Source organism: Lissotriton helveticus, chromosome 9 (assembly GCF_964261635.1).
Source record: "Lissotriton helveticus chromosome 9, aLisHel1.1, whole genome shotgun sequence".
NCBI classification, from domain to species: Eukaryota; Metazoa; Chordata; class Amphibia; order Caudata; family Salamandridae; genus Lissotriton; species Lissotriton helveticus.
The window spans coordinates 567,186,118-567,330,296 of record NC_136070.1 but is presented as its reverse complement, the minus strand read 5'-3'; the positions used below and the strand labels follow the sequence as shown (position 1 = coordinate 567,330,296).

The 144,179-nt window shown below is 45.9% G+C and overlaps 1 protein-coding gene across 2 annotated transcripts; it reads left to right on the top strand.

Annotated features, from left to right (window-relative positions):
* Positions 1–51,294: 51,294 nt before the first annotated feature.
* LOC144781580 (calmodulin-1-like) lies at positions 51,295–111,105 on the top strand. Of its 2 annotated transcripts, XM_078660494.1 has the most exons (7): positions 51,295–51,451; positions 61,406–61,426; positions 66,568–66,598; positions 88,682–88,825; positions 92,725–92,831; positions 94,827–94,962; positions 109,537–111,105. In XM_078660494.1, the coding sequence occupies exons 1-7, from the start codon at positions 51,449–51,451 to the stop codon at positions 109,563–109,565; spliced, it is 471 nt and encodes a 156-aa protein (XP_078516620.1). In that variant the 5' UTR covers positions 51,295–51,448; the 3' UTR covers positions 109,566–111,105. The 2 variants fall into 2 exon arrangements, with proteins under 2 accessions (XP_078516620.1, XP_078516621.1); XM_078660495.1 differs by lacking the exon at positions 61,406–61,426 and having other exon boundaries at positions 51,322–51,451.
* Positions 111,106–144,179: the final 33,074 nt, after the last annotated feature.

The following is a 144,179-nucleotide window of genomic DNA, read 5'->3' as shown; positions in this document are numbered from 1 at the left end:
ATTACAAAAGGTTCATGACATCAAAAAGACTGCTGCACCAGAATCAGCATTCGAAAACTGTAGCTTTTTGGGGTTGCTTACAATCTGTGATTGGTTCATTATGAATACAACTTCTCTCACAAAATCTCTTAGAGGCCTCTTAAAGGCCGATGTACATGGGAATGGTGAGCAAAACACATCACTGCATTCCAGAACTTCAAGCAGAGGTAATTATGACCCTCTATGACCTCACAAAACTCACGGAATTGCTTGTGGACAATGGTCTACCAGTCTAGGAGCGTTGGGCTAGATATACGAAAGGTTTTTACATTCGCAGATGGTCCGAATCGCTATTTGCGAACTCAAAAGCCCCTTTTGGAATGTACGAAAGGCAATTTGGTTGGACCAAATTGCGATTCATTCCAAAGAAGGAATTGCAAATAAAGATTTACAAATTGCGATTCACAATTTGTATACATGAAGCATTTCCTAATTGTGACTATTCGCAAAATGCAGCTTTAGGAAATGCAATTACCACCAATTTAAATCTGGTGCTAATCAGGTGCAACATATATAAACTGGCCCAAAATGCCTCAAACCCTTAACAATGGCAGAATGTTCTGGCATGGAGGTTGAGGATTTTGGCTAATATGCAGGTTTCTTGCTGTTATGTTGTCCAAAATTAAGAAGTACCTTTATTTACCTGCAATTCAACAGGACATACAGCATGAAAAAATATCATTTTATTGTCTGGTACATAGCCTAATGTATTAGGATATGTTGATGGTACACATATTGCTATCTGTCCACCATCTGTTAATGAATGGATTTTTCTAAACCAAAAAAATAGGCACTCCTTCAATATCCAGGTTGTGTGTGATGCGTCCTGTATAATAACAGACCATGTAGCCCGAGTTCCAAACATGACTCATGATTCAAATATGTTCTGCCGCAGTGGGATATACAATAGGCTGTCTCAAGGTGATTTTGGGACAGTTTTCTACTTGGTAAGTCCATATTAAATAATTGACACCCAGTTTATCAAGTAAACTAAAAGCCATACTAATTTCCGTTTTCGTAACGTTTTAGGAGATGCATTATGGCCTTGTAGGCAGCTGGCTCTGTATATACTATAACAAAGTAAGGTATAGGGTGCACATAGTCCAGGTGATCCCCAGAGGTATAGTAGACACAAAATTAAATAACCACTAACAACTCTTTTTGTGGTAGTGTGGTTGAGCAGTTAGGTGTATCAGGAGCGTGCGTTAAGTATTTATTGTATTCACTCAATCAAGACTAACGGCACACACTCAGAGACAGAATCCAGACCAATTTGGTAAGTTTAAAAAGGTATACTTATGTTTTTATTTCTACAACCAAGCAGGACTTGGTACAGGTAAGTAGAACATTTTTCAAAGGCAAAACTTTACAAGGAAATTAAATTGTGAATGGAATTGGAATAATTACAGGTTTGCATATGCTTTAAAAACAGTTCAGAATACATAGAAATAACTTTAGAGTACTTTTAGATTACTTTTTAGCTACTTTTAGTACTCGGGGTGATATGCCTAAATATCACACGTGGGTCTTACAAAACACAGGTAAGTACGACAGCTTTTAGCTCAAAAAAATTACCTGGGTTTTCATACAAAAAGTCACTTAGAACATTTTTAGAGGGAAAAATCATAATAGTGGTTCCTATGGTAGAAAAGAATGTTAACAGTTTGCAGATAAGTAAACGACCTGCAAAAATAGCGTTTGAGGGTTAGAACCAAAGTTCCCCAAGGTGCAAGTAGGCACTCAAATCGAAACACAAGTGGCACTCGGGCGGCTGGCTTCAGAGTGCAGAGGCCAGTAGGGCTAGGGGGCCTTCGGTCAGGGGCTGATTACAAGCAGGCCACTTGGTTGTGGGAGCAAAGCTCCTTGGGTTAGGATCAGCACTGTAGGGGCCAACAATCAGCACAGGAGCAGCACCACCAGCAGCAAAGAAGCAGCCGGATGCAGAGTGCCAAGAAGACGGTGGGAGCCCTGTAGTTTGCAATGGAGATCCCTGGTTCGGAAAAGATGCTGCAGGCTCGGTCAAGGGGGCTTCCTGAGGGTGACCACCAGCAGGAGAGGTAAGTTGGAGTCTTGGGGATGCCTGGACACCATTGGTTGGACCACCCAAGGCTGTAGGGCGTCAGGTACAGGGGTGTCTTTCGGCATCGGATCTTCTTAGCAGCTCCGGTCATGGTCGGGAGGACCCCTCAGGTTGAAGCTGCAGGCATCAGCTTGAAGCTCAAGGAAGGTCAAGGATCACCAGATCCCAGGTCAGGATTGCTGGGGAGACCTCCATGTGGTGTTGGGCCACTCTAACTTGGGCCGTGGGTGTCGGGTGCAGAGTGGTGCAGAACCGCAGAGACGCCTGGATCCAGGTTCTGTGTCGGAGTCTTTAGATGAGCAAATCCAGTGTTCACAGGGGACAGAGTCTGTTGGATGAAGGCAGGGCAGCTCCTCAAGGTTCTGGATGGCTGCTGGACACGCGAGGGTTTTGTTGTGAGCAGGTCGGAGTTGGGACACGCGGTACGGCTCTTCGGTCCTTCTTCTTTGGATCTGAAGACCCCTAAATACTAAATTTAGGGGTGTTTACAGGGGTGTGCAGGTTGGGACCAATAGGACCCATCCTTGGGATGACACCCCTATTATGGCTGGGTCCCCTCATATTAAAGATGAAGGGGACTAAGATGTGTGCTTTACCTCACCTCCTCCAACTGAAAGGTTGGGTTGGCAAAGGTGGGCACACCTCTCCTCCTAACTTGTCTTTCCCGCCGATTTTCCCAACCAAAGTTTGGGTCAGAACCAATGGGAGCCAGTTGCTGGGGGCAGCAAAAGGAGGGACACCTTACAAAGGCAGCAGAACCCATCCCATCCTGAGGGAGGAGGCATGACACCTCTGCCCAGGATTGGTTTTGTTTTTGGAACCAAAGAGCGGAGGCCCTCTATTCAGGGGTCCAGAAACCTGTCTGGTGCTGGCAAATGGCAGGCAGCCATTCAGGAACCACACCTCGGCTGGTCGTTTTTCAGGTGGTATCTCTTAGATGCCCTGGGAATGCTTGTTACATTAAATCCCACACTGGCATCAGTATTTGTTTGATGTGCTGTGAGGTTTGCTACCAAACTTCCCAGGTTACAGTAAAGCCATTATGGAGCTGTGGAGTTCGTAGTGACCAACTCCCAGACCATATATTTTTTATGGCTTTACTGCACTTACAATGTCTAAGAATGGACTTAGACACTGCCAGGATTCAGTACTCATGCAACTGTAGCCTCACCTGTGGTCTAGTGCACCCAGCAAGATGGGTGAGTTACGATGGTCACAGGCATGAAAGGGATGTGTGCCATGTCGACTCTTCACTTTTCTCTGCACCAAAACACGGAGCCTGCAGTGGCTGTTTTTTGGTGTCAAGGTGCAGGGCCTCTAAGGGTGGCACAATACGTCTGCAGCCCTTAGAGGCCTTCCCTGGTCACAGTGCCCTTGATACCCATGGTACCTTTTACAAGGCTTACCTGTGGCCAGGGATGTGCCAATTGTGGGTACAAAGGTACAGTTTGGGGAAAGAACACATGCCTGGGAACCTGATTGGCCGGGACCCAGGGCACATCAAGTCGAAATACATCAGGTATCAGGCAAAAAGTGGTGGATAAGCATGCAAAAAGGGGCACTTTCCTACAGGCCTTGGATCTTGATACCTTATTTAAATCAAAGCACAATGAGTGAGCAGAGATATAACTGTGCTCACAAAACTACACGCTCTGTCAGAGAGAACATTTGGAATCCTAAAAGGACGCTTCAGGTGTTTGCATAGTTGTTATTCATCATGATCTGACCATCCTCAACTGTTTTCCTAAAACTCTCTTTCTTGCCCATTGAGCAATTGTGACATTGTACGATTGATATACATAAGTTAGCAATTTACATTTTTTATATTTTTGGTCTGCAGCTGCTGCACAGAGAGCATAGTGGCTTCGAACCCTCCAAACAATTGTGATGACTCTGAAGCATTTTCTGCAGCAAGGAGACCAGCCTTACAAGGAACTGTGGCATGACAACGCCTCTGCAAATACCTGTGACACACCTGTCTGTCTTTCAAAGGTGTTGCAGTGCTTTCCCTGACTGGGTTTGATTCATCTCATATTTCTGGGAAATCAGGGAGTGGTGAACCTGTAGCTCTTCTTCTGGTTGCTACTTGCTCTGTCTGTGTGGCAGGTATGTCTGTGGATTGCTCAATTTCACAAGTACTTTCATCAGTGCCATCTTGCTCTGTGTCACTCTCTATCTGTTGTGATACATCTGAGGAAAATGTATAGTTGTACTTTGGTATACTGTTTTTTGTTTTTTTTACACAAACATTTTACCATTTTCTGTAACTCTAAATCCACTTCTCTCATTATTGGCTATGTTTAATGACAATGCTTTGAGAGCAAACACTTTTTAACATGTGTTTCTCTCCATAGGATACGTTATTGATTATTGTTACTACAACTCCCATAATTTTTGAAAGTTAAAACAACCATTAAAATGGAGTGACTTTCTAATATACATTAATGAAATATCTGTATTTCTTATGCTATCATGAGATAATGAAAATCTTATCAAATCTTACCTTCCAGAGTAAATGGTGGATTGGCGGTATTTATTTTGGACACCCCAACACTCTCCGCCTGCATTGTTGCCTCAATAATGGTTTCCATGGGTGTTGGTAGTGGCTTCTGAGAAGGTCCTCTACCTGTTCCAAGTGCCTCTGTTTTTGTAGCTTTGCGCATAAGTATGTTTGCATATTCAGGTACAGATTGGCAGGGCCGCTGGAATTATGAAATTGGGCGGCTGCGGTGTCTTTCGCATAATCATGGATTTGCAGCATGTGCCACATAATCCATAATCTGCAGATTTTATCACCATAAAGTGTTTCTAGCTCGAACGGTTCAAAAGTTACAAAAAATGCAGTGACAAGTGTTGCCGCGCAGGGGTAGGCCCTTTGCAAACGATGACTGGCAGGCCCGGACTGGCCGTTGCGGGCACCGGGCAATTCCCCGGTCGGCCGCAAGGGTGGGGGCCGTTTTTGGGCCCCTGGGGGCCGTTTTTGTGACAGGGCTGTTTTTGCAGCAAAGCTGCAAAATCGGCCCTGTAACATATTCGGTGGAAAAGCGGCCCTGGTAAAGAGCTTGGTGGCATCCCCCCCCCTCCTCCAGGGGGAGGAGGGGGGCCGGCCGAGCACTTTGCCAGGGCCGGTTTTGGTTCCCAGTCCAGCCCTGATGACTGGTCACCTTTCTGTTGTTTATTGTTATATTTGTGTTTTCAACTGGCACTAGTGAGGTACAACCTATGCCCAGACAATGTTAATAAGTGTAAAATGTTTAAATAATTAAGTAATACTATCATAAAATGTGCCACATTATGTCACATAATTTGCCTTTCTTACTGGATAGACTCAGTTGCAGAGTTACAAAACATTTAAAGTACAGTACTTTATAATTGTCTTACAATGCTGAAAACAACAGAGTTTTCATTATATTTTAAAACAAAGGCCCACTTTTCTTTGTATTTGCACTTTCAAGACTATGGGGCCTATTAGGATGGTGGGCGGCTAGCCCTCGCCGGGCTGGCGGTAGCCATCGCTGGCCCAGCGGGGGCGATCCGCCCGCCATCCTTGCCTGATTGACCGCCCGCCATATTAGTATGGCTGGGGGGTCCGCAGCAGATGGAAAGACTGTCCGCTGCTTTTCCACCGGTCGGCTTGTCGACCGGGCAGAAAAAGGGCATAACATGGTGGCAGTGTCTGCAAGACACCGCCGTCCATATTATGATTCAGGCGGTTTCTCGCCTTTCCATGGCGGTGTTGCTGCCTTGGAAAGGCATGCAGTCCTTGCCTTTGGGGGCCCGTTACGGGGCCCCAGAGTGAAGGGTGCGTGGGGGTTGCACATGGTACCTATGGTACCCCCCTCATTGTCATGCACTACATAGCAGGCAACGCGTAGGTAGTGCATGGCAATGCCATGCACAGTGCTCTCACGTTGCGAGCGGGTCTGCAGCCAGCAGATCCGCTCGCAATGTGAATGGCACAGGATGCGCCCGTCAGTGTGGCGGGCGCATCCTAATCCACATGGCGGGATCGCTGCGACTTCGGCAGTCCCTGGCTCCCTTACGATGGCGGGGGGACTTTGTCCGCCATCATAATGGACCCCAAAATTATCCAAAGCAGAACGAAAATCCCTGATTTTACTCTTTTACTAAATATCTCATATCTGCTTTTAAAAGGTTAGCTGTCCCCACCCGACAACACACCTCCACACCCCATAACCATTGACTGCCATTTTGATAAGCTTAATTGACAATACATTTGCATTCAGTATATGCAACAACCACAGCCAGCATGAAGTACAATGCAATTTGAAGGAACACAAACCGGGAATGGGTGTTATGTACTGCAGACTCGTGCAAATAAGGAACAGTAGTTATGTTTTTTGGGGCTTAATAAAAAAGAAATTATTTATGTGAAGTGCTTGATTTTACCCTCTCATTCAAGATACTTTTTTAAGTGTCCAACAATGCAGGAAAATATTCAGCTACCCAAGTAAGTGACTTTAAAATGTATATTGTTAACATACTTAACTTTGAAAATAGTTATGGAAAAGACAGCGATTGTATTTTGTATGCTGATTACCTTTTCTTGTTATGCTATTTACTGTTTACCTTTAGTGTCATGTCCTGTGTCTCGAGCTGTGCTTTGACGTAGTGCTTGTTTCTTTCTGCCTGCTTTGACCTACTTTCTGGTTCCAGAGCACTAACAGTGATCTTGTCAGTTGGTAACTGGAATTAGATCTTCCTGATTACTAGTTGGAGGCCTCTACTCTACAGAATAAATCTTACCTTCAAACATCAGCCTAGTATCCTAAAGAGATCTTCTCTAGCAGTGAGCTGTCACTACATATTTGCTCAGAAGAATAAATTCAGCCATATCTGCTATTTTGAAAGTTTGGTAATGCACGCCTACTAGCCATGTCATTGCCCAGGCAGAGACTGATCATCGCACCAGGGCCAAATTGTTGTGGCAGGAAACAGAAACATGGTTAAGACCCCGGTAACAGCAAAGTCAGGCATCCGGTAGTAGAAGAAAGCCATACAGCATTGATGGGAGACGTGCACTGGTAGGTAATGCCATCATCATGCATGCAATTTTCACATAGCATAACATGTGTACTGTTATTTTGCAACAAGCCAAGCAAATGTGCAAAAAAATTCTGCTAAAATACAAACTGTGGCGGGGACAAAAAATAATAAAATAATAACTAGCCGGACAGCTCTTGCATTGGAGGTACCCCGCTGCACAGGTATTGCTGCGCTTACAATTTTGATGACTATTTTCTTTACAAACATATTGACTTAAACATAAATCGATGCACATTTCCACCTTTTATTACTGAATTGGTTTAATTAACAAAGTTATAGTGGAGGATCGAAGTGGTTTTATTAAATATGGTCAGTAACAATAGTGCGTATGAGCCACCTTTTTTGGGTCTCGCCTGGGCAATGCATGCGCTGCAAGACATGCTGTATTTGAATATGGACTCGAAGCTCCACCCACTCTCAGATCATATTTTTCATTGGCTTGTGTCATTGTCCTTTGTAAATGCTGGCTTCAGATTCATTAATAGGCTTGTTAGTCCCTCCTTAGTACCGCTTTGTCTTCATTTGTAACCTCCCATGAGGACTGGCCCTTTTACTTCTGTTGTTACACGGTATGTTTTATTATGTCTATAAGCACTATTTTCTTTAATGAGTTTCCCCTATTGCTGGCACGACATGCTTTCCTGTATGCAACATTCAGCGCACCATGCACGCTTTCACTTTCCAAGGAGCCCAGGACAATGGGGGCCACTTCTTTGAAGTGAAATAGGTCTAGCATTTACAAGAGTTTGAGCTATTGGCATTGTAAAAGACAATGCCTTTTTTTATTCATGTGTTAATTATCAAAACAGATCAATAAAAGGCATTGTCATTTACAATGCTAATAGCTTCTTCTTGTCAGAAGACTCCAGGTACACCAGTACAAAAATTGAACCATTGGCTATAGGTTTTCAAAAACTGTCTGGTGGCCATGGATTACAAAGGCTACTCTGTGGATGGAAGCATTTGTAAACTCAAGTGCGTGAAAAAGAAATATGTGATATTTACCAATTTTTTTTCTTCCCTGTAGTTTGTATGTCTATTCTGAGTGTCAGCTGCTGTAAAAGCACATTCACAGGAAGTACCGATGTCCACTGCTAGCCCAACAAAATGTATTCTTGGTTCCCCAAATACTGCAAAGATCACCAAGTCAATTGTCAACTCTAGATGGTCAAAACCCAGTCAGGTTGTAAATACACACACCCTCGGCAACGTGTGGCCATAAATCACACAAGAACACAGAGTCGGCTGGAAGACATGCTCCTGGTGGCCAGCAACATCTCTCAGGCACAAAAAGAGCATAAAACGTCTGCATCTTTTGCAGAATTGTGGCATTTCCTAAAAAGGATTTCTATATTTCAACCACATAGCCTGGAACTAGTCAGAGGCATAAGGTGGTTATAGACTGGTAAAGGGTTGTCATTGATATATATATATATATATATATATATATATATATATATATATATATATATATATATATATATAAAGCTGTTATTTGTACACAGTGGGGAGAGGGCTTTAATACTTGCATTCTGTAGCATGATTGATTGATTGTTGATTGTGGGTTTCTAAAGCACTAGAATCGACTCCTGAAGGAGTATCTCTGCGCTGTAGACCACTGGGGAACCCGTCCTGGCTTTCCCTGTGAGATGGTCCCTACTGGGTATCTCCAAGGTGAAACCAGGCATCCCCGGCGTATGTGGGGGGCCGTTGTGGAGATGAGGCAAGCTAATGCCCAGAGTTGCCGAGTGTGATCCCTGGTTAGAGTAGGCACCGAGGCGAGAATTATCGAGTCCGTTGACCCTGGTCCAAGACCCTGCCGCGGCGGGGATTGAACCCTGGTCCTGGGCCGTCCTCTGCTCCCGGGTCTGCCGCCTCTAAACAGTGAGCCACACCACTCCACCTTATGCTCTTATTAAACCTGTTCTGGATACTTACAACCTCTCAGAGTGTTTGTCTTCATTTGGGAAGCTGTGTCTACTGTTATTCAGACTATCACAAGGCACTGATTTATAGTCCAGTGAGACATTTTCGCAGCAGCTATTCAGACGCTAAAGACCAACCTGCTGGATTTAAAGTTTGAGCAATCCCATGTGGGGAATCCAGACAAAGTCTTGAGAGAGGCCAAGATTGATATACAGTGGCAAACCATGTGTAAATCTGTTGGCTGTGAACATACTCTACGAAGAGAGCATCCCAAGCAGACACATCAGGTGGGTGTTGTGCATTGCTTTCTGCTTTCTTGTCTTAAAGTACCACTCACTATTATTATTATTATTATAAACACTTATAGAGCGCACTGCAACCCTACGGGCATCCTGGCGCTAGTCAGCTACATAATAGGGGATCGACATGCTATCCAGAGAATCTGCTTCTACCCCTCACAGAGAGGCATATTATATCCTGGGGAATAACCAGGTCTTAATTTTCTTGCGGAACAGCAGCAAGCCTTGCGTTCTCCTTATTTCTAAGGGGAGGCTGTTCCAAAGGCTAGCTGCTGCCACGCTAAAGGCTCTTCCTCCCAGGGTCACCTTCCTTATTTTAGGTACTCTCACGCAGTTTGTAGTAGCGGATCGGAGATTGCGGGTGGGTTTATACCACTGAAATCTAACCTGAAGTGGCTTAGGGCCTTGCTCATAAAGAGCTTTATGCACAATGCACAAGGATTTGCCGCCTGGATACTTTGCAATCTGGCAATCTGATACCCCGGGGATTCCAAAAGCAAGGCATTGCAGTAATCCAGGCGGCTAAGGGTGGTACTCCTGACCACCATTGCTCTAACCTGAATAGGCAGTAGCGGCAGCACCTTGATGAGACCACGAATTATGGAGAAGCAAATTCCCACTAGTTTATTAACATGGGTCTCCAAATTAGGATTCTCATTAAAACTGACCCCCAGGTTGCGTACCATATTCACTGGGGTCATTGTGCCATCTGAAGTCAGGGGCCAAAAATCTATTGGCAGACTCCGGGCAATCCCCCCGTCCTACATTGTAGGATCTCCGTTTTCCCGCTGTTAAACTGGAGAGAGTTTGCCTCCAGCCACTTTGTCATTTCATGCATACAATCATGAAAGCAATCCAATGATTCCGCCTGGTCCCCCTCCAGGGATATCAGCAGCGGCGTATCATCAGCATAATTAATCACACTGATGTTGTATGCCTTAATGATACCCACCAAGGGTTGCATATACACATTGAATAAAATAGGGCTAATTGCCGACCCCTGCGGTACCCCATGAGGAACTTCCACCATTTCTGACTGGTACGAGGGAAGTGCCACCGCCTGTCTTCTATCCGACAGATAGGATTGCAGCCACCTAAGTGCTACTCCCTTAACTCCAAAGGTCCCCAGCCTTGAGAGCCGAGTGTCATGGTCCACTGTATGAAATGCGGCGGACAGGTCCAGCAGGATTAAAATTTACGACTGGCCCCTGTCCATCCGCATCCGCAGGTCATCCAGCACCACCACTAAAGCTGATTCTGTCCCATGACCCGGGCGAAAACCGAACTGTTCCCCTTCCAAGATGTTATTTGTCTCCAGATATTGGGACAGAGTCCTGCTAACCCAACGTTCCAAGATCTTAACCGGGTAAGGCAGGAGGGAAATTGGTCGGTAGTTCTTATAGCTGCATGGGTCAAGGGTAGATTTCTTCAAGAGCGGGGTAATGATAGCTTGCTTCCATTCCATGGGCACAATCCCTGTGTCAATAGACTGGCAGCATAGCTGTTGTAGAATAGGAAAGATATCTGTCCCAAAACTCCTTCATCATCCTGTGGGGTGGTGGATCCAAAGGGGAACCAGAAGAAACCCCTAAGGCCACCCTAACGAACTCCTCCTCTGAGGGTGTTGGGAACTTATCCAGGGAGATCCCGGGAGCAACTATCTCAGTAGCGCCCTCCTCATGTCCACAAAGCAGACTTAAACTGTCTTGAGTGACTGTAAGGGTAATTTTCCCTGTAGATCAGTAAAAATACAAGAGATTCTGCAAAAAATGTTAGATAGATTTGGTGGTCCAGTTGCATGGATGCATGTGCACTGTTCCTGAAACACCAGGAAGAGAATGTATAGAAATATTACATACTGCTCATCCAACTTTTAAAAAGAAACAGAGTGATCCAATTTTCATTCAGACAAGCCAAGAAAATCCAAAAACAAATTGGCACTAACAGCAAGCCAAGTATTGAATGATAATAGTGATGTGTGAGCAAAAGCAGATGCAGCTGCTTTATCAAGCACACAATATAAAAAATAATTATATCACAAGATAATGAGATGTCTCACATGTTAGAAACAATTAGAGAATTGAATATTGATTTACAGTCAGTTAACAATGAGTTCACATGCTCAGGACCACTGGAATTATGCGATTGTACATCCATTGCTTTTTTCGTATAATTATAGATTTGCTGCATTTGCCACATAATCTACCAATCTGCCACATATTCTGCAAATTTTAGCAAACAAAATTTGTTTCTAGCTCAAACTGTTCAAATTTAATGAAAATGCAGTGACACATGTTGCCATGCAGTGGAAGGCCCTATGCAAAACTGGACTGGTCGCTTTTTTGTTGCATATTGCTACATTTGGGTATTAAGCTGGTACTAAAAAGGTTTTGCCAAGTTTAACAAGCATTGGAAATGCAATAGGTCTCGGATTTATTTGAGTTAGAGCTAATGGCATTGTAAATGGTAATGTCTTTTAGCCGTGCGTTATGGAGTGTATGCATGTGGTGTGTAGTGGAATTATGTGGGTTGGATTGGAATTGTAGCAATGGTGGCATGGTGCGCTTTAGATGAATATTTTTAAAAGTAAAGTGCACCATACTGCAATTGCTACAATAGTTAATTGTGGATACGTTAACAATTGATGTGTGCACTGATGGCTCGTGGTGTGTGTGCCTGTAGAAATTGTGCACTGATGGCCGGTGGTGTGTGTGCCTGATGGAAGCGTGCACTGCCGGCTGGTGGTGTGTGCCTGGTGGAAGCCTGCACTGATGGCTGGTGGTGTTTGTGCCCGGTGAAAGCGTGCACTGACGGTGTGGTTGTGTGTGTGTGTGTGGTTGTGGGTGTGGTTGCGTGTGTGGTGGTGAGTGTGTGGTGGTGAGTGTGTGATGGTGAGTGTTTGGTGGTGTGTGTGTGGTGGTGTGTGTGTGTGTGTGTGGTGTTGTGTGTCTGTGTGTGTGGTGTTGTGTGTGTGGTGTGTGTGTGGTGGTGTGTGGTCTTATGTGTGTAGTCTTACGTGTGTAGTGTTATGTGTGTGTGTGTGTAGTGGACTTAGTTCGAGTTTTCGTACCCTGCACACTCACACACTGCCCCTACACGCTCACACACTGCTCACCCTACACACTCACACAATGTTCACCCTGCACACTCACACACTGCTCACCCTGCACACTGACACACTGCTCACCCTACACACTCACACACTGTTCACCCTGCACACTCACACAATGTTCACCCTGCACACTCACACACTGCGCACCCTACACACACACTGCACACCCTACACACACACACACACTGCTCACCCTACACACTCTCACACTGCTCACCCTGCACACTCACACACTGCTCACCCTACACACTCACACAATGTTCAACCTGCACACTCACACACTGCTCACCCTACACACTCACACACTGCTCACCCTGCACGCTCACACACTGTTAACCCTGCATACTCACACACTGCTCACCCTGCATGCTCACACACTGCTCACCCTCCACGCTTACACACTGCTCACCCTGCACACTCACACACTGCTCACCCTACACACTCACACACTGCTCACCCTCCGTAATGCGAAAAGACCTAGCTCTGCCCGTTGGCCTGTGTTGTAATCGTACAGTAGGTTGTGAGTAGTTGCGTTTGATTGGTTGGAGCGTCCCCTCCTTGCTGCTCCCCTCTCAGAGGGCCGGCTGCCTCCATGAAGCTCCCAAGACACATGTTCAGCAGCTCTTTGTTTTAGCTCCTGTGTGTCAGTGCCCCGTGTAAGCGCACAAGTATACCCTGCTCTCTCTGGAACACTCACACTGCTGAGTCTCTCTCACTCTGCTGTCACTCTCACTCTGCTGTCACTCTCACTCTGCTGTCTCTCTCACTCTACTCTCACTCTGCTGTCACTCTCACTCTGCTGTCTCTCATGCTGTCACTCTCACTCTACTGTCTCTCATGCTGTCACTCTCACTCTGCTGTCACTCTCACTCTGCTGTCACTCTCACTCTGCTGTCACTCTCACTCTGCAGTCACTCACTCTGCTGTCACTCTCTCTGCTCTCACTCACTCTGCTCTCACTCTCACTCTGCTCTCACTCTCACTCTGCTGTCTCACTCTGCTGTCTCACTCTCACCCTGCTGTCACTCTCACTCTCACTCTGCTGTCACTCTCACTCTCACCCTGCTGTCACTCTCACTCTCACTCTGCTGTCACTCTCACTCACTCTGCTGTCACTCTCATTCTCACTCTGCTGTCACACTCACTCTGCTGCCACAGTCACTCTGCTGTCACTCTCACTCTGCTGTCACTCTCACTCTGCTATCACTCTCACTCTGCTGTCACTCTCACTCTGCTGTCACTCTCACTCTGCTGTCTCTCATGCTGTCACTCTCACTCTACTGTCTCTCATGCTGTCACTCTCACTCTGCTGTCACTCTCACTCTGCTGTCACTCTCACTCTGCTGTCACTCTCACTCTGCAGTCACTCACTCTGCTGTCACTCTCTCTGCTCTCACTCACTCTGCTCTCACTCTCACTCTGCTCTCACTCTCACTCTGCTGTCTCACTCTGCTGTCTCACTCTCACCCTGCTGTCACTCTCACCCTGCTGTCACTCTCACTCTCACTCTGCTGTCACTCTCACTCTCACCCTGCTGTCACTCTCACTCTCACTCTGCTGTCACTCTCACTCACTCTGCTGTCACTCTCACTCTCACTCTGCTGTCACACTCACTCTGCTGCCACAGTCACTCTGCTGTCACTCTCACTCTGCTGTCACTCTCACTCTGCTATCACTCTCACACTGCTGTCACTCTCACAATGTGTTTGTCGTTGGCGCTCAATCACTTAACATTCCTTACCTATCCCTAAATGAACCTGTCTAAAATGAATAAGAAATAAAAAATAAACGATATGACCACCTCCCCCTTACTAGTTTTTGACTAGCTTGACAGGCAGCACATTGTGCACCAGCACAGGAAACAGACATGAATGTGCCGTATCATTTAAATACGGTGCATGTGTGCCCATTTCCTGTGACACAGTGCACAAGTTAGCTTGCTGCGCTGTTTGATTTTTTTTATAAGCGTGCCCCAAACTTTTTGACAATAATTCCTGTGAATATGGCATGCCCATTTTAACACTTGTGCTGAACTATTGGCACTCGCAAGAAAATGTTGCCAGTTTTTGTGAAAAATATATTTCTGCAGGAAACTCTGCAAGCTACTTGTAGGCCAATAATTTTGGTTTACGCGGGACTATGGTCACTTAATAAAAATTCGCACAGCCCTGCTTTTCACAAGTCCACTGATCTGTGGTCAACTGTGGAAGTTCACGCCATGGCTTCTCCTACTCTGAACATTAGAGCTTTTCTGCTTTTAATCGTTTCAAGGAAATCCTTTCCTGTGTGGAATTTGGCAATTTTAGCCTGGGAAATCAGGGGAAAAGTGATTAGAATGAGTCTAACGTCCCTGCTCCTCTCCTATATGTCATAACCAGAAGCAGTAGCCCATGAAATATAGTCCTATCAAAACATCACTGAAAAAGCTGCTCTTGTGGCATGAGGAGGGCAACGAAGCTTTATCATAGAAGAATGTATGACGTTACAACGCATACTTTTACCACGCATGCCTTTACAACGCGGTATTTACAACGAATACCTTTACAACGCATAGTGCTTTGGGGCGCTGGATAGTGAATAGTTTAATTTACTATTCCAACTCCAGTCCCCGTGGACACTAGGGAAGGTGTTGGACAGTAAATTAAACGTATTCCCTATCCTAGAGCGCCCCCCAGTGCAATGCGTTGTAATGGTTTGCGTTGTAAAAGTTGCGTCGTAAAGGAACTGCGTGGTAAAAGTTGCGTTGTAAAGGATGTAAACCTCATAGAAAGTCATCAAGTTGGATGTTGGTGGGTCCACTCAACTGCTCATGCTTCTGAGGTTGAAAAAATGAATACCACTGCCACTGCTGTAAATAAGTCCTACTTTATATTCCATCATGCGCATAGAGTGCTGAAGTGCAAGTCAGCAATCTGATTGTAAAGCAATTGTGCATCCAACAGCAATAATATACTTGTTTCTGGGTACTTTAGAAAACCCAGAGTACTGGTGTATAGAACAAAACACAGACGTGTGACAGTGACTGAAATTATTGTTAAATTTCACAAAAGGACCTATTTGATTTCCTGATTATTTCGACGATGTTTAATAAGTCTACAAGTAATTAATGCCGACTTTCCATATCTATCTATCTATCTATCTATCTATCTATCTATCTATCTATCTATCTATCTATCTATCTATCTATCTATCTATCTATCTATCTATCTATCTATCTATTTGATAGACGGATAAGCTATATATCTATACACAGGCATTTAAAGCTGCCAGTGTTATATATCTGTGTGTGTCAAAAATAAGCAGAGCGAAAACTTACAATCTGAAACATTCTTCTTTTTCCAGCTCTAGCCGGGAAGAAGAATCCTTTCACTGACCTCACCAGTCGCGCGCGTGTCACTGGTTCCCACGGAAAGTATGCCCAGAAACAAATCCCATTTCCCAAACAAAACAGGCTTTACGCGTCAGGTAGAAGGTTTAAAAGAAGTGAGACGAAATGGAAAGATCTTGCACAAACTTAAAAATAGACATGTTTATTCTCACCCTCGCTTAGGGTTTCGAATATACTTAGCAGCGCGATGCCTCGCGTTCAGAATTGCTAATGGTTCTCCTAAAGACTGCGAGTGTCTGATCTTGTATATTGTTGCAGTCTCAACAGATATGTCCCCGAAGACCCTTTTATAAAGGGCTACAAGTACCAATCGTTATCCGCGAGCCCGTGCAAAAGAGAGAGAATGTAGTATAGTACCGGCACTTAAATCAAAACCAATTTTTTTTAAAAATACATATACTATAGCTCACTTTTGGCAACACGCATATATGTTTCTATTTTGTACAAATGACGTAATGTGTGTTAACACTCATTTTACACTTTCTCTACTGTGATAGTTATAATTAGTAAAAGTTGCAAACTGGATCATCTCGAAATTGTTACCCAGTGAACTCTGACACTTCTCTGGTGGGTGCCATCTGCTAGTCAGATTACAGGGGCCCTCCAGTGAAAAGAAACGTTCTTTTTTTCCTTTTAACTTCCTCAGCACGGTCCCGGGAATGCTATTGGCCCTAATGCAAGCAAACAAAATGGACCCCTGTTGGATGCTAATCAAATATGATTGGATGCAGAGGGCCCCTGTCCAACCCTGGGCACCGGTGCACTACGCCTGTTGCACCATCATAGCTACATCCTTGCACAGTCCTGGTTCGCCAGCCATCACCAACAGTAAATAGCCCAGAGCGTCCACCCCTAAGATGCCCTCTGGCTGGGATTGTGGTATTATTCACTACACCCATCCCACGTCCTGGTCGATGGGGGTTCCCCTAGTGGGTATCAGTGCCCGCTGTGAACACGTTGTGCGCCATTCGATCCAAGGAACGCGTTAGCCCGTACGTGTCCCAAGCCCCGACATAAATGTCACCCGGCTCACATTCTGTGACCGGTCGATATCGATTCCTTGCCTCGTGGTTGGTGCAGCAGGGGGAGTGGCGCAGGAGCACAGGTGTGCGAGGCCATCTACCCCACTTTGGGATTTTTTTTACTTCTCAAACAGTGAAGCGGTGGGTACGAGCTAGAGCCCATGTCGCCCTTGCACCCACTGACTGTATACCTCGCGTTCTCATCCACAGCAGGTTCCAAATCTGACCGTTGGTCCCCAGGAGGGGCCCCAGTTCTGATTGGCAGAACACGTTCCAAGCTTAGTCAACGTCATTCGACACAGAAGGGTGCATGTCTGATAGGTGTCAGACAGAGATTCACGTATGCCGCGGATGCGCCATACCTCACACCGTAAGAGCACTCAAGCACCATGCTCCGTTCGCTAGGCGTTTCCGCACTAGGCGCTCATGCACCCTGCCCAGACAAACTATTTAATACACAATGCCCACTGGAGCCTGCACTCATGCATCCCAGATTCATGCACTGTTGCAGTGTGCGCTCAGGCCCGGACTGGCCGTTGCGGGCTCCGGGCAATCCCCCGGTGCGCCACATGGGTGGGGGGCCGGTTTGGGGCACTTGGGGGCTGTTTTTGTTACAGGGCCGGTTTTGCAGCATAGTTGCAAAATCGGCCCTGTAACAAAATCGGCTGAAAACCGGCCCTGGCAACGAGCTTAGCCGCACCTCCGGACCCCCCCTCCCCCCTCCCCCCGAGGGCCAAGCACTTTGCCAGGGCCAGTTTTGGTTCCCAGTCCGGCCCTGTGTGCGCTCGTGCCCCGTGCAACTAGCAACATGCAATGTGCGCTCCTGTCCTGTGATCTAAATCCAACAGCGCAGGGTGCTAGATAAGGGCCTTCAAAGCCGGAATCAGGGGTGTAACATACGCCCCCGCGGTGCGGGGGGGCCCAACTCTGTTCAGTTAATTAAGGGGGCCCCGCCCCCTCAGCTCTTCTGAAAGCTGTGAGAGAGGCTTGCACTGAAGCAAAGTCTCTCTCCCTCTGTGTCCGAAGCAGGTGCTGCCTGCTCCGAGCCCCTCGCCCCCTCCCTCTGACTAAAGAGAAACAAAGTATCAACATTGTTTCTCTTCAGTCAGAGCGAGAGGCAGGCCCGGGACAAGGATGGGGTGGGGGCCCCAGAGACAGCAGTCTCCACTGCTCCTCTGAGGAAGCACAGAGCCTGGCCCCCACTCTCTCCTCTCCAAAAGCAAAGCCCAACCCACAAGAGAAGAGAGGGACAAAGGTAGGGTGGGGGCCCCACCCCACAAGAGAAGACAGGGACAAAGGTGGGGTGGGGGCCCCACCCCACAAGGGAAGACAGGGACAAAGGTGGGGTGGGGGCCCCACCCCACAAGAGAAGACAGGGACAAAGGTGGGGTGGGGGCCCCACCCCACAAGAGAAGAGAAGAGACAGGGACAAGCATGGGGTGGGGACCCCAGAGAGTAGGAGGCAGCACAGAGCACTGCTCAGAGTCAGGACCCTGACAAGGGTGGGGGTGGGGGCCCACAGAGAGAGCAATCTCAAGGGCAAAGCTCATATGAGAAGGGATGAGGCAGCAAAATGGGGCCCTCAGGTAAGCACTCTTGTTAGAAGCACCATCAGCGTCCGCGGGGAGGGGGGATGGGGGGGAGCAAGGCAGAGAAGAGAAGGGTGCAAGGTAGAGAGGAGAAGGGTGCAAGGCAGAGAAGAGAAGGGTGCAAGGCAGAGAAGAGAAGGGTGCAAGGCAGAGGGGAGAAGGGTGCAAGGCAGAGAGGAGAAGGGTGCAAGGTAGAGAGGAGAAGGGTGCAAGGCAGAGGGGAGAAGGGTGCAAGGCAGAGAGGAGAAGGGTGCAAGGTAGAGAGGAGAAGGGCACAAGGCAGAGAAGAGAAGGGCGCAAGGCAGAGAGGAGAAGGGCGCAAGGCAGAGGGGAGAAGGGTGCAAGGCAGAGAAGAGAAGGGTGCAAGGTAGAGAAGAGAAGGGTGCAAGGCAGAGGGGAGAAGGGTGCAAGGCAGAGAGGAGAAGGGCGCAAGGCAGAGAGGAGAAGGGTGCAAGGTAGAGAAGGGTGCAAGGCAGAGGGGAGAAGGGTGCAAGGCAGAGGGGAGAAGGGTGCAAGGCAGAGGGGAGAAGGGTGCAAGGCAGAGAGGAGAAGGGTGCAAGGTAGAGGGGAGAAGGGCGCAAGGCAGAGAAGAGAAGGGCGCAAGGCAGAGGGGAGAAGGGCGCAAGGCAGAGAGGAGAAGTGTGCAAGGCAGAGGGGAGAAGTGTGCAAGGCAGAGGGGAGAAGTGTGCAAGGCAGAGGGGAGAAGGGTGCAAGGCAGAGGGGAGAAGGGTGCAAGGCAGAGGGGAGAAGGGTGCAAGGCAGAGGGGAGAAGGGTGCAAAGGCAGATGGGAGAAGGGTGCAAGGCAGAGGGCAGAAGGGTGCAAGGCAGAGGGGAGAAGGGTGCAAGGCAGAGGGGAGAAGGGTGCAAGGCAGAGGGGAGAAGGGTGCAAGGCAGAGAAGAGAAAGGTGCCAGGCAGAGGGCCAAAGGGTGCAAGGCAGAGAGGAGAAGGGCGCAATGCAGAGAGGAGAAACGTGCAAGGTAGAGAAGGGTGCAAGGCAGAGGGGAGAAGGGTGCAAGGCAGAGGGGAGAAGGGTGCAAGGAAGAGGGGAGAAGGGTGCAAGGCAGAGGGGAGAATAGTTCACGGTAGAAAAGGTGCAAGGCGGAGGTGGAGAAGGGTGCAAGGCAGAGAGGAGAAGGGTGCAAGGCAGAGGGGAGAAGGGTACAAGGCAGAGGGGAGAAGGGTGCAAGGCAGAGGGGAGAAGGGTACAAGGCAGAGGGGAGAATGGTGCAAGGCAGAGGGGAGAATGGTGCAAGGTAGAAAAGGGGCAAGGCGGAGGTGGAGTAGGGTTCAAGGGGGAGAGGAGAAGGGTGCAAGGGGGAGGGGAGAATGGTGCAAGGCAGAGGGGAGACTGGTGCAAGGTAGAAAAGGGTGCAAGGCGGAGGTGGAGTAGGGTGCAAGGCAGAGAGGAGAAGGGTGCGAGAATAGAAGGGTGCAAGGCAGAGGGGAGAAGGGTGCAAGGCAGAGGGGTGAAGGGTGCAAGGCAGAGGGGAGAATGCTGCAAGGCAGAGGGGAGAATGGTGCAAAGTAGAAATGGATGCAAGGCGGAGGTGGAGTAGGGAGGGGGAGAGAGTGAGAGAGAGTGGGAGAGAGTGGAGAGTGGAGAGAGGGAGAGTGGAGAGAGAGTGGGAGAGATAAGAGAGAGTGGGAGAGTGGAGAGAGGGAGAGTGGAGAGAGGGAGAGTGGAGAGAGAGTGGAGAGAGAGAGTGGAGAGAGAGAGTGTAGAGAGAGAGTGGAGAGAGAGAGAGTGGAGAGAGAGAGAGTGGAGAGAGACAGTGGAGAGAGAGCGGAGAGAGACAGTGGAGAGAGTGGAGAGAGTGGAGAGAGACAGTGGAGAGAGAGTAGAGAGAGAGTGGAGATAGACAGTGGAGATAGACAGTGGAGAGAGAGTGGAGAGATAGTGGAGAGAGTGGAGAGAGAGTGGGGAGAGAGAGTGGAGAGAGAGAGTGGAGAGAAAGAGTGGAGAGAGAGAGTGGAGAGAGAGAGTGGAGAGAGGGAGTGGAGAGAGAGGAAAGAGAGAGGAGAGAGAGAGAGGAGAGAGAGAGTGGAGAGAGAGAGTGGAGGGAGACAGTGGAGGGAGAGAGAGATAGTGAGAGAGTGGAGAGAGAGTAGAGAGAGAAAGTGGAGAGAGAGAGACAGTGGAGAGACAGTGGAGAGACAGAGTGGAGAGAGACAGAGTGGAGAGAGACAGAGTGGAGAGAGACAGAGTGGAGAGAGACAGAGTGGAGAGAGACAGTGGAGAGATACGGCGGAGAGAGAACAGAGAGAGAAGGGAGAGAGGGTGGAGAGAGAGAGTGGAAAGAGAGTAGAGGGAGACAGTGGAGGGAGACAGTGGAGGGAGACAGTGGAGAGAGAGAGATATAGTGGGAGAGTGGAGAGAGAGTAGAGAGAGAAAGCGGAGAGACAGTGGAGAGAGAGTGGAGAGAGATTGGAGAGAAAGAGTGGAGAGAGTGGGGAGATTGGAGAGAGAGAATGGAGAGGGAGAGAGAGAGTGGAGAGAGAGTGGAGAGAGAGAGAGTGGAGAGAGAGAGTGGAGAGAGAGAGAGAGAGTGGAGAGAGAGAGAGAGAGTGGGGAGAAAGTAGATCCAGAGTTGAGAGAGACAGTGGAGAGAGACAGAGAGTGGAGAGAGTGGAGAGAGAGAGAGAGAGAAGGGAGAGAAGGGAGAGAGGGTGGCGAGAGAGGAGAGAGAGTGGAGAGAGAGAGTTGAGAGAGAGTGAGTGGAGAGAGTGAGTGGAGAGAGAGAGTGGAGAGAGAGTGGAGAGAGAGAGAGTGGAGCGAGAGAGAGTGGAGAGAGAGAGAGAGAGAGAGAGTGGAGAGAGTGGAGGGAGGGAGAGGAGAGAGAGAGAGTAAGAGAGTGGAGAGAGAGAGAGTGGAGAGAGAGAGAGAGAGTGGAGAGAGAGTGGAGGGAGAGAGAAGGGAGAGAGGGTGGAGAGAGAGTAGTGAGAGAGTGGAGGGAGAGAGTGGAGGGAGAGAGTGTAGGGAGAGAGTGGAGAGAGAGAGTGGTGAGAGAGAGATAGTGAGAGAGTGGAGAGAGAGTAGAGAGAGAGAGAAAGTAGAGAGAGAGACAGTGGAGAGAGAGACAGTAGAGATAGAGAGGACAGAGTTGAGAGAGAGAATGGAGAGAGTGTGGAAAAAGTAGAGACTGACTGACTCAGAGACTGAATACTGACTGCCCGAGAGACTGACTGACTGAAAAACTGACCGAGAGAGAGAGACTGGCTGACTTAGAGTGAGACTGACTGACAGAGAGAGACTGACTGACTGACAGAGACAGACTGACTGACGTAGAGAGATACTGACTGACAGAGAGAGAGATTGACTGACAGAGACTGACAGAGAGAGACTGACAGAGAGAGAGAGAGAGACTTGACTGACTGAGAGAGGCTGACTGACTGGGAGAGAGAGAGACTGACTGGGAGAGAGAGACTGACTGACAGAGAGAGAGACTAAGAGAGAGAGACTGGCTGAGAGAGAGAGAGACTGACAGAGAAAGAGAGACTGACCGACAGAGAGAGAGACTGACTGACAGAGAGAAACTGACTGACAGAGAGAAACTGACTGAGAGAGAGAGAGACTGACTAACAGAGAGAGAGAGAGACTGACTGACAGAGAGAGAGAGAGACTGACTGACCGAGAGAGAGACTGACTGACAGAGAGAGTCACTGACTGAGAGACAGAGAGAGATTGACTAAGAGAGACTGGCTCACTGCGAGACATAGAGAATGACTGACTGAGAGAGACTGACAGAGGGAGAGAGAGACTGTCTGGAAGACTGACTGACAGAGAGAGAGAGACTGAGATAGAGAGGCTGAGAGCGAGAGCCTGACAGGGAGACTGACAGAGAGAGGGGCTGACAGGGAGAGGGACTGACTGAGACAGAGACTGACTTAGAGAGAGACTGACAGAGAGAGATTGACAGAGAGAGGGACTAAGAGAGAGAGACTGACTAAGAGAGACTGACTATGAGAGAGCCTGACTGACTGAGAGAGACTGACTGAGAGAGACTGACTGAGAGAGAGACTGACTGAGAGAGACTGACTGAGAGAGAGACTGACTGAGAGAGAGACTGGCAGAGAGAGACTGGCAGAGAGAGACAGAGACTCTGACAGAGAGAGAGACTGACTGACAGAGAGAGAGACTGGCTGACTGATAGAGAGAGACTGGCTGACTGATAGAGAGAGACTGGCTGACTGATAGAGAGAGACTGTGAGAGACTGACTGACAGAAAGGTAGAGACTGACTGAGAGAGAGACTGACTAACTGAGAGAGACTGACAGAAAAAGAGAGATAGAGAGACTGATAGAGAGACTGACAGACAGAGGGACTGACAGGGAGAGAGACTGACTGAGAGAGGGACTGACTGAGAGAGACTGATAGAGCGAGAGAGACTGACTGACTGACAGAGAGAGAGAGAGAGAGAGACTGACTGACTGAGAGAGACTGACTGACTGAGAGAGACTGAATGACAGAGAGAGAGATAGACAGACTGACTGAGAGACTAAGAGAGAGAGAGACTGACAGACTGACTGACTGACAGACTGACTGACAGAGAGACTGAATGACAGAGAGAGAGAGAGAGAGACTGACTCACTGAGAGAGAGAGAGAGAGAGAGACTGTGATGGAATTGGGGCCACAGTGTGTATGAAGCTTTGCAATGCCTCTTAAGATTGCTATTGTCTACTAATAAAAATGTATTTTGAAAATGTGCTCTTTGTAGTTACATCTGCTTTTGAAATACTGCATTGTCGCATTGTCAAATGTTTTAAAACGGAAACGAGAAGGAGCAGTGGATGCACTTTTGTCAAAACTGAACGATGAGTGGGCCCGATGTTGTATATCATGACAGGAGTCTGCATCAGGAAACCCACCTAAACTTGGGCAAACTTCCCCGGCGTACCGATGGCAGGGACCCTGTAATCAATGGACCACCCCCTATGATAACCTGCTGACAGACCTAGCCCAACCTTTAACTCCACCATCCACTGTTACTTATAACGGCTGCATTGGTGACAGTGGCGTAACAATCGCCCCGCATCCCCTGCAGTATGGCGGGTTGCTGGCCTGAGAGCTCTAGACTGGCACGAAGGATGGGAGGGGGGCTCCCTCCATGTAGTTTGCAGGGGGGCCCCCTCAAGTATCGTTACGCCACTGGCCGGAATGTTCTATATTCTATGGGTAGTGCCTGTCAGCACTTGTCACCAGGGTTTCTCCACCTTAATTGGACAGTGCTAGCACTTAATAACAGGACTGCCTCACTTTCCGGGGGCAGTACCAACACTTTTAGACATGGCTGTGCTGATTTATTTTGGGCAGTGTCAGCACATCTCAACAGGGCTGCTTCACGTTCTATGGGCAGTGCCAGCACATCTCAACAGGGCTGCTTCACGTTCTATGGGCAGTGCCAGCACATCTAAACGGGGCTGCTTCACGTTCTATGGGCAGTGCCAGCACATCTCAACAGGGCTGCTTCACGTTCTATGGGCAGTGCCAGCACATCTCAACTGGGCTGCTTCACGTTCTATGGGCCAGCACATCTCAACTGGGCTGTTTTGAGACAGGATATTTTGTGGAAAAATAATTACTGGAAGAAACCACAAAATACGCGCGTGGCATATAGTACAATGGTTTAAATTGTGGAGTTCTCCTGTTCACCCTGATTCTAAGTAAGCATCAAAAACTAGTAAGGGAGGTGGTCATATCGATTATTTTTTATTTATTATTAATTTTACTAGTGTTTTTTATTTGTATGTATTATTACTGGTACAGCGCACTGCGGCCTAAAAGGCTTTGTAGAAATAATTGTGACTGACAACTCAAGGAGATGAGAAATGAAAGCGATTGAAAGCGATCGCGAACTACAAAAAAAAAAGCCCGCGAGTGGTGCGCGCGCGCACCACTGCGAGTATATGTTTTGAATTATCGCGGCTGTCAAGCCGCGATAATTCAAAACATATGGCCTCTGGTGCGCGTAACAGACACCAATAGGCCATGGGCGGAGCTATGCGACCGCCCATGTACCGATTTTAGAGCTAGAGAGGGAATATTATAGATGTTGGGATAAACACATGAAAGGCATAAAGACGGTGGAAAGACATTATGTGAATGAACCAAGCATAGTAGAAATTAAACTTTTACTCTAGAAAACACACAAGCCTTGAATGTATAAATGAGCATTTTGAATCACTAAGGATCCTGGACAGGACCTGTGAATACAAAAGCATTGTGGATCAATACATAAGGGATCAAATTATCACCACATGTTACTCAGTTAAAACTACATGAGAATTTACTATGCTGAACGTACCCATCATTGGCAGAAACAATCAAGAGAGCCGATGCCATAGAGCAGTCTGCTGTGTCCAGGTACGTCCTCTTCCGAGGAAATAATCCGGCTGGACATGCTAATGTGAAAGCTGTGGTTAAGTAACATAGGAAAGCTATGTAAGACAGAAACAAGGAGAGGGTAGTGAATAATAGTGTGACATGGTTCAGATGTGGCTCCAGAAACCACTTGGGCATCAGATTTCATTGTCTTGCACTCGAGAAAAAGTCCAATAGATGTAATAAAGTAGGATATATGAGGATGTGCAGAAGTAGAGTGTCATCTCTAAGACTGACTAACATTAGCAGTGAGGATGTTATTAAAGAGGATATTTCAAGAATGTATTTGACGATAGAAATTGAAAATCATAAACGAGTATGGACACCAGGAAGGGTCCATTTTATAAATCTCACATTAGAAATGTTGACACCAAATCATGGCAGATTCAGGTTTGCCCGTTACTGTGTTACCTGACACTAAATTTAACATGTATAGGGCTGAGAAACATCAGAATCCTGCTGATGTAAGGGCTGTAACTTACATTGGATATACTATTAACATTCTTGGTTTATTTGAAGACACCTTAAAGTTTAAAAGAAGAGAGATTTACACAAAAAATATATGTGTCTATGAATGGATTATGGGGTCGGTTGTACATTGTGAAGGTGAGTTGGAGGCCATTTTGAGGAAATACGAAGAGGTGTTTTGTGATAAGGTGGGAATGTTAAAGGATTTTAATATAAGGTATATGTACTGAAAGGATCGGTGCCAGTGATACACAAGATGTGGGATGTGCCATTGTGTGTGTAAAGACTTAAAGAAGCATTTGGAGGAGGTATATGAAGAGAACAATACAGAGCCTATTAATGTACCATAATGGGTCAGTGCTATTGTGATAGTAAAAAAAGAGGCCAAATATGGTTATGCATCAACTTCAGTTTATTAAGTAGAGACATCGTGGAGGATTGTCACTTGTTAACAAAAATAAAGCAAATGTTGCTATTGGTTGGTAATGGCAAATTGTATTTCACAATTGATTTGGTGGCAGCTTATCATTAGGTGGCTTTCGAAAATATTCATAAATGTTGACCACCTTCATAACACTGTATGTCATTTGCTTTTTACCATTCGTGTCCTATGTTCTGTGTCTCAAGCTGTGCCTCAGGGCACTGTTTTTTTTCTTTCTATCTGCTTCTTCTGTATTAAGGTTTCAGAGCCCCTACTGTGGTATCGTCATTTGCTACCAGAAGTTTGATGCATGAGTTCTAATCAACAAAATAAATCTTACTTTCTGATATCAGTATATTTTCCTAGAGAGTCCTTATCTGTGAGTGAGCTATCACTACAACATATAGTAGATCTAGTTTTTCAACAAGCAGTAACATAAATGCTTTACAACATATAAACTGTATTGTTAAAATACAAATTTCAGGATTTTTGGCTGGGGCGCCAGCAAGATAGCCACTGAAAAGAAGAGCTCCCGCTCCTTGGTCTGGATTCCTCTATTCTGCCACGAATGGAGACTTATGTGATATGCACAAATCACACGGAAAAGCGGCAGAATGCTAAGGGCCTAAAAGGGTGAGTTTTCTTTCAAGAATTCTGCATTCTTCAGCCTCTAACAGGCAATATTTAATTGCGACTCACTTCGGCTGCCGTTTTCCCCTCATCTTCCGACGCTGACAGTAATATAAGTGCACGCTCATCATTAGTGTTGCCGTTCTTGCTATGATTGATGTATTTCTCTTGTTTGGCCCTTTCTTGTATACATTTATGCCATTAGCAGTTTTAGATGCACTGATTCAACATTGGAAGCCTTAAAATTTTATTTTTCCTCTTTAGCCTCTGATTGTTTTTAATTTCTGTTAGAACAGACTATGTTTCTTCATATCGTCCATTGCTGCAAAACTACCTTTTGCTGTTTCAGTTTCCTCAGTCATTGACAGTTCTCTCTCATTTCGCTTTATGGCTGGTGCTGTTCTGCCCTTTTCTGGTTCACCACACTATTATAATGGCAGAGGGGGGCAGCGTAAATACAAAAAATACCTCCCTCACCAGTGGAGCCCATGCTTCCCACAGGGAAATTACCAGCAGAGGTGGTAAATACCTTAAAAAAAACTCACCTCCTCCAAGGATCTCTCGGCCCCCTATTGCTATGAAGGACTTAATGGAGGACGTGAAAATGCTAAAACCTTTCATGATGGAAACCACCTCTACTCTTCAATACCCTGAGGATAAGTATTTGTCTCTTGAGTAAAGGGTCTCGGTTATTGAGTCACAAGTATCTGAGACACAAGACATCACCTCAGGAGTTACTAACATGGCTCAGGAAGTAGCATCTCTCAAGAGACAGACAGAGGACTTAGAAAATCGCAATAGGTGAAATAATCTTCACGTTTATGGTATTCCGGAGGGGGCGGAGGGAGGTGATATCATTGCTTTTTTCAGTTGAATTCATCAAAGTTGAACATTCAAATAGCTCACTGCCTCGACCCAGAGCTTCCACCACTACCTCTAGCGCTAAACCCAGAGGCATCATTATCCTTTGCCTCTAGTATACAGATTTGATGCAGGTTCTAGCAGCCATCGAGCAGTGCAAAGATTTGATCTAGTCTGGATACAGGATCTTTCTTTCACAAGACGTCTCTTCTGTCACAGCAGCACACCGTAAAGAATGCTTAAGGATGCGCCCTTCTTTGCATGCTATGAACGCATGATGTGGTCTTCTTCACCCCTGCACTTTCAAGGTTACCTACAATGGCAGAATCACTTTTTTGACTCTGCAAAACTTAAGAAAGTTATTCACCTTTACTGAAATAACTCTATGGATAACGGCGTCTCTTGAAATGATTTCAACATCCTAAATTCTTTTCAATCTTGTTTTAATTCATAAATGATTTGTTTTTATTATACTACAATTTCGTCTTTTAATAGTGGTGTCTATTTTTCGCTTCAGGTCCTCTCCTTGTCTTCATTAGAATATTTACCTTTTGCGTTGCTTCCGTGTTGTCTAGTCTTTTTCTCACCGAAAATCCATTCCATATGTTTTCTTCTAAATGGGTAATATCTTTGTTTTTATTTTTTGATTCATTCATGTATTTATGGCAGTTCCTCATTTAATTTCTATCTTTTTTCTTCACCCTTCTCCTCCGGTCTCTGTTTCTTCCTTTTATCTCCGGACTGGGTTCTCCAGTTGGTTCATCTCACATGGTTTCTCGCTGTGCTTCAATTCACACTTTAACTTTCTCTCTTTTTTCTTTAGATGGCTCTGGTCTTTCATTCCTCGACTGTTTCTCTCCTTGTGGGTCCTGTTGGATCCCACACCTTCCCCCAAATAATTTTCTAATTCTGGCCCTCCCTTTTTCCTTTCCTTCTACATATATTCATATTTTATTTGCTTGTATAGGATGGTATACAGATATGATATTTACTTTTTTTTATTCATGTGAGATTATTATTTTAAAGTATATAATGTTTTCCTGCATTTCTTATGAATAGTTTGAAATTATTTCTTGGAATGTAAAGGTTCTCAGAAGCCCTATTAAGAGGCAGAGAATGTTGAAATTGAAATTAAAATTGAAATTAAAATATTTATAAAGCGCACATACACCACGCGGTTTCTTGGCGCTAGGAACACAGACCATAGGGGAGTGGGAAAAAAACGGACAACTAGCGTGGGAAAGCTTGAACAAAAAGAAATGTTTTCAGAGTTTTCCGAAACTCCGAGTAGTGGGAGGAGAACCTAAGGGAAGGGGGAAGGGTATTCCAGAAGGTGGGCGCAAGCGTAGAAAATGTTACGCCACCTGACCTCTTCTTCTTAAAACGAGGGACAGCCAACAGAGATTGTGAAGAAGAGCGCAGCTCTCTGCTAGGGCAATATGCCTTGATCTCAGAGGAAATAAAATGTGGGGCTGTCCCTGCCCTGGCCTGGAAGGTGATACAACCCATCTTAAACAAGGCACATTCCCGGATGGGTAGCCAGTGCAGAGCTTTGAGTAGCGGGGTGACATGATGGGACTTGGACAGATTGTACACAAGTCGGGCTGCCTGGTTCTGCACCAGTTGGAGTCTCCGAAGATTGTAAGCGGGAACACCATTATACAAGACGTTGCCGTAGTCTAAGCGGGAGATCACCATCGCAGACAAAATGAGTTTAGGGGCACAAAAAGAGAAAAAAAGGGACACCTTACGAATAGTGCGGAGAGTGAGTAAGCACGAGGAAACAACTGAACTGATCTGGGAGTGCAGGGTGAGGTGCGCATTAAGTTTGATCCCTAGGGTTTTGACCGAAAAAGAAGGGGTGGGAGGGGAACCCAGGGAAGGAGGCCAAAACGAGGGGGTCCAGGGACTGGAAGAGCCACCCATCAAAACCAACTCGGTTTTGTCGGGGTTAAGCTTCAGATGGTTGAAGCTCATCCAGTCCCTAATAAAAAGCATGATGGAGTGAAAGTTGTGGATGGAATCAGGAGAGGAGGATAAATTAAAAACCAGTTGAAGATCATCAGCATAATTGTAGATGGTAACATCCATCTGCTGAAGTGCAAAAATAAGAGGGGAGATGTACAAATTAAACAGTAAGGGGGACAAAGAGGATCCTTGTGGAACTCCACAATGCACCAATTGAGAGGGAGCAGAAAAATTGGCCAGATGAACGGCCTGAGTGCGATTCCTCAGAAAGGATGCCAGCCAGACCAAGGCGGTCCCCCTGATGCCAGCCGCCTCGACACGGGAAAGGAGGATGGAATGGTCCACCGTGTCGAAGGCGGTGGACAAATCAAGGAGAACCAAAACCTGGGGCCGGCTAGCATCCATGCCCTCTCTGAGGTTGTCCATCACAGAGAGGACGACGGACTCCGTGGGATGCGCTGGACGAAAACCAGCCTGGCGGGAAGCTAAACAGCCATTCTCCTCCACAAAGACACTGAGTGTTCTGGTGATATGACGCTCCAGAATTTTGCCAAGGAAGGGGAGAAGGGAAATAGGGCGATAATTTGCAAGTGAAGATGGGTCAGCGTCGGGCTTTTTTAAAATGGGAATGATGATTGCCGATTTATGAGACTGAGGGACAATACCATGGACCAGGGAATTATTAAGGAAAGTGAGCGGAGGGGAGGGGCAGGCCAAATAAATTTGTTTTAGAATGTGTGCAGGGCAGATATCAGATGGGGAACCTGACTTAACCGTTGAGAGGAGGGACAGAAAAGATTCTGTAGTCAGAAGGGGAAAGTGTTCAAGATGCATCTGAGGAGAAAAGGGCTGTGGATCCGAATAAGAGGGGGAAGGAGGGACAACGTTAGACTTAATAGCTATAATTTTACCTGAGAAATAGCTATTGAGTGAATCACAGAGGGTCTGGGATGGGGAGGGTTTAAGGGTAACTCTGTCCGAAAAAGCCAGATCTTGCACAATAGAGAAAATTTCTCTAGGCTGGTTTTCGGCGAGCAAAATTTTGGAAGAGAAGTACTCGGTTTTGGCAAGGAGAATGGACTTCTTATATTGGTTCAGAAGAGTGGTATACTGGATTTTAAGAGTGGGACAATAAGCACGTCGCCAGGCGCGCTCTGCTTGCCGGAGAGCCAGTTTTTCCTCTTTAAGTGCGGTATTGAACCACCTATTAGCGTCATAATTGCGCCTGGCAGAGACTCGTCTGAGAGGAGCCACCTGATCGCAACCTCTGCTGAGCCAATTGTTTAAGGAGTCCATTTGACAAAGAAAGGGAAAGTCTTGGAGATTGGGGCAAGAGACAGAAAGGGAAGAACAGAGCGATGGCATGTTCACGTGAGTCCAATTGCGGGCCCAAGTGTTCCTAGGAAGGGGGGGGTTTCTTGACAAGACTAGGGTGCAAAGAAAAAGAGAAATAGATCAGACCAAATACAAGGGGAGACCACCAGGGAAGAAACAGGGCAATTAAGCGACCAAACCTGGTCTAAAATATGGCTATGGATGTGAGTGGGGGTGTGGACATGAAACACAAAGTTAAAGGAGCAGAGAGAGTCAGAGAATTCTTTAGATGAAGGATCCTCAGCTGGATCGGAAGGCCAGTAATTAAAATCACCAAGCACCAGGATGGAGGAGTTATTCACTGCTAGGGTAGCCAGCAGGTCCTGGAAGGTGTGAAGGAAGTGCACAGTAGTTTGGGGGGGAGGATACACAAGCAGACAAGTAAGAGGTGGCGAGAAGGAGGCAGAGCGGACAACTAAATAGTCAATCGTAGCAATGGGGGGGGGGCTGGTAACATCTGGAAATGAAGATCCACACGAGCAATAAGAGCCACACCACCACCAGCCTTGCCGGCCGGTCGATCGGCGCGGATGGCGTAATAGGGGGAAGGGAGGGCAGCCAAGAGGGTTGGAAGTGAGTCTGGACAGAACCAAGTCTCAGTGAGAAACAATAAATCAGGTTGGCGCGTGTCTAGCAAAACAAAGAGTTCGTGAAAATGCTTAACCGCCGATCTAGTGTTCAAAAGAAGGACGGAGGTTACAGGAGTCACAGGGAGAGGAAGGGACGGCTCTGGAAGGCCAGAGGAAGGAAGGACTGGGGCCAGACTATGGGGGATAGGAGGGGTCGGCGTAAGGCCGAGTTTGGAGATTGTGGCAATGATAGAATCTGCCAAAATCCACGGACCCTGCATAGTTCGGAGCTGGGCTGATGAAAAAGTTATAAATTGGGCAGAGTGGAGTGCCCCTAACCCCGGCCGACCGCGGACGGGCGCAGACGGGCTTGCCTTTGGTGCGCCGCCGGCGCGCCCGCTGCGCGTGCGCATGGGGCGTCCCTTTCAATCAAATGGGAGCACGATGACTACAGCGCTCACCTGTGACCCACCACTGCCCCACCAAAGATGGAGCCCGCAACCCCGTCAGCCCTCCGGAACAGAATGTTTACTCACCTTTCTAAATGGTCCTGTCATGTTGCTATGTAGAAAGAAACTCATCTCCTCAAAAAAGATATTTATATGTTAAAGAAAAGTTGGGTATGTTCTGTTTATTGTTCTTCTGCAGTTAATCATAAAAATTGTGTGGTTATTTTGTTCCATAAATCTCTAAATGTTACTATTTTAAAACAAGAAACCTATGCCAATGGCAGATGGCTTCTTCTCCTTGTTAACATTAATGGCAGTCCATATTACTTTAATATTTATAGACCCACTGGGACAGATACATCCTTTTGGGATTCTCTTTCACCGAAACTGATGTCTCTGTAACTCATGCCAATTTAGTCTTGGGGGTGACTGTTATCAACTTTTAAACCCCTTTTTAGATTGTAAGTCTATGTTTAAATATATTCCGAACAATACACAAAAGGCCAGAACAGAACAGAACTATAACACATAGAGAATTAGTCAATGCTTGCTTTATAACCCTGATTTTTTAGAATATTCCTTTTTTCTCCTACCCATCATTCCTTCTCCAGAATCAATGATATCTTTCTAGATAAGAACATTTCTCAACATCTCATACATGCTGAACCAGGTCCAATTTTGGTCTCTGACCATGCCTGAATATTATTCTAAATGTTTTTTTCTTCTGTCTCCTCTCATGTTCTCCATTTTTCAACACATTTTATGTATTGATATCAAGGCTGATTCTTTTACTGAAGCCGTGATTTGTTTGATTCCCAAGAAAGATAAAGATTTGGCGGAATGTAAGAACTACAGTTCCAAAGAATTTTTGTTCCAAAGTTATTAAAGAAAGAACATCATATAATGTTATTCATTCAATTTCATCAAATCTTTTCAGACAACTTCATCAAATCTTTTCAGGTTACGCGTTTCGTCCGAACACAGACTTCATCAGGGCTGAAAAAAAGAAAATATATATACCAATCAATTCCATACAATGTGATTCATTATTATGTTATACATTATACTGATAGAAAAGCACTACTCGAAAAATCAATTCAAACCCACAATTCTACATAAAGTTTTAGATGCCTGCCTATCTCCATACTAACAAACATACATCCAGGAGGGGCTTTCAATTAGTCCAATTTTCATTAATAATATACTTCATTAGTAAATCTTTAAAATTAGAAAAAGACTCTCTTCATATTCATTAACATTGTTAACCTCATTTTTACATTCTTGCACATTCAACATCATGATGATATTCCAATACCCAGGTTATTTACCCAAGAAAAACCTCCATTACCTCATTGTTTCTCTCCTAAATACTAGAGACATCCCTGTACTCTTACTTTGCATTATTAGAAGCCCTTATTAACTCTTGTTCACTGCTCATTAAGGAAGAGTAAGAAATTCTCCAAAAATGTTCTAAATTTACCCAGAGGCCTACTGTGTATTTTTTTTAATGTAAAGCCTATTTATGCACCTTCCTATTACCCTTAAATAATCTTTGAAAAAAGTACCTTGTCCAATTCTTGTTGGACCTTTATTCATATCACAAGTCAAACGTGCATCTTTTTAAAGTGCTCCCATGCATAACCTGAGAAAGTTCAAACAACCTCTGCAATTATCACTTTGATTGTAAAATGTATCCCTTCAACTTTTGCTATTTTTTAGAAAACCATACCTTTATTTCATGTAATCAATTTCTTATACATTAGTCACGATCAATCCGTAATCGACGTCCTGATTTTTACACTATCTCATTCACGAATACTGTGTTCTGTATAAAAATATATTTACATCCATATTATGCTCTAGTGCCGATCAACTGACAAAAAGCATCGATTTTTTAGAAATATTTTTTATTGGCATTTTCATATTACAAAGACAGATGTGTTAAGATACATGTAGTTTGATTTCATTTTGAGCATTATACATCGTTGTACTTTGCTATTCTCACATTAAGTGGACATGTATCCTGTCTTTATTCAGGTCTTATGCTAAACACTTCCTATGTAGAACTGGGATGCGAAACTGGGATAACAGGAATCCAGGGTGAATGTATCGGACAGGGTGTCAGGATTGGTACGCATCTCGCTGGTTGGTATGTCTGAGTGCTGCTAGGGGGGAAGGGTAGTTGGTCCAGGCCTCATGTCTTATCTTAGAGTCCTGTGAGGTTTGTGGTGATAATATCGAGCAACGTTACGTATTTGCTATAAGAGGAGAGTTGGCGTGTGTGCTTTCGGTTGGAGCTTGTGAGTGTGGGTCCACTGGGGTGTGTGGAGAACCAACTGGGTTGTCATTTGTTAGTGGCTGTTTGAATTGGTGTAGTAATAGGGTCCACTCCGTAGAGATGGGGTGTTTACGTATCCCCTTCACCTCCTCCACCCTTAGTGTGTCCTCCTCCGCCGTCGCCCATTTGTGTACTGCTCCTACCCATGCCGCAATCAGGGGACCCGTGGGGGATCGCCAATGCATAGCTATAATTCTTTTGGCCAGCAAAACTGCCAGTGAGATAAAGCGGTTTGATACTTTGTGCTGCTTCTGTTTCCGGAAGATACCTAATGCACAGACTTCCCAGGTGTTCAGATGTGAAAGCCCCGTGAGATCCCTGAGTGTCTTGTGAACATTGTTTCAAAGCGGCTGTAATGTGGGGCAACTCCAGAACACGTGGTAGAAATCTGCTTCCCATGATCGGCATCTGGGGCAGAGGAACTGGGTGTCTGGTTAAAATCTTTGGAGGCGTGCTGGCGTTTGATATGCCCTATGTAGGATATAGAATTGTATATTTTTAAAACATGCTTTTCTGGACACCTTCTTGGGGTATTCGAGGGCCATCTCCCATTCTTTCTCGTGTATTAGGCACCCTAGTTCCTCCTCCCAAGTGGCTCGCAGGGCCTCCAGGGGTTTGTTTGTGAGCTCCCGAATGGCTTTATAGAGCCATAGGATCAGGTGTCGCCCCAACCCCATGTGTATGATTGAGTGTATGACCGGGTGAATTGCTGGCTTTCCTGTCGATAGGTCGTGGTATGATCTATAGTTTTCTAGGAGTTGGCGGCGAAGTAGAAACTGGTCCAGGGGGAGGTCATAGTCGTCCATAAGCTGGCTGGTATGGTCTAAGCTGTCTCTATTTCGGTTAGGCCGTGGTCTGTCCATGTGTGAAGCATGCTAGTTGGGTAATATTTCTCTTGTTTGGGCCAGCCGACTAGAGGCAGCAGAGGGGAGTACGGAGGCGTCCCTTCCGACATACAGTGTATCCTTTGCATGCATTTGTGCGCCACCACTACTTGTACGGGGTATGTGTGCCTCGGTTTAGTGCCTGGCAGTAGCAGGCGGCGAAATTCTGGGATGGGTATCTGGCCGGTCACCGTGTATGTCTCACCTATGTGTCTGCCCGCCGTCTATTAGGACAGTCACTGTAATTGTGCTGCCAGAAAGTATGATTCGAAGGACGGTGTGCCTAGTCCTCCCTGCGTGGTGGGTAGTTGTAACTTCGCTAGTGCTATCCTACGCCTGCTTGTTCCCCATATGAGCGAGCTGAGGAGCGAGTCTAAGTCCCAGAAGAATGCTCAGGGTGGGATTACAGGCAGATTTGTGAAGTGGTACAGTAACCGTGGGACTATTATCATTTTGGCTAAGGCCACACGGCCGATTGGGGCTAGCGGGAGGTTCTTCCAGAATCCAACTGCTGATCTGATTCCGGCCAGTGCTCTACGGTGGTTACCTTAAAATATGTCGGCCGGGGAGTGGTAGAGACGGATCCCGAGGTATCGGGTGACCTCCGCACTCCAGGTCACTTTCTGGTCACCCAGCAATACATCACGAGGAGGGAGGTTTGGGTGCAGTGGGTAAACCGTGGATTTGTCCCAGTTTACTCTGAGCCAGGAGGTTTCCGCGAATTCCGTCAGTGTTGCCCAAATGGGTGTTAGGTCCGCAGTGATGTCCCGAATATATAGCAAAAGGTCGTCGGCGTACATGGAGATGTATGGTATCCGCTATGGGAATGCCCCAGTGTGCCCCCTCCTGTCGCAGCCGTAATGCCAAGGGTTCTACAGCGAGGGCGAAGAGTAGAGGCGAAAGCGGGCAGCTTTGCCTCGTATGCGGACAGTATTTTACTCTATGTTTCTAAAACCACCTTTTGTCCCACTATTCCTTGGCATCCAGGTATCGACTCAATATTGACAAGTCTAAAGTAATGCCTTTTAATAAATTCTGTCTTAAAGATATCTTTAAAGACACCGATTCCTCCAGGATTAAATGCCTAATGATTATTTACTCCACATCCCTTAAAGAAACACTGAAGGTAATTATAGAAGCTCTAAATTTGAAAATAACATCCCTCAGTGCCAAATGGTCCCCTCTTTGTCTTTCTTGGTGGGTCAGACTAGCTACTATTAAAAGTATGCTCTTGCCCCTTATTAATTTGTATTTACAAATGCTCCTTCACAACTTTTTCCATTTTATAGACAGTCTACTATCTAAGTTCTTATGGAACAAACATTCAGCCACATTTCTTTATTCAAACTTAAGAAGTTGAAAATGTATGGTGGTGTTAACTTTCTCAACTTCTCACAATATGATTAGACTTTTCTTCTTAAATGGATCTGGTCCTCTTAGGGTACTTCTAATCCTTCTTCTTCTGCTCTTTAGAAATCTCTTGAACTCTCTCACATTTCTCCCTTTAATTTTCTTCAATTTGTTCTTATTCCTTAAAAACCTAGGCATATGTCTTCGTCTTTACTGAACAACTCCAGTAACATCGCCAAAAAGCACATTGCCAGAAATATTCTCCCTCTCAACTCTTGTTTTTATCCCCCATTTGGTGCAATCCTGCTATCACTCTATCTTAAAAAAGTTCTTAATTGGCCCTCCTGGGTCGCTTCTGGTATATCTTCCATTTCTCAAATCACTTCTAACAATGAGTTTATCTCCTTTTAGGCCTTCCGTAGACATTTTTATATTCCTCTTTCTTATAGACACAAAGATTCTTTCCTCATGCACACTCTTCGTTTAAACATTACTAATCCTTTTCCCACCTCAGATAAACCCCTTGATGATCTTACCCTTTCCCAGGAATTTTCTACAGAAGCTAATGCTGCTTTCATACACAAGCTACTTTCTTTTAAAGTTCCAGATAGGGCCAAAATCAAAACTGAAATTGCTTGGGAACAGGACCTTCAGTCTACTTTTTCAATCTCTCTGTGGAACAAACTATTGTAGAAGATCCATTATACTTATCGTTCAGAAAGTACCACTCAGATCATGTATTTTTCTCTATAATTGGTTGTTTTTAACTCCTTCTTCTCTATTAAAAATGAAACTTTTACCTAATAATAATTGTTGGTCTTGTGGCTCTCCTAACAGTGGCTCTCTTCACATGTTTTTCCTTTGCCCCAAATTCTCTATATTTTGGCAGCAAATATAGCATAACATCTCGACACCCAAACACGAAAATTCTTTAATAATATACCTGCGATGATTAAATCCCACACGAAAGTGATAGCAGGTAAAAGCTGGATTGCCGAGGAAGCGATGCATACCTTCGGTGCGCGGTAAAGATAGAACTGCACCTAGAGAAAACACTCCGAGCCTGCAACCAGCTGCCAATGCAGTAAGACCCTAGCTCGAGAATGGCACCCGCAACTCGGGAACAGCTACGCAGCTCGAGTTTCGAAGAGGCAGGACCGGGACACCCTGGGGTGAAGCACAGTAGAGAAGCCACACAGCGGTGATGCACGGCCAAGAAGGAGGCGAGAAGAGGCCTAATGAGCAAAGCTGGTGGTGATCCCCAAGGAGGAGAGGGCCGAACGCGGTGGCAAAGACATAAACCTGCGGCACCCTGAAACAGCAAGGGCATACGACGGAAAGGTAAAGCGCTGCAGCCGCAGCATAGGAGTAATCACTAGACATTAACACCCTAGTGGCAACAAAGGTATAGAACTAGAGAGACGCTCTGCCTAAACAATGGTCAAAATGGCGGCTGGAGATCCATCCAGGTACCACCGACTGAATGGCCTACCATGCGGGCCGATGCGTAAATAAATAAGTTGGAGAGAGTGAGCCCCACAGTGTCAAATTTGACAAAAATATCAACTGAAAGGTGGGTAGCAGCTAGAACATCGGGAAGGGCACCTGGTCAGCCCAGACTTCCACAATGTATTAGCAGCTACAGAGCAGTGTGGGCCCTACTGACTAGTTAGCTCTGTGACATTGTCATCCTACAGATACATTTCACTGCTGTGCGTCTTGCGGGGTACATACTGAGAGAACCCCAGGTTCACACTGGTGGCTTAACATCGGAGGCCACGGGGGGAGGGTCAAACTACAAAATTTGAAATGAAAGCAGAGGGGGGAGAGCTGAGCCCCTAACTAAGCACCCCCCCACAAAAAGACTGAGGTGCTCCTATTGTCATAACCCCTCTAGAAGAAGACAGTGCATAACCACCTGAAGTAATCAAAAATATGAAAGACAGACACCAAACAATCTAAACTAAATTTTTATAGCAAAAGACACATTAGACAAACGGATACGGAAGCTCGGCAGGAAGCCAACATGGCGCAAAGAGGCAAATCAGTACAAACGGAACCAGATCTTCGCATCATACTACTGGAGGTACAATCCAGCCTAAAACACATAGATGGAAAATTAGATAATCTAACTGCCAGACTTGATCAAGTGAAGAAGAAGGTAGATACGCACGAAATTAGGCTGGATACGTTGGAAAACATGGCTGAATATGTCCACGGACTCAAAGTAGATACCAAGGAACAGATGCTCCAAATGGAAAAAGTCCTAACTGTCATAAGAAACAAGAATGAAGACTTGGAAGCCCGCTCGAGAAGAAACAACATACGCATAACGGGTGTTCCCGAAACAACTGCAATGGGCAAAATGGAGCAGTATGTGGAGACTACATGCAGAGATTTGTTTGGAGAAAGCTTATCCCAGATGTTCATCGTGGAATGAATTCACGGAACTCTGGCCCCTAAGCCACCGGTCTGAGCTATGCCCAGACCCGTCATAGCACGTATACTGAACCATAGAGACCCAGACACTGCCCTGAAACTGGCACAGGAGAAGGGCACGATTCGCCACCAGGAATCACACTGGTTTTCTACCCGCACTTCACCCCTGGAGTACAGGCTGCCCACAAAGAATTCCTTCCAGTTTTAAGACTGTTACAGAAATTGAACATGCAGTATGCACTTTTATACCCTGCAAAGTTACGTGTCACACAGGATGGGAAGTCACAATACTTCACGGACGCCAAATCAGCATTGAAGTATGCAAAATATGTGGGACACCTGATGAAGACAACCTTGAACTCAGCTGTCCCGGAGGTCAACGAGAGGCTAAACGACATTGACTGAGTTAGGATATTGACCCCGGTTTTTGTTCCACTAATTTAGACATAAAAAGTCAGCAAGAGTGTGAGAGAGCGATATGGATGTGGGGCTGAATAGTGATCCAAACTCCTGGACTGGTATATATCTACCCTACCCCACCACATCCAATTAACAAGTGTTAATATTCAGCATGAAACTGCTACACGTAAAATATATTTCGCCACCTCACTACTATCTATGAGGTAGTTCGCTGGCAACGCTTCGCTCCCCCAGGGAGTTCTCCCATAACAATTGAATGGATGCGAGAAGGAGTTTTGGGAAAGGGGAGGATGTGAGTGCTCAACCTAGTTGTGTGGTTGGAGTGGGTGGGGGGTTGGAAGGGGAAGTCCAAGAAGTTTGATTATATGCCAAGAAAGGGGGAAGATACAGTTGACACGCAGAAGTGAATTAAAAAACGAAAGGAGACCATCAAAAGAGAAAGCTGAACAGGGCAAAGATAGAATGAAAAAATGCGAAATAGAAACAGTTAGCATCTACACAAGTGGGCTACGCGGACAGGATAAACAACTTCCTACCATACCAGTGAACCGATGACATCCATTACACTACTCACATTGAACATTTGTAGCTGAATGATCACAGGAAGACTAGATTAGTGCAAACTTACCTGCTCTGACACAATATTGACATCTGTTTCTTGCAAGGAACTCACCTAACTACGGACACGATAAACAAGTTAAAGTCGAGGAGATGGGGAGACACATACTTGGCGACATACTCAAACTATTCCTGAGGGGTGTCCATATTAATATGCTGAGACCTGGGCCAGACCACGCTGCACTATTCACTAGACCAAGATGGTAGATACCTTATTGTGCAAGGACACATAGGAGGAAGTCACATCACCTTAATAGCAGTCTATGGCCCGAACACCGACTAACCTGAATTTCATAGCAAGGTATGGACAGAGGCAGTAAAGCTAAACACAGGAATATTGATATGTGAGGGAGACTTTAATGCCATTTTAGAGACAAAAAAGATAGAGTAGGCTCTGCGCGGACTCTCCACCCAAAATCCACAACACAAATACAGTCCATTAAGGAGGAAAGCAACCTTATAGATGTCTGGCAGCACATACATCTGGAAACTCTGGAGGGTACATGTATCACTGCACACCGTAGAGCATGGTCCAGAATAGTCTACTGGCTGTTGTCGAGAGAGGGGACTACATGGATAAATGTCATAAGACACATGCCACCAACATTATCAGATCACCCACCAGTAATGTTACAGTTATCCCTTCCAACGATGCCCACTAAAGCCTTTATATGGCGACTCCCAGAGGGAGCGCAAACAGATCCGGTCTTCAGAGAAGAGATTATGAAAGGAATTGTTGAATACTTTGAGATAAACGAGAAATCTGTAGACTTGAGGGCCACATTATGTGAAGCCTTCAAAGTGGTAATAAGAGCAGTCGGCATGGCTAAGCAGGGAGGAGTCCTCAAAGATATCAGACGCACGTTGGGGGATATTGAGAAAGAAATTCGTACTAAGGAAATGGAATATTACAGGACCCGGAATGTTAAAATACTTGCCACAATTACAGAACAAATCCCAACATACGAGGAAGAAGGGAACTCAAATTTCATGGGAAAATATACAAGCTCGTAGGTATGGTGAGGGAGATAGACCGGGGGAAACTCAGATTTTAAAAAAACAACAACCCCGCACTTATATAACTGAATTACACAATGAGAACTCAGCTGTGGTAAGGGACCTGGAAGAACTGCAGACAGTGCTGACACAATATTTCAAGGAACTATACATGACTCAGAGCACATCAGCCCTAGAGGAATTGACAAAATACTAGGACACAATAGAACTAATTTGGCTGACAAGGCGCATAGGGAATATTTGGAGGTCCCATTCACAGAAGAGGAAATCGTACAAGCCATAAATAGCCATCCTGGCGACAAAGCACCTCGGGCAGGTGGTTTAACAGCCTCCTTTTATAAAACGTGTGCCCAAATCTTAGTACTCTATCTGCTCAAAGTATATCAAGAGGCTTATGACACCGGCAGGCTGCCGCCGTCAATGCCGGAGGCATTGATTACTATAATACTCAAACCAGATAAACTGGCCAACAACTATGATTACTATCGTCTCTTATCTCTGATAAATATTGACAACAAAATTTACGCTAAACTGCTGGCCACCCGACTTCAGCCATTAAAAACTATAGTGGTACGCCAGGACCAGTCTAGTTTTATACCGGGCAGATCGACCTCGCATAACCTGCGAACACTCTTCACGACACTACACTACTTACAGCCACAGGAATCAGCAATAGCAGCGCTACTAGATGCCACTAAGGCACAGTTCTTCAAACTGTGGGGCGCGCCCCCCTGGGGGGGCGTGGATGGGTTCCCAGGGGGGCGCAAAGGCCTCTGCCAGCACATGTAAATGAAGACGCCTGGAAGTGCAGCGATGTTTATTTCCTGCATTTCCAGGCTGTCTTCAATTACTCCGAAGGCCTCAGAGTGCCGTGGGGCCAGAGGTCAGTGGGTGTGCTGCTGGGGGCTCGGCTGGGCAGTGTCTGGAGTCTTAAGACTCCAGCACAGCCGAGTTTTTCACAGGTCTTTAAAGACCGACTCTGCCTATTCCTTACATTTGCATTTTAAACTTACTGCTGTAGTGTGAAAATGCATTTCATGAAAAGGAATACAAAAAAGGGTTGCCAATAGAAAAAATGCCAGCCATGTATTTTAAAGAGGCTGCAAAGACCTTGCTTTGACACTAAATAGGGTCTTAAATAAAAAAGTATGTATTCATTTGTAATGTGACTTTCTGTCTGTTCCTTTTATTTTCAGTCATGAATCATTCAGGCAGCCCTAGAACACATTTAAAAGTACTTTATATTTGCTTTTCGAAGTACACACACATAAGTGCTGAAAATGGGGCTTTAGGTGACTGTTTATTTTTGTGCCGTCTGCAACATCAAAATAATGAGCTGGCAACCCTAATCATAAGACTGGAAGTTTGATGCAGGATCAGCACATTATTTCTTTCTTTCACCCTTGATTCCCTGATTAACTCCATAATAGCAATAGTTTAACTTATATCTGAAACCCTGCATCCCGCCAATAACATGCTGATTAACTTCAAGTGTCTTGAAATTCACCCTGCATTCAGACAACTCATTCCTAATTCTCACCCTTCACTTTTACGCTCACCCTGCACTCACAGCTCGTAGTTATGGTTTTCCCGCATTTGCCACATAATCAATCGTCTGCTGCATAATTTGCAAATTAAAAATGCAGCAACACATGTTACCTCACAGTGGAAGGCCCATTCTAAAGGTTGACTGGTCACCTTTCTGTTGCTTATTGCTATATGTGGGTGTTAATGTGGTACTTATGAGGGGCAATAAAGGCCAGGACAATGTTAACAAGTGGAAAAATAGCAAAATAGTGCAGTAATGCGATCACAAAATATGCAACATAATTCGCCTTTGCTTGCTGCAGAATTTAGTCAACCATGCTGCATAATTTGGCCTTCTCCTACCGCATAATTCCAATGGCCCTGTTTATAGTGCTATGAAGTCCCAGCCTGTGGCAGAAAGCACTGTGAATATGTAAGTCATTATTTTAAAACAGTATTTACATACTCTAAGCTAGACTGCTGCAAAATGATGCAGTGATTGAGATAAAACAAGTTCTTACAAAATATACTTTTTAGTAATAAGTAATCAAACTGTATCTAATGCAGACATTTTTGTAAGTGTCTCCACTATTCCAGATCCCAGCTGATAACTCTGTTACATTACATCTTAAAAAGAATAGATATTTGCCACCATAAAACTTTAAGCAGATCCACTGGAATTATTCAGCAGAAAAGAACAAATTTATGCGGCAGGTTTGACTAAATTATCCAGCAAGAAAAGGTAAGTTATGCGGCACAATGCGCCACATTTTATAGTTAGCATTACTTCATTATTTTGTCATTTTAACCCACAGTAACGCTGTCAGGGGAAATATTTCACCTCATTAGTACCAGTTTAACACCCAAATACAGCAGTAAGCAACTACACGATTACCAGTCTTTGCAGGGCCTTCCACTGCTCCGGAACACTTTGTCACGCTTTAAGTAACTTTTGTTCCGTTTAAGCTAGAATCAAGTTTTTGTCATTGAAATCTGGAGATTATGTAGCAAATGCAGTAAACTGATAATTATGTGGAAAGTGCTGCTGCTGCAGAAACTCATAATTCCAGTGGCCATGGCTTTAAGTGACTCAATCAATTAATGGCTGGTAAGAAGGCGGGTTTCTTTTTTAACTTTCTGCACTACCACCACCCACTTCGATTTCAGGCACAGGCATGTCAAAGTAAGTATTAACCATTCAGGGGAAGTTTTTTGTGTGAAAGCTGAATCCATGGGGTGGCTGGTAAAAGGCCAGCAGGGTTGCATTCAGATGCAGAGCCCTAATCCTCTCGATCCTTGGGGCCTCACAGAAATGGTCTAGGAGACGGAGGAAAGGATCGAGATTCATAGATATTGTCAAAGAGAAGGCCCAGAATAGTGAGCACTCAACGCAAACTCATTTTTAGGTTTACAAATGGCCAGAGATCGCTTCTTTAGAGAGCTACCCCAAAGAAGGGGACGATACAAGTGTTTTTTTTTAAAGGGACATTAGTGAAGCTGGTACTGCTGACAAGTGTGTAAGTGGCCACTGCTGATTATCATAAAGGAGTAGATGCAGATGCAGAAGGACTTGGGCCCAGGAATTTGGGGGGCCCACTGCATCACAATTGTGACTGTCTACCTTTAAAAAAGGGGCATCCAAACGTATTGTCCTTTCAAGCATTAGGACAGAGGTGATGATCCATCATGGTGGGGAAGAGGTAAAAGAGGCAGAGGAGATAGCCTGCTACTCAGGCCTGCAGTTATCATTAGTGCAGCAAGTATAGTTGCATTGGGGTCAAAGAGTGTGAGGGGCTCACAACACCCCAATTATGGGGAGCAGTTTGTTTGGGATATCTGTTTTTGTTTGATGCATTTGCTGTTTTATAAGTTTTGTATGTGGTGCGGTTCATAAGCTATAGAAAAAGTATTCCTGAAATCATCTCATAAGCTCCGATCCCTGCACGCAGCCATGTCCCTCCCGCTCCCCCAATCCTAGCCATAAGGTTTTGGAGGGGGGCCCGACCTCCAAACATTTTGCTTAGGGGGGGCTCAGAGTAAAAAAGTTTGAAGACCTCTGCACTAAGGCGTTTGACACACTAAAATGGCCATATATGTTTGCACTGCTGACCCGAATTGAACTAAGTATGAAATTCATCCAACAAATAAAATTATTGTACACTAAACCTACAGCTAGAATCATATTTAATCATGTTGTGACTGAATCCTTCAAAATTACGCTCGGCACAAAGCAGGGATGATCATTATCCCCCATGCTTTTCGGCATAGCTTTGGAACGGCTCGCCGCAAGACTGCGGCAACATCACACGCAGCGGGGACTGGGATTTACGACTAGGGGCCTAGTGGTGTCCCTTTACACAGATGATATTATAGTATACATTAATAATCCAGTGGAGAATCTCAATCCCATGATCAAAGAGCTGTGAAAATGTGCACATCTGTCTGGGATACACATCAACTGTTCCGAATCCATATTGCTACTGCTTACAGAACATACAGTACCATTTCCATTAGACTTCCCAAGGTAGGCAGACAGGTCGGTGAAGTACCTGGGAATATGGATAAGCAGAGATGTAAAAGAAAAATGGGAAACAAATTATGGCAAAACTATGACAGGGTTAGAAGAGAAAATACAAATGTGGACTAAACTGCCCAGTTCCCTGGCTGGTAGACTGGTGATTGCAAAAATGGTGATGCTCCCCAAGTTGCAGTACCTGTTTGTCAACATACCTATACTACTTACATCAGTATTCATCACTAGACTGCGCTCTAACATGATAGCTTTGATTTGGGCAGGGAAGCAGCCTAGAATCACATGGGAGGTCATGACACTGCCGCTCCGGCAGGGCGGACTAGGAGCACCAGACTTACAACTATATGCTTACTGTGCGCAAGCTCAGTTTCTACACTACTGGCTACACCCAACCCCCTATCAGCCGCATGAGGCTATAGAACAGGATAATGCAGCCCCTTTACCACTAGCCACAGCCCTGTATCAAAAAGGCAAACGTCCTGTGGGGGTAATTGACACAATAGAAGCTATGAGATGGTCATGGGACACCCTAAGACGACGAGCAGGCACAACAGTCCTGAATGCTCCCTCTATTTCACTGCTACAGAACCCACACTCCCCCATTGTGGCGGGCAGACACACTCAAAGGAGTGCGAACAAGCTACTTATCACCAAATTCAAAGATCTTTATATAGATGAGGCATTTATCACCCCCACGCAACTGACTGGAGAAACCCCTCCGAACCTAGCGGACACTTTGCTATACTACCAACTACAAAACACTTGCAAGAAACTGCATGAGACATTCCCAGCCCCACCTCTCACACCGGCCCCCTTGGAACACATATTGACTGAACCATCACCAAAGAAACTTGTTACTCGACTGTACAATACTACACAGCAAAACACCCCATAGTACGCCCCGGGGACTGGAACATTGGAATGAAGAGATAGACAATCCACTTACGATGGAGCAGTGGTTATACTGCTGAAGCCAGTTGGAATCTTTACCCCCAACTACAGATTACGGCTAATCCACTTCAAATTCCTTCATAAATTATATAGAACCCCTACACAGTTTATGAAAATGGGACTAAAAGCCACCAGGAATTGCTGGAAATGTAATACACCAGATGCCACTTTTCGCCATTGGGCATGGGGCTGTCCGCAGGCGGCAAAGTACTGGACTGACGTGACTAACATAGTTAAGGAAATCACGGGGGAAGACATACCTTGCACGCGACAGGTGGAATTACTGGGTTATGTCAAAGAGGTCCCCCTCGCAAGCAGGAGGCTAGTTGCCACACTGCTCTTAATGGCCAAGCGGGAATTGGCATTAAAATGGGGCAGGACACAGGAGCCGAACACAGACTCCTGGATTAAGGCCGTTGCATACTGCCAAGAACAATTTACAGTGTATTGGAAATTAATGCCCCTCAAGACCATTAGGTATATGGACGACACAGCTTGTCTGGATGAGAAACAGAGAAACACCGACCCCTCACCGCGCACATCTCCATAAACAGACACCAAGAATAAGAGAGTTGCAGGACTTAGAGGTTAGCACAGTAGATATAAGAGAGTTATGTTGAGGGAGATGGGAACGAGAGTGTAGTGGGAAACACTGTGTATTAGGAATGTACCAATGTTTGGATATATCTGTGTTTCATGGAACGTAAAACGTGACTGCATGCCAAAAATAAAGTACCGAATTGTGTAAGGCACTTGACGCAATTGCTCAAAATACCATTTGACAAATGCTGCAAGAATAAGTCAATGTTCCCCCACTTAAGGATCTATGTAAATGTCTGTGTAAAGCATACTGGTTGTATGAAGTAAATGTACAAATAACACAGCAATAATAATTGTTATGTATCTTACAGACTTTATGTACTAATAAAAGTTTATAAAAAAAGAGATTTATTGTGGCTTCCCTTGACGTCATACCTTTCCCTCCCTTTATCTATTAACGTTCAAGCAATCGAAGGCTCCAATCCTCCTTTAATTATTTTTATTCATAACTCCCCTCTGTTCATTTCCTATTTCTCTACATAGCATCCTGTATATTTCTCATTCTCATATTACCTTCATTTCCCTGCCATCCTCCTTTTTTTTTATTAGATCATATATTATTTAGTTTCTCCTCGTCCGTTTTTTCTTTATTATCCCTTTCATAAAAATATGAAAAATGTATCAAATGCCACTTGTATAGTGATGCAAAATTGTTTTCTGATTTTCATTATGAGATTTGTCTTATTTCATTTCTGTAATTCGATTTCATGCATTTCTTAATTGTTCTATTTTACTCCATAACTAATACTGCTTTCCTCATGACATGTTTCAGTGTTAAGTTTATTTACATATTTTGCTGTATATTCTCTTCAGTGTTCTTTAATAAAGCATCTTAAACTAAAAAAATATATATACAAATTTCTCTCAATTCAAGGGTTTGTGAAATATCAATAAGCATTGTGCTTCCTATTGGGTTTAAGGATTGTCAGTTTAGGTGCTTGCTGCTTGGTAGTATAATATGCTGCGGTCTAGTGTTTCTGTAGGGATTTCCAATTTTTTTTTAAGGTTATTAGATTGCCCCATGTCCTCATAAACGCCATTTACGAACCCTGGACTTCCCTTGAACTATGTATTGCTTTTCTAGAGTTGTATTCCTTAGTTAAATTCTACTAGAGATGAGCGAGCCACTGAAAGCTCGAGCAAGATGCCTGGCTCTAGCTCAGTTCGATTTCCCCTAAGACCCTCTAACCCAGCGTTCAGGTGGCTGCTTCCTGCAACCCAAGCACTAAGCTCAAGGTCAACATTGAAATGCAAAACAGTAATCTTTGACATAAAACAGGAGAACAATAGCTATCTAGTGTTTGAAATGCACAATGTGAACCTAGAAAACCTTGGATCAGTTGCATTTTCCTTGCTTGTGTGATTCTAGGTGACTATGATATTTGTCCAACCCTCCTTTTTTATCACTTAAGAGAGCACCTTCAAATACGTGAGTTCAGGATATTCGCTGTATAAGAACATCTATTCTATTTAATTTAATTGACTATAATGTTGCTCCATCAATAACATGAAACTAAGCCACATATAGGTTACACTTTGTGATATCATTTCCTTTTATTTCTGTAATAGCATTGTCCTCACTGCAGGGGCAGGGCACCAATATATCTGAGTTCATATTTATAAACTATGAACGCCTCACAAAGCAGTGACAATCGTACAACAGCCATCATTTAAATCTATGACAAAGGCTGTCTCTTCAAAATTCAAAAAGTGTACTTCTTTATCATGCAGGACTGTTTCACCTTAGTACATCAGATTTACATGGCAAAATCTGTCAGGGTTCGCCTCATGCATGGGCTCTTAGAGACAAGTCAGACGCTTGGCTTGGCTCAGCTCACCCTGTTAATTTATTGGCTCGCCCACCTCTAACTTCTATTAAACCACGTGATTAAACGTGAAAAGAGTGGTTTGGAATGGGAAAGCCAAGGACCGGAACATGGTGTCCCTGGTGACATGGAGTCATGTGGTGACCTTATATATAACCACAGCATTCCAGAACTGAAAATGTACAGAGGATAAAATCCACTTGTGTAGAAGAGGTTTTAAAATACTGGCATGAAAGAAAACAGTTTTAGTACACAGCTTAGCAAAGCTAAGAAATCAATCCGAATTAATTCTTCCCATGAAAAAATATAGTCTGCAGCTAAAAATTGTTGCACATATCCATCTTGGACACAACAGGCACATAAAACAAATCGGTTTCTTAGGTGAACTTTGGGGCAAACTCTCAGACATCATCTGAACTGTAGAAGTTTAAAAGGACTAAATATGAGAACTGTATTAAAAGTGCTCTGCCCTGAGTGCTGTAGTTAAAGTCTGCTTCTAATTGTAATTGCAGTTTCATAAAGTTGCAATGTTTTCTTTCAAAGAATCACATGCCTAAATGTTGAATCATTACGAAGTCAAGTCTGCATTTGCACTAACAAGCATTTGTAAATCCAATAGGTCTTGCCTATGTGAGAGCTATTGGCTTTGCCAATTTCTTTTGGTAATGTTGTACAGTACCGTTGCCTTATCTAGACCACTAAAAGTGCCTACAAACTTTGTCAGCTCCTCAAGGAAGGGTTGACCAAAGTGAAGGCCGAGAGCCAGTGGACCCGATTCGGAAGAGGACAACTCAGCCAATTTTGGACCAAGCTTCAGAAGTATTGAGCGACGTCTTTCACTGGACATAGCACAATTCGCATTACCCAGCTGACAGACCGCTCTCTGTGCCCATTCAATCAATTCATTCGAATCAATAGCCATTGCGGACTCCTTGGCTCGAAAGCCCAACTCCAAAATCTTAGTAAGGGGACCGGTTAAATCCAAAAGTTTGTCTTGGCATGATCTCCATGCCCTGTCAATGCCCTTTTTAGGGTCTTTGGAATACTTTTTAAGATAAGTGAAAATAGAAGGATCCACCTCCGGCGTCTCAGCCACCTTATCCGCCAAATCAGGCTTTGGGCACTCCGATCTGAGTCTCGCTCTCACATCCTTATCGAAAGCCTGTCGAATGTGAGATTGAACATACTCGGCCACCTAAAGAGGGGAACGCCAGGCGGTGGAATTTGGATGCACAATCTCCACCGGTTCAAATGTTAAGAGCTTGGGTTGTGAAGGTGCGTCACATAACGCTCCTTTTTCACTTTCTTGGAAGGTCTATGAATCTCCTCCTAGTCCGATACAATCATCCTGAGGTAACTGAGTGATGGTTGCTTCTTAGTGGAAGTGCTATAGTCATGGTCAGAAGCCATTGCTTTGGCTAGTTCCGCATGAGGATTCTTGGACCCTTTCCCACTGGCACAAATAAATAGTCAGTTTGCAGGATTGTTTCAAATAGTGGTTGTGGAAAGTCTGCCAAATAAGCTTGTTGCCAGGGGTCTGTATCATTCACATTTTGTTATGGGATATTATGACCACTTTTTCAGAGTAGGACACATCATTGAGGGTGACTTTGGGATTGTGCTTTGACCAACCTATCACTTTTACATGATTTATTTTCGGACTTGGTTCTTTTCTTTCCTTTACTACTTGGACAGTTATCATAGATTGACTTAGTGGCACACGTGCATGTGTTATAAGACAAATATTACATCACCTGATCTCGCTAAGAGTTTCCTGCGCATTGTACAGAGTTGATAATAGACATTGTTTTAGTTATTTTAGATCCAACACCCTGAAGAAGGGCCAAGAGGCCCGAAATGCATTGGGCATGAAAGTTGAAAATGAATACTTTCTGCAACGTCTGGATATAACGAATTTTCTGTGACTTCAACAGAATAAATTATGTTATGATTGTGAAAACTTTATTCATGTGTCATGAGCATTGTTTATGTTTTTCAATACTGTTTTGTAAACTTCGTCATACAAAAGGTTCATGTAAAAGAATTTAAGCAGTCTTTTTTGGGATTAAAACAAGCAGCAGCACACTTAAGTATGATGGTATTTACGTTGACATGTTTAGACAGCATGCCCACCATCGTAGCATGCTAGATTAGAAATGTTAGTTTGTTTTAGAACAAGTAAATAGCACGAAAAATAGACAGAGCTCCACACAGAGTTTTGTGGCAAACAGAAACATAGCGAAGACAGTGCATATCTCAACAATGGCCAACTACAGGTCAGCCTTGCTTAGGTCTGCTAAAAAATCATTTAAGCATAGAATCTTTCATACTCCATGCACACGGTTTTTGCATAAATGAAAGTATGTATCACTCAAGAATAAGACTTTAAGAGAAAAAGGTCGAGATAATTGAAACTAGACAAACTATCGAGCCTACTCTTTTAAGATGAACGAGTGTATTTAAGGTGGATGTCTACCTTTTTAGTGGATTTTTTTTTATCCCTGCGTAGAAGCAAAAAATTTTTTTTTACAGAAACCACGCCTATTTTATATGTCATCGGCGCATTGCAGGTGATAGTAGACCAATCGCTGGCACGAGGTTTGTCACCTGACCTGGGACCAGATTCTGAGTTCTCGATTAATGTTGCCAAGCGAGATAGCGTGGGCGCGTCCGTAGTAAACACTAAAGATAGACTAAGATGTGATGTTAAATCCGGCCTCCTCTTAGTGCGAAGCAGGCTTTCATCTTTAAAAGTTTGGATGTGTGTTAAGCGGATGTAATATATCATTAGGAATGTATATTGTTGCTAATCAATATACATTACGTTACCTATAGCTCTTGATATGCTAAACATAAGGACCGGTTTATTTTTTTTAGCTAAATTCCACGTATAATACTGTGCATATTCGATTTGTATATTTACTTCCTGATATACTATTTTTGTGTGCAGCACTCTGGAAACAACTGCCACATCATAAAAAAGAAAATGTGTGCATATGCTTTGTTCACACTTGAGTAAGACGCACTTACAGGGCTCGAAGGCAGCATAGAAACACTATAACATGGCCGTTTGTATTCTGGGACTCTCCCGCTGTCGAAACTGCTCTCTGCCTGGTGTGGTCTGTAGCCGCTCGCACACTGTTTCCAGGGCTGGGCAGGCACATTGCGCAACCGCATTGTAGGCGCCTCTTGAGGGCGGAAGTATCCATCTCGCGCGCGCGTCTGCTGAGAGGTGTAGTCTGACTGCAGACAGTGGTCGCTGGTGGAACGTAATTGAGGGACAGAAGGACCGATAAGCATCATGGTAAGAAAGATAACCCTCTCACATAGAAATGGGATGCTATTGGGAAGGGTTGGATAAAATAGCATGTGCATGAAGTCTTCCCCTACACGGTTCCAACCCCGCCATAAGGCGCCCTTATGGCAAAAGAGCGCGCAGACCGCCCCCACCAATGGGGTTTTAACTCCCGTATGGTAGAAACCTCTTTCCCCGCACGCCAGAATTCCAGTCTGTTTGAAGAATTCTCCCCCACCCCACTCATTCCCCCTCCAGTGGGATCCAGAGAACTTAATTTATCCAATCCAGTCTTCGAAGAGAGGGGGTTTGGAGGGGGCTCCCGTTGAAATCGGTGGCAATTAAAAAGTTTTTTGACGCGGTGAAAGTTTTTAGAGCGAGTGACCCCCCCCCCCCGTTTGAAGAAGGTGAAGGATAAGTGATGCACCCCTTGGTCCACTCTAAATATCGGTATTAAGATATCATACTATAGAACCCAGTGCTTATGCAAAAACATGTACAAAGATATTAGGCACGCTTTAATAAATTATTTCCTAAAATATGAAGCCTTAGTAGAAACACGTCAGAAGCGCATCGCCATAGATGAAATCTGCAAAGTGTAGCACGTCTCTGATAGGGGTCGGGATCCGACGGATACGACATGTACATACTTTTTTTTTTTACTTTAAGAAAAACAGTTCCCCTCCCTACTTTTTCTGGGAAGACAACCGTCCCAGTACGGTTAATATCGTGGGTTAAAACGCTTCTGCTGAAATGTAGGGCCGAGAGTCTCCTGTGAAACTGAGCTAAACAAGCTTTCATGCAAGGGTGCCTGCTCGCCTGAAATAAATGTGAATGTGCACAAACGGGTTAATCTGCAAACGTAAAGGGTGCTTGGAAGCCTTTATTGGCTTTAATTGATGGAGTCACTTGAAGCTTCCTGTGATACACATTTATTCTTTTGAGTGGTATTGCAAGGAAGTTACCGGCTGAGCATTGAAGTGTGTGATTTCAAAGGACACTTATACGTTAAATTGCACCATGTAGAGTGTGGATATTACTAAAATCTATATTTTGAAAGCACTGTTTTATCTTTAACAATTTTTTTGCATTTTGTAGCAGCCTATCTTATGCTGTGTGTAGTAATGCAAGTTTAAAATAATGACGTACGTATTCACAGTGCTTTGTCGCATACGGAACCTCATAGCACTTAAACATTCACAAGTCCCTTCTCCACTGACCCCGCCTGGTTAAAATTCTGCCACACTCAGCGACTGTTACCAAATTAAATAATATAAAAAAATGAATATATTAACATGAATAAGGTATACACAAATGAAGATGCAACATTTAAAATGTAAAAACCTTTTCAGTATTTGATTGTGAAAAAATTCTAAATATTTTAGCATGTTTAGGTCAGGGATCCCCATCTTCCAATAATGCTTCAGTGGGGGGGTCTCTGGATTCAGTAATGATTCAGAGGAGTTTCTCTGATGTTAAACGTTTAAGAACCGCAGGCCTAAAGCATGACACCTTTCATTTTAAATCTCTGTAATAAAATCCTCTAATATAATAACATTTCCTGAGAACCCGATTGAAATAGTACCTACTGAAGAACCCATGTTGCATATAAGTTACTTCTGAAAGACTTTACAGCAAATATCAGTTTCTACTCGCACAATACCAATGCCCAGCTGACGATGCCCACAAAAACGATACCCTTGTTAGTAAAATAACTCATAAAAAGACCAAGGAATCTTTACTTCTAAAGACAGATTTTGCTGTAATGACATAAATAACCTTACATCTAGGTAGGTACCACACACAGTTCCTAAAGAATAACACACTAAAATACCAACCTATGAGAAACATTTCCACCGCCTTAATAAATAGTACAACCCCACACGTCACTTAAAATGCTACCCATACTTAGTCAGTCTCCACATTAACTGTCTACAAAAATACCAAACCATTCCAATTAATAATTATACCAATGAAAGTCAGTTATCACACGTTCCTTCCTTGTAGGAAGCTGGTTCTGTGTATACTATACCAAAGTGACGGATAGTGTGCACAGAGTCCAGTGGAACCCTGAAGGTAGGTAGAGGTAAAGTTAGATAGAACCTTAACTCTATTTGTGGTAGTGTGGTCGAGCAGTAAAGCAGTATGAGGACAGTGTTAAGCATTTGTTGTACACACTCACTCAGCAAATGAATTCACACACTCAAAGACTGAACCTCAGACCAATTGTTTTTTTATAAAATAAAAATAATTAGTTATTTTATTTTCTAAAACCAAGTAAGCCTGGCACAGGTAACCAAAAATACTTTACAGTAGTAATGCAATTGAAATATAGTTTGAATGATAATTGCACTCTGGTTCGATTTACAGTATAGATGCAGAGAAATGCAATACTAAGTAAATGCAGTACATAGACTTGAATAGGCTTTTTAGTAAAATATCAGGTAAGTAACTTTTGAGATTACTAGGTTCACACAGAGTAGTATACCTAGATACTACTCTGGGACATTTCCTGAAAACAGGTAAGTAAAATCGTTTTGGTTAGATTATGCAATTTTAAAGAATTTCTTTAGTTTCTCAAACTCCACACTTAAAAACTTTTCACTGAAAAACAGTTAACACTATTTTCCTCCATAGGATAACATTATCTGTTTTGAGGTAAGTATTTGGTAGTGGGAATTAAGATTCTGAGGGTAGACTCAGGGGTCCCCCAGGGTCAAGGATGCACTCTTATTACCCCTCAGCGGCACTAGGGCAGCCGGGTGCTGAGGCCCAATGTTACCCAGTGGTGGATCGGGGGCCTCCGGCTGGTGGCTGCTGGAAAGCAGGCCACTTGGATGTGGGAGCAAAGCTCCTGGACTTTAACTCAGGGCAAATGGGGAAACAAAGTAACACCAAAGGTGCACCCCCAGCGGCACTAGGTCTGCAGGGTGCTGTTTCGACATCGGACGCCCTGTTTTCAATGGGGAACCTCTGGTTTGCAAAGACACTGCAGGCTTGGGGACTAAAGTCTTCTGGGTGCAACCACCACTTCGAGAGGTAAGTTAGGGGTTGGTTGGGCACCGTCGGTTTGGGCACACAAGGCCGTGGAGCGTCTGGTGCAGGGGTTCCTTTCGGGGTAGGATCTTCTTACCAGCTCCTAGTCGCGGTTAGGTGGGCCTTCTGGATTTAGATTGCAGGTGTCGGCTGGAGGCTTGAGGCAGGTCAGGGGTCGCCGGATCTCGGGTAAGAATCGCTGGGGTGACCTCCCCGTGGTGGTTGCCTGCTCAGGCCATGGGCAGCGGGTGCAGATTTGTGGTTTCTGGGCAAGGCCAGAGGTTGCAAATGAACAAATCCGGTGTTCACAGGAGACCAAGTCTGTGTAGTTGAAGGCAGGCAGGTCCGCCGGGGTTTTCGAGGTTGCTGACCGCAGGACACACCGGGATTTCGCAGGACCAGGTTCGAGGTGGAGATAGGCGGGTAGGACTGGGGCCAAGTCAGTGGGTGTCTTCCTCTTGTTAGCTGCTGCACAGCTGTTCAGTCCTTCTTCTTGTAGTTTCTTCGTGTCTGAGCAAGCAAGGTTCAGGGGTGCCCTTAACCCTCTGCGTGCGTCGGCCAATGGCCCTCGCAAGCCCTACCTCAGTAGTGCTGTGCACGTCCATTGGCTGCTGCCCCGCCCACTCAGCAGAACTCCTGCACCGCGGCGGAATTTGCGCCGCGGTTAAGGAGCTAAATGCAAGATTTAGGGACATTACAGGTAGGTAAAAGGCAGGAACCAATGGGTCCCTTCTCTTGGGTGGGTAAACCCCTTATTATGCCACCCTCCTGTGGGAGGGGGGCATGAGCCTGTCCCTGGTTGGTTGGGCCCCCCCACCCCCCATCTTCAAGATGGCGTGGACTGAGAGTTGTGCATCACCTCACCTCCCCCACCTGAGGGGTGGAGTTGGCAGAGGTGGGCACACCTCTTCCTCACTTATTTTTCCTGCTTGTTCTCCCGCCCAAAGTGGGGGTCAGAACCAGTGGGGACCAGTTGCTGAAAGCAGCAAGTGGCTTGGGGAAGCTCACAAAGGCGGCAAGCCTTTGAAGCTTCCTCTTCATGAACCCTGCCCATCCTGGGGAGGAGGCTTGGCACCTCGTCCCAGAATGTGCATTGTTTCAGGCCCCAGAGAGCAGCAGGCTCTTGACCCATGCGTCCAGAAACATATCTGGTGGTGGCAGTTGAAAGCAGCCACTCAGCCTTGACACTAGTGGTGGTTAAGTTTTCAGGGGGCATCGCGAATATGCCCTCTGTGTGCATTTTTAATGACAAGCTCCCAGCACCATATACTCTTAATGGCAGCACTGCACATACAATGTCTGAGAATGGACTTGGACACTGTAGGGGTACAGGGCTCCTGTACCTGTACCCTCAGCACTGGTGTAGGGCACCCAGCTAGAGGGGTGACTGATCTATGCCAGGGCAGTGGGTTGTAGGCATGGCACACAGGGATGTGTGCCATGTCGACTCTTCACTTTCTTCTGCACCAAAACACGCAGCCTGCAAAGGCTGCGTATGTGTGTGTGTGTGTAAAGGTACAGGGCTTCGAAGGATGTGACAATAAGTGCTGCAGCCCTTAGAGGTCTTCCTTAGTCACAGTGCCCTGGGTACCTGTGGTACCATTTACCAGGATCTGGCCTGTGGCTCGAGATGCCAATTGGGTTAGTATTGGGGAAAGAACACAGGCCATGGGAACCTGATTGGCAGGGACCCAGGGCACATCAAGTCAAAGTGCATCAGTAGCCTGGCAAAAAGTGGGGGGGGGGTTACTCCAACAGAAACCCACTTTCCTACACAAGCCCCCTCAGCCCATAGGCCAGGAGACTCAGCCAAAGCTGGTAGTCTTCCTAGTCTTTCAGGCGAGGAAGGGTAGAGGAAGTGGTTTGAAAGTTGCAAGGCCTACTCTGCCGTACATCCTTATGTTCAAGTCAGCCCCTTTGGGTAGCTGGCCTACCTCAACAGTTTCAGGACCTAATTCCCAATGCTCTCTTCCTAGCTCTTTACCCCATCTTTTTAGTTTGAGATCAGAGGTGTCTACCTCTGCAAATTCTAACTTAGCTAGGAAAAAGCCCAGCTTACCCACAGACGTTACCCACAGCTTGAGCAACCCCACCATGATCATAAGGGCCAGGGGGCCTAACTTGCTATTTGGCAGGGGGCTAGGCCACCATGCCAAAGACAGTGCTGCCATGACGGCTAACACCCAGCAGAGGCTACGGACAGCTGTCAGTGGTAGGGAAAGTGGCTAACTTACAGGCTTCTTTCGGTTCTGGTAGCCAGTCTGCTGTTTTAGGGTGGGGGTCACTACACTTGGTAGTGAACACCCTTCTTCCACCCTCTGTTCTGCCAGCTGAGGAGCCACCAATTCAGGCTGGACTGTTGCCTGAGTAGTCTGGTCTTTTGTTGGCTAGGTGGGACTTCACCAGTTTTCTTGGGTGAGGTCTGGCATTGGACCAATACCTCTTTGGCTCAGACCAACCTCTTGGTGGTCATTCCCAAGGAAATAATCAAGGGGGAGGTCTTTACTGACTACCACCTTTCTCCATCTAAGGGACCCAGTAATTTCTAGTAGCACTACAGCCACAGGCCTAACAGTGACACCCCCTGGGACACAGCCACAGGCCTAACAGTGGCACCCCCTGGGACAGCCTCGCTCTTTTTGTTTCCCCTGGGACATACAGGTTTGAGAGAATCAACCTGTCATGCTCCACAGTGTGACTAGCACAGGTATCTCTCAGGGCAGTGGCTGGGATTCCATTCACCAGTAGGTGGTGGAAGTGTCTACTCCCCTCTGGAATCTTCACCTCACCTTTTGGGTCCAGTTTCGAGTTGAAGGCTAGGAGGACTTCCTCACCTGAGGAATCACCCTCCAAAGCTACACTGTCAACACCTGGAGCTACACTAGGGGCTTTTTTAAGACAGTTAGGGTCCTTGGTGTGGTGCCTTTTGACAGTTTACACCATACCATGTTGGGATCTCAATTCTTAACTTGGTACCCAGTTTTGGTTTGTGAGGTGTCTTTGGGCCCACCCTCCTGGACAGGGTTTTGGGGGGGCTACCTGGGACTCCTTACTTTTATCTTTAAGAGACTCACTGTCCTTCCTCTTTGGAGGTTTTGTAATCCCTTTTCTTTCGGTCACCCACAGTGGACGTCCTAGTTCCCCCTGTTTTGACCCAATGGTCCGCCTTCTTTCCCAATTCTTGGGGATAAATTGGACCTAGGTCTACCAGATACTGATCCAACTTTTCATCAATGCAATTACTATGTGTTCTTTCATAAACACATTATAAAGACCATCATATTCTTGCACTTTGCTTCCAGTCAACCAGCCATCTAGGGTCTTAACTGAGTAGTCAACAAATTCCACCCAGGAACTGCTGACTCTGGGTTTTCTGAGCCCCCCTGAATCTAATTCTATACTCCTCAGTTGAGAGTCCAAATCCCTGAGTTCTCTTCATGAGGTCATAGGACTCAGCGTCTGCCCCACTAAGGGTCATATGACTGTCTCTGCACTTAACAGTGAACAGTTCCCAAAGGAGTGCCCCCCAGTGAGTTTTCTTCACCCTGCTGGCTTCACAAGCTCTTTCAAAGGCTGTGAACCATTTGGTGAAATCATCACCCTCCTCAAATTTAGGGACAATCCCTTTGGGGATCCTGTAATCATAGGATCCTTCCTTTTCTATATTTTTTAGATTGCTGCCACCATTAATGGGTCCTAGGTCCATCTCTGCTCTTTCTTTTTCTAGAGCCAGAAGTCTGGTCTCAGGGTCTAATCTTTTGTTCAGCCTGGCTAGCAGGATGTCCTCCTCATTGAGTCTTTTCTCAATGTCCTCAGTAGTGCCAGACCCACCTGTGTGGATCTAGGTACTGGGAGGTTGATTCTTGGACTCAGGGCCTCTGGGGCCTGTTTCTTTTTAAGATGTGGGAGAGGTTGATCTACCTGGTCATCCTTTCCCTCCTCATCTGACTGGTCTTCACCATTTTCAGATGGTTGGTTCCATACCCAGCCAACAGCTCCTGGAGATTTTGTTTGGTGGGCTGGGACCTCATGACTGTTTTTAATTTTACATATAGAGCTTACCTCTTTGAAAGACAAGTGAAGGTAAGGGGTGAGGTTGAGCTCCACAACAGGGTCCTCTTTCATTATGGTTATTTTCACTAACAGCTGGGTTCTTGTTTTGAGTCCTTGTTTAAAAAAAAACAAAAAACTTCTAACCTCTCTATCCCAGCTACAGTGACTTTTTTTTTTAATTCTAAAGGGACTTAAACAAGGCCCTAACAAGACTTTTAGTGATATTGCAAAAAATGCCAATTTGAAAAATCAGAATTCTAAAGAAAATTTAACAGTTCCCTCGTGTGATCAGGTGGTAACCAAGTAGTCCAACAAATGCAAAGTTGTATATCCCACCGCTGATCCACCAACATAGGAAGCTGGCTCTGTATATACTATACCAAAGTGATGTATAGTGTGCACAGATTTCAGTGGAACCCCAAAAGTAGGCAGAGGTAAAGTTAGAACCTTACTCTCTATTTGTGGTTGTGTGGTCGAGCAGTAAGGCAGTATCAGAGGACAGTGTTAGGCATTTGTTGTACACACTCAATCAGCAAATTAATTCACACACTCAAAGACCACAGTGTTGGATTTGAGATCCCAGTCAAGGCCCAACCCATCAACCTAATAAATCAACAGGATTACATCGAAACTGGAAACAGGTTGACAGCAACCAGCTTAACGATCAGCTTACCCAAACATCCACAAAGGGTCCACAAGAACCTGAATTAGCCTCCTCCCATTTCAATGAATGTCTCATAGAGACGGCCAATGCATTAGCCCCCCCTCAAGGCTACAGGTTATAGGAATACTCTATCCGCTCCTTGGTTTTCTGACACTCTTGGACAGAAAAAACAGGAGTGTCGAAGACCGGAGAGCTGCTGGAGAAGCAACTATAGTGAACAAGAACTGGGGGAAATACAAATTATTAATAGCAGGCTATAAAAAATTGATACTAGCGGAAAAAGCTACTTACTTCGCAAAGGAAATTAAGGAGGCTGAAAAATCCCACAAATAACTTTTTCGAGTGGTGACTAAACTGTCTATGCCCCCAGTAAGAGAAAGTAGTAACCACTTGCAGGCTTTTTGCAACCATCTAGCCCAGCATTTCCAAAATAAAGTTGAGCAAATTTTTACCACCTTCGATAATGGGGTACACCTAAATCTAGATACACACACAATACATCAAAGGTATTATCTAACGACCCATTTTTGCGGAATTCAGAGAAGTAACAGTAGTTGAGATAACGACCCTTATCTCTTAAATAAGATCAGGTTCCCCTTGCGATCCGCTTCCACCCCTTGATATTTAAAAAAGCCCCGGAGGTACTTGGGTTGAGGTTAACTTCCATTTTTAACTTTGTTTACGGAAGGTATTTTTCCTTCGATTTGGAAGAGAGCCTTAATTTTGCCTCTTTAAAAAAAAAAAAAAAAAAAGCTAATCTTGATGCTCTGGATCCAGGGAATTACATGTCTCCCAGCACCAGCCAAACTGGTAGAAAAGGTTATGAATATCCAACTGACCAGGTACCTACTAGAACATGACTTATCGGATGAGGCGCTGTTTGGGTTCAAATCAGAGCATAGCACCGAAACGGCACTGATCAAGGCCACTGACGAGATTAGAACAGTCATGGACACAGGGGGGGCTGCTGCCCTGGTGTTGCTTGACTTGTCCGTGGCCTTTGATACGGTTGATCATAAAACCCTGTTAAAAACCTTGAAGGCGTTGGGCATCCCCGGAAAGGCCTTGACATTGCTATCCTCCTTCCTTGAGGATAGAATACAATCGGTGGCCCTGGGGAAACTGACCTCTCCATCTTTCACACTTCCCTCTGGAGTGCCTCAGGGCTCTTCCTTAAGTCCTGTGCTTTTCAATATTTTTTCTAGAACTGGAATCCCTCATTAGATCTTTTGGGATGGCACTAACATCATACACAGATGATACCCAAATTGTGGTTACCATCACTAAAAACACCGCACCACCAGTAAACAGGTTTAGGGACTGCATGACAGCAGTTAGTGCTTGGATGAGCTCCCACTGTCTTAAATTAAACTCAGGGAAAAACTGAGGTGATTTTATTTGGTAAATTCTCTCCGTCCTGGCCACAAATCTGGTGGCCAGATGATCTAGGGTCAGCACCTACCCTGGTTCCTAAGGTGAAAAACCTGGGTTTTGGTCATAGATCAAAGACTTGACTTCGAAGCTCAAGTCAAAGCCGTGTCATCTTCCAGTTTTTATATCCTTAAGGCCATTAAAAAAATTCTTCCAATGATTCCCTCAGAAAGCAGGATTACGGTGGTTACTTCTCTAATCCTTTCGAGATTAGATTACTGTAACGGACTTTATCTTGTCATACCTATTAAACAGCTCCAAATGATCCAAAATGCGGCCGCCAGACATCTTTTGGGGATTCCCAAATTCTAGTCTGCGGGTATTCATCTCCAAAGACTGCATTGGCTGCCAATAATAAAACGGATCAAGTTCAAAACCCTTTGTGTTACGTACAAGGCACTTCAAGGGGCTGGTCCTCAGTTCCTAAGACGGTCACTACACTGCTACCTCCCCAAATAGATGCTTGAGATCACAAGGAACAAAAGTGATACTTTCCCAGAGAGTTTTTAAGTCCCATTGGGGCGGCAGAAGATTTATGGTGGGTGCTACCACCCTTTGGAACTCCCTCCCGTTCAGCATCAGAAGTCTCCCCTCCATGACACTATTCAGGAAAGCTATTAAAACCTGGCTGTTCACTGATCCTTTCTGCCTGGTTTCCCGGTCTGCTAGCGCCAAGACACCTCTGGGTAATCGTGCGCTGTATAAATTTATAACGTAACAAAGACTGAACCTCAGACCAATTGTTTTTGTATAAAATATTCTTTTATTTTGTTTTCTAGAACCAAGCAAGCATGGCACAGGTAAGCAATACGTACTTTCCTATAGTAATGCAATTGAAATACAGTTGAATAATTGTATATGCACTCTTGTTTGATTTACAGTATGGATGTAGAGAAATGCAATACTTATTAAATGCAGTACATAGACTTGAATAGGCTTTTTAGTAAAATAGCAGGTAAGTAACGTTTGAGTTTACTAGGCTTACACATAGTAGTATACCTAGATGCTATTCTAGGACACTTTCTGAAAACAGGCAAGTAAAATCGTTTTTGTTAGGTTATGCAATTTTAAACAATTTCTTTAGTTTCTCAAACTCCACACTTCGAAACTTTTCACAGAACAGTCAATGTTATCCAATGGGGGAAAATAGTGTTATCGGTTTTGAGGTAAGTATTTGGTAGTGGGAGTTGAGGTTCTGGGGTTAGACTCAGGGGTCCCCCAGGGTCAAGGATGCACTCTTGTTACACCCTCAGCAGCACTAGGTCGGCCGGCTACGGAGTGCTGAGGCCCATTGTTATCCAGTGGGGGATAGGGGACCTCCAGTTGGTGGCTGCTGGCAAGCAGGCCACATGGGTGTGGGAGCAAAGCTCCTAGACTTTAGCTCAGGGCAAATAGAGAAACAAAGTAGCACCAAAGGTGCACCCTCAGCGGAACCAGGGCAGCCGGGTGCAGTTTCGACATCAGCTGCCCTGCTGTTTTCAATGGGGAATCTCCGGTTTGCAAATACACTGCAGGCTTGGGAACTACGGTCTTCTAGGTGCGACCACCACTACGAGAGGTAAGTTGGGAAGTTAGGGGTTGGTTATTCACCGTCGGTTTGGGCACACAAGGCCATGGGGCATCTGGTTCAGGGGTGCCTATTGGGGTCGGATCTTCTTACCAGCTCCTGGTTGCTGTTAGGGGGGCCTTCTGGATTTAGACTGCAGGCGTCGGCTGGAGGCTTGAGGCAGGTCAGGGGTTGCCGGATCTCCGGTCAGGATCGCCGGGGTGACTTCCTCGTGGGGTTTGCCCACTCGAGCTCTGGCCGTGGACGGCGGGTGCGGTTTCCGGCCAAGGCCAGGGGTCTTCCCTGGTATCACTTACCAGGCTGGCCTGTGGCTAGAGATGCCAATTGGGTTAGTTTTGGGGAAAGAACACAAGCCCTGGGGAACTGATTGGCAGGGACCCTTGGCACATCAAGTCAAAGTGTATCAGTGGTCTGGGAAAAAGTGTGGAAGTTACTGCAACAGAAACCCACTTTCATACATTCATTACAACATAGTAACCACACTGTGATTACTTTCGACACATTACTTTACATCGTGATACTTTTATATCATAGCTTAGTTGGTAAGTAATATATTTGCCACCATTTGTGTGTGTGTATATATTATCTCTAGTAACTGTAGCTCGTGCTCTGAACTAACTATAGTTGCTCCCCCTCCATGCGTAAGGTTGTTTGTCATCAATGAATGTTATTTCAGATGGAGCAGTGATGTTATCAATGATGTCATAGGGAATTGGTTTCTTTAAAACTGTTAGCTTTAACTGAGGTTCTCACCTAACTAGAACACCCCTTTACTCTTTGTTCTTTTCAGTGATTTTCTACGTTTTTAATGTTCAGTAAGATGCCCTTCGCTGTGCGTGGTGTTGTGCTGGGGGCCTGACCTGTGACCAGGTCCTGCACACATTCCCCCGCATGTGCCCTACATCCCCCAGCCTTTGGCCACATGCAGTTAGGCACAGGGCCTGGTTGCCCATAGGCTGACTGTGAGGTTACAATATAAAGGGTGTTATTTTAAGAAAGGTAGGCTTACTGACTTTGTCAAAAGGTCAGAATGCCAAAATATAAAACACGTGTCTATTAACTTTATCAAGGGATCAAAATATATAAAGCAGACCTATTGATTTTATCAAAAAGATCACCAATTATAATGAAATGTATGTTTAATTCAAACATTTCAATTTTTAATAAAAATTGTTATATAAAAAAAATCAACATGCTTTTGATTCTTCCCTTTAGCATTTTTTATGCCACAAAATGCAACCATGAAAGCAACCACAAGAGGACCCTGCACTCCAGCTGAAGAGCATATAGCTCCAGCTTGGAGTGCTTAAAATAAATAAATACAGTAAGCTTTCTTGGGGGGTTATGAATTTAATGACCTAGGATAATTTTATGTTTTATTTTTTATTTTTTTATTTAATATTGGTTGGGGGCTGCTGCACTTCCTGCAGCCCCTCACAGTATTAAAAAAAAAAGGCGCTTGATGATGCTCTGCCCTTTCTAGTAACTCCAACAGGCGCCAAAGGGCTCCTTTGCAACCAGCGTTGAAGTCTGCACTGCAAGGGTCAACCTTCAAAAAGCTATCTGAGGTCTTTAGTGCAACGCAGAAGAAGCTTTTTTTTTTTTTATCCATCAGGACACAGCCCAAATTCTAGCCAAGCATCTGGCTCCAGGACTGTTCCAAAGAAATGCAAGGTGGCCTTCAAGGGGGAACCAGTATTTAACCCTACCAGGCCATAAAGCCCCAGATGGATCAGTCTCAGCAACTAGTCCTATGCTCTCCCCACCATTGCCATCCACAACTTCTGCCCCTACACTCTTCCACAGAACACTAACGCAGAGTCTAGCAGCCTTTACAACACCCAAGACTTCTATGACCAGGCCTTCTGGCCCAGGGAGGTAAGTGATCCCTTGGATGACCTTTGTAGTGGACCTCCAAGATGACCTGAACTCGAGCCGTACCCTGCCAAACCAGTTCGCCTAATGATACTACTGCATACCATGTGACACAGTGGTCACAGCACCAATTAAACTATATGCAGTGCAGGATGAGGACGACTTCTAGTTGAGGCTCTGTCCAAGTCTGAGAATGCAGCGCTATGCCTCCCATAATGAAGGGAATGCTAAGGTTAGCCACTGACAGTTTTAAGAAGCCGATAAAGGCTAGGTTGATCAATCCTGAAGTTGAGAATTATAAGCCTGCCTCTGATGACCCGGCATATATTCTTGCTAAGATTGCCCCAAACTCCCCAGTTGTTAACTTTACCCATACCCTCTGTCTAGGAAAGAGTAGAAGCACATCGGTGCTGCTGGAATGTGTGCAGTGCTTCGGACAGCCATGCATTGGTACAGTGCAAAGTTGGTAGGATGCTTCTCCAGGTATGACTGGTACCACTGGGGGGAGATTGAGGACCTGGTGAAATACTTTGCAGAGGCCCATCATAAATGAGAGCAGGAGTAGATTGCTGAGGAGAAAATAATCAGTAGTGCAAACAGTAGATGAACCCTCCAGGTGTCGGACACAGTCGCAAGGAGTATTAATACCAGCATTTTCCTCCTCCGGCATCCGTGGTTTAGGATGTCCATGTTTAGGCCGGTGGTGCACGACCACCTTTTGAACATCCCTTTTGATGGGGAGCAAGGGCTTGGCAACCCAAGTGAACCAAATATTTGGAAAAATCAAAATGGACCCTGATCTTGCTAAATCCATGGCCGACCTACACTCCCACAAAACCCCGATCTTCGTTTTACAGGCACCAAAACGGGAGCAGAGCAAAACTGGCATACTCAAGTCTGAAATCCCAGTGGCAACAGCACCAAGTAGTAGGTAGCAACTAACAGAACCCCTGCTCAGATAGGCCCTGCACCCAGTTGACACTGCACATGGCAAAAGGCTGTGTGCTGTGGAGGGTTTTGATGGTTCGGCATGGTAATAAAATCTTACTTCACGTTAAACGGTAGAAATTCACTGACAAAGACCCTAATGTTAAAGTGACGTTATAGTTGGGCATGGAAAGATCTTACTTTAATTTTTTTTTAAATCTTTAAAATTCACGGAGGTATCCCCTCCCTCCCCCACTGTTTAAGTGACAGTTAAATGAAAAGTCAGTTAAAAATACAGTTTGTCTTAAAAACACTGAAATTCTCCAGTTATAGTTAACTTAAGTAACTATAACTTGCACACTTGACATGCACTGCTGATGCTCTCACATGTAACCTCACTCATGACATGTTCAGTGATTTTGATTACATCACTGGTTACATCTGAAATTACATCATTAATGACATCACTGTGCAGGACGAGTGTGCAGTTATAGTTACTTCAGTTAAGCATTATTGGTGGATTTCAATGTTTCAGTTTAAAATGGTATATATATATATATTTTTTTTAATGCTTGTCCTTATCGACTAAAAACCTTTAAAATTACCGCACATCAATACCAACCCCGGGGGGACTGGGCTCAAAGACCGCAGGGAAAGTAAAAGGGTAAAAACAAGATAAGTAGTAGAAGACGCATGAAGAAAATGCAAAAGGGAGGCAAGGTTGAGACTTACCTTAAACCTATATGGTGGACAATGGTACATACATTTTCTGAGAAGATGGAGGCACCAGTAGGAAGGACAGCTTTATTGCAATTATAGACTCCTGCGGACGCTACAAACCCACCGCCACTCTGAGGCATGTCAATTGAGCAAATGCTTACTCCAAATCCAGCGAGCCCACAAATATCCCTAAAAAGTTCTCCGAAGTACAGGGCTTTCAGTAAAGAATACCTGCATTCCAGCACCACAACCATCCCAGGGTTTAACAAATAAACACTCGCTCCTCCAAAATTGATAATGCATATTGTTTTGTTATGGTGAATACCTGCCCTTCCTCAATCACACAAAAGCAGCACGTCCATAATGCTAAAGATGTTCCCTGTAAATTTAGCTCCATCCATTAACTCACTGCTGATGCACAATACAACCCCACAGAGTAACGCTTCACAAAAATGGTACCTTATCCATGAGCCTTTTAAAATCTATCCCCCTAATAATGCAACTAAACTAAAGCGCTCTCCCTAAAGATACAACCCATATAAAATGTTTTTGTACTGAGCAATCCTCTGAACCAATCCAGCTTCCCCAACCCCCATAAAATAACTCGTTATTAAAGGTCCTCAGCAAAAAATAGTCTTCCCAAAGAATACCTCACTAGCATGGTGGATCCTCCTCAAAAGGGCATCTCCCCCAAAACATGATGATTGTCAAGATGCAGTCAGACGGGATGTTTAACTCTTAAGTAAGTTTATATTAGATGAGGGGATGTTGCTTCCTACATCTGCAGGTGTCAGTTTTCCTGAAGTGATTGGCTGTTACTCACTCTTCCTTTTTTTTCTTCCCATTTTGCAGGCAGACCAACTATCGGAAGAGCAGATCGCTGGTAAGAATTATTTCCATATCCTGCTGTGCCACTGATTTCACAGTTGTGGTTTTCAGTTTTGTTTTCTTTAATGCATTTTCTTCAAATTGCACATCAGATGGAGTAAAGGGAAAAAGTAGATGCTGGGCATGTGTTTTTCCTTTAGTAGGCTCAGAGTTCTCATTCTCATATAATCCTCCCGAATGGCACATTTTAAAAAAAAATGAACCTTACAAAAATCCACTATTTTTTGTTAGAATGATAGTTTTGTTAATCATCACTAGCGATATCAATTCTGACAATCTGGTAGCTTACCAAAGAAAGTTAATTTCTATGCCAGTGTTATACTCCAGACCTGATCAAAAAAACATCTCTCAGAATTTGGCTGCTCAGACCACAGTAAGCTGACTCTACTTGATCCATAATTCACCTACGGTGCCCACAATCTTAAAGGAGGGACCCTTGACTGGTGTTAAAGTGTACTCCACCTCCTCAAGATTGCAAAAGTGGGCACTTAGAACCTTTTTCTGAACTTGTTCTTATAAAAACCAGAGGCTACAATTAGGCTGCCCTGCCATCGCATTGCTGATAGGATTCAAATTACTGGTTTGCACTGCTGAAAGCAGCTCTACTTCCAGAAAAGTTTCTCAGTCCCAATGTGAAGGATTTCACCGGTGTCCAACATTGTGCAGCACCTTTCCAACCAAATCCCAAGGTAAACTTTTCACCAGGATGAACCTGGTACCTATATCCAACCTGTGCGCCATTGTAGGCTGCCTTATTTTTTAGTTTGACCAGGTCTAGGAAGACTGCTATTTTGACTTTAGAAAACTCCCCAAAAAAATCATATTTCCGGTTCTGTGATCTGCTTTTTGACTTTTTGGTGTCTATTTGTTCATTGAAATGTATGCTGTTTTATAAACTGGAATGGGATTTTTATTTTGTTTTCGGCTTAACTTTTTTGTTACTGATATATCATTTACACTAGTTCCTTTGAGTTAAGCCTGACTACGCTGTGCCACAGTTAAAGTAACCTAGCTGGACCTGCTACAGAATAGTGACATTATTACTTGCTGAGGTCCCCGTAACCACCCTAACTAATCATACACTTTCTCACATCAATTATTGATACCAATGTCAATGTGACTGTAACACACACTTAAAATGTAACACCTTTCAGTCTTCGATACTACTAAACTTTTAGAAAGGCCTCTCTCAAACAATCTGGGCAGATAGTCTATTGCAGAAAGATGAAGCCACCTACATTGCCTTCCATGCACCGAATGACTGTTTAGATAATTTCCCTTCAAACAACACCCTGCCATGCTCTCCCTTAACTTCTACAGCCAAGATCACGGCAAACTTGTACACAACTGAAAAACCATCCCTGTTAATGCCTGGTCAAATATTTCACCTGCAATGCAACCTTAACTCCCTTCTAGACCTGAACATAGCCTTCTAGCTCAATCAACGAAATTGGTCTCAGTGAAACAACTCCATAGAAAGAAGATACCTTTCTTCCTAAATGACCCAGTTACATGTTCAGTGAATGTTTTTCGATGCAGTCCGCCTTGAAACATGCACTGTAATCTACAATTGCCTAGCCGCATATGAATTGGGGTTCTTTGTCTTGATGGATATATGGTTCACAAAAGACTGTGCACGCCCAATTCATGAAGCAATGCCCACTGTATACAAGAATAAAGATGAAAAATGATCACCATAAATGGGCAAGAGACATAGCCACCTCCATAAGGATTACAACAAACTACCTTTTAGACCTTTGGCTCCCCTCCCCAAACCAGTCCAATACAACCTTTTGATTAACTAAGTTTACACTTGTATCCCCCTTACCATCAAAGCATTATTTACACTGGTAACTAGTGGCCAGAAGAATATCCTTTAAAGCTCTCTGCATCGTTCATTAGGCAATCCACGGGCGGGGACCTAGCTTCTTAATCTCATAATTAAGATTGTACAACCAGATGAGGAACCTGAGATCAAGAATGGCCCCACTGATAATTCCTGCTTACTGTAAAACCCGCATAGGAGGCAGCTGCTTCTCAGTACAGACATACAAATTATGGAATAAACTGCTGCAGAGCATCAGAAGTATCAACAATCATTTGCAATATAGAAGAGGCACATAGTCCTAGCTGTTCTCGTGACCATAACTCTAGCACCTGTAAGGCAACAATCCTGACTGGTGTGTACGTGCTGGGAACCTGTTCTGAATCTTTTTTTGCCTTCCACCTCGCGCATTTATACACATTGACATGATAATGTGTCGAGATTTGGAGTAAAAACTCTGGGCATCTTACACAACACCAGTACTCCATACTCATAACTGATGTCACCATCAACAACTTATCTTCATCCCTGCACTTTGAAATCAGAACTACTCACTCATGGTCTGCAAAGTAGTTTGGGCCTGGACAGGAGGTAGGAAAGCACTATAGAAATATGTTGTAAGACAACACAACAACTTTACTGCAAACTACCCATACCTTCCTGTTGGAATGCAGACTGTCAGAACTCTAACCGGTAGCCGTATGAGATGCTGTATTGAAGAGTGCTTTGATACAGAGTGAGGCGTATGAAACATTTAGTGCTAAAATATAATTCTCGAACTCCTGGTTATTATTTTTTATTTATTTGATTTCTAACATTGGTGTAACAAACATTAAACTGGATTATTGTAGACTGTTTTAATACCTGGTTTGATTAACCCAACAAACTTACTACACATTTCCCTTGTCGAAAACATGAACACCGTAAGCTTGAAATTGAGAGACGTTGGCTACAGATAATTATCAGGACACTGCCTAAATGGAGTCTCCTATTCATCTTAATCTGAAGTGATCCCATCACTAAGTTTTGTACCATGATCACAAGCAAGGTGAAAAGACGGAAGTCCTGATCTTTGGGGAAGGGCCGGACATCTGGTCGGGTGAGTGGTGGCCTGGCTCCCTGGGTACCTGTCCCACTCCTGTTCCCCATGGGAAAAATCTTGGAGTCATTATTGATAATTCCCTCTTCATGACTCTGCAGGTCTCAAGGACTGTGTCCACCTGCTTCGGGCTTATACATATTATAAGAAAAATATCCCAGTTTTTGTCTTTTGAAGCCCGAAAAAAGGTGGTTGTGGCCTTAATCATCATACCTCTGTGTCCCTCGCTACTTTATTTTGATCATTAGGACACATCTTAAAACGTGCACCTCAGTCCCTTCACCACATTAATTTGAGCATCAGAACATGCAACCCATAATGGTGCCAACATATAATCATCCAATAGACAAGGTAACCATCATAAGCCACACATGCTGAATGTAATTAGGGGCATTCACTCCTAGTTACCACAGCCAAATACATAATCAATTGAGATTACCCTTTCAAAATAAAGAATTATCTTCATTATTTATGGACAGCATGAAGAGGGGATCATTCATGTAAAATTCCTCCACAAAGCTAACCTACTTATTTACTGTCACTAACCGCCCAGAGACCATAGTTTAGTGAACCTTCAAACAATGCAGACAGCTATGGCCTACTTGCCGTGCCTAAACATGGCCTCTGTCTATCTGAATTCTTTACCAGCTCTGTCTATGACATATGTTGTTGTAGTTGTTGTAATCATACTTTTAGAGCGCAACTGTCACCCAAAGGGTATCCTGGCGCTTCGACCAAAACATTACCTACAGATGTTTAACACTACACTGCTCTCTGGGAAAAAAGTGACTTTTGAGATCCTTTTTAAAGGACAGAAGATCCTGTTTGCACCTTAGGGACATCGGTAAGGAGTTCCATAGTTTGGCGGCCGCAAAGCTGAAAGAGCGGCCGCCCATCCTCACCCTTTTTATCCTGGGAATTGTCACCAGGAACGCCGAGGAAGATCTCAAAGGCCTGGTGGGGGAATACCAGGAGAATAGATCTTGCAACATCACTGGCCCCGACCCGTGCAAAGCTCTGAAAACCAGACGGGAAGATTTATAACAGATCCGTTCTTGAACAGGGAGCCAATCAAGATCCGAAAGCGCAAGAGAAGACGAGGCAGACCGCGGTCGTGAAAGGGCCAACTTGGCTGCCATATTCTGCACCCGTTGCAACTTTGAGACCAGGTTATTGGGGACCCCCAGAAGCAGTGCGTTGCAGTAGTCTAATCTACTGAGGATGATACTACGCACTGCTTCCGTCCTTGCCGCGGGGGGAAATAACGGAAGAATTTTCCGTAACATGCGAAGTAATAGCATGCAAATCGCCGTGGTTTTATTGACGAAGGCATCCAGCTGAAGGCTAGGCGCGAACAGGACGCCTAGGTTGCGGGCGGAATCTGCCGCCGCTACCGTGCCTAGAGTAGAAGAAGGCCAAAACCCCTCGGGTAAAGGACGGGGCAGTCGGTCCAGTGAGCAATGGAGAACTTCGGTCTTTGCTCCATTGAACTGGAGCGAATTCTGGCGCAAGCAGTCCGCCGTTGCAGTCATGCAACGATGAAAGGATTCCATGGAAACCGCTTCCCTGCCCTCAAAAGAAAAAATAAGTTGAGTATCATCAGCATAATTTATAACAGAAATGCCAAATGACTTAATCAAACTTATTAGAGGGCGAAGATATAAATTAAAAAGAATCGGGCTGATTGCGGAATCCTGCGGCACGCCCTGATTTACATCTTTTATGGCTGATCGAAAAGGCGGCAGGGCCACAGATTGCTGCCTGTTGCGGAGATATGAGGCCAGCCAGTCCAGTCACCCCGGTTTCCCGGAGCCTGCCCAGTAACACCGCATGGTCAACCATGTCGAACGCGGCCGACATGTCGAGCAGCACCAAGAATGCTGCTCCTCCCATGTCGACACGCGATCGCAGGTCGTCCAGAACGGCCACCAAGGCAGACTCCGTTCCGTGGGCCGCCTGAATCCAAACTGGGCCACGTCCAGAAGATTGTTAGTTTCAAGAAAGCTGGACAGGACCCTAGTAACCAATTTCTCTAAGATTTTTATCGAGAAAGGCAAGAGAGAAATAGGCCTATAATTGGCCGGACATAACGGGTCCAAGGTGGCCTTTTTTAGCAGAGGAGTAACCACTGCCAGTTTCCAGCTATCAGGGACCGTGGCCGTGGCAAGGGACTGACAGCAGATGGAGTGGAGCGGCGGAAAAAGCTCCCCCTGAAACAGCTTCCAGAACCTATGTGGCAGTGGGTCTAAAGGGGAACCAGATGAGACGCTGTTAGCCAGTCCGCAAAAGTCCTCCAAAGAAGGAGTAGGAAAGCAGGTCAGCCGAGGCTGACTGCTTCCTCCTCAGGGGCCTCCCGAAACGTTGTACTAACTGGTTCCGCAGAACCAAGGACGAGGGGGCTGGTCAAATTGGAGGCTGAGAGGCCGTTCAGGATAACTTTAATTTTATCCTCAAACGCCAAGGCTAAGGAGTCCCATAGCTCCTGGGAAGCCGAGATGGTAGATAAAGCGCAGGCTGGGTTAGAGAGGTTCTTGACTAATTTAAATAGGGTTTGAGACTTATTACCTGCTTTAGCCAAGGTGTCCTCTAGGAATTTAGCTTTAGCCACCCTAATCTGTGCTTTATAATCCTGAAGGGATTTTTTTATAGAGCAGCTTATCTGCTTCCAGATAGTGCCTTCGCCAGACCCGTTCTGCCTGTTTACAGCGAAGTCGTTGCTGGAGCAGATCACTGGAGAACCAAGGGGTGGTTTTTAACGGCTTATCTTTCACCCTACGCAATGGAATCATCTTATCAAGCGACTCAAGGATGTGCTGGCAAAGGATGGAATAGCTTTCCTCCACATTCTGACCTAAGGAAAAAAACCCAGGCAGTAACGTGGGTAAATTAGAGCTCTTCAGCAGCCAAGACCATTGCCTACTAAATTTAGGCCTGCCTGGGACGCTATTGCTCAGCGAACCGGCTGGTAAAAAGATAAAAAAATTGATCAATGCATGATCTGTCCAGCATTGAGCCGCTACCTCTTTAATCGAGACTAGCGACTCAGTCGCAAAGATCATATCCAGAGTGTGACCTTGTACATGAGTAGAAGCGGATACAAGCTGCATGAGATGGAGATGTTGCACGCTTGGCAAAGTTCCCGATATGCAAGCTCATAAGGACCACCGGGCCATAAATTAAAATCGCCCAAGATTAAAAACCTGGCATGGGAGTTAGACAAGTCATAAATCAAGTCTATCTGATCTTGAAGAGATGAAGTTGCACTGGCAGGAGGACGATAACAAAGTAACCCCGCAGCCAGTGTTCCACTCTGATCTTTCAGAGAGAAACCCATGAGCTCAAAGCCCATAACCGGTTTGACTTCAAGATATGAAAGCGTGAGTCCTTAAAAATAAAGCCCACTCCACCACCCCTCCCAGTGGCTCGCGGGATATGCCTAATAGAGTAACCCGACGGGCAAGCCCAGCCGAGCTCCACACTACTCTCCGCTCTAGTCCAAGTTTCAGTCAGAAACAGGATATCCAACTGCAGTGATTCAATGAGGAGGGCCGTCTCTGCATGATGTTTGCAGAGCGATCGGACGTTAAGTAGTCCGCAGTTTACATTCACCAGTGGGGTCGCCGGGTAAGCTGATTGCTTAACCATACAAGGGTATTGATTTACCAGACAAAGTTCTTCCCTGGAGTAGACCAGGCGGGTTGGAGCAGCGTGTCCGGCGCGACCGGGCGCAAACGGGCTTACCTCTGGCGCACCGTCGCGTGCCCGCTTGTCTGTGCATCTCCTTATATTGAGTGCCGCGCGGGAGTCCTACGAGTGAAGCCACTGGACCCACTCTAAGATGGTGCCTAAAGTCGGCCCGAATCCAAGCACACCCACCCAAGATGGCGGCCAAACACCGCAAGCACTTCCCAAGAAGCCCTAGAGTCTAACTAAGCCCCGCAAATGCGGGTGGGACAACGATTATAGTGCAAGTGAGTGCCTGGCTGTATATCCCTCTAATACCCCCTAAGTACAGCTACAAGCGCTTACCAACGAAGTAGATAGCGCAAATTCCCAATAACGATTAAAAGTTATATAGAGCCACCCCCTCCAATCCACATGGCATGACCTATGTTTTAGGCTTTCTTTCTCTACCCCATGTTACAATCGGTTCCTTCCTCTTCTTCAATTTCCCTTTACTGTGACAATCCTTATACTTTCCAAAAAGACTGAGTCGATTTTGGCACCCGCTGTGTGTAGGAAGCTGGCTCTTAATATGATATACCACTATGTGGTTATATCGTGCAAAGAGTATAGAGATTCCCCCAGAAGTGTACAGGGCTCAATGTATACCCGAAGTGCTCTGTTTGTTGTAGTGTGGTCTAGCAGCCTTAGGCCTAACCTAGAGGAGTGTAAGACGTTTGTTATGCAAACAGGTATTCATAAATGGCACACTACTCAAAAAGGAGATCCACACCAATTTTATAAAAAAAAATAAGCTTCTTTCAAGATTTATTTTAAAGACCAAGAAATACGTAAAAAGAGAAGTACTTTTTTCATAAGAAATACTTTTCACTTTAAAGTGGACACAGTGCAATTTTCAGTTCAGCAAAGTTAACCTATGGGAGGAACACAAGAATGCAGTTTTGCAGGAAAGTATACAACTTAGCCTTCGTTTTTAGGATGAAGAATCGGCACAAAGCAAGGTTCAGGAACATAGCAAATCTGCACCTCCAGCGGCACAGGGGTGGATGGGTGCAGGGTTCAAACTCCGAATCTGGCACCAATGTTATCCAATGGAGAAAGGGGGTAATTGAAGAGATGCTGCTCACAGGTGAGTAACACAGTTTGGTAATCCGGTTTCCGGGGGTTAAGGTAAGCACAGGGCAGCACCAAACTTACACACTCAGTGATATCTTGGTGGCCGGGTGCAAAGTGCCAACACATTGGCGGGCACCCAATGCAAACCAAGGGGGGAGAGCAGTTTTGAAGAAAGGCTGCAGGCTCAGTCCAGGAACCTGGAGAAAGAAAACCCACAGCTGGCCAGGTAAGTAGAGATGCTAGAGGACGTAGGGACACCTTTGATCACGCTTCCCAAGGCACAGGGCCTTCAGATGCAGGGGTATCCCTGGGCGTCAACGTCTTACCAGGCAAGTCGCAGTCAGGGGGAATCTTCGAGTTGAAGGTGTAGGCGTCAAGGTGGAGTCCTGCATGGGTTAGCCCACAGTGGACCCTTGCTCAGAAGCACTGGGGACCACTTGGATTCGGGCTGAGGGCGTCTGGTGCGGAGGTGGGCCCGGCAGTGGTTTTGCGGTTCCTTAGGGCAGAGGTCTTTGTTCTTTCAAGTTGGTTTGTTCCGGACAGCTCTGGAGTCCATAGAAGATTTTGATCTTTGTCGAAGGAAGGCAGTCTTTCCAAGGCTCTAAAGGTCGCTGGGCTGCTGGACGGATCCTCTTTTGGCACAGGTTCATCAAGGGCTGCAGACAGGCCGGTAGGGCTGGGGCAAGGTCAGTTGGTGTCTGCAGTCTTCTCTGCTGGTGCGATGCTGTAGTGTCTGGCTCATTTTAGATAATCAGGAATCTGACTTCAAGGTCTGGGGGGGTGCTACCTAAATAGTAGATTTAGGAGTGTTACAAGGGAGTGACGGGTAGGAACCAATAGGTTCCTTACTTGGGGTGTCTACACCTATTTTGCCACCCTCCTGTGGAAAGGGGGGCATTGCCCTAGCCCCAACGTCTTCAAGATGGTGGGCACTGAAATATGTGCTTCACTTTCCTCCAGCACCTGAGGGGTGGAGTTGGCAAAGGGGGGCACACCTTTTTTTTTTTTTTTTTTTACTCACTGAGTTTTCCCACCAGTTCTTCCGCCAAAAGTGGGGTTTTAAACCATGGGCTGCCATCTGCTGCTAGCAGCAGAGGCTGGGGTCTCATTACAAAGGTAGCAAGGCCTTTGAAGCTTCCTTCTCGAGCACTGTGCTCATCCTGGGGGAGGAGGTGTTGCACCTCCGCCCAGGATGGGATTTTTCTCTGGCCTCAGAGAGCAAGGGGTTTTGACCCAGGAGTCCAGAAACATGTCTGGTGGTGGCAGGCTATGTGGAGGCACTCCGAGATCACACCAGGGTGCAAAGGTTTTCAGGGGGCACCTCTGAGGTGTTCCCCATGTTTCAATAAATCCCACACTGGCATCAGTGTGGATTTATTGAGAGGAGTTGTTTGGTACCAAGCACTGCTGGGTTCAGTAAAGCCATCATGGTGCTGGGGAACTTGAGTTGTCAGTTCCAGCCCATGTACTCTCTATAGCTTCATTGGCACGTACAAAATTAAGAGTAGACTTCAATATTGTTGGGGCATATCTGCTCATGCAGATATAGCCACACCTGAGATATGGTGAACACTGCCTTAGGGCTTTTAAGGCCTGCTAGAGTGGTGCCTTACCTATACCTTAGGCAGTGCTGCTTGGCATGGCACACAAGCAGTGTGCTATGCCGACTTTGTAATTTTTCTCTGCACCAATGCAAGCAGGCTGCAGTGGCAGTTTGCATGGCCTTGGTGAGGGGTCCTTAGGAGACCCTCTTCAGTCCCAATAACCTAGGAACCAGGATACCATCTACTGGGGACTTACAGGGGGGGTCTGAAGTGCCAATCGTGGTACAGTTATAGAGGAGCTCTGGCACAGAGGACCTGGTTGGCAGGGACCCTTTGCATTTTCAATCAAAATCACATCATTTCCAGGCAAAAAGTGGGGGGCTAAACATGTCAAAAGAGGCACTTGCCCTCACTATGTACATCTTGCAACAAGTACAGCTGACCACGTTTATTTAACAAAGACACATTCTTACTCTGCTGTCCCTACTTCTCCACAAACTCTGCCTAGCCACACCTTGGTTCACCTTTCTCTCACCCAACACTCTTCACTCCAGTGCCACATTGCACAGTTTGCCTCAGTCCATCCTTTATACATGCTGTATCTTGTTTCAGTTCCTCCCTACTGCGGCAGGAGGGAGCCAATCAAGGTCTGACACCAGGTGCTCACCTTATATGGCAGGTCTTTGCTCGGTGCCTGCCAGAGCTACTATCTACTGGCCTCGCTGTCTTTGCTTTGTGTCTTCCAGAGTTTCTCTGGTGACCTGGCTCTGATCCAGTATCAGCAGTGCTGCAACATCCCACAATAATCTCTAAAACCCGGAAGTGTGGTGTATTGTAGGTGGGGCTGTTTGTCAAGAACAGGGTGAGGCAAGCTGGTGATGAGTCAGTCAGCTCCTTCGGTCATGGTGTCAAGGTTGGGAAGCAACAATATTGAGAATTATTCTGTTATAATTTGCATAATTCCACGGTGCTTCTCTCCCATTAGGCTTTCTGCATATTTGTACTTCTGGAGCCTTGCCTCTAAATAAAAGTGCAAACAGCAGGAAAATTATCCTTCTATCTTCTCTGAAGGTTTCCACTCTTTGCTCTTCTCAAACATTCCTCGGGCTATATTGGTGCACAGTCATGAGCCTGTTAACCCTTTTTGCCTCAATATATTTACTTCTTTAAACCAAATGTGCGTGCATGTGTTTAGAACAGCCCAAGGGTGTTCACCAAATGTTTAGCAGTGTAGCTGCACATCTGTGAAGAAATGCAATACACTTCTTCCTATAACTAGTCGATTGATGGGTGAAGAGCAGCAGCGGGCAAGGCCTAGCACTCACTCACGTATCGGTGTTTCTGTTACAGAGAGTACGGTTGACACTGAAAGCGAGAAAATCTCATGTAGAGCCAAAAATCCATCATTTTCTAGGAGCTGTGCTAAATGCCATCAGAAGGAAAACCTACACAAACCAAGAAAGGGTGGTGCCATTCTAAAGGCGGTTACCTCTTTTTCAAATACCATGTCCCCTTTCAGAGAGGACTGTATTGAAATCGTTGGAGATGGCTTCAAATAGCTTCATAGGCAAGATTGTACACAAGTCCACTGCAAGAGGGTCTAGTGAGGCAGTGGTCGTAAGTGGAGGGTCTTTGGAAAGATCTAATGATGGTACGGCCCAGAGTTCAACACACATTCTTAATAATGGAAGTGGAAAAACAAGAACTTGTTGCAGGGCAGGCCATTTCTTGACTCTGTCACAGGTGACCATTACCACAGACCTCTTCAACATGGGGTAAGGATCACATCTCAAACGCTTGACTGTTAGGGGTACCAGGGTTTGATAATTATTTACCCACGTAACAGCGATTCAATTTGCACTCGGAGAATGTTACACACTCTGGTCAAGACAGACCTTATAAAGACAGACCACTTGATTGGGTGGGAAGGGCTGGGGGGGTGTTTGCTTCCTCTACTCCTCTGTCCTCATGAGCCCAAAGAATTTGCCAATTGAACATTTGCGATCAAATGCAGCTCCTGGCAGAGCATAAACCACAGGTGGAAAATGACTGCAGGCTTACTAAGCAGGACTTATCAACAAGTCCTGGAATGGGAGTTGAATAATCAACTACTACAAATGCACTTTTAAAAATGGGGCACATCTGCAATAGATGTGACCACCGCCATAAAGAAAAAAAGGGCAAAACGCCTAAACTTCACCTTTAAATACCCACATCCGCAGTCCATGGACAATGCACTAGGGATAAAGTGGCGAGGGATCTTTGCCTATGTTTCTCCCCTGCTCTGATTCCAGATGTGGTCAGGAAGATGAGACAAACCTCTGACTCTCATTCTAGTCTCGCTGATGTGGGCGAGACAGCCTTGGTATTCATTGCTTCTGGAAGAGTTATTTCACCCACACAAGAAACAACCCACAAGACCAGACCTTTTTTACACAGCATCATGGTCAACTCAGACATCCAAACCTCAAGGAATGAACCGAACAATCTGGCACCTGAGGTCCTAGAGTTTGGTTATTTACTACTCCTTCAGGAATGTATGCAAATCCTGCACAAACCACGTAATCCACGTAATCCAATCACACAAGTGTGTTAACTGCAAAGTGGAAAGGTTTGTCCTTTAATGCTTACGTACACAGGTAGGACACACTTGAAGCATCAGTGCTGAATATCATTTATCTTATCTACTGCACCTATAGAAAGCTTGATTGGCAGACACTTCTGTTCAATTATATTTCGCTTGGTAGCTCCATACATGCAAAACAGAGAACACCCTTCCCTGTTCAAAATACCTGTTGTGAAAGCCTTAATGGAGGTTCCTAAAAAAGATACCCCTCTTAGAACCTGAATGGCCCACACTTGGAACCATAATTTTGTACTTATAAAACGTAAGGGAATTCCATGTGAACTGATACACTCCTGCAGTTCCTGTTGTGGAAAGTAGCCTTTCCATTTGCAGTAACTTCGTCAAAGAGAGTTGGTCACACGCCGCACTAACCGTGGAGAACCTCTCCATATAAGGTCACTTGGGTAGTCATCCTCTGGCCAAACCAAAGGTGTCTATAGAAGATAATGTTAGAGGCATATGAGCTGCAGATTCTACACTTTGCATTAGATCGCCACCTGGTGTTGGGCTCAGATGATTGCATGTTGTTGTCCTCTTGGAAGAAGTCTTTTGTAGTCACAAGATAGGTGACTCCTCCCTTGGACGATAGTGCACATGGGCATCGGCTCCATCCTTAGATTGGTTTTTTCCACCACTGGGTTCGGATGAAATTTTTCCGCTCAGGTTCGAAATCCTACTTGTCAAGTACTTCGACGCGTAAAAACGTATTCAAACTTCACCTATCTACTTTCGATATCGACAAACATCATCTCGACTCAGTCAGCTCGATTCCGGTCGTCGACGCGGGCCGTGTGGCCTATCCACGCCGTGAGGCCTACACCTCATGGAAAGGACGCCATTCAAAAAATGCCCCAAGTGTGGAGCAAAGTTTCTACACAGTGACCACCACGAGGTCTGTAACCTGTGCTTATCGCCAGAACACGACGAATCCAGCTGTACAGCCTGTGCGTCCTTTTGATCCAAGAAAACCATTCAAGATCGGAGGGCCCGTCAACACGACATGCAGAGATCCGCTCCGGAACCGGTGGATATCTTTGACGAAGAGGTTCCGCTCATTCCCGAAGAGGATTCAGATGATCTCCAAATCGTCGTATCAGAGGCAGATGACTCAGATGACTCCATACCATCGGGTCAGCGCGTGAGTGCTACTGCCCCTGCCCCATATACAGCACCCAAATCGAAGGCAATGGTCAACACTCCGCCTCCGGGGCCCAGTCGTGACCGAAAAACCACTTTAAAAACCCCGCCATTGAGCCCGGCTCCGAAGAAAATGCTCAAGCCTTCCAGTAGCTCTTTACCAAGCAAGCCGCACAGGCCGATCCCACCACTTCCCTTGGCACCGAAAGAAGTCTCCGAAACCATCGACTTCTAAAAACAAACCTATGAAGCCAGCGTCTGACGCCTCGAAGTCAAAAGACACCGGCTTCCACTCTGAAGCCATTATCTTCGGTACCTAAACCTACAAGGCCTGATTCCGATTTGCCCAAGCCCTCGAAACAGCCTACGAGTCCGAAAACAACACCTTCGGTGCCGAAATCTACGCCAAAGGACCCTGTAATAACGCCTACGGCTAAAGACAAGCAGCAACCACGCCCTGAACCGAAAAAATCAGCGCCAGTAAAGGTTCCGCAATCAGAAGAACTTTTTCAACCTGATCCTCTACAAAAGAAGATCTACATTGACCCTAAAACAGGTGCTGTGTCCACTTCACCACACAGGAAGAGGAAATTGGACACACCACCTGCAGTGCCTGTCGTCAAGAAGGACTCTGCCACATCTCCTATGCACCCTTCTTCTCCTATACTTCCTTCATCTCCTGTTCCTCCTAACAATTCACCTCAAATTTCTCTTGAACACACTCCTCTTCATTCTTCACATTCACCTCAAAATGACGAGTATAGCCTAGGGGGTGAGATGGACCCAGATGAGCCTTTCCCATACCCTATTGATGATCCAGACTGGGAGTACCCAAACCCACAAGATGTGCCAAATATTCCTGACCCACAGTCATACCCATCAAAGCCTTCTCCCCCAGAAGATATTAGTTTTGGGCACTTGCTGAATAGGGCTGCCATTTACCATGGGGTCACTATGCATTCAGCTGAGGCAGAGGAAGAATGTTTGTTAGATACTTTTGAACAATCGCAAAGGTCTGTTGCAATTCTTCCTATGATTAAAGGGGTCATCAAACATGCTCCAGAGGTATTTAAAGATCCTGTACGTGCTAAGATCCTAAACCAGAGAATTGAAAAAAGTACAGGCCTGCTCCTGGGGATCCAGCCTACATTAAAGGACAACTACCCTTAGATTCACTAGTTGTCTCAAATGCTAGAAAAAGGGCAAACTCACAGACATCCGGTGAAGCGCCTCCACCTGATAGTCTAAGGTGATAGATGCTTCAGGCAAGAGAATAGCTGCGCAAGCTACCAATACATTGCGTATAGCTAACACACAAGCCCTCCTTGCAAGATACAACAGGGCTCATTATGACCAGTTAGAAATACTACTACAACATTTACCTGACCAATATAAGGCGCAGGCAAATGACCTTCTACAAGAAGGCAAATTAATTTCAAATGCCTTAATCAAGTGTGCACTTTTTGTAGCAGACACTGCATCTAGAGCTGTAAACACTAGTATCCTACTTAGACGTCATGCGTGGCTACGCATTTCAGGATTTAAGCAGGAAGTGCAAACTACCATCTTAAATCAGCCATTTAACCAACATCAATTGTTTAGACCAGAGGTAGTCACAGTACTTGAGAAACTGAAAAAAAGATAGATACAGCCAAATCTATAGGAGCTTTGCAGTCCACACAAGCTAGAGGCTCCTTTAGTCACTCCTTCTATAGAGGAGGCTCCAAGCCAACTGGAGCAGACCATACAGCCTCCTTCAAGTCCAATACACAAACATCCTCTAGTAAAGGATATCTTAGAAGAGGCTATAGAGGCAACCACAACAAGGGAAGCGGTTGGGGTAACAACAGTAGTCAAACCTCTTCCACCACAAAACAGTGACTTCCCTCTGCTCCCCGAACAGCATTCCGTTCCTGTGGGGGGCAGATTAACACACTTCCTACCTGTCTGAAATTCCATCACAACAGACAGGTGGGTATGACAAATTATCCAGTATGGCTACTGCCTCGAACTTACAGCTACCCCTCCACACATACCACCCAGGCAGCGTCCAATGTCTGCAGAACACCTTATTCTGCTCAAACAAGAAGTCCTATCACTTCTTCAAAAGGATGCTATAGAAATAGTTCCTTTACAACATCAAGGAACAGGGGTTTACTCACTGTATTTTCTAATACCCAAAAAGGACCGGACACTAAGACCAATTCTCGACCTCAGACCCCTCAATCATTATATACAATCAGATCATTTTCATATGATCACTTTACAACAAGTGCTCCCATTGCTGCAACAGGGCGACTTCCTTACAACACTAGATCTAAAGGACGCCTACTTCCACATTCCTATACATCCTTCTCACAGGAAGTATCTACGGTTTGTACTGGAAGGACAGCATTATCAATTCAAAGTCCTTCCATTCGGGCTAACAACTGCACCAAGAGTATTCACAAAGTGCCTAGCAGTAGTAGCAGCACATCTCAGAAGACAACAGATACAGTTCTTCCCTTATCTAGACGATTGGCTCATAAAAGCAAAGTCATTCAATCAGTGTGTCCAAAACACACGTCAGACAATTCAAACATTGCACGACTTAGGGTTCACGATCAACTACACCAAGTCGCACCTACAGCCCTCTCATGTACATCAATATTTAGGGGCTACAATAGACACGTCTACAGCTCTAGCGTATCCCAGGCCAGCAACATCAACACACTCTCCCAGCCAGAGTGTTCATGAGTCTAATATGCATGATGGCATCTTGCATTTTCATTGTACCATATGCAAGACTACAAATGCGTACGTTACAGGAATGTCTAGCACAAAAGTGGAATCAGGCTCCAGGGCAACTAACAGACCTGGTTTTGGTAGACAGCCGCACACATTGCTCTCTGCAGTGGTGGAACACCAAAAACTTGACAAAAGGGCGGCCGTTCCTTGAACCTTTTCCACGAATAGTTCTCACAGGATGAGGAGCCCATCTCCTACATCATAAAACTCAAGGCAATGGACCATACAACAAAGATTGTTCCATATCAATCACCTAGAGCTGCTAACAATATTCTTAGCACTCAAAACATTACAAGTACAAAACAAAGCTGTCTTGAACCGGACGGACAACATGACAGCTATGTACTATATACAAAAACGGGGGGGGGGGGGGGGGACACTCTCTACAACTGTCCCAGCTTGCACAGAACATTTGGAGATGGGCCATTCCACAAAACATATATCTGTTAGCAGAACACCTTCCAGGAGTTCACAATCCGATGGCAGATCTGTTAAATCGACAGACACCACAAATTCACGAATGGGAACTACATCCGCAAGTTCTTCAACCATTCTTTCACAGGTGGGGTCATCCAGACATAGATCTGTTCGCCACACACGAAAACGCAAAATGCCCAACCTTCGCCGCCAGGTTTCCACACCCGCTATCCAGGGGCAATGCGATATGGATGAACTGGTCAGGCAGATTTGCGTACGCTTTTTCGCCACTACCACTAACAGTGCGCAAGCTTCGGTAACAGTCGCTCAAACTAATTTTAGTAGCTCCCACGTGGGCACGCCAACCGTGGTATACAACTCTGCTAGAACTAAGCCTAGTTACACACCAAAAGCTACGTCTCACACCATCCCTGCTAACGCAGAACCATGGAGACATCGGACATCCAGACCCAAATCAACTGAATCTGGCGATTTGGCTCCTGAAGTCTTAGAGTTTGGTTATCTTAACCTACCACCAGACTGTATGAACATCATTAAAGAGGCCAGGAGACCTACAACTAGAGCTTGCTATGCTGCTAAATGGAAAAGATTTGCCATTTATTGCAACAATAACCAAATTGATCCCCTGGATGCTTCTATACAAAATATCACTTGCTACCTTCTACATTTACAAAGATGTAACCTGGCATATTCATCCATACGCCTACATCTTGCAGCAATTGCAGCATATTTACAAAATAGACCACATCTGTCTCTTTTTAGAGTGCCTGCTATTAAAGTATTTATGGAAGGATTAAAAAGAATAATCATTCCCCCCAGGTTACCACCCTCTCCAGTGTGGAACCTAAACGTTGTTCTTGCAAGGCTCATGGGACCGCCTTTTGAACCTCTACACAAATGTGAACTGCAATTCCTCACATGGAAAACCGCTTTCCTTATTGCTATTACCTCTTAGGAAAGTAAGTGAGATACAGGCTTTCACTATACAAGAACCATTCTTACAATTACACCCTAACAAGGTGGTTTTAAGAACTTCCAAAAGTCATTACTCCTTTTCATTTAAACCAATCTGTAGAGTTACCTGTGTTTTTCCAAAACCCTGACTCTGTAGCAGAAAGAGCTCTACACACACTAGATGATGTTAAAAGAGCTCATATATATATATATATATATATATATATATATATATATATATATATATATATATATATAACCAAATCCTTTTGTAAAACATAGCAATTGCTTGTATCTTTCTCTCTGCCACATAAAGGCAACCTCATCTCTAATGCTGGAATTGCAAGGTGGATTGTAAAATGTATACAAATATGCTATCAAAAAGCAAAACATACATTAACAGTTCTTCCTAGAGCGCACTCCACACGCAAAGTAGGAGCCTCTATGACTTTCTTAGGGAACATTCCCCTAGAAGACCTCTGCAAGGCAGCAACATGGTCTACAACACACACCTTCACTAAACACTACTGTGTTGATGTGCAAGCCAAGCAGCAAGCTGCAGTAGGCCAAGCTGTTCTAAAAACTCTTTCAACCTACTGCAACGGATACAGGTGACCACCGCTAGGGGAGACACTGCTGCACAATCGATGCAAATTGTAGAATCTGTAGCTCATATGCCTCGAATGGAAAATGCTACTTACCAGTATGCATCTGTTCTTGGCATGTAGAGCTGCAGAGTACTACACGCCCTCCCGCCTCCCCGGGACCTGTATCTGTTCCAGTTTTATCTTAATTAGATATACACGCATGGACATCCTTTCTTTACTTCTACTAACTCCATAATTTCCCATCATGGCAAAAAACATTCTAAGGATGGAGCCGATGCCCATGCACACTATCGTCCAAGGGAGGAGACTCCTATCTCGTGACTACAAAAGAATTCTTCCAAGATGACAACATGCAATCATCCGAGCCCAACACCAGGTGGCGGTCTAATGCAAAGTGTAGTACTCTGCAGCTCTGCATGCCAAGAACAGATGCATACTGGTAAGTAGCATTTTCCTTCCCCTTTCTGTATCAGTCAGGCAGTTGATTTGCCTATCTTCTTCCTATGTCCATCAATATTGACAAAAAGGGCATTGCACACAGTAGATGTCAAAAAGGCACTGATCTATTACACAAACAGGACCAAATCCATCCTACAGACTAAGCAACTGTTTGTTGCGAACACTCGTTTCGGAAATCGCATTTCGAAAATTGGAATTGCGAGATATAGTAAAATGCATGCAGTCATGGTACGGTAAAGCAAAACTCTGGCTGTTCCTAAAGCACATTTCACTAAAGTGAAGGAGCAAGTGTGGCCTCTTAGGAAACATTCCAATAGCGGATATCGGCGCCGCGGCCAGGGCGACTGACTCTGGAATCTGGGGATCAGGGTTCGATCCCCGGCTCCGGCGGCAGGTTAGCCCAGCACCATGCTACTCTGGGCAATAGCTTGCTTAATCTTTCCGACGGCCCCCCAGCGCCTAGAGACCCTAACGGGTGATTGTGCGCTATACAAATGTGGATTATTATTATTATATCTGCAAAACTGCTACATTGCCAACACCACACACATTTAGTTTGCACTACTGTGTATATATTCAAGCCCAATATTATCTGCTTGCTAGCCATTGCTTACAGGAGTAACTGCTTATGTGTATGCAGGATATGTGCACTTATGGCAGCATATTCTACAAATTAAATTTTTTACTTATCCTGTAACTATTGATTAACCCCTTCGGCGCTGATGACGAGCTCAGCTCGCCATCAGTTACGCCGCTCGCACGCTGATGACGAGCTCAGCTCGTCATCTAACGCGGCTTTTTGAAAAAACCGCGTAGCGCGAAAATCGCCGCAGCGCGCCTGCGGTTAACATGCATACACGTCTTCCTGATTAACATGCACGCATGTCTCCCTGGCAGTGAGCAATGATCGAAGATGCTGGTTATTACAGTGACCGTGCACAGCACACTAATCCCTTTTGCCACGCTACTTATTCGTACACTGTGAAAAACAGTCTGAGGTGAGGTTTTTATCCTGGTGCATTGTAGGTTAATGGAGGAGTGACACGATCTCTTGAGACCGAAGATGTGTTCTTAGAAAAACATATTGCAACCAACACTAGATGCCATAGTATGGGGCACTTTAAGCTACAAATAGATGGGTACAGGATAAGTAACATTTTGCTTTTGTTTCTTTATATATTGTGCAGGTATTCCAGATTAAATATTTGTCACATATTAGTTATTGACTTGACTTTGCAGAGATATTGGTACACCTGTTAAGTGTAACTCATGACTTCACAAACATTAACTTTGATGTAAAAATACCATTGTGCAATATTTATTATAAGGACAGTCCCAAGCCCCACTTCTTCCGGATTTCTTTGTTGGGGAGCAAGTATTGGTAGGGGGAATCCACAAAGTTTTCGATCAGAGCAGCCCCCTTAGGTTTACTTGTGCCTCTTCAAATAGACAGAGGATCCCTGCATTGCATTCTGAGGTGAAGGTCGGCCTTACAGATGCCTCTCTGGGGCAAAAAACTGACTGTAATTAGTTGACCATTAGAACTTGACACTCTAGACACTGATTGGCAGTTGGCATTAGCCAAAATGCCTCACTTTGGAAATATAAGTTGGTGTTCCCTGTACTTGGACTTGCAGGGTCTCCCTGGTGCTGTGGGGCATACTTATGGTGGGGCCGGTTTGTGCTTATTTTTCCTGTCTGGGATGAAGTTGGAAGGGTCAGCTGGCACCCGACCGGTCAAAAGAGGCTCAAGATGCTGAAGAGAGCCAAGACTACTTCTGTGTCATTCACCACAAACTCAAGGGAGGGCCACTGAAGAATCAAGCTAGACAAATGCCGCTATTTGAGTGCCCCTAATGAACACATCAAACCCCTCTCCAGAGATGAAAATGTGTTACTTGAGAGTTCTATTGACTGTTGAAGCATGCACGTGAAACAACTTGACTCCGCCTGCCGAAGAGAGTCTCTGCTTATACCAATATCTGTTATTTTCATTGTTATTTTCAATACCTTTCTAAAAGCATAGATCCAGCACCTGGTTGGCTAGTCTGCTAGACATAGCCAGAGACCTCTTGTGGTTTATTCTAAGCCTGTTGTGCTCTTGGGCTGTCAGTTGTGATCATCTTGAATCCCTGAGGTTGACGTACCTCCCAGATGTACTTGTGTCCACAAATACACACACTCCTACCACCATATCATTACCTCCCTTCCTCTCTCCCCAAATGTAATTGTTTCTGTTTGCATATACCAACAACGCTGTACTTGCCTTTTATGATCACTTAGCTTTGTGCTATTTAGCTATTTGCATACCATTAACTTTGTGAACATTTTTAGTTTCAAAATTATAATCATCTCTTTAACAATAGTCTGTTTAAAGTTTTTTATATGTTAGCTGTTTGTAGACCTTGTGTTCATGTGTTTGTAGTGCATTACGAACCCTTGTTTCATTGCTATAGTATAGTAATCATCTGGTTTAACTGACTACTAGTTTCAATCTGAGAATACTTTTCTAGGTGTGACATTATATGATCATTGTATTATTGCTCTGGTTTTGATTATTATTTTGGGTGCTTTCTATGTTTTAAATTACTGTTAATACTGTAAATATCTTTAACGTGTACACAGTAGTAAGTGTTATTTTACAACCTTTGAAAGAGTCTTTATTTATTTTTTTACAACTGTTCTACTGTACCTAGACCCTTCACTAACCTCGATTTATACCTTGTCTATTCACTCATGTTTACTAAAGAGACAGGAAGCTCAAGTGAGACACTGTTGCCAACTTGGTCTCTTGAGTGCTGGTTGCCCTGCCTGCCAGTTTCCTCTCCTTGAGAGTAGTGAGGCCCCTGTGGTTTGGTGATCTGGGGAACCGAATATGATGATGAGGCTAGCAGTGCGAGCAAAGCCTGCGCCTTAGAAAACATGTTATTGTAGTCCAATAGTTTCAGCTCTTAATATATCCTGCAGTAGAAAGGTATCTGATTATGGAAATCAAAGAGCTTGAGTTGAGAATATGGAGTGTCAAGGCACTCAAAGAGCAGTGTTTAGTTGGTGACAATGGAACAAAACTTTACTGAATAATTAAGGTACACAAAAGTCCTCAGCATAGTTTTGCAAACATTGCATGTTTTCCCGTGAACTCCACAGCCATGCAAGTTTATTGGAGGTACTCACGTTTTTTGGAGGCGAGACACCAGAGCTGGGCTTTGCACAAGAGGGTATTCCATACTTCTGGTGACTCTCCACGCACACTACGTGAGGAATCACAGTAGTAGTAGTAGCAGCATACCCTGTAGTTGGGACAGGGCTCTTTACATTTACCCCTATGGGGGGTGGGGCGCATATTGTCTGAGCAGTTCCATCTAAATGGGGTCCTTAAACTTCATGTCTTGGACGTGTGTGGAAGGTCTCTGGCAGTATGTGTGCAGTAACACCTATGGGCGGTGTGTGGATTACACATGTGTTGATCAAGAGATTGGTTGCATTTGTATGGGACTGATGAAGTCCATTCCGGACACTGGAGGCTGCACATGCACTGTTTTCTCCATCCCTAGACCCGTTTATCTCCATGGGAGTGGGGGGCGGCAATCAGAGCCCCTTTGATATAGGCACACCTTTAGCTTATTTGTATGGTTTTATGAAGAATTGTATCCAAATCTGAGACTTTGGCAAACCTGTCGGTAGTCTAATTTACTGTTTTTAATGAAGCTGAACTGCTTTTATGCGTAACAGTCTATTGGGGCCTGCTACTTTTATTACATAATCTGATTTTTGCATTAAATGTCCAATTTCTGTTTCCAGAGTTCAAGGAGGCCTTTTGCCTTTTTGACAAGGATGGCGATGGCACCATCACCACCAAGGAGCTGGGCACTGTGATGAGGTCGCTGGGACAGAATCCCACTGAGGCAGAGCTGCAAGACATGATCAATGAGGTCGATGCAGATGGTGAGTGTTTGGTTTCTTCCCCTTTTACCAGTTGCCACTGTAGAGTCAAAGGAAAAGCATAATCAAATACTCAGGTGCACTTTCCTTTCTGGCAGCCAGGTGCTTCAGTCAGACCGTGAGCAGGATGGTTAACACAGGATAGATCTATTAGATTGACACTTCACACCCTATTTGTGGCCAAATCTACAAGCCCAATAACTGTAAGCATCCTTAGAAGGAATGCTGAATTAGTTCATGGTTTATTACCTAGTTATATCCATGCCATGCCAGGCGCAGCTTAAGGGTGCCACCCCTCTCCAGGGACCAGACTCATCCTGTAGCCTGATAATGTTATGCCCACAGGCTTGTTTGCAATTTCATGAAACGTGTTTAATTCTGCCCTTGTGTCGCTCTTTCGGTCTGATATGCTGCCCTTTAGAAGTCTATACATGCACTTTTGCTGCCCCTCTCTCTTCTGCCCAGTCTCCATTCATGTGTTTCTGCAACCAGGAGCTTTGTGCCATTGTTCTCTTACTGGTTCTTCAAAAATAAATGTTGCCAATCTAACTGTGGCGTCTGATTCCAACACGTAAATTAAGTCACTCTCAAGTTAGTTGTCAGTTCTGTTAATTCTTCTTGCGATACAAAGTATTTCCCACATCTGTCTTGTTGGTTTTCAGTAAAACTATAAGGCTGGTGAGTCAGAGGGAAAATGTGACTTTCGGTTCATGTTTTCTCAGATGGCACCAAATAGAATGTCCTTTTTTAAAGCTAGTGCTTTTTTGTGGAACTCCCTTGTGCTCTGCAGTTCATAAAGTGGAATTGTCATGGAATTGATAATTAACTAGGTAAATGTCTCGTATCAAGTAAAGCAGCGGAGTGTGGAAGTACTGAGCCACTATATTGTCTGTGAGAAATGGTGGAGCAGATTTTGAGGGACAGCTTCTTTTCACGTCTGTGACCTTCTGTTCTCTTTATCACCTATGATGAGCTGTCACACATGCAGTATATTGTGTAGCCAGATGTTGTGTTAGTGAAGGATTGTTTGATCTCTTCCAGGCTACACTGGTGCTGGCTGCGCCTCATCCCTAGTGTGTTTTGCAATGAAAACTGTTCCCTCTAATTCTGTCCAATATGTAACTCTTTGTACCCATTTGGCAGTTGCTGGTGCCTTGACCAGTCTTCATGCCAAAGCAATAACTTTCTTAGCTAAAACCAGAGCATGGTCTAAAAAACTCATTTACATGCTTCTTTTTACCATGCGAGGAAAAGGTCCAGCAGGCATGGCTCCAGTCTTGATAACCTTTACTCTTGAATGTCCTCTCCTGAATTGTAACTGGACTCCAATATGTTGCCACGGCTGACATGACCACAACGTGATAGAAGTCCACCTTTGAATCCTTGCATATGGGATATTCTGCCACAAGGACGGGTATATTTTAGCATGTCATTTGGGGGTAAGGTATGCTTGATGTAAGATGTTAACTGCTGGAGCTTAAATGTTGCATTAGTGGATGTTTTAGTAGTGAGAGATCAGCTTCTAGTCCTCCGTAAGTTTACCGTTAATGTCAGCTGACCATTTGTTCCACAGAAACAATAGGTCGGGTAGAGTTTTATCGAAGAGAATTCTATGGGTGCCTCTCCTTTACTGTTTCCCATAGTCCGAAATGGACTCTGGATATCGCTACTCTGTGGCTCTGCTAAGGTGTCATCCCTCTACATAGAATTTATAGTCCTGATTAACCTTCTGTGTGCCAGAAAATGCCCTCTGGGCATTCCGTCCTTTTTTATTAACTTTTGAAAAGTTGTGATGTACCATATGCGGCATGTCATGTAGGCATTTAGTATGGTCGTTGTTTGGTCTGTTTACAATAGTTACCAGCAGATCCTTCAATATGCAAACGCATGTCACCCTACTCATCTATTGGACTAGTCTGGCGTGAAAGGCACTGTGGTCCTCTCCCATATTACTGCCTCCCTTGCGTAGATGGGGTATTCCATGTGGTGGAGCTTGACCCTTCCATCTCCTCTTAAGTTTAAGAACTCTGTGTGTCAAGTGTTTTTGGAGTACAGCCACATGGTGCCATCTTTGTTCCAGAAAGGAGTATATTTGATAGCGTTCAGCCACATTATTCACTCCAAGTTATTTTGGTGTATTTGTGCATATGTGCCATAATGGAAATAGAAGTAGTGGTAAAGCGGCTATCCCCCAAACCCCCAATTTCCCATCATTATCGCAATCAAATATTGTACAAATTTCAACAAGTACCTACGATCCCACCCATATGTCATTGTGCCATTTTAGAGTATTCTGCCTGCTAATAATCCCACCCATGCTCCCCAGGGCAGCAGACCAATCTTTCCAAACTGAAATAGCTGAATTTGTTTCCGTGTTCTGTTTTGGTGTGAGCTCACGTGGTATTCATCCAAGTATCTACACATCCATCTACAGACACTACAGCGTCCCCAGCCTTGAGCGTGTCATAGTTGTGGAGCAGGAAATGTGTTCAAATACCCTTTCTTACAAATCCACAGCTTTGTTGTATTGCCACCACCCCTGTATGCAGTCTCAGCAACCTTCAGAGCAGCTCATATGCAATGCTGGGAGTGCCTCTTAGCAGTTCGTTGCTGGTCTGCTGTGCTCTGTCAGCTTCTTAGCCTCACTCAGTAGTTTGGCCACGTCCCAGTGGGCTTCTCATGGCCACCTTTGGGAGGGCTTGCTACAGTTTCGGCATCTAACCCCCTTTCCATTCATGCTTGAAACAGTCTGGTTCTGCACCGCCGGCGTCCTTTCTTACTAAAGCATTGCTCTCACAGTTGATAAATCCGTTACCACCAGGTGGCAGCCATTTGAAGAGAGGAAGAGTATATAAATGATCATCTTGGTAATGGCAGATGGATGACCATTTCAAGGGATTACCTGCTGCCTCTTTCGAGTCTCCACAGTTAGAAATTTGATGAAACAATTAATTCTAGAAAAGAAAGCCTTTAACATATGTTTAACCCCTTCGCTGCGGCCCCGTTTTCCCCCCTGTGCTGTAAACAAACGAACAGGGCGGGGCCGTGACGAACCCCAGCCGTCATCAGCACACGCCCACCGCGGGGCGTAACGGCTGGGGTTCGTCACCAGCATGGGAGGGGTTAACCATCAGTTGATCTACTGTATTTTATTATTTCGTCTTGCTTACAGGCCCAAAAATTGATATAAACATATATATGATGAGGTAATTGAAAAATCTTGCTTACTACCTGCAACACTTAACTTATCTGGAATTTCTAGGTAATTTAAAGACCAAAATTATGTTCGGGAACGGGTTAATTACCAAAAGGAGTAAATGTCATGGGTTTAGAAACCCTTTGTTAACTAGAACTATTAGAAACATATCTGGTATTTCGTTTTTCAATTTCCGGGTCAATTCCTAGAATTTGGTTTAATTGTCACAAAAAGAATTGTTCTGAAGAAGGGAGGTCTCTTGCGAAATACCTTGGTATAGATGTTATATATGTGATGAAAGGTTTGAGTTAACAGATGTCATAGATGATTGGGGAATACTTTTGATCATAAGAAGTGTTACACTCAACTTAGCTGTCACAGATTAATGTGTTTGACTCTTGAATTAGATATTGGTATTAGACTCCACAGTTCGCATGCTCAGGTTGAGCATTGACTGAACTATAAGAATTGTGCAGATGTTGGCATAAATCTACACCAGTACAAGTACTTGATTGCATGTTGTTGCCAAAGGCTTTTGAGTTGTTCTTTTACTGGTTCACTCCATGAACTTGTGCACTGACGCTGAAGTATTCTTAAATTCAACTGCTCCTGCTAGATCCAGTGAAGGGTTCTGCAATTTGGTCTGCTTTCAGTATCTGTATGTACCCCGTTGTTCACCTGTTTTGTGTACCTCTTTTCTTCCTAGGGAATGGCACTATTGACTTCCCAGAGTTCTTAACTATGATGGCGAGGAAAATGAAGGACACAGACAGCGAGGAAGAGATTCGGGAAGCTTTTCGAGTGTTCGATAAGGTATGAACCGGTATATGGAGTTTGACTGCTCAGATGGAAGTCAACAGCTAGGGGTTTCTTGAAAAATAAGGCTTCATGAGTTGTCCTGGGTAATATCAACTCTTTGAAGATTGGTGGGATTGATTGGCAGGGTCTGTGCTTGTGGGTCTTTAGCCTCTGTTGCAGAGAGAAGGCAAGCTTGTGTCAGAGCTGGAATGGTTTGTGGTGTAAGTTCGTTTCATGTGGTGGTTATACTGGTGGATGAAGGCCATGTAAGGGCAGATGTTGGGAAACAATAGCCAGAAAGGTCTTGCTGTTCAGCTTTGATTTGCCCTCTGTGATGTAGTGTAAAAAGAATCCTCCGCTACAGTTACAGAATAAAGATTCTCCTCCTCTTTGAAGACAAATAGTGCCCTTCTATCAAAATATTAGCATTTACCAACTTGGAAAACAGAAATACATAAATATTGCATTGCATGATCTTAGAATATGCTTTTTCATAAACATTCTTGCACCATATACGGACTGTCCTAATTGATTTTAGTCTCTCTGAGAGCTAACCAGTCTTATTTTGTTTTAATATTTTTCATCCTGTACAATTGGAAATATGTGACCATTGGATGGTCAGCAAGTGCCAGTTGCAAAATGTATTGTCGTGCATGGTCTTGGGTTTCTCACTTGTCTGATCTTACAGTAAGGATTCATTTAGGCTTTTTATCTTGTAGGTCAAATTGCTTTGCAACAGTCAGTCGTAACCCCTTAACTGCTCGAGCCAGCAGTATGCTATGATTTGAAGTTTTGTAGCGCTCATATGATCGGAGGCGTCGTGGCGCTAGCTTTTTAACACTAAAGGGCCCTGATAAGTTGCCATAAAGCCATGGGTCTAAGGATTTCCAGAATTTCGTAAGAGCCAATGCAGATTTGATACTAAAGGGAAGAGTGTTCCAATGTAAGGCTAATGAAGATAACGCCGCCCCAAGAAACAAGCTTGTGGGAGGAAACCATCAGATTTCTAGTGGTACTAGAGCGAACCACTCTACAGGGGAGTACCACTTAAAATTATTCTTCAAGTGGTCAGGACCTGACCCGTGCAAGGATGGATTTAAGTGCTATACATAGTGCTTTGAATACAACTAGGGAATTTTGCTACATGAATGTATTAAGGCATACACATAAATAATTACTTGTAAAAGTCCTTTCTGTATTTCTTTAGTCCAGATTCTGATGTTTGATGGCGCCTAATTCTTTAATTCTATGTTTGAAAAATCTATTCTTTTATTGCCTTTCCAGCTACTAAAACATACCTTAAGCTTGGATGTTTTTCTGCTTCCCCCTCGGAGTTTTAGTTCTGCCTCCTTCATCTGCAGTTTCTTTAATTTTCATAATGTGGACTTTCACGTATGTCCGGGAGAACTGGATGCCCCTTTTCACCAATTAGTCTTTCTCACAAATTCTGTTTGCTTCTTCTTATCCACCTTATCCCTTTCCACTGCGTCTTTATTGCTGCCGTCCCCTAAATAGTCTATCTGTTTTCCATTCTTGTGTCACTCTTAAGCCTGTACTATTCGGTATAATTCTTGAGTAATGTTCAACCTGTCTATTGGCTTTGAGAGATTTGGTACATCACTGAAATGGATTTTTTTTTAGCACCATTATCTGTCACATATTGGGTGCCACAGTGTTATGTTTGGAGTTCAGGACACTCCAGCGAGAATAATGAGTGGTTAAAACACTAGGGCTTGCATTAGGAGATTGAGGTTGTGTCCCAGCTCAGTCTTTGAACACATGAAGTATTACGCTTTATCTGTTCCTTGGTCACGGTGAATCGGGTTGCCTAGGCAGCTTTTTGTCAGTAATGCTCTTTCTTCACATACATTTGCTCAATTTTCTCACTGTTTCTGTGCCACAATGGGTCTCGGTTAGGTTATTACCATTCTCTTCTCACTCAAAGCCTTCTTCCTGTGTATATGTAAAGAGGATGCTTAGATCAACTCTCAAATGTCTGTTCTTCCTTAGGATGGCAATGGGTACATCAGCTCTGCTGAGCTCCGCCACGTAATGACCAACCTGGGCGAGAAGCTAACAGACGAGGAGGTGGATGAGATGATACGAGAAGCTGATATTGATGGAGATGGGCAGGTCAACTACGAAGGTCAGTCCCCCAGCATGCATGGGAGGAAGAGAGGTGTATGGGTAAACTGTAAAAATTGCTGCTATTCCTTTGGAATTGGAGTATCAACTTTGGTTTGTTGAAATGAGAGAAGTGTAAAGTCTGTGGCATTCTGTCTGGGGAGGTGAGGGATGTATATCTGATTACCAAGAGAATTGCCTTTCAAATTGAAGTGTGCACTGCTGGTCATCTTACAACATGTTGGCTACCTACAAACCCTTCCACTCTCACCCATTCCTTGACCCAATCCAAATTCTTTTCATATTAATGAACATTAAGTGCAGTTTACATGGGTGCTTTGAAGAGCATTTTTGCTGTATGTTATTCCCCCATAGATTCTGTGCATGATTGGAATAGTCTTCATTATCATGAGATTTGCTAGGACACCTTTAAACCTCTGCAGTGTTTCAATTTGAGTGTCTCTGCTTTCCTTTTGTAAGACTTTCAGCTGCCATTACATTAGTAAGTCATTTAACCTAAATCCCCATATTGCATATTTAGAAACCAAGCAATGATGTAATCATAAATTATCTGCTGTCCCAAAAAATGTAGGAGCTGTTTCTATAATGGATGCATGGAGCAGTGACACTTCCCTGTTCAGACATCCGGATCTCCTTATGGGGGACTACCCAGTATTTAATTAGAACAGTTCTCTCTTTTCCTGATTTTTGATGGTGCCTGTTGTAGGAAGCTGGCTCTGAATGGTATGCCACTAGGTGGTTATACCGTGCACAGAGTTCAAGGGTTCCCCAAAAGTGTACAGGACTCAATGTAAAGCCCAAAGTGCTACATTAATGGTAGTGTGGGCGAGCAGCCTTAGGTCTAACACAGAGTAGTATAAGACATGTTCGAGGCATGTGGGCTGCTAAATTCATATCTATTGCATAGATCGCCGCCTAGTGTTGGGTCCGGATGATTGCACATTGTTGTCCTGGAAGAGTCTTCGAAGTATCACGAGATAGGTGGCTCCTCCCCTGGACTACAGTGCGCATGGGCATCGACTCCATCCCCAGATTGTTTTTTTCCGCCATTGGGTTCGGATGTGATTTCGACGTCTCCTGTTCGGAATCGAAAAACTACTTCTTTAAGGCCAAAAGGCTTTCGTTACCTCGTCGGTATTGTTCGGTCTCGTGTTTCTTCCGACTCTAAGAGTCGGTCTTCTGCGGAGTCGAGTAACTCTTCGGACATCGAGGCCCTGTCGTCGCAGCAAGACCCCGACGATACTACGATGGAACGGAGCCCGTTCAAGTACTGCCTTGTGTGTGGTTCAAAGTACCCACACATCGACGTGCATCCTGTTTGTAACAAATGCCTCTCGCCGGACCACAATGAGGCCAACTGTATGGCCTGTTCGAAGTTCCGGTCGAAGAAGACGCTCAAGCTTCGGCGCCCGGCGAGCGGCTCCAGCACCAGTCGACATCTTCAACGACCCCGAAGCAGAAGGCCCAAGCCATCATCTGCAGATTTCACCACCATCAACGGAGGTCGAGGCCGACTCCGGAGAACCCATAGAGGGCCAGGACCTAGAGGAAAACGTCGAGGAGGTAGGGGACGTCCAAGAAGTTTATGGGGCCGCGGAAGATAGCTCGGAGGAAGAGCTATGCCCCGACAGTAACATGACTCCGGCTCGGGTCACGGGATCGCCACTCGGCCTTACCCACGACCCTACGCCGCGATCCACGGCCCCGCCTTCTGGCCGGGCTACGGACACGACAGCGGAGCCGCCATTGAGCGTATCGAAACCGAAACCTTCGGATTCGACAACAACAAAGATGGCCGCCGTACCATCGAAACTGAAGACTCCTGCGACGTCATCAACGCCGTCGACTTCAGTGGCTCCGAAGCCGAAGAAGGCTGTCGAGCCTGCTCCGCTACGTACGGTGGCCACGGAGCCAAGCTCGAAGAAGGTCGTCAAGCACGTGTCGAGCACGGTGGCTCAATCGAAGCCCAGGAACACTGTCGACCCACCAACAAATACAACTACGGCGCCAACAGGCGAATGCCCGGTTGAATCGCAGTCGACAAAGGGCCCTGACCTGACGTCCGGAGGCCCTGCCCAAAGACACAAGACTGCCGGTCCAAAGCAGACCGCCTCGGCGCCTACGGCTGGGAGGACCATTGGGGTCAAGGATGCGTCTGAGTCTCCGACACGCACGGACACTTCGTCGACGCTGGGGTCCTCACATGGTAACGGACAGAGGTCATCGGTCGGGTCGACTAAACCCTCCGCTTCATTCACTAAACAAGTCACCGACTCCCTCGAGAATTCGGGAGAAGAGTTTGCCATCGACAACTCACAAGCCGTCGGTTACTAAATTAGTAGAGCCACCGAGGAAGACTTCAACGCCGATCCTCTACACTCTGCCGCCCAAGGTGGCACCAAAGGCTTTTACACCCTGATCGGTGCCAAAGAACACTAATGCTTCGGAACTATCGTTGCTAAGTGAACGTTTGGGTCGACAACAAGCGTCAGAAGAGCAATCTGAGCAGTATATCGACGCCGACACGGGAAAATTGACGCTCTATAAGCGAAAAATTACTTCCCAGCCCTTGGAATCGTATGTGATACCTTTGAAGAAGAAGAAACCGGCACAGGACTTTCCTGCCCTTGTTGAACCTCTTCATCCACAACCAAGGAGAAGCCCAACGCCTTCACCATATGCTTCAGGGGGAGATGAAGCTGACCAGGATGAACAGTACAACTTCCCAGATAACAATGACCCTGATGAGCAGCGGGACTCATGGGTGGACACTGGTGACCAGGGGGACCAACAAGTGGTACAGGACCCGCAGGTTTATGGTGTACGGACATCCCCAACTGAAGACTCAGCGGCATTTAATGCCTTAATTGAACGGGCGGCTGCTAATCATAAAGTGGACATGCATGCCGACCCTGTGGAGGAAGACTTTCTGTTTGACACTTTCTCTGCCGCAGAAAAGACTGTGAAAACACTTCCAATGCTAAAAGGGGTCCTAAAGCATGCCGCTGACTTCTTAAAGGAACCCACTAGGGCACGGGTGGTCAACCCACGAATAGAAAAAAAATACAGACCGGCACCTGGGTACCCAGCATACATACGGGGCCAGCTGCCTCTGGACTCTTTGGTGGTCGCCAATGCCCGCAAGAGGGCGAACTCACAGTCAACGGGTGAAGCTCCTCCCCCAGACAAAGAGTCAAAAGTGCTGGAGGCATCGGGGAAAAGGGTGGCTGCACAGGCAGCCAATATCTGGCGCATCTCGAACACACAGGCCCTCTTGGCACGATATGATAGGGCGCATTACGACACCCTAGAGCAGCTCCTACAACACCTTCCGGATGAGTTTAAGGAGGCAGCTGAGATGCTAATACAAGAGGGCAAGCTTATTTCAAACGCTGCAATCAAGTGTGCGCTTGACGTTGCAGATACAGCAGCTAGAGCGATTAACACTAGCGTGATGTTGAGGCGTCAAGCATGGCTTCGCATCTCAGGGTTCAAGCCTGACATACAAACAACAATACTCAACCAGCCCGTTAATCCCGACAGACTGTTTGGCCCAGACGTTGACACCACCCTCGAGAAAATCAAAAAAGACAATGAGACAGCTAAATCTATGGGGGCGCTTCAGTCTCAGCAATTCAGAGGGAGCACTTTTCGTCGCTCAGGTGCCCGTGGTGTTAACAGAGGACACTTGCCACAGCAGACGCAATTCACTAGAGGTGGCGCACAATCCTCGTACCCCAAGCAGGGTAGAGGGGGTTACAGAGGAAACAGTGCCAAGGGTAGAGGCAGGGGCAACAACAACTACCGTTCCTCTGCCACCAACAAACAGTGACTCTGTCACTGCCCCCCGACCATCCAACACCTGTCGGGGGGGAGACTCCAGCAGTTCCTGCCAGTCTGGACGACCATCACCACAGACAGGTGGGTGAGGAAACTTATCCAGTACGGTTATTGTTTGGAGTTGACGTCCACTCCACCCAACATACCCCCAAGACAACGTCCTATGTCAGCAGAGCACTTGCACTTATTGCAGCAAGAGGTTCTTGTGATGTTGCAAAAAGGCGCAATAGAGCTTGTACCAGTGGAGGAGGAAGGAACAGGAGTTTATTCCCTATACTTCCTCATCCCAAAAAAGGACGGATCCCTCAGACCCATTCTGGATCTACGCCCCCTCAACCTGTATATCCTCTCAGAACATTTTCATATGCTAACACTGCAGCAAATTCTCCCACTGTTGAACCAAGGGGACTTCCTAGCAACCTTGGACCTCAAGGATGCTTATTTTCACATACCACTCCACCCCTCCCACAGAAAGTACCTCAGGTTCACGATACAAAATAGGCATTATCAGTTCAAAGTCCTACCCTTCGGAGTGACCACTGCCCCCAGAGTGTTCACCAAGTGTCTGGCGACAGTGGCGGCGCACCTCAGGAGACAGAACATACATGTCTACCCTTACCTAGACGACTGGCTCGTTCAAGCAAAGTCGGAACAGCAGTGCGCCGCGGACATGTCCCACACCATTCACCTCCTTCACAGTCTGGGGTTCTCGCTGAACTACCCCAAGTCGCACCTTCAGCCGGCCCATGTGCGGCAATATCTGGGCGCGACTATCAATACCCTCACTGCTATGGCGCAGCCAAACTCGGTGAGGATCGACAACATTCAGTCGCTCATCCGACGGTTCAGACCACAACACTCCCTACCGGCGAGAGTGTTCATGCAGTTCATAGGCATGATGGCCTCCTGCATCTCCATTGTCCCGCACGCACGGTTGCATATGCGTCCGCTCCAAGAATGCTTGGCGAATCAGTGGAAACAGGCTCAAGGACAACTGACAGACCTAGTGTTGGTGACCGGTCGGGCATACAACTCTCTGCATTGGTGGACTCCACACAACCTTTGCAAGGGCCGACCGTTCCAGGAGCCTGTGCCGCAAGTCATCATGACGACGGACGCCTCTCTCTGTGCAACAAAGTCGTGTTGATCCGGACGGACAACATGACAGCCATGTACTACATCCAGAAACGGAGGTACGCACTCTCCACAGCTGTCTCATCTGGCTCAGAGCATGTGGAAGTGGGCCATTCAGAGGAACATCTTCCTCATGGCGGAACACCTCCCGGGCAAGGACAATCAGATGGCGGATCTGCTCAGCAGGTACAGCCATCAAATGCACGAGTGGGAAATACATCTATCAGTACTCCGCCCGTACTTCCAGCAGTGGGGTCATCCAGAGATCGACCTGTTTGCCACAAGGGAAAACGCAAAATGCTATAACTTTTCCGCCAGGTTCCCTCACCCACAGTCGCAGGGCAATGCGATATGGATGAACTGGTCAAGCAGATTTGCGTACGCTTTTCCCCCAGCACCTCTCATACCGCTGGTGGCAAAAAAACTAAAGCAACACTCGATGACCCTCATCCTGGTTGCTCCAACGTGGGCACGCCAACCATGGTACACCACGTTTCTAGAACTTTCCGTGGTACCGCATCAAAAGCTGCATCTCACACCCAGGCTCTTGACGCAGAACCATGGCGACATTCAGCATCCGGATCCGCAACAGCTCAATCTGGCGATCTGGCTCCTGAGGTCTTAGAGTTTGGCTACCTCAACCTGCCTCCTGAATGCATGGACATTATCAGGGAGGCCAGGAAGCCCACTACAAGAGCTTGCTATGCTGCAAAGTGGAAGCGGTTTGTAATTTACTGTACAACACATCACATTAACCCGCTAGATGCGTCCATTCCTAACATCATCTGCTATTTGTTACATCTTTACAAATGCAATCTAGCTTACGCTTCCATTCGGATACACTTATCAGCCATAGCGGCTTATCTCCAGAACAGGCAGCATCTCTCTGTTTTCAGGGTGCCTGCCATTAAAGCCTTCCTGGAGGGACTGAAGCGAGTCATTCCTCCCAGAACACCACCAGCTCCTGTGTGGAACCTCAATGTGGTTCTCACTAGACTGATGGGCCCACCTTTTGAGCCTCTACATTCCTGTGAGATTCAGTTCTTACCAAGGAAAGTGGCTTTTCTCATTGCTATTGCATCTCTCAGGCGTGTTAGTGAGCTGCAGGCGCTCACAATCCAAGAGCCTTTTATACAGATTCATTCAAACAGGGTAGTGCTCCGCACTAACCCCAAGTTCCTTCCAAAGGTGGTGTCACAGTTTCATGTCAATCAAACTATTTAACTGCCCGCATTCTTTCAGAACCCACAGACTGTAGCAGAAAGAATGCTCCATACATTAGACGTAAAAAGGGCATTGATGTACTACATTGACAGAACACAACAATTTAGAAAGACACAGCAACTTTTTGTTGCCTTCTCAGCCCAGCACAAAGGCAACCCTATTTCCAAAGCAGGAATAGCCAGGTGGATCGTTAAATGTATTCAGATCTGTTATCAAAAAGCTAAACTTACTTTAACGATCCCCCCAAGGGCACACTCCACACGCAAGTTGGGAGCCTCTATGGCTTTCCTAGGGAACATTCCTTTGGAGGACATTTGTAGAGCAGCCACATGGTCTACACCACACACGTTTACCAAGCATTACTGTGTAGATGTGCACTCAAAACAGCAAGCAGCTGTTTGACAGGCTGTTCTCAAAACTCTTTTTCAGACTTCTGCAGCTGGCACGGGCGGCCGCCGTTAATTGAGGGACTGCTATGTATTCTATGCAATAGATATGAATTTAGCAGCCCACATGCCTCAAACTGAATATGCTACTTACCAGTATGCATCTGTTCTTGGCATGTAGGGCTGCTAACATTCATATCGCCCGCCCTCCTCCCCGATGCCCGTAGCAGCTGCAGACATTTTCATGCATTCAATCATTAGCATGGACATCATTTACACTATTTCACTCCATCTCTGCCACAATTGCTAAAAACAATCTGGGGATGGAGTCGATGCCCATGCGCACTGTAGTCCAGGGGAGGAGCCACCTATCTCGTGATACTTCGAAGACTCTTCCAGGACAACAATGTGCAATCATCCAGACCCAATACTAGGCGGCGATCTATGCAATAGATATGAATGTTAGCAGCCATACATGCCAAGAACAGATGCATACTGGTAAGTAGCATATTCATTCTTGCACATTGACCAATAATGGACACACGACTCAAAAGAGATCCACACCAATTTTAGAAAAAATAGCTTTGTTTGTACCTAAAAACCAATATCTTCGCAGTAAGGTATGTACTTTTTAAAATAAAAATACTTTTCAGTTTTAAAAGTCGACACTTTCTGAACAGTTCAATGTTATCCTATGGAGGAAAATAATTATGCGGTTAAACAGTTTAGTACGCAACTTACAGTTCCAGTCTTTGGGACTGTTAGCGGGTCCGAATGACAGGATGCGATTCTTAGAGATTTTGAATATGTATTTATTAAGGGTTTTCACAGTCCTCCTGTTCCCAATGCCAGGCTAGTGTTGGTGAACAGCACAGTGGCACAAAGGTGATAAAACAGCGTGAACAGTGGAAAAACAGTAAAATCATGTAGTTATGAGGTCAATGATACAAGGCAGATCAACATAAGTCAAGTATTATGATTTAGACAGCTAATTGACCCCATGGAAGCCGCAAATTGCGCTGCGTAGTCAACAGCGTTTCGACCTGTTCAATATCAGGTCATCTTCAGGACAATGGTTACTAAATCACGAATAATGCTGAAAGGATAATGCTGCAATGATCCAAACAGCAGGGGTGAAGGTTGTGAGAATCTGGCAACCGAATACACTGAATGCACTCTGGCAAGGAAATGAGATAGTTGATGGATCCTGGGGGAGTTCAATGGAATTCAGGATGCAGGCTTGACCTGGGTGGTGGAGTGGCGCTACCCAGCATGGAGGAGAATTAATCCGGGGGCAGGCAGAGAAGGAATTACGGTTGCAAGGTAATTCGAACCGGGCGGGAGAGGCGTCCGGATTCACAGTCAAGTGTGCTCACGGTGGGAAGAATAAATCAAGGGGCAAGCAAGAGAAATGATTACCGCTCCCGTAAGGCGAGTGACCTCAGCCAAGCGTGTTCTGAGCTGTACCTATGTCTTGGGCAGTGCTAGTTGGCATGGCACACCGGTAGTGTGCCATGTCGACTTTGTTGTTTTGTCTGCGCCAGGCATGCTGCAGTGTAGTCTGCATGGTCTAGGAGAGGGGTTCCAAGGAGACCATTTTCAGTCTCAATACCCTAGGTGCCCATGTACCTTTTACGAGGGACTTATAGGGGACCTGAAGGGCCTCTTGTGGATCAGTTTTAGGGAAAGGACACTGGTACTGGGAACCTGTACAGCAGGCACTGGGTCCCTCTACATTCAAAGTTGCAGGAAAAGAAAGGCAAAAAGTGCAACAGAACCTTACTTTCTCACAACTGTGTGAGATTAAGTAATGTTGGAAGTCAACGCTGTTTTTCCTTGGGGGAAAAAATAGTGTCGGACTAAGAAACCAGGAAATTAAGGACAACAAGCTGAAGGCACTGTGGGAATGCAATATGCCTTTCTGGCTTCCACTGAAGTACGGAATACTGCTACGACTGGGGAAACGGTACCAAACTCATTGCAGTTAATATAAATTTGGCACAATGGCATGAAGCTACCACATGCAGAAACATTGGAATGTAGCCCAAGTCAAAGTGACTTGGGCAGCAAGAATGTAAGTAAAAACTTGAAGGTGTAGCAGATAGACTGGCGTACAAACGGTGGAAGTAAATGCTCCATTAAGTTGCAGTGAGAGCTGCTAGTAAAACCTGTACATGATGTGGGACATGCTAGGTCCTGTTGGATGGGTAGCATTCACATAATGCTTCTGGTATGGTTGGCAGAGTCTACGAAAAGAAGTCCCAAGAACAGAAGACTTACCTGCCTGTTCAAGTGTACTAACACTTGGCTATGGTTGCAGTCAAAGCTGGTGGACCTCGAAGGAACTGCTAGACTCCCCATCTCGTTGCAGGACCATATAAAGATTCTCCAAAAGAACGTTGTCCAAGGATTTTGCAGCTGAAATATTTTGTCCAAGGATTTTGCAGCTGAAATATTTTGGTCAAGTCCCACCTTCTTCCCAACCACCGCCAACTGTCAGGCTCCTCTAATTTACAGCTTTTGGCAGAATGCATTGTCAAAATTAATCTATTTTGTGCAGTCTGTTTAATTTTTTTTGTACTACTCATTATTTGAGGATTTTCTTGATAGATGTTTAATTACAATTGTCCAGAATACAGCTTTCTCTCTAGTGGTTGGCCTCAAGCAGCACACTAGGGGCCAAATGTATCGAGCTTTTTTCCAGTCGCAAACAAACTGATTCACAGAATCACCCTGTTTGTGACTGTAAAAAAGCATAATTGGTATGTATCAAACCCAAACTGCAATTTGGTAGCATGTTACCAAATCTCAATTTTGGTTTGTGACCAAATACTGCTTTATTTGGGAGGGGCATCCCTTCCAAATGGTATGTATTAATGTTTTGCGACTGAATTCCTGTTGCAAAACATTAATAATTTACCGACCACCGAAGTGTAGTGGGAATGCATTCGCAAGTGGGAAGGGCTCAGTCCCCTTGGGACACGTTTCCATTTGTGAATGTAAAAAAAAATTACAGTGAAGGTGGAGGTCCATGGGCCCACCGCATCTTCTTAAACTACATTTAAACAAGTTTTCTTTTTAAACACATCCTGTTTTCCTTTAAGGCTGCTTTATTTAAAAGCAATCACAAACATGGTGTTCTGCTGACCTCAGCAGGCCTCTGTCCATGTCATGATGTTTATTCCTAATGAGTTTTAAATTGCGACCTACCTTATTAATATTCAGGAGCTAGGTCAATTTACACTAGGAATCGCTAAATGAAATTGAGTTTCCTTTATAAGGAATAGTGATTACCTGTGAGAAAGTGCCTTCTTTCTGTATGGTACCCCCTACCCCCCCTTTTTGCTGAACTGCTTTGACTGAGTGTGCCCTGGGCTCTCGCCAATCAGGTGCCCAGGTCCTATGTTCTTTCCCTAAATCTGCATTGAAACCAAAATCCAATTGGCATCTCTGGCCACCTGGTAAATGGTACCACAGGTACCCAGGGCACTGTGAGTAGGGAAGACCACTAAGGGCTGCAGCACATATTGTGCCACCCTTAGAGTCCTGGTATCATTACACTCACACACTGCCTTTACAGGCTGCTTGTCGTGGCGCACTGTACCAGTGGAGAGGGTCCCAGTGCATGAGCCCTGTACCCCTACAGTGTCAAACTCCATTCTTAGACATTGTAAGTGCAGTGCTGCCATTAAGAGTATATGGTGCTGGGAGTTCGTCATTACGAACTCTGCAGCACCATAATGGCTATACTGAACACTGAGAAGTTTGGTATCCAACTTCTCCGCACATCAAACCCACACTGATGCCAGTGTGGGTTTTAATGAAAAATGCACACAGTGGGCATCTTAGAGATGCCCCCTGAAAAAAGACCTACCACTAGTGTCCATGCTGAGTGACTGCTTTCAGCTGCCACCACCAGACCTGTTTCTGGACCCCTGGGTCGAGAGCCTGCTGCTCTCCGGGGCCTGAAACAATGCACATCCTGGGACAAGGTGCCACGCCTCCTCCCCCAGGATGGGCAGGGTTCACAAAGGGGAAGCATCAAAGGCTTGCCACCTTTGTGAGCTTCCCTAGGCCACTTGCTGCTTTCAGCAACTGTTCCCCACTGGTTCTGAACCCCACTTTGGGTGGGAAAACCAGCGGGGGAAAAAGTGAGGGAGAGGTGTGCCCACTCCTGCCAACTCCACCCCTCAGGTTGGGGGGGGGGGGGGGTGAGGTGAAGAACAACTCTGTCCACGCCATCTTGAAGATTGGGGGGGTGGAGACTCAGACAACCAGGGACAGGCGTATGCCCCCCTCCCACTGGAGGGTGGCATAATAGGTGTACTCACCCCAGGTAAGGGACCCATTGGTCCCAACCTTTTTACCTACCTGTATCACCCCTAGATCTAGTATTCAGGGGCACCCCTGAACCTTGTTTCCACAGACAAGAACCTGCAAGAAGGAGAAAAGAGGGACCGAACAGCCGTATCTGAAATTGACTGACGGGTATATTGACTTTCCTTCTCGAAGACTACTGTTCCCAGCCTATCTCCTCTTTAAGCCTCACAAGCCTTGCCACCACCTTCCGTAAGGTTAGGTGTCCACGCCTTCCATGCTCTGGTTGTTGTCCTCCTTATAGTACTAAGGATCTAATCCCCATACTACCTTCATCCTAGCCCAGTAGAGAGTGTGACTTAGATGGGCAAGCTAACCCTCCCTTCAAAACCATTTCCGTTGTGTGCTCCCCAGTCATAGAAGAATCTTGTGCAGCATCCAAACAATAGGACCCCATTGTCATTAATTTTTTTCCTGCCTTCTGAAGTGGCCCTGAGTTACGTGTGGTGAATTATAGTTGTGTATTTTCAGCATGGTGCCTGCCTGAAAGTGGTGGATCCTGTCGATAGCTCATCTCTTCCGCAGTCTCTTTGAAAACATTAAGAGGGCTTTTTAGTGTTTTTCGACCATAGTTCATAATACCTTAGTATAACCTGGTTTGTGAACGGCTGTGGCTGGAGGAAGTTGCATGTCTGGTATAATGGCTGTAAGAAAATGCCTCTTTTTTTTTTTAGTTGCCCCATGTTTTTTGACTGATACCGCTGGTTTTTCAACTCTGTGCACTTAGGTCTGCTAACCAGACCTCCGTGCCAGGGTTCTGACCCTAAAGTGTATGTCGAATCTGCTATGCACCATTGGAAATGGCTAACCTACCTTTTAGTCCTTAGTAAATGGTACCCAGTACATGTACGTTAGAGGGGTACCTAGGGCTTGCATCACTGGTTGCTTCCCCCTGGAGGTCCCCCAAGTAAAACTAGTCCCCCAGTCTGCCACTGTAGACTGGTAAAGTAATCATGCACTGTCAGCCCGATTTTGCTATTGAAAGAAATGGCAAAGCCACCATTTCCCCTGGACACATGTGTAAGTCACCACTCTGGCAGGCCTACTGAGCCCTAAAGGCAGGGTGCAACATATGACAGGCAGGACATGTACTTTACATGTCCTGGCAGTGAAACATGCAAACAATTGTTTTACTGTGGAAAGGCTTGGCCACCCAATTGGTGAGTACAGGATTACACGCTGACCCTTCAGCTGTGCTAACTCTTGAACGGTGCAACCAAAATGAGCACTCCAAGGTATCAAACAACTTGTTACATTAACCACGACTTGTATCTCAAGTCAAAATTGATGTAACTTGTTGCTATTTGCAACTTTTGTAAAGCTGCCACTTTGTTGTCTTTAAAGCTCCTGTCCTGGCACACATGGAGCCTGTGCCATGAGACTGCATTCTTCCCTCCTGGGGAGACATGCCAACGACTCTTGAGGAAGGAGACCATGAGGAATTGCAGGCTATGGAGGTGTCCCATCCCTCCTGCAGTAAGCCATTTAGAAGTTCGCCCCAAAAAGCAGGCTTCAAAGGTGAAGCCGCCTTTGAAGGGCAGATGTGGAATGCCAGGGGGTGGGCTGCACCATTGTTGAGGTACATAGGCTAGCACTGGGAGCACAAAGGGGAAAGAAAACCAGTTGTCAAACTGCTTTCCCCGGGGGCATGCAGCCCTGATATAGCCACAACCCAGGAGTGGGCTAGAGAGGACTGACCACTGAGAGAGTGGTCTCACCATCTTGGAAGTGGGCAGAATGGTGCATCCTGAGAGAGCCAGATGCCACACCCCACAGGAAGTGGTCACCAGGTAAGAGGGAGCCTAGTAGCCCGTTGGCTACTAAGCGCCTCTGCCCTGAGGGCACTTTGCAAACGTAAATAGGGCATCCCCGGCACCAAGAACAGATCTTGATCGACTTAGGACTACCCTTCTGCACATAGGGACCAACAAAGAGAGGCTATACCGTTGACTACTGCACCTGGTGGTTAACAAAGAGAAGGATTGTGCCTGCCACATCCTGCTCAGGGAAATGCTGTCTCCAGAGCCCTGTCAATAAAAGACTCTAAGTGCCAGCCGACTGGCCTCCTGTTCACAGCACAGGGACACAGCATCTGAAGAAGCCTGCTGTGGCAAGTTAGTAATATAAAATCTTCATGCCACTACCACCATTGCAGTGCACAACCCAGGAGTGCTGTTGGAGAGTTGATGGGACCCTCCTAATGAGAGTTATCGACTCGGGATGGATTGGTCTGCGACAGCGGACGACTGGACGTCAAACAGCTGGAGAGGACTTCATGGGCCATCGACCCTGCAAACTGGACTCCTTCACTATCTTCACAGGAATCCCTGCAGGAAGGCCCCTGACGACCACGTCACATCCACAGCATCCTTAGAGAAACTTTGCGTCCTTTATCCCTTGCATCAGGACCATTCCATAGGAATCCATTGTAACACCGATAATGCCTAGAACTGCTGAAGGACTTCTTCTGTGAAGATAACTGCCGTGGTGGACCCTGCTGGTCCACTTGGCTAGCTCCCTGCTGGGGTATTTTCGCCCCAAGAACTTCTAACCAACTACAGTGACACTTCTCTAAGTTTTCCTTAAAGTTTCTAAGTATCCAATTCGTTGACATTGCCAAGGCGTGTTCGCGGTTGAGTGAAATTGCTTTAAATCATTGATTCCAAATTCTTTCTCTGGAACTTTCCAGTGGATTTTTTTGTTCTAGTGACTCAATTCATATGTACAAATAGTCTATTCTTATAAATTGGTGTTGGATTTCTTGAGTGTCGTCCATTTCTTCTTCAGTTGTTTTGGTGCTGTTTAAATGCTTACACGTGTTCCTCTCGGTAAGCCTTGCTACTCAGCGCCATAGCAATCCAGGGTTGGACTGAGGATGTAAAGACAAAACCTATGGCCCCGAAATTTGGTTGGTAAGAGTATTATACAGTGAGGTTGCACAACCACACCACACTATATAATATACCCCATTAACTCACAATGGCTACATGTAATGTTGTCTACTTCAGGGGTCCAAAGGATGTGTCCTCCCTTGGGAAATGAATGATTCGGAACAAGCTTTTGCTCGCTCAAATATGTAGTTATGGATGCTCCTTCCATTGAAGTCTCTTTCAACTGCTTTTCTCTCTACATCTAAGCCTAAATAATTACAATTCCTAGCTTAGGTCAGTTTGTATTCCAGATGGGTCTCCTTCACTCTTTTATTAGGTCTGTTTCTCCTTTGTTGCTTGTTCTCCTTCAGTCTGAGCCGAGGTCTATTTATCTACAGAACAGTGTGTGCGCATATGCACTTTATTTTAAGTCTAGGTTTAGGCCTGTTTGTCTTTAGTGTGCACATTTTAGCTTATTTAGGTGTTACTGACTTGTCAACATGCTCATCTTGCCCTTCAATGTGAACTCTATGTTGAGCGCTTAAAAAGAACATCAATTTTGAGGGATGAATGTAGTTAAAGCCATGGATTTCTTGAGAAGAGCTGACCCATTTCCTTCTACCCCACCCTTTTGAATCTGGGGATCAGTTTGCATTTTGTAGCAATAAATGAGACCAATGTGCTAGATGTAGTAATGCTGTTTGTTTGGGGACCTTTTTTAAAATGTTTCTGTGTTTCTTGCAGAGTTTGTACAGATGATGACTGCGAAGTAAAGTTCTAGAAGCTTCCGCTGCAGCAGAGCAAAAGATGGGGACTGTACCTGCCATCGCTCTATGCCCTCTGCTTCCTCCCTCGTCCCTGTTGCCAACTCTCCTCCTGTGATTTAGCTCCATTCGCCCTTCTTGCCAAGCATGATCCGACTACCCTTGTCTGGCCGTGGGCGTCTGATGCTACCAAGCGCCCTGGGACATAGGCGCAGTGCATGCCCTGTGTAGCGATAGCTGCACCTTCTCGTGGGAGCGTGATCTTGTGAAATACTCCTACCTTAACCCTCCAACCCTTCCCTCTTTCCCTCTGAAACGGCTGCAGGGAGAGAAAGAAAAGATGGCAGGGCCCTTCATTTAACCCTGCTGCCCTGACAATGTTGACTAGATAAACTGAGAACTTTCCCTTTCTGACTGAAGGGCATATTAAAGGATGTGTTTGATTGACATCTGGTCAAACCTTTGATGTTCAGTCTTGCACAGTAGAAACATGCTTCTTGAGAAGCAAAGGACTCTGTCTCAGCCAAATTGGAGACTCCTTATTCTGCCTAAAGTAGTTAATGGCTTTGGTATAAGAATTACTTCCAAAATTGTGTAAAGGTCGAGGTAAAATGGAAACCCCGACTGGTGAAATTTATAATTAAGAACGAGCCAGTGTTGACATTCCACAGGAGCTTTATCTCATCAGATTGCTCCATCCAAGAGAGCACACAGGTTAATAATCTATGTATGACTTTGTTCTAGCCAGATTTGGTGTTCTGGCCTTTTTCTGGCTCCACAGCTTAGCCAAATATAAGCCAGTGTAGTGCAAATGTGGAGTCTTGCCTGTAGTATTCACATCAAACGTAACCTGCATCCTATGAGCTTGGGCATCTTTTCTTTAGATGGCACGTGTACAGACATAGAGTAGGCCTAGTCCCCCCGCATGACTGGATTTGAAATATAGAGTGATTAATGGGAAGGCTATGTTTTTAAAGGGAGACTGTAAAGCTAGCTACAAGACTAAACCATGGTCTTCCCTAATCTCAAACTTGAAAAACCTCACCGAATTTTTGGAAAAGCTAGCCATTTCAAAGTCATCTCATCTGTCTATGTTGTGTAAAATACAATACAGACTTTATATTTTGCCGTATTGTGCAAGCACAGTCCTAGGACCACATTTGCCTACCCTTTGCCAAACTCCACCCCCTCTTTTTTTTATATGCATTTCTGTCCTTGCAGCCGTGCCTCCTACTAGCATATTGAAGGATTGGCTTTAGCAGGCCTCTTTTTCTTCTGAATGCTGGATAAGCAGCCCCTGGCCCATTGACTCCATTGCGTGTTCTAATGTCTACCGTTGCCTCCATGTCCTTGTTTGCATTTTTGGTATTGTGGCTCGTGTGTACTGATAATTTTTTAAAACATGCTTAATGTGAAACGAAAGAAACTCCTTTTATATGCGTTTCCAATCCGCTCCCCTTGTCTAATTTTGCCTCTTTGAGGCACTTCTCTTCCATTCCATGGTGATGTTATGCTCTTATTTTCAATAAACTCTTAACTTTTATTTCTATCCATTGTACTTGCTCAGGTTTTTGTGTGTGAATGTGCTGGATCTCTGGTTACTTTGGTGCTTGAGTGTTGTGTGTATTGTATAATGTTCACTAGAAATTAAGTTTGATTCTCTCAAGTGATGTGTTGTATATTCTTGTGTGAAAGAAGAGAATATGTTTGCGGCATAGACTTCTGTATCACATGATGAGCACACTTCTGCTATTCAGTGTTGTGGTTGAAGTGATTCAATTTGTTTTTTTTCAAAGAAGTGCTTTTAGATTTGCTAGGACATTTGATATCTCCCAATGAATAATCACAAGAAGGGCTGTGTAGTTCCTAACGTTATGTGGATTGTACAAAGTCTCTAGAAATTGTTGGATGTTGTAGAGTCTTGTGGAGTTCTACCATTGGGCATCCATTGTTCGAGGCATGTGGGCTGCTAAATTCATATCTAGTGCATAGATCGCCGCCTAGTGTTGGGTCCGGATGATTGCACATTGTTGTCCTGGAAGAGTCTTCGAAGTATCACGAGATAGGTGGCTCCTCCTCTGGACTACAGTGCGCATGGGCATCGACTCCATCCCCAGATTGTTTTTTTCCGCCATTGGGTTTGGATGTGATTTCGACGTCTCCGTGTCGGAATCGTAAAACTCTCTTCTTAAGGCCAAAAGGCCTTCGTTACCTGCGTCGGTATTGTTTGTGTGCGGTCTCGAGCATCATCCAGTTCTTTGAGCCGGAATTCTGTGGAGTCGAGTGACTCTTCCAACATCGAGGCCCTCTCGTCGCAGCAAGACCCCGACGGACTTAGCATGGAGCGGAGTCCGTTCAAGTTCTGCCCCGTCTGTGGATCCAAATATCCACATATCGACGTGCATCCAGTCTGTAATAAATGCCTCTCGCCGGACCACAACGAAGACAACTGCATGGCCTGCTCGAAGTTCAGGTCCAAGAAAACGCTCAAGCTTCGGCGCGCGGTGCGCCTTGAGGCCCAGCGAGCGGCTCCGGCTCCCGACGACATATTCGACGGCCAAAGCCATCATCTTCAGATTTCACCCCCGTCGACGGAGGTCCAGGCCGATCCCGAGGAACACGTCGAAGGACAGGGCCAAGACCTTGAATACGTCGAGGAGGTAGGGGACGACGAAGAAGTTTATGGGGCCGCGGAAGATAGCTCGGAGGAAGAGCTATGCCCCGAAAGTTACATGGCTCAGGCTCAGGTCACGGGATTGCCACTCGGCCTTACCCACGACCCTGCACCGCTATCCCCGGCCCCGCCTTCTGGCCCGGCCACGGACACTCCAGCGGAGCCGCCATTGCACGTATCGAAACCATCGGAATCGACTACACCAAAGATGGCCGACGTCCCGCCAAAAACGAAACCGAAACCTTCGGAATCGACTAACCCTAAAATGGCCGACGTCGCAACAAAAATAACCAAGCCTGCTCCCTCATCGACTCCGTCGCCCTCCGAAGTCGAAGAGAACTGTCGAGTCGACAGCGCAGCAGAAGGTGGCCAAGGAGCCGTCCTCTAAGAAGGTTGTCCATCACGCCTCGAGCACGGTCGCTCCGGCACGTTCCACTAAGGCTGTTGACTCGCCTTCAGACAAAGCTGCGGCGCCCACAAGTAAACGCACGGTCGAAGCGAAGTCGACTAAGAGCCACGATCCGAAGGCCGGAGGCACAACGCATCGGCACACGGAAGCCGGGTCTGCAGCAACGGCGTCGGCGCATAAGCCTGCGACGGAGCCGGGAGCCGTTGGGGCTGAAGATTCGTCGGCGGCACACCGTCAACACCGAGCGCCTCCGACGCTGACTAACATCGGGCGTCTGGTACCAAACCCTCCGCCTCGTTCACAAAACAGGTCACCGACTCCCTCAAACGTATTCGGGAGAAGACTTTGACGTCAACAGCTCCCACGCCGTCGGCTCCGAAACCGGTGGACACGCCTGCGAAGACTTCTACCAAGCTTCTCTACACTCTGCCACCTAAGGTGGCACCAAAGGCGTTTGCACCCGAATCGGTGCCGAAGAATACCTCAGAAGACCAATCTGAGCATTACATCGATGCCGTAACAGGGAAATTGACCCTCTATAAAAGAAAAATCACTTCCCAACCATTGCAATCCTATGTCATTCCACTAAAGAAGAAGAGGGCGGCACAGGACATTCCTGCCCTTGTTGAACCTATTCAGCCACCACCAAGGAGGAGTCCATCACCTTCCCCCAACCAGTCAGGGGGAGAGTATGATAACCAATATGACCAGTACAATTTCCCAGATGCCAACGACCCTGATGGTCACCAGGACTCATATGACGACACTGGTGACCAGGGAGGACATCAGGTGGTACAGGACCCACAGGGTTTTGGTGCACGTACATCACCAACTGAGGATTCAGCAGCATTTAATGCTTTGATAGAGAGGGCAGCTGCAAATCATGATGTGGACATGCATGCTGACCCGGTGGAGGAAGATTTTTTGTTCGACACTTTCTCTGTCTCAGAAAGAACAGTTAAGACACATTCTATGCTGAAAGGTGTCCTTAAGCATACCCCTGAGATCTTTAAAGAACCTACCAGGGCGAGAGTGGTGAACCCACGTATCGAAAAAAAATACAGGCCAGCACCTGGGGACCCTGCATATATTTGGGGACAGTTGCCTCTGGATTCATTTGTGGTCGCCAATGCCCGCAAGAGGGCAAACTCCCAAACAACGGGTGAAGCTCCTCCCCCAGACAAGGAGTCGAAAGTGCTTGAGGCATCGGGCAAAAGGGTGGCTGCGCAGGCTGCCAATATCTGGCGTATATCAAACACACAGGCACTATTGGCACAATACGATAGGGTGCATTACGACACCCTAGAACAGCTCCTTCAACACCTACCTGATGAGTTTAAGGAAGCAGCCGAAATGCTCATACAAGAGGGAAAGCTCATCTCAAACGCCGCAATCAAGTGTGCACTTGATGTGGCTGATACAGCGGCTAGGGCAATTAACACTAGCGTCATGTTAAGGCGCCAGGCATGGCTTCGCATATCAGGATTTAAACCTGACATTCAAACGACAATACTCAACCAGCCCGTTAATCCTGACAGACTGTTTGGCCCAGATGTTGACACCACCCTCGAAAAAATTAGAAAGGACAATGAGACCGCTAAGTCCATGGGGGCGCTTCAGTCTCAACAATTCCGGGGGAGCACTTTTCGTCACTCAGGAGCACGTGGTGTTACCAGAGGACACTTGGGTCAACAGACACAATTCACGAAAGTGGTGCACAATCCTCGTACCCCAAGCAGGGTAGAGGGGGTTACAGAGGTAACGGTGCCAAGGGCAGAGGCAGAGGAAACAACAACTCCCGTTCCTCTGCCGCCAACAAACAGTGACTCTCTGTCACTGCCCCCCGACCATCCAACACCTGTCGGGGGGGGGGGGGGAGACTCCAGCAGTTCCTGCCAGTCTGGACATCCATCACCACAGACAGGTGGGTCAGGAAACTTATCCAGTTCGGCTATTGTTTGGAGCTCACGTCCACTCCACCCAACATACCACCAAAGCACCGTCCTATGTCAGCAGAGCACTTGCACTTATTGCAGCAGGAAGTTGTGGTGATGCTGCAAAAAGGCGCAATCGAGCTCGTACCAGTGGAGGAGGAAGGCACAGGGGTCTATTCCCTGTACTTCCTTATCCCAAAAAAAGACGGATCCCTCAGACCCATTCTGGATCTACGCCCCCTCAACCTGTATATACTGTCAGAACACTTTCACATGCTTACACTGCAACAGATTCTTCCCCTGCTGAACCAAGGGGACTTCCTAGCAACCTTGGACCTCAAGGATGCTTATTTCCACATACCACTCCACCCATCCCACAGAAAATACCTCAGGTTTACCGTTCAAAACAGGCACTATCAGTTCAAGGTCCTACCCTTCGGAGTGACCACTGCCCCCAGAGTATTTACAAAGTGTCTGGCAACAGTTGCGGCGCACCTCAGGAGGCAGAACATACATGTCTACCCTTACCTAGACGACTGGCTCGTTCACGCAAAGTCGGAACAACAGTGCGCCGCGGACATGTCCCACACCATTCACCTCCTTCACAGTCTGGGGTTGTCGCTAAACTACCCAAAGTCGCACCTTCAACCAGCACATGTGCGGCAGTATCTGGGTGCGACAATAAATACCCTGACTGCTATGGCTCAGCCAAACCCGGTCAGGATCGACAACATTCAGTCGCTGATCCACAGGTTCAGACCACAACACTCCCTACCAGCGAGGGTGTTCATGCAGTTGATAGGCATGATGGCCTCCTGCATCTTCATAGTCCCGCACGCACGGTTGCACATGCGTCCACTCCAAGAATGCTTGGCAAGTCAGTGGACACAGGCTCAGGGACAACTGACAGACCTAGTGTTGGTGACCGGTCGGGCATACAACTCTCTGCATTGGTGGAATCCACACAACCTTTGCAAGGGACGACCGTTCCAAGAGCCTGTGCCACAGATTATCCTAACAACGGACGCATCTCTCCAAGGATGGGGAGCTCATGTGCTCCACTACACGGTGCAGGGACTGTGGTCCACCCAGCAACAGAAGTTGCACATCAACTACCTAGAATTGATGGCAATCTTCATGGCGCTCAAGTCCTTCAAAGTACATCTGTGCAACAAGGTCGTGTCGATCCGGACGGACAACATGACAGCCATGTACTACATCCAGAAGCAGGGAGGTACTCACTCGCCACAGCTGTCTCATCTGGCTCAGAGCATGTGGAAGTGGGCCATTCAGAGAAACATCTTCCTCATGGCGGAACACCTCCCGGGCAAGGACAATCAGATGGCGGATCTGCTCAGCAGGTACAGCCATCAAATGCACGAGTGGGAGATACATCCATCAGTACTCCACCCGTACTTCCAGCAGTGGGGTCATCCAGAGATAGACCTCTTTGCCACAAGGGAAAACGCAAAATGCCAAAGCTTTGCCGCCAGGTTCCCTCACCCGGAATCGCAAGGGAATGCGATATGGATGAACTGGTCAGGCAGATTTGCGTACGCTTTTCCCCCAGCGCCTCTCATTCCGCTGGTGGCAAGAAAGCTAAAGCAACACTCGATGACGCTCATCCTAGTTGCTCCAACGTGGGCACGCCAACCATGGTACACCACGTTTCTGGAACTTTCCGTGGTACCGCATCAAAGGCTACATCTCTCCCCAAGCCTCTTGACGCAGAACCATGGCGACATTCAGCATCCAGATCCGCAACAACTCAATCTGGCGATATGGCTCCTGAGGTCCTAGAGTTTGGCTACCTCAACCTGCCTCCTGAATGCATGGACATCATCCGGGAGGCACGGAAGCCCACCACCAGAGCTTGCTATGCAGCAAAATGGAAGCGGTTTGTCATTTACTGTACAAACCACGACATCACCCCGCTAGATGCATCCATTCCTTACATCATCTGCTATTTGTTACATCTTTACAAATGCAATCTAGCGTACGCTTCCATTCGGATACATTTATCCGCCATAGTGGCTTATCTCCAGAACATTAAAAGAAAGTAAAGGAGGCCCCCTTATCTGTCACATCTGGGACAGGGGAGAAATATAGAAAAACAAGGAGGTCCCACTAGTAACCCTCTAAGGTGGTTAAGGCTGCTAAAAGTTGTCTAGAATTTTGTTTTTGAACAATACCAATCACACAGTAATGTATTACCAAGTGCCCTGCACTGCTTATTCAACTGCACATAAGCCAACCATTATTGAAAACTTATCAATTAACACAATATGTGTAAGGCTCAGAGTCTAACAAGTCTGTGGACAAAGTTAAGAAAAAACAGGAAAATGGTCTTTAAAAATAAAACATTTGTATGTTTATTACGAAATTACAGAATAATCACCATGATAACAATTGATTAAAAAAAGCATACAGTGTCATAAATAAAAACACATAGAATTATGGCTACAAGCAAAAAACAAACAATTTATGCGTTATAAAATTAAAAATGTTCACAAGAACAGGGGTCGACGCGGCGTTTCGGTTTTGGAGCAACAGTTAAAACCTTCTTCAGGACCAAGTTCTAAAAGGAAACACACAATTACTGTTTTGTCCTTACAGATTCTTTTTTAAAACAGACATGTTTGCAAAAAACAATTCCTGTTATTGTGGAGATGTAGAACAGACTCCGGCTAAATAAAAGTTGGCACTAGTCACGACCTTGTCGTTGGTAATATTATTGGTATTGTCAAAGCAAACCCTTACTTGTGTAAGAGACACCATTCCCAAGTGTTAGCATATTTTTAGGGAAATAATAGCATTATATTATCACCTAGTAGGTGATTAGTAACGGTGATGTTGGTTACCTGAATTTAAATAAGTTGTCTTCCAGATAAATCATGGAGGACCAGCCGCCCGAATGTAATTTCCAGGTCTTCGCTGTACTTCATCTTTTTCATAGATTCAGATGAGTCTTTGGCAGTTATTATGCCTGTTGGTCAAGGACAGTAGAGCCATTATTAATGTCCTCATTCATTAATTTACAGGTCGTGAGCAGAGATTTTACACACACTATATCTACCTTGTGTTTTCAATAAACAGGATCGCACTCTGGTAGTAGGAGCCACCGATATGGGTTTTCTGTTTAACTGTGGGTAGGTAGAAATAAGTTACCATGTTGTTAAACAAGGAGTGGTTCCCAAATGTCTCAAGGGATTCAGTCATACACACTTACCCAGATATAAATCACTGGCAGTTCAGTATAACACGAGCGTTTTCAATTGGCTTGTGCTGAGGGCGGCATACGAATGCCGCTCCTACTACCAGAGTGCGATCCTGTTTATTGAAAACACAAGGTAGATATAGTGTGTGTAAAATCTCTGCTCACCACCTGTAAATTAATGAATGAGGACATTAATAATGGCTCTACTGTCCTTGACCAACATGGAATAATAGCTGCCAAAGACTCATCTGAATCTATGAAAAAGATGAAGTACAGCTAAGACCTGGAAATTACATTCGGGCGGCTGGTCCTCCATGATTTATCTGGAAGACAACTTATTTAAATTCAGGTAACCAACATCACCGTTACTAATCACCTACTAGGTGATAATATAATGCTATTATTTCCCTAAAAATATGCTAACACTTGGGAATGGTGTCTCTTACACAAGTAAGGGTTTGCTTTGACAATACCAATAATATTACCAACGACAAGGTCGTGACTAGTGCCAACTTTTATTTAGCCGGAGTCTGTTCTACATCTCCACAATAACAGGAATTGTTTTTTGTGAATTGTTTTTTGCAAACATGTCTGTTTTAAAAAAGAATCTGTAAGGACAAAACAGTAATTGTGTGTTTCCTTTTAGAACTTGGTCCTGAAGAAGGTTTTAACTGTTGCTCCAAAACCGAAACGCCGCGTCGACCCCTGTTCTTGTGAACATTTTTAATTTTATAACGCATAAATTGTTTGTTTTTTGCTTGTAGCCATAATTCTATGTGTTTTTATTTATGACACTGTATGCTTTTTTTAATCAATTATCATGGTGATTATTCTGTAATTTCGTAATAAACATACAAATGTTTTATTTTTAAAGACCATTTTCCTGTTTTTTCTTAACTTTGTCCACAGACTTGTTAGACTCTGAGCCTTACACATATTGTGTTAATTGATAAGTTTTCAATAATGGTTGGCTTATGTGCAGTTGAATAAGCAGTGCAGGGCACTTTGTAATACATTACTGTGTGATTGGTATTGTTCAAAAACAAAATTCTAGACACCTTTTAGCAGCCTTAACCACCTTAGAGGGTTACTAGTGGGACCTCCTTGTTTTTCTTTATCTCCAGAACAGGCAGCATCTCTCTGTTTTCAGGGTGCCTGCCATTAAAGCTTTCCTGGAGGGACTGAAACGAGTCATTCCTCCAAGAACACCACCAGCTCCAGTGTGGAACCTCAATGTGGTCCTCACTCGGCTGATGGGACCACCTTTTGAGCCACTCCACTCATGCGAGATTCAATTCCTGACATGGAAAGTGGCTTTTCTCATTGCTATTACATCGCTCAGGCGTGTTAGTGAGCTACAAGCGCTCACAATCCAAGAGCCATTCATCCAGATTCATTCAAACAGGGTGGTGCTCCGCACTAACCCCAAATTCCTTCCTAAGGTGGTGTCAGTTTCATATCAACCAAACTATTGACCTGCCCGCATTCTTTCAAAACCCACAAACAGTAGCGGAAAGAATGCTTCATACATTGGACGTTAGGAGGGCGTTGATGTACTACATTGACAGAACACAACACTAGGAAAACACAACTTTTTGTTGCCTTCTCAGCACAGCACAAAGGCAACCCTATTTCCAAGGCAGGAATAGCCAGATGGATTGTTAAGTGCATTCAAATCTGTTATCAAAAAGCTAAACGTACTTTAACAATACCCCCACGGGCGCACTCCACACGCAAGTTGGGGGCCTCCATGGCTTTCCTGGGCAACATTCCTTTGGAAGACATTTGTGGAGCAGCTACGTGGTCTACACCACACACATTCACCAAACACTACTGTGTCGATGTGCATTCCAAACAGCAAGCAGCTGTAGGACAGGCTGTTCTCAAAACACTCTTTCAGGCTTCTGCAGCTGGCACGGGCAACCGCCCTTAATGGAGGGACTGCTATGTATTCTATGCACTAGATATGAATTTAGCAGCCCACATGCCTCGAACTGAATATGCTACTTACCAGTATGCATCTGTTCTTGGCATGTAGGGCTGCTAACATTCATATCGCCCGCCCTCCTCCCCGGTGCCCGTAGCGGCTGCAGATACTCTCTTGCATTCAATCATTAGCATGGACATCCTTTACACTATTTCACTCCATCTCTGCCACAATGGCTAAAAACAATCTGGGGATGGAGTCGATGCCCATGCGCACTGTAGTCCAGGGGAGGAGCCACCTATCTCGTGATACTTCGAAGACTCTTCCAGGACAACAATGTGCAATCATCCGGACCCAACACTAGGCGGCGATCTATGCACTAGATATGAATGTTAGCAGCCCTACATGCCAAGAACAGATGCATACTGGTAAGTAGCATATTCATTATTGGATATAATGCCCTCACACACCCTTTCAGGTGTCATGCTTCATCATTTGGGCTTTGCTCCTCGTTGGGTCGGCGGTGCAATACCCAACGGGCAACACCTCAAAGAGGGGCTCTTTGGCGGAGATCTTTTATCCAACTGCCGTGTAGATGAAGTGCGGGTAGGGGGCCAGGAATGCGTAGACATGTGTAAGTGATTTAAAATAAAGCTAGGGGTACCGGAAATGACTTTATTCTAGGGGTCCCCTGCTCTAATTAAAATAAAACTAACTGGTACTCGCTGGGATGTTATGTTCCCAGAGTGCGAGTCACAAATTAGTGTGTGTTGTAGTTGGTCGACATGTTTCTCGCTGTGGTTCAAATAGCTAGCGATTCTTCAGGATCTGCAATTGAAACTAACTGTTCTAGTCAACTGTCTACGTCAAAGAGATTAATATCAAATTAAGCTTATGTCAAAGTGAAGGTGTGCGCAGAAAAAATAGTGTTTCCTGCTTGATACCTGTGTTGGACTGCTTCTACCTGGAGTGTGAGAAAGAAGCGAGGTTACAACAGGTACAATATAAAAACAAAATTGAAGTTAAGTACAATCCTAATGTGATGCTGGGAAGTGCTACTAGCATGTGATTAAAACCAAGTGTGATTCATTGTGCGTGCAGATCCTTAGTGAGCAATAGTGTGGGCATGCTCCTGTGGACAAATTGTCTATGGTTAAAAAACTGTAAAACCTGGAAATAGAACATGCTATTGGTTTCAGAAAGAATTATTAGCATTTCCAACTTTGGCGGGATCCTAACTCGCCTACTAGGATAATCCAGACCGGATTGCTTAGATATGGGGTTATGACGGAAGACGCGCCCCAGATTGTGCGCAACCCTTAGCGTAATACAAATTGGCTAGGTATAGCGGCTCGAATTTAGAATAGGCTCTAGAATCACCACCCCCCGGCCTCCCCTGCTTTGCAGGAGGGTTAATGCGACCGCCTTTTCAAAGTTACGGCAACATTTAAATTTCCGCATTATGCCGAGTGCGGTACCCAAAGCGCGTGGTTGTTTTTGAATGGCCGCAAATGTGAGATTGTAGAAAAGGAGATTGTGAGCATTAGAGATACCCTGATATACTTCACTCCTTAACCACGAAGTATATCCGCTTGCCATCACCAACCATTATGCATAACGCTGAGTGGAGAACAACGGGCATGACGTTTTTTAATGCCTACAGATGAGTGGGGGGAATTAACATCAGGCACCCCTCACTATGAGTTACCCGTAACTACGGAGTGCTACTGCTGACCCATAGAGTACGATGGAGGGTATACACTAAGGTGGGCCACGCTATCAATGTGGACATTTGGGGCACATAGTTGTTGTAGGCCCAGCTCTAAGAAAGCGCACTTGTTGCTACATTACCACGTATCACGCATTATGCCGCTTAATACTCATACTCACATGTAGACAGCTATCAACTTTTTGGGTCACTGAACTCCTACTTTAATCAGCTTCAATTGATGATTTTCTTCTACAACAGCCATACATTGGATTCCCCGCTGTTTTACCCGCCGGATAACTGTTGTTGCCTGCCTATTTATCCTAGTAGGTGAGTTAGGATCCCCCCAAAGTTGGAAATGCTAATAATTCTTTCTGAAACCAATAGCATGTTCTATTTACAGTTTTTTAACCATAAACAATTTGTCCACAGGAGCATGCCCACACTATTGCTCACTAAGGATCTGCACGCACAATGAATCACACTTGGTTTTCATCACATGCTAGTAGCACTTCCTAGCATCACATTAGGATTGTACTTGACCTCTAATTTGTTTTTATATTGTACCTGTTGTAACCTCTCTTCTTTCTCCCACTCCAGGTAGAAGCAGTCAAACACAGGTATCAAGCAGGAAACACTATTTTTTCTGCACACACCTTCACTTTGACATAAGCTTAATTTGATATTAATCTCTTTGACGTAGACAGTTGACTAGAACAGTTAGTTTCAATTGTAGGTCCTGAAGAATCGCTAGCTATTTGCACCACAGCGAGAAACATGTCTACCAACTACAACACACACTAATTTGTGACCCACACTCTGGGAACATAACATCCTAGTGAGTACAAGTTAGTTTCATTTTAATTAGAGCTGGGGACCCCTAGAATAAAGTAATTCCCGGTACCCCTAGCTTAATTTGAAATCACTTACACAAGTCTACGCATTCCTGGCCCCCTACCCGCACTTCATCTACACAGCAGTTGGATAAAAGATATCCGCCAAAGAGCCCCTCTTTGAGGTGTTGCCCGTTGGGTATTGCACCGCCGACCCAACGAGGAGCAAAGCCAAAATGATGAAGCATGACACCTGAAAGGGTGTGTAAGGGCACTACATCCAACAAAATGGATGCCCAATGGTAGAACTCCACGAGACTCTACAACATCCAACAATTTCTAGAGATTTTGTACAATCCACATAACGTTAGGAACTAAACGGCCCTTCTTGTGATTACTCTACGGACGAGGGCACTTGCTGTGTTTGGACCTACCACTCACTAGGAGTGAAAACCGCCCTCTCACTAAATTAAAAAAAACCCTTGTTTATTTATTTATTATTTATTTTAAGGTTTTATAGAGCGCAAACTTGACCTGTGAGGGTTTCAGAGCGCTTTACATATTCAAAGGGTAGTATAGAGCGCAGTAAATCACAGGAACCTGTACATCTGAGGAGCAGGTTTAGCCAAGGAATTTACCCATGAGGAAGGATTTAGCCTCTTTTTTGAAGCGTGCAAAGGAGGGGATTGTTCTGATGTCCGGAGGGAGGAAGTTCCAAATTCTTGGTGCAGAACCGGCGAAGGCTTGATTGTAGGTTTTTGTTTTCCTAAAGCGTGCAGGCCGGAGGAGGAGGGTGTTAGCTAATCGTGAGTTTCTGGTTCCTCCAGATATCACAAGCTTCTGTGCAAGATACGCAGGGGAGTTAGAGTGTAAGGCCTTGTGCGTGATGCATGCCAGTTTGAGGTGGATCCTAGCCTCGACGGAAAGCCAGTTCAAAGCTTTCAAGTGAGTGATGTGATCGAATTTTCTCGAGTCTGTAAGTAGTCTGGCGGCTGCATTGAGGCAGGCTTTTAAAGGAGCTAGCGAGATCTTCGGTAAGCCGGAGAGGGTGGAGCAACCATATTCCAGTCGAGAAATAACTAATGATTGGACTTGTTGTTGTTGTTTAATAATCTCTGCACGGCCTTCCACCGTGGGAATTTCTTCGGCGGGTAAGACCTGTTCTATCCCCCACCCGGTCCCCTTGATCATATACAAAGGGTCAGATTATCATCCATAATCTGGTTGATTTTTATACACCTTCACTTCCTGAAGCTCACCATGGATGGCCATGGTTTGAGTTTTGGCGAAGATGATGCTGCAGCAATCCTTAAAACACCCTCCATCCTGGGTTTAGAGACTGACTGCGCCACTGGGAGCAGTTCAGGCGACTGGCAGACTCTAGCAGATCTAAAAAGAGAATGGGTACGTATCACCCTCCATGGCGCACTCCTGGCCGAATACTTCAAAGTCAAAATAGCACCCAATGGCTTGATTGTAAAAAACTTACCCCGAATATTTTGGGAAGATGGCCAATTCAAAATAGAGTGGTCTCAGATATCTGGAAATGCACTCATGATCTCTTGATCTTGATTGTCAATACAGCCAAACGCTTAGCAGATGAATTGCTAGCTCGCATTCAGACTTTAGAGAGCACAATAAAGAGCTCTGTTCCCAACCCTGGGTTCAAAACGAAACTGGCTGAAATAAACAAGGAGTTAACTGAACGTAAGGAATACCTTATGAAACAGAAAATCACCAAACTCCAGAAGGACATCCAACGCTTTGACAAAGAAGGTTTATCCTTACCTCAAAGCGGACTACACTCCCCCAGGCACAGGCTACCTATCTGACTCTAGCGCTAGCTCCTCGAGGTGAGGATCAAACAGCGACAGTAATTCAAGTGGCGATGACTGGGGCAACCACGCCAACGCAGAGGGGCAAGAGGAGGGAGAAGGGGACAGTATCATTACCAACACCCACCCTACCAGGGACCTCCATTCTGGCAGTATCCCTCCTTCCCACAAACAATACCTCAATTTGGGCCACAATTCGCCCCACAAGGAAACAACCAACCTTTTTTAGACAGAGGCCGGAGCAGAGAGCGAGGGCGAAGGAAAGGCAACGCACCAGACAAGAGAGTGCAGTGGGAGGACAACGTACCACAGGGTATGGACACGAGAAGCAAAACGAACAGGAAGTGAGTTTGGTAGTGAACCTTTCTACACGCCAACTCTACGAAGATGAAGAAAGGGTCTTACAGAAGGGATTAGGATTCGTCCCAACCCCAAAGATAGACCGCTTCCAACAAACCGTGGAAATACAATTGTTCTTCCGCAAAGTTAGACTGAAAGCCTTTTTTGAGGGCAAACCTAAAGAACCCAATGGAGACTCAGGGCTCCGCAATGCCTCAACCTTCACATCACATACCGGGATGGTACCCAATGAGGTGTTGACCTTTGAGCAGGCGGTTCTGAAAGACGTGAAAACCCTCACGGGACATGTTAACCACTCCAATATCTCGAAGAAGGAACTTGAGATACTTGAGTCATTGGCCAATGACTCACAAATTACGATCAAACAAGCGGACAAGGGGGGTGCGACGGTGTTAATGAACACCACAGACTGACACCGAATGCCAGAGGCAACTAAGCAACACAAGGTACTACACCCCAATCCCCCATAATCCTACGGAACAGTTCAAAACCACTATTACAGGTTTAATTGAATCCGCTGCAAACCAAGGGTGGATAAGCAAAAAGGAGGCCGAATTCCTTGTCAAAACTGACCCAAGGGTTCCTTATTTTTATATCTTGCCCAAGATCCATAAGGAGGTCACCCCATGTCCCGGTCACCCAATTGTTTCCGGGATTGACTCTGTACTGGAATCACTGTCGCAGTTTTGCGACCACTTTCTCCAACCGTTGGTCAAACAAATCCCTTCCTATATACAGGAAACCACTGAGATGTTGCACCTTCTGAATGATTTCAGAGACTGTGCAGGAATTGACTTCATTACGTTAGACGTGGAGGCACTTTATACAAACATTCCACAGAGGGCAACACTAACGTTGTAGAGGAGGTACTGAATACTGAACCATGGGAATCACCCACTCCAACGACATTCATAATGGAATGCGCTGAAATAGCTCTCACCAAAAATTATTTCGAGTTCAAGGGGCAGTTTTACCACCAAACACAGGGGACCTATGGGCAGTACATTTGCCCCGAGTGTGGCCTGTTTTTACGTGGCCGACTTTGAGGGTAAGCACATCTCACAACAAGCAAACCCATTCCACTCCAACATCAAATTGTGGAAACGCTACATAGATGACATTCTGGTGTTCTGGGCAGGAAGTAAAGAGTCATACACAGAGTTCTTCGGTTGGCTCAACACACTGAACCCATATCTGAAATTCACCATAAGGGTGTCAGCCTCACAGATCCCGTTCCTAGATCTTACCATCCAGAAAACTGGGGATATACTCAGCACAACTATGTACAGGAAAAGCACTGACCGGAACAGCCTCCTGCATTTCTCAAGCCACCATCCCAGGGCGCTAAGAGCCAATCTGCCATTTGAGCAGTTCCTTAGGGTCAGACGCAACTTCAGCAGTCTAGCAAATTACAGAACAGAATCCACGATTTTGTCCAGAAATCTGATGGACAGGGGATACCCCAGTAGGGAGGTTAAAAGAGCTAGGAAAAGGGCCCAGAACAACCATAGGGAGAACCTGCTCGAACACAGGATAAGGGAATCTGTAGATAACCAACCCATGACTTGTGTCACAACGTTTACTCCAGCTTCTAATGAGGTTTGCAAAATTGTGAAACGCCACTGGAAAATCCTCAATACAGGGGATAATGGAACTAGAACCACCGCGATTCGCCTTTAAAAGATCTAAAAATATCAAGGACATACTGGTACATTCCAGACCCAGAAAACAACAAACTAAACCTGTACAGACAACTTTATGGCAGTTACCCCCAGTGAAAGGACATTACCCTTGCGGTAACTGTAGTGCCTGTCCCTTTACCACGGTACACAAAACCATTTGCCTGACTGAAACCTTCACTTGGGAATTGAGGGGGCATACCAACTGTAACACTATGAACTGCATCTATCTGTTAATTTGCCCTTGTGAGTTGTACTACATCGGGATGACAACTAGACAGATAAAGACACGCATTTCTGAACATCGGAGTAATTTCCGATGTAAGAAGAACAACACGAAAATGTGTAAACACTACCTTGATATGAACTATACACCCGACTCATTACGGTGGCTCATTTTGGAAGCCAAACCGGGAACCTCCAAACAGAACTTATTCTATAAGGAACAACGCTGGATACATAGACTTTCCTCTGATCACAATGGCCTTCATGAGGAAATCCCCTGGAGTGCATTATACCATACTCCCTTTTTAGAATCCATAGTGATCAAGACCATACAGCATTCTGTACACTCCACTGTGTCATGGCCGCCTCATTGGTGCAGCTCCTATGTACCTTCATAGGAGGACGCTACTTGTCGCAATTCCTAACACAGCCCTAACTGTAGTGGACCATCCCCTTTCAACCAGGTCCCCGGGATGTATGGGGAACAGCTTATCCGAAAAAACCTTGATATTGCGATTTTTATCAAATACCGAGATGTCCACGCGCTGACTAGGATGCGTTTGTATTTCTTGATTAAATAATAACTACCTTGGTACTCAGAGCAGACACATTTAAATCACCAACGGTATTGTCACGAACCTTTAGGGTCGTATGGCCCACTACCAACTGGGAAATACACTATTCCCTCATAACTACACTCCATTCCAAGATGGCCGCTTCATTTAGCCAGCAATTCGTAACAATAAACATCGAATCGCCTAGTCACGATGTCACGTGACTAGGAGCACTTCCTCTCTTAAGCCTAGCCGCCGGACCAAACACTACCACCCGGTTCCGGCGGCGAGGGGTAGGTGCAAGAGGCAAAAACACAGAAGAAACAAGTAAGTTATTTGTAACTTGCGGTGCCAGGCTTCCAGACCTGATTGCTTAGATATGGGGTTATGACGGAAGACGTTCCCCACATTGTGCGCAACCCTAGCGTAATACAAATTGGCTAGGTTTAGCGGCTCGAATTTAGATTAGGTGCCCCCCTGACCTCCCCCAGCTTTGCAGGAGGGTTAATGCGACCGCCTCTTCAAAGTTACGGCAACATTTAAATTTCCGCATTATGCTGAGTGCGGTACCCAAAGCGCGTGGTTGTTTTTGAATGGCCGCAAATGTGAAGTTGTAGAAAAGGAGATTGTGGGCATTAGAGATACCCTGATATACTTCACTCCTTAACCACGAAGTATATCCACTTGCCATCACCAACCATTATGCATAACGCTGAGTGGAGAACAACGGACATGACGTTTTTTAATGCCTACAGATGAGTGGGGGGGAATCTTAAGATTAGTAACATCGGGCACCCCTGTGAGAAGTTGGCCTGATGTGCAGTGTTCACTATTCTAGTGATCACTATATATCAGTCCAAACAACCCTTATTGATGATTGGTTGTAAGTCAACCTTATAGACCAGCTATCCTAGTAGCATGGATACGAGCAGTCTAAGGCTAAGACTCTAGAGGGCGTGTTAAGCCAGCTGTTTTACCATCACATTACCCCTTGAACACCCAGTGAAAGGACACCACACAAGTTGTTATGAAAATAAACAGTGTATTTATTTATAACAAGACTACCCTGGCTCTTTATGAGACAGGGAGCTAAGCACACAACAAAACTCTTATAAAAATACTTTAAGTCGCACAATTTACACAAATGCCCGAGGGGCACGAAAAACCATATACTCTAAAAGTGGAATGCGAATTACTAGCAGGTAAGTAACGATTCTCAGAGGCTTTAGGAACGCTAGGCCTACAATACTGAACACTCAGGTTAGGAGTAGGAGGCCTAGGGACACCACGTGCAGAGTGGGAACTCACGCGTAAGGCGGGAAAAAGCCTATGGAAGCTAGTGTTCACAAAGTTAGTGTTCTCGGGCGAACCCGACTAGGTAGGTCAAAAACGAAAGTGGATCTGGACCCTTGGATAGTGAGGCTATGCTGGGGCACCGAAATGCCGAAGTTACCTAGCCATGGGGCTGCAGCTGCATAGGTCTGAAAAGACGTCGGGATTCTTCGTTGACTAACCAGGAGCCTGAAGGAAAGGAGTTGCTGGCAGGCGACCAGTGAAGATTGTTCGAGTGATCCAAACCTGGATCGAAGATGGATGACACCCGAAAGCAGAGGGGACCAAGTTCGTGACTACTAGCCAGTAGTCAGGGGGCACCAGGAGGGCACCGGATGGTAGTCACCTCGACTAGGTGAGTGGGCGACGCTGTGCTCTGCAGTCTCACGGACCAGGAGGCGTTGTCGGCGACCAGGATGGAGGTACGAGCTGTCCCACGATGGATGATGCGGTCGACGTCGCTGGACCCAGGATTGGGGCAACAAGTCTTGGCAAATTCAAGCCCACGCGGTGGACCTAAAATGGCGTCTGGAGTGGACCAGGAGGGTCCGGGGTGCTCCTCTTTTGGAAGGGAGCAAGGGCCAGTCTGGAGCAACCAGACCAGCAGCAGTGATGTCGTCGGGCGTCGTTAAGAAGGCCACAAGCCAACGGGCTAGTAGCCAAACAACGCGGTGAGCAGCAAAAAGCAGAAGGGCCCCACGCAGATCGTGGAGATGCTGGGAGGCTGATCTTCGGTGCTGGAGCTGCTCAGGGTCGGGGCTTCTCGGTCCCCAAAGCACTCACCAGAGGATCCCTCGGCGGTCGTGCTGGAAAGAAGTCGTGCAGTCTTGAAGATGGCCGGTCCCTCGAGGTCTCGTCGCACCCACGGTTCTCAGCTTGGCTGTAGAGGTGGGTAGAGGTCAGAGGTGCCAGGGAAGCCGGTTCTCGTCGAGCTGGGCAGTCGGATTCCGGAGGAAGGACTTGCAGCAGACCGCAGTGTTCTTAAGATGGTGCCTGCGGATGCAGGGTGACTACTCCTTAGTCACAAGGGAGAATCTTGAAGAAGAAATCTTGATGTCCTTTCGTAGAAAGTCGTGTCTTGATTCCAAAGATCTGATTTGGAAGGGGGCCTGCTCCTACCTGTATCTGGGAAAAGGGGGCTGGCACGCGACTAAGTCCTGCCCTATGGGTGGGACCAGGAGGGGGGTGGTTACACCCCTCTCCTTTGGCGGGCTTTCCCCAGCTCCGGGGCTGGTGTGCCCCTGGAACTGGTTCAAGCCGGCCTATGCACAGTGAGCACCGGGGTGCCACTTGCAGTCACCTTCCGCTGTAGCCCTGCCTACCTGGAATACACAAAACCCTGTCTGGGACGGTGCTGGCACCGCCCCTGGCAGGAAACCCTTTGTCCTTGCCTCCTGCTCTGGGAGGACTCCCAGCAGCAGGAGGGCAGACTTGTGTCTCGGTGGCAGCATCCATTTTGTGGATGCTAAGGCTCTGTCTGACTTTAACCGGGGTTACAGGTTACATACATGTCGTGTCCCTCTAGAAGGGTGGAATGCTAACCCCGTCGCCAGAATTGGCGAGGGGTTAGTATTCCAATTCGTATGACACCTTACTCGACATGTTTTGATAAAGCGATACCAGAGTTGGCATATAACCGCGAGGATTATAATGCACTTAAGAGTATATGGTATGCGATATCATGGAAACAGCTAAGGGATGGATCCCGAAAGCCGCAGACAGGCTCAGCTCATGCCAGAGCACTATCTCACACGATTCCAAGCACTCTGCCTTCAGGATTGTTAAGGCCTGCCATAGGAGTGACTGATAGGAGATCTGTGTGCCCATTTTAGGGTTAGATATAGGAATACTATATCTAAAGCAAGGGGTGATTACACCACCTTGCCCCAGCTGTCGTGCAGCCAGTTGTGTCAGATTTGGATGGCCAGCCAGGGGTGGCATAATACATGCTGCAGCCCCTGGTAGGCCCTGGGTACTCCTATGCCCTGGGTACCTAAGGTACACTGTACAGGGACTGATCAGGTGACTCAGTATCCAATTAGATATGTACCTAGGGTACATGGAATCCATTTTACAGAGAGAGCAGTAGGCCTGGGGTCCTGAATAGCAGGGCCCCAGGTCAACTAAGTCAGAAAACCAGCAAAACACCAGGCAAAAAGTTGGGGGCAACCATAGTCGGGGATCTACCTTCCTACATAACCCCCCCCCAAACGAAAGGAGATAAGGCTATCCTTGCCAGGTAAGCCTATATTGCCTGAGTGGCCATATAAGGAAGTACCAGCACTGGCATGGTTACCCCCTATCTCATGGTCCACTAAGCAATCCCTCACCTTAAGGGTATCTGAGGGTCTCCACCATAGGGAATCTCTACCTGTGGTGTGTTTTGGCAAAGGAAAAGGCTGGTGCTGAAATGGAGTACTGAAGTGAGGCCCCACTAATTTTGGGTTCAGCTTCCTCCAATCATTATCCACCATAGAGGCCTTTCTTTCCAAGACTGAGTTGTTTTGGGCTCTCAGGGTCAACCTCTGGCTACCTACAGCTGGAGGTTGGGTCCCTCTGTTTGGCTTACTGGAGGGACAAGTCAGGTCTGGGGCCCTCAGGTCCCAAGTTTGGCTGTGCCCAGCAGTGTCCATCTGGGGGAGGTCCCTAACTAATTTTAAGGGGGATCCCTCAGGAGTGTGTTTTATTTTCACTTGGCTAGGACTACTAGCTTCAGTGCCCTTAATCTGCTGATTGGGGAATTCTTTTGGACAGGGGGCCCTTTGGGGTCCAACACTGGTCTCCCTGACCTCTACAGCCCTGGGCTGACTGAGGCAGGGTAGAGAGGGGCAGGTTACCTGCTCCAGACTGGGTCCCACCTTGGAAGGGTCCACTGACATCAGGGGTTCTGCCAGGCTAGGCCTGACTACCTCTGTGGCAGTTTCCTCACAAGAGGTCAGATCAGTTCCCTGAGGAGGCTGATCCTTTCCTAAAGTCTGGTGGGAGGGAGATTTCTCTTCCTCCTCCATACTCTCTGTCTGAGTGGAGTGATCCATAGTTTCAGGCTTCACAACACTATCATCTGTCTGAGTTTGAGCTGTGGCCATCACAACTCTCCCAACCTTTTCAGGAGGGGGCTCAGTTTGGGTGTGGGCTGTGACCATCACAGCCTTGACAACCTGTTCTGGGAAGGAAGTTGTCTGAGATTGGGCTGTGACTGGCACAGCCCTCCTGACCTGTTCAGGGAGGATATCTTGGACTGGGGCTGTGGCTATCACTGCCCCACTAACCTTACCATGGGAGTTTACCATTTTAGAATGGGTTTCTTGCTCTACTTCAGCCCAGGCTGAGAGCTCTAAATCATTCCCCAGTAGCCAATCTACAGGCAAGTTTGGTGACACTGCCACGCTCTTGTGGCCAGTGACACCTCCCCAGCTGAGATTGACCACTGCCATGGGATGATCTCTCTGTACTCCATCAATATTGGTCACCTGGTATGTGGCACCAGGTAAAAGTTGCCTTGAGGGAACTAGACTCTCAGTCACCATGGTGATGCTAGCCCCTGTATCTCTATAAGCCTCAACTTTTATACCATTGATGAGGGGCTCCTGTCTGTACTTGCCCAAAGTGTTGGGACAAGTTGTGAAGTTGGCAAACCCCATGCCAGTCTCACAGACAAGAGTATCTAAGTTTGGGGACCTGGTTAGGCCAGAGTCCCCAGGAACTCCCAAAGTAAATGCACCCAAATTCTTGGGGGCACTCCCACCACCTGGGGGATTACTACTAGTAGTAACAGGAGGTTTGGGAATGTTACTTGGGGGTATGTTCTCCTTATTGTTATTCTTTGGGCAACTGCTGTCAGTTTTCAAATGACCCACCTGTTTACAGGGATAACAATAAGGTTTCTTCTGGTTATTAGAAGGATTCTGGGACCCACCCCCCTCAGAGGATTTTTGGGGCCCTGATATGGTTTGATCTGTAGATTTATTCCCACCCTTCTCTTGAGGCTTGGTTGATTCCTTTTTCTGGTCACCACCTTGGTTCTTGGGCCTAATCCTGGTTCTGACCCATTTGTCTGCCCTACAACCCAATTCTTGTGGAGAGGTCAGATCAGAGTCTACCAGGTGCTGGTGTAATAACTGGTTCTGACAATTATTTAAGACTTGCTCTCTCATAATAAGATTATATAATCCTGTGAAGTCAGTAACCTTGCTACCCAGTAGCCAGCCTTCCAAAGCCTTAGTGGCACAATCAACAAAGTCAGACCAGTCCTGAGACTGAGTTTTCTGGGTGTCTCTGAACAGCAACCTGTACTGCTCAGTGGTTAAGCCAAACCCATCAACCAGTGCATTTTTCAGGACCTGGTAATCGTTAGCATCCTCAACTCTAGTAGTGAGGAGCTTATCTCTACCTTTGCCATCAAAGGAGAGCCACAGTATAGCTGCCCACTGACTCTGGGGAATGCACTGCACAGTGCAGGCCCTCTCCAAAGCAGCCATCCATTTCTGGATGTCCTCCCCTTGTTTAAAGGGGGGCGCTATCTTTGTCAGGTGTTTAGTATCTAAACCCTTCTCTTTTTCTCTTGGGAGATTGCTGCCACCAGTGGGAGCTAACCCACTCATCTGCTGCTCTCTAGCAAAGGCAAGCTTCTCTTTGGCCAGGGCAAGTTCTTCCCTTTCAATCCTCAGAGTAGCTTGTCTCATCCTAGCTTCATGCTCCATTCTCTGAGGGGAAGTCAATCTCCTCTGGGGAGAGTTCCTTCTCCTCTGAGAAGAGGCATTAGAGTGCAGAGATCTATTGGAGTCCCTAGAAAGAGATCTATCTTTCCTAACTCCAAGGTTAGGCCTACTTAGGGTCAGTACTGGGGGTCCCCCAGATCCTAGCCCAAGCAAGTCTAAGTTGGCCCTAGTTAGCCTTCTGACTACCTCAAGACCTTTGTCTGCCTCATCCCCAGAGAGTTCCTCTTGATCTTCCTCCTCAACTGCATTGGCAGTGTTGGGGAGGTCTGGATCCCCAGAGGTACCCTCTAAGGCTGGCATATTCCCATCTAGCTGAGATCTTTCTCGCATCATAAGTCTCTAAGAGACCTATTAAAAAGGGAATGGTGGGGTTAGACCCCTGTTTCAGTTTCCTGGAGGTACACACTTGTCTCATCTCCTGGAAACTGAGAGCTGCATATCTTGATTTGACCTGTGGAGGGTCAACATCCACAAGGGGAGTCTCAGTAGATTCTCCTTGGGTAGACATGCTTTTTCTAGTGAGGTGTAAGTGGTGCACTTACTTACACTATATGTTTGCCTACTGATCCCTTGCTAGAGTTGTAGTTTAGGGTGTGCTAGGCCCTAGGAGCTACAACAGCTGGTTCAGTAGAACTCAGAGTATTCTAAGCTAAGTTATATGTACCTTTAGTACTTATGTGATCTTTCACAAGATATTCTTAGGATATGTGTGGTAAAACAACAGCAAGCTCAAATCCCACCCGCTGCTCACCAATGTGAGAAGTTGGCCTGATGTGCAGTGTTCACTATTCTAGTGATCACTATATATCAGTCCAAACAACCCTTATTGATGATTGGTTGTAAGTCAACCTTATAGACCAGCTATCCTAGTAGCATGGATACGAGCAGTCTAAGGCTAAGACTCTAGAGGGTGTGTTAAGCCAGCTGTTTTACCATCACATTACCCCTTGAACACCCAGTGAAAGGACACCACACAAGTTGTTATGAAAATAAACAGTGTATTTATTTATAACAAGACTACCCTGGCTCTTTATGAGACAGGGAGCTAAGCACACAACAAAACTCTTATAAAAATACTTTAAGTCGCACAATTTACACAAATGCCCGAGGGGCACGAAAAACCATATACTCTAAAAGTGGAATGCGAATTACTAGCAGGTAAGTAACGATTCTCAGAGGCTTTAGGAACGCTAGGCCTACAATACTGAACACTCAGGTTAGGAGTAGGAGGCCTAGGGACACCACGTGCAGAGTGGGAACTCTCACGCGTAAGGCGGGAAAAAGCCTATGGAAGCTAGTGTTCACAAAGTTAGTGTTCTCTGGCGAACCCGACTAGGTAGGTCGAAAACGAACGTGGATCTGGACCCTTGGATAGTGAGGCTATGCTGGGGCACCGAAATGCCGAAGTTACCTAGCCCAGGGGCTGCAGCTGCATAGGTCTGAAAAGACGTCGGGATTCTTCGTTGCCGAACCATGAGCCTGAAGGAAAGGAGTTGCTGGCAGGCGACCAGTGAAGATTGTTCGAGTGATCCAAGCCTGGATCGAAGATGGATGACACCTGAAAGCAGAGGGGACCAAGTTCGTGACTACTAGCCAGTAGTCAGGGGGCACCAGGAGGGCACCGGATGGTAGTCACCTCGACTAGGTGAGTGGGCGACGCTGTGCTCTGCAGTCTCACGGACCAGGAGGCGTTGTCGGCGACCAGGATGGAGGTACGAGCTGTCCCACGATGGATGATGCTGTCGACGTCGCTGGACCCAGGATTGGGGCAACAAGTCTTGGCAAATTCAAGCCCACGCGGTGGACCTAAAATGGCGTCTGGAGTGGACCAGGAGGGTCCGGGGTGCTCCTCTTTTGGAAGGGAGCAAGGGCCAGTCTGGAGCAACCAGACCAGCAGCAGTGATGTCGTCGGGCGTCGTTAAGAAGGCCACAAGCCAGCGGGCTAGTAGCCAAACAACGCGGTGAGCAGCAAAAAGCAGAAGGGCCCCACGCAGATCGTGGAGATGCTGGGAAGCTGATCTTCGGTGCTGGAGCTGCTCAGGGTCGGGGCTTCTCGGTCCCCAAAGCACTCACCAGAGGATCCCTCGGCGGTCGTGCTGGAAAGAAGTCGTGCAGTCTTGAAGATGGCCGGTCCCTCGAGGTCTCGTCGCACCCACGGTTCTCAGCTTGGCTGTAGAGGTGGGTAGAGGTCAGAGGTGCCAGGGAAGCCGGTTCTCGTCGAGCTGGGCAGTCGGATTCCGGAGGAAGGACTTGCAGCAGACCGCAGTGTTCTTAAGATGGTGCCTGCGGATGCAGGGTGACTACTCCTTAGTCACAAGGGAGAATCTTGAAGAAGAAATCTTGATGTCCTTTCGTAGAAAGTCGTGTCTTGATTCCAAAGATGATCTGATTTGGAAGGGGGCCTGCTCCTACCTTTATCTGGGAAAAGGGGGCTGGCACGCGACTAAGTCCTGCCCTATGGGTGGGACCAGGAGGGGGGTGGTTACACCCCTCTCCTTTGGCGGGCTTTCCCCAGCTCAGGGGCTGGTGTGCCCCTGGAACTGGTTCAAGCCGGCCTATGCACAGTGAGCACCGGGGTGCCACTTGCAGTCACCTTCCGCTGTAGCCCTGCCTACCTGGAATACACAAAACCCTGTCTGGGACGGTGCTGGCACCGCCCCTGGCAGGAAACCCTTTGTCCTTGCCTCCTGCTCTGGGAGGACTCCCAGCAGCAGGAGGGCAGACTTGTGTCTCGGTGGCAGCATCCATTTTGTGGATGCTAAGGCTCTGTCTGACTTTAACCGGGGTTACAGGTTACATACATGTCGTGTCCCTCTAGAAGGGTGGAATGCTAACCCCGTCGCCAGAATTGGCGAGGGGTTAGTATTCCAATTTGTATGACACCTTACTCGACATGTTTTGATAAAGCGATACCAGAGTTGGCATATAACCGCGAGGATTATAATGCACTTAAGAGTATATGGTATGCGATATCATGGAAACGGCTAAGGGATGGATCCCGAAAGCCGCAGACAGGCTCAGCTCATGCCAGAGCACTATCTCACACGATTCCAAGCACTCTGCCTTCAGGATTGTTAAGGCCTGCCATAGGAGTGACTGATAGGAGATCTGTGTGCCCATTTTAGGGTTAGATATAGGAATACTATATCTAAAGCAAGGGGTGATTACCCCACCTTGCCCCAGCTGTCGTGCAGCCAGTTGTGTCAGATTTGGATGGCCAGCCAGGGGTGGCATAATACATGCTGCAGCCCCTGGTAGGCCCTGGGTACACCTATGCCCTGGGTACCTAAGGTACACTGTACAGGGACTGATAAGGTGACTCAGTATCCAATTAGATATGTACCTAGGGTACATGGAATCCATTTTACAGAGAGAGCAGTAGGCCTGGGGTCCTGAATAGCAGGGCCCCAGGTCAACTAAGTCAGAAAACCAGCAAAACACCAGGCAAAAAGTTGGGGGCAACCATAGTCAGGGATCTACCTTCCTACAACCCCTCACTATGAGTTACCCGTAACTACAGGGTGCTACTGCTGACCCATAGAGTACGATGGAGCGTATACACTAAGGTGGGCCACACTATCAATGTGGACATTTGGGGCACATAGTTGTTGCAGGCCCAGCTCTAAGAAAACACACTTGTTGCTACATTACCACGTACCACGCATTATGCCGCTTAAGACTCATACTCACGTGTAGACAGCTAGCAACTTTTTGGGTCACTGAACTCATACTTTAATCAGCTTCAATTGATAATTTTCTTCTACAACAGCCATACATTGGATTCCCTGCTGTTTTACCCGCTGGATAACTGTTGTTGCCTGCCTATTTATCCTAGTAGGTGAGTTAGGATCCTGCCAAAGTTGGAAATGCTAATAATTCTTTCTGAAACCAATAGTATGTTCTATTTACAGGTTTTACAGTTTTTTAGTCAGAAAACAATAGGAGAGTAAGGGTTTCTCCACAAGGGTGGAGGGAGGTACTCCTGGTCACCTAGACCAATAATGTATAAACAAAAAGGAAGAGTATCACCACAGGACCGGGAGGTGGCCCTACTGGAGATGGGGAAATTTATGAAGACTCAAGGAAAATGTTCCTTGTTTTTATAAACCCCTCACTCACCAACCTGGTTGGTGACATGCTTCATCATCGGGGCCCACCTAGATCGCCGAGTGCCATCCGGGTGTGCTGCGACACCTGAATTACAGTGGAGCGGGTAGTTTTTTGTGTGTGAGGGGGTGAAGAAACAAAATGAAAGTGATTTAAAAATTGGCACAGTATTCCTTCAATAAAACTTTAATCTGAAGGTACTGGACAGTAATAAAAACAAAGTGTAAGATATAAGAGAAGGTTACAATGGCCGACTATAATCTATGTGAAAAATGGGTCTACATGTTTCAACCTCTATGCGGGATTGCCAGGTTTTCGTCAGGACCAAAAAAGAGCCTGGGCGGTCTGCGCTCGCTAAGGCGCACCCTACCCTAGGCCTTCGTAAAACTTGGCTGTAGATTCACAGTCAGGTTAGAACTGACTCAAAAGTCTGGAGTCAAAAAACAAACACTTGTGGAAGCAAACAACAAAAGAAACAAACATTTGAATACATGCCTGTTACGTGGTTTCACTGTCTTTGGTGCTTCATGCTTTCCCAATAGGTCAAGTGCTTATAATAGTGAGCTAATTAGCTGATGCTAAGATGTAGCGTGAATTTAGCATTAGTCTCATGGGTGCATATTGCTATCAATAGTGACTCGGAATGCGATACACACTGGATCATGTGACACACACATACACTATCAATTGCACCTATGTAATCTATTTTCATAATGCCACTGGTAGTTCCTCATGCAGTGGAGGGAGCTCAAATGGCAGTTGTGAGCTTGTAATAAAAGCTGATCAGAGCTAACAGTTAGTTTTAAGATGGGAAAACGCTGGGGAGCGTATGCAAGGAGAAGCGCTTACTTGGGGGGCGAGTGAGTGCTGCCTCATAGGAAATCGGGGCCAGGCTGCGTTCCAGAGTCTGTCTAGGTAAAACACAAGGGAAGAGAAATCCGCATACGCGTTGTGGTGGAATCCAGCAAAAAACAATAACCCCGAACCGGGTCGTTGTAGCCTGGAATCCTGTACTCACTGCGACAGTTATGCCTAAGGGCTGCCCACCGGATCCTCGAGGATGGAACCGATCCGGTCTTGCAGGATGTTATAGAACGGCTTCTGTGTTCAGGCAAAATTAATTTTCTTGTCCTGATGATGATCCCGTGATACCCGAGCTGGGGATCGAAACGTCGACCATAGAGTAATTCATACGTGTACTTCCCTTATATTATTGTTTGTATGAATGACTCCAGGATACACTGCTAATGTATAACTAATATCAGTGACCTGTAAGCTCACTTTGTTTGCCTGATAAACTTTTCCCTTCTCTTATCTTTATTCTCTTGCTTTCTCTTCTCTGGTTGGCACAGGATTGTGTCCCAATTTAACCCTTACTTTCGGGTTAATTGTTGTACTCTGGAGATCTTAAACTCATTAAACTATTAAACATTCCCTGGCCGGCTGGTCTAGGAATACTGAACCTTATAGAACTCCATTGTGATCTATAAATATCAATTGTTTTCTCTCATTCTTGAATGCTCAGGACCGCTTGTTGTTTTGTTAAATACCGGGTATGGGCGTGGCTTGGGGATGACACGTGATGGGCGCCGCGCTGGTATGCGTGGGGTGTGCCGCGCTGGCTAACGTGGTTGCTAAGGCAACGACATGATGCTGTCATTACGCGCTGTAAAAAAGGGTTGCCTTAAAGATGAAATGCGCGTGGGTGCGCGCGCTCGTGACCATGATGGAATGAGCCCGTGGAATTTAAAGAGCCAACCACCTATCAAAGTAGCGTTGGAGGAACGGTTGCCTTAGAGATGTAATGCGCGGGGGTGCGCGCGTTGCTGGAAGTGGTGGAAAGGAAACCATGAATTATAAAAGCCACACACCTATTGATGTAGTGCGAGAGTGGTATTAGTGACATCAGGGGATAGAGCAAATGTGGACCGAACGCATAAGGTGATTCAAGGGGAAATATGCTCCAGTGCACTATCAATGTATATAGGTGCTCGACAAATGAGTGCTGGAGGAAAAAGCCCTAGCATGATAAGATGGTATAAACGGTGTATACAGTGTTAAGGTCTCAGTACTAGGAGCAGGAGATAGTTGGCCGCAATGGTGATTCACTGTTTAGGCCCAGGATGTTACTTTTGAAGAACAGTGTTCCACAGGATGTTGTCATTGAGCCCAATCTTGTTGGTAGAGAGTCTATATACCCTACGTTGTTCCTTTTCAAAGAGACAGTGCTGAATTCTGGGACCGGACTTGACCTGTCCGATCACTGTCCATCGGAGATCATTGGTTGTATGATTCTTCTCAAGGAAATGTTCTGTAAGTTTAGTCATGGACTTTTTGCACCTTATAGTGCTCCTATGCTCACAGATTCTTGTTTTCACCTTTCTGCAGGTCATCCCCACATAAGACAGATTGCATGGACATTTGATTAAGTACACCACATTCTCACTGTTACAATTAGTATGCGACCGTTGTGTCCAGGTCTTGCCGGGTTCAAGGTTTAATGTTTTAGAATTGCTTGTAAGGTGGCATACGCTGCAGTTCTCACATTTGTAATGTCCGACCACACTGGGCAGACTCCATGCCATGGTGATAGTCTGTGGTTGTGCTTGGTTGGGTGTCTTGAGACGTGTGTTGACCAGTGTGTCCTTGAGGCTACGGGACCTTTTAAAGGAGAATAAGGGTTTGTCCCATTTGAGGTTCCCAGAGTTCATGAAAGACCAATGTTTATTGACAGATTTCGTCATTAAGTTGGATGCTGTATTGTAAGTAGTAACGCACGTCAGTGGAATATCCTCATCTTTGCGCACGGTGGTTTCCAGTAATGCGTCCCTAGGCTGATTACGCTCACGTTTCTGACACTTGTTCAGGATCTGCGAATGGATAACCCCTAGCGACCAGTTTGTCGGTGAGAGAGGCTGCCTGGGATCGATAGTCACTGACCTTGCTACAATTTCGACGAAGCCTGAGGTATTGCCCGTAGGGTAAGTTTTCCCTGAACGGTCTAGGATGGAAACTGTTGAATCGGAGCAAATTGTTCTTCGCTGTGGGTTTGTGATGAGTGTCAGTTTCCAGGCGACCATTCTCCTTAGTTATGCAGATGTCCAACAAGATCATTTTCTCTGGGTCGATGGTATTGGTGAACCTGAGGTAATGGTCGCATGTGTTGATCCACTCCGTGAATTCTGTCAGAGTAATAAGAGGTCCTTGCCAAACGACAGACGTCGTCTATGTATCTCTTCCAGAAAGTAATATTGGAGAGGTATGGATTGTTGGCATTGAGAATATACTTCTTCTCGAAATCATGCACATATAGGCCTGCCACACTAGGGGCAAAAATACTTCCCATAGAAGTTCCCCCTGTCTGGAGGTATAAATTGCCCTCAAATTCAAAATAGTTCTTTTTTAGTGCTAGTCTGGCGCACTCCAAAATTAAGTTCTTAGGTGTGCTGTAATCCCATGCAGTTTCTTCTAGGGTTTTTCTAAGGACCTCCAGGGTGTCGTCTTGAGGGATGCTAGTATATAGGCTCTCGATGTCGAAACTTACTAGAATGGTGTTGTCATCTGTGGTGAGGTCTTTAATCAAATTCAGTAGGCTTTTAGTGTCTTGGAGATATGTGGAGGTTTCTTGGACCAGTTTCTTAAAGAAGAAGTTACAAAAGCTGGATAATGGTTCCAGGAGGGAATTGATCCCAGACACGATGGGTCGTCCTGGTGGTGGGTTCTTGTCTTTGTGCATTTTGGGCAAGATGTAGAAATAGGGTATCTTGCCTTCACTCTTGCAGAGGTAATCTGCTTCTTGTTTAGAAATGAACCCTCTAGACTCCGCATGCTCCACGAGGCTCAGGATCTCGCAGCGATGGTCGTTGGTAGGATCAGAAGGGAGGGGTCTGTAGTTTCCAGTGTCAGACAACAACCGTAAACATTCGGTCTGGTAGGCTTCCTTGTCTAAAATCACTGTGCCTCCTCCCTTATCCGCCGGCTTTATGATGATTGTATCACATGACTTGAGATTGGTCAGTGCAGCGTTTTCTTCCTTGCTCATATTTTGAAAGGTTTGTGCAGCCGGTAAGTTCTCAATGTCATTAAAGACGGCTTGCTCAAAGGCTTGGATATCCACTGGAATGGTATGAGGTGGAGGTATGAAGGTTGATTTCAAACGCAAGCCAGTTTCATTCTGATCTTCAGATTGAGTTGGTTCACAGTGTTGCTCAAAAAAAGCCTTGAGTCACAGTTTTCTGAAAAAAGACGCTAGTTCTCAATGTAATTGGAACGTATTCAATCGTGCCATAGGTACAAATCAGAGTCCTTTATTTAGTACTTTTTCTTCAGTCTGAGAAAGTGGTCGTTTTGATAGATTCGTCACTAAGGTCTGCTGCTGCTTGTCCCTGCCTGGGCCTTGCTCCGGGTGTAGCTCCCCACCGGATCTTCCTCTACCCAATGGACTTGGTTGTTCGGCTTTTGCCTTCCCCTTCCTCTCCTGCCCCGGGCTAAAAAAGGGGGCCTGACTCCTGGTGGCTGGAAGAGGGGTGGTGGTGCAAAAGGTGGTTGACACCCATACATTGGGTATTGTTGGTGGGGCTGATAAATGGGTTGGAAGCCAGGGTTTTGATGTGGGTTAAATGTAGGCCAATTTTGCTGTTGTCTATTTCTTCCTCTTTGTCTCTGGCGATTGCTCCCCGTGCTTGAGATGCTACTTCCTGCCGAGGAGTTGCTAGATTCATCGGTCTCATCTGGTTTTGCTTGAGGGGTATACTCTGGGTCAGAGTATGGATATGCCTTGACAAATGTGAATTTCTTCAAATCTTTATGAAATTTCAGTACTTTTTGTTGCGTTAGGTTATCCCTATATTCATTTATCTCTTTATTGAGTTCTTCAAGCTTTTTCTTATATCCGGTTAGTGTGGTTTTAATGTGATTCTCAGTTGTTTGAATATCTATCATGATTGCCTCTGAGAGGCGTAGCGCTGTTTTTAAGATTAGTAATATCCAGTCATGGGTACAATGCCAGGCAATGAGTGCCCAGTCTTTCCTGAAGACCGGATCGTCAAGGAAAATTCGTGGAGCATTTGTAACCAATAGACCTTTCGGAGCCATGTTGTTGGTAATGTATTCCTTCATGATAGTACCATGTAGAATCGTCCTGATACGGTTTCTTTTCAATTCAGACAGTTTGTCCCAATCGGATGTCTGTGAAATTGTTTGGGCAATATTCGCATCAGCAAATACGGATAGATTCCCCATGATGGCATCTACTTCTTCGCTCGAGTAGGATAATCCTTGGTTGTCTCCCATGTTCAAAAAGTGAACGTGGGATAGCAATGATCAGAAAAAAATGTGCACTCTCGCAGCTGTGCGCTGCCAATAAGTCAGAAAACAATAGGAGAGTAAGGGTTTCTCCACAAGGGTGGAGGGAGGTACTCCTGGTCCCCTAGACCAATAATGTATAAACAAAAAGGAGGAGTATCACCACAGGACCGGGAGGTGGCCCTACTGGAGATGGGGACATTTATGAAGACTCAAGGAAAATGTTCCTTGTTTTTATAAACCCCTCACTCACCAACCTGGTTGGTGACATGCTTCATCATCGGGGCCCACCCGGATCGCCGAGTGCTATCCGGGTGTGCTGCGACACCTGAATTACAGTGGAGCGGGTAGTTTTTTGTGTGTGAGGGGGTGAAGAAACAAAATGAAAGTGATTTAAAAATTGGCACAGTATACCTTCAATAAAACTTTAATCTGAAGGTACTGGACAATAATAAAAATAAAGTGTAAGATATAAGAGAAGGTTACAATGTCCGACTATATCTATGTGAAAAATGGGTCTACATGTTTCAACCTCTATGCGGGATTGCCAGGTTTTCGTCAGGACCAAAAAGAGCCTGGGCGGTCTGCGCTCGCTAAGGCGCACCCAACCCTAGGCCTTCGAAAAACTTGGCTGTAGATTCACAGTCAGGTTAGAACTGACTCTCAAAAGTCTGGAGTCAAAAAACAAACACCTGTGGAAGGAAACAACAAAAGAAACAAACATTTGAGAAAGGCTAGACAGGCTTGAATAATCAACCCTGGACAGCTTCTTCTCGCTGAAAGCACTCATTAAACTCCATTTTAAGACAAGGGAGGAGGGGCAGGGAGGGACTTCCCCTAATAGTTCCACCATGGTGCCTCAGCTCGCCTTGCCAGATACATCTCCTGTGGCCAATGTAACAACACCTCAGCCGGTTGACACTGCACCCGCAGCGTCACGGAGGGCTTCTCCGCCGGGTAGTACTGGTCAAGGAGTGCAAGCCATTACAAGTATCCCGAAGCACCCTAAAGTGCCGGGTCGGGCTGAGCTGCCAGGGGGGAGCGGTCAAGCAGTAACAAAGGGTACCCCTAAAGGGTCGGGCAAAGGCAAAGCCACTCCGCAGGCCCGCACTGCTACAACCTTATATGCTAACAATCCACCCACGCAACCACCAATACCATCACCAAACGTTGTCCACAAAGCTACATTTTCTAAAACTGCCCCTAAATCTCCCCCAGTAAACTTGCCCCCTGACTGCCACCCGTACGTCGCTGTTCTTATCAACGTACCTATACTGAAGGCCGGCCACAATGAATCCCCCCAGGCACTATTAAACAAAACTATGCACTGGCTCGAGTCCAACAGACCCCTTGCGAGGGGCCTTGATGGCCACATTATAGGAGCCAGAAGGGTGAATTGGGTGGGCTATGGACACAAGCAAGTGGAGGGAGACTGCGTGGTGGTTAACTTTAGGGACAGTAGAGTAGCACAATCTATTTGCGACTCCAAACTTAATTGTGGGGGACAGGGAATTAGTTTAGTGGACTTAACATTCTTCTATCCAAGACTAGCCCCACCTTTGACTGGCCGAGACTTCGGGTCAGGGCAGAGTAACAGCACCAACCTTTTTGATTTCCCTGCCAAACCACTATTCTATCTTCAGGCAGTCTGGCAACCAACTGGGTGGAGACCTCCGGGATACTGAATCGAACTTAATCCTGGGGAGGCGCCCGGAGTTGGCATTCTTGTTGGCGACTCTGATCTGAGTGAGCGGCCTGTTGCTCTTGCTCCAGTTACACCCCCCACGCGCAGTGAAATCCCCACTCC

Coding starts and splice junctions, on each gene's coding strand:
- LOC144781580 (XM_078660494.1), top strand. Junction 88,826..92,724: donor CAATGAGGTCGATGCAGATG/GTGAGTGTTTGG, acceptor TTTTCTTCCTAG/GGAATGGCACTATTGACTTC. Junction 92,832..94,826: donor CTTTTCGAGTGTTCGATAAG/GTATGAACCGGT, acceptor GTTCTTCCTTAG/GATGGCAATGGGTACATCAG.